A 144,179-nucleotide genomic window follows, 5' to 3' on the forward strand; every position below is an offset into this window, starting at 1 on the left:
TCAGTCTGGATCAAATCCTTAAGTCTTTTAAGAAAATATTCAACTATTCTAAATGTATTCCAATGATAAAATCAAATATGTTTGTGTTATATGCACATGTTCATCAGAATGTTATTTAAACAGGTAAACGTTAAAAACAGCCTCAGTGTCCAACAATGAAGCACTAATCACTTACATTATGCACATCTATAGCAAAACAGGTGCAGGACTGGGATGAGGGGAAGCTCAGGGCACCTGACTTAAGGAGCCACTCACTCTCAGGGTTGTGTCAAAGCCTTCACTGCTCCTGCGGACCTCTGAGAGTGAGAGCCTCCTTAAATTTTTCTACCAGGGTGCTTCTTTTCCCTCAACCTAGGCCAGATTCTAAAGATAGAGGTCATTTAAAATCATGCTATAAAAAACCATCTGATAAATTAGTTCAGATACTTATATATTTCTAATTCAAAGTCTAGGCTAAACATAGGTGCAGAAATATTGTACAAGGATAACCATACCCTAACTCTTGCCCTATTAATTATTTTACATCTAACGTCTTGCTTTTTTTTCCCCCCACTATTTTGAACAGTGTTCTGGTAACCCTCCTTATATACAATTCTTTCTGTCTTTTGTCCATTATTTATTTTTGTTTGGTTTTTGGAATTGGGATATTGGTCAAAGAGTGGGAACATTTTTAAGACCCCTGATAAAAACTGATGATTGCTTTCCAGAAAGACTTCCCATCTTTACACCCTTAGGTGGGCAATGCAATTCTCTAAGATCTCCAGACATGTGTCACTTCCTCTACTGAGGTTCAAATACCTGAAAATTTGAATTAGTTTTCCATCTTACCAACTATAGAGACTTCCATGAAGGCAAAGACTTGACTATATACATTTTGGTTTTTCCTTACGTGCTTTGCATGTGTGACCCAAGTTAGAATAACACTAGGCATTAATTGATCATTCCTCAGTTCACTTTAGTCCCTCAGTCATGTCCAACTCTTTGTGATCCCATGGACAGGAGAAGGCAATGGCACCCCTCTCCAGTACTCTTGCCTAGAAACTCCCATGGATGGAAGAGCCTGGTAGGCTGCAGTCCATGGGGTGGCTAAGAGTTGGGTATGACTGAACGACTTCACTTTCACTTTTCATTTTCATGCATTGGAGAAGGAAATGGCAACCCACTCCAGTGTTCTTGCCTGGAGAATCCAAGGGACGGGGGAGCCTGGTGGGCTGCCATCTGTGGGGTCGCACAGAGTTGAACACGACTGACGTGACTTAGCAGCAGCAGGCCTGCAGCATGCCAGGCTTACCTGTCCATCAGCAACTCATGAAGCCTACTCAAATTCATGTCCATCACATTAGTGATGCCATTCAACCATCTCATCCTCTGTTGTCCCCGTCTCCTCCTGCCTTCAATCTTTCCCAGCACCAGGGTCTTTTCCAACGAGTCAGTTCTTTGCATCATGTGGCCAAAGTATTGGAATTTCAGCTTCAGCATCAGTCCTTCCAATGAGTATCCAGGACTGATTTCCTTTAGGATGAACTGGTTGGATCTCTTTGCAGTCCAAGGGACTCTCAAGAATCTTCAATACCACAGTTCAAAAGCAGCAATTCTTCGGCCCTCAACTTTTTAATGGTCCAACTCTCAGGTCAGTACATAACTACTGAAAAAACCATAGTTTCAACTAGACGGACCTTTGTTGGCAAAGTAGTATCTCTGCTTTTTAATATGCTGTCTAGTTTGGCCATGGCTTTTCTTCCAAGGAGTAGGCGTCTCTAAATTTCATGGCTGCAGCCACCATCTGCAGTGATTTTGGAGCCCAAGAAAATAAAGTTTCTTACTGTTTCCATTATTTCCCCATCTATTTGCCATGAAGTAATGGGAAGGCAACTAAGATTCCATGATCTTAGTTTTCTGAATTTTGAGCTTTAAGCCAACTTTTTCACTCTCCTCTTTTACTTTCATCAAGAGGCTTTTTAGTTCCTCTTCACTTTCTGCCGTAAGAGTGGTGTCATCTGCATATCTGAGGTCATTGATATTTCTCCCAGTAATCTTGATTCCAGCTTGTGTGTCACCCAGCCTGGCATTTCGCATGATGTACTCTGCACATAAGTTAAATAAGTAGGGTGATAATATACAGCCTTGATGAACTCCTTTCCCTATTTGGAACCAGTCTGTTGTTCCATGTCCAGTTCTAACTGTTGCTTCCTGACCTGCTACAGGTTTCTCAAGAGGTGGGTCAGGTGGTCTGGTATTCCCATCTCTTTCAGAATTTTCCACAGTTTGTTGTGAGCCACATAGTCAAAGATTTTGGCATAGTCAATAAAGCAGAAGTAGATGCTTTCCTGGAACTCTCGTTTTTTTGATGATCCCACGGATGTTGGCAATTTGACCTCTGGTTCCTCTGTCTTTTCTAAATCTAGCTTGAACATCTGAAAGTTCATGTTTCATGTATTGTTGAAGCCTGGCTTGGGAATTTTTAGCATAACTTTACTAGCATGTGAGACGAGTGCAATTGTGCTGTAGTTTGAGCATTCTTTGGGATTGCCTTTCTTTGGGATTGGAATGAAAACTGACCTTTTCCAGTCCTGTGGCCACTGCTGAGTTTTCCAAATTTGCTGGCATATTGAGTGCAGCACTTTCACAGCATCATCTTTCAGGATTTGAAATAGCTCAACTGGAATTCCATCACCTCCACTAGCTTTGTTTGTAGTGATGCTTCCTAAGGCCCACTTGACCTCACATTCCAGGATGTATGGCTCTAGGTGAATGATCACACCATCGTGGTTATCTGGGTCATGAATACCCTTTTTTTGTATAGTTTTTCTGGGTATTCTTGCCACCTCTTCTTAATATCTTCTGCTTCTGTTAGGTCCATACTGTTTCTGTCCTTTATTTTGCCCATCACTGCATGAAATATTCCCTTGGTATCTCTAATTTTCTTGAAAAGATCTCTAGTCTTTCCTATTCTATTGTTTTCTTCTATTTCTTTGTATTGATCACTGAGGAAGGCTTTCTTATCTCTCCTTGCTATTCTTTGAAACTCTGCATTCAAATGGGTATATCTTTCCTTTACTCCTTTGCCTTTTGCTTCTCTTCTTTTCTCAGCTATTTAAGGCCTCCTTAGACAACCATTTTGTCTTTTTGCATTACTTTTTCTTGGGGATGGTCTTGATCACTGCCTCCTGTACAATGTCATGAACCTCCATCCACATTTCATCAGGCACTCAGTCTATCAGATCTAATCCCTTGAATCTATTTGTCAAATTCCACTGTATAATCATAAGGAATCATTCCTAAAATATATTGATTTCTGCCACAATTGTAAAGACTTTTTAATCCAATATGCTCTTTTCTTTTTAATCTCTCTGTCTCTTTTAATCTTCTGATAGCAGTAATATGAATGGAAGCTGGCCAGAAGTCAAGGGAAGACGAAGGGTCCCACTGATTTTGTAGCAGCTCCTGTCATTATGGACCAGTCACAGTGTGGAGGATGCTGAGAAATGGTGAGTTATGTGGAAGGTCTTTGGGAGACCATTTCCTCCCTCCATTGACTGCTGTCCTTGACTACCATTTCCTGGGATTACAAGCAAAGTTTATTACACAGGTGATATTGGGAATCTGCTAAACTAAAATTAGAGAAACAAGACATTAAAACTTAGTTGAAGAAGAAGAGAAAGGGAATAGTCTTATTTCCCATTGTCAGGGTGTATTAGAGAAAGAGGCACCTCTCTGCAATGTTTTCGGGAGGATGGCCTCGTGCCCAGGCAGCCATGTGTGTGCTATCAGGCCCTGTCTCCTGAGACCAGGGATCCTCTCTGCCCCTTTTTATTTTCCTCCTCTATTACTGGGAATTTCCACCTCACTGGTCCCATCAGTAGTTCAAGTCTGTTGTTTAGGGCAGGTGAGAACACAGAATCCATAGTGTGAAAGCCAAGATTCTCTTAGTCACAAGGACAGGCCCGGAAACCTGCATGAAGAACCTGGGTCTTCTTGTGCGTGATGACTTGGAAGCAGATGACAACAAACTCTGCAGGAATTTGAAGTTAGGGGCAAACTGATACCCAAAAGGAAAGCCCTCTTATTGTCAGCTCAAATTCCTAGAGAATTTGTCTTTAAGACCTTGACATTTATTTCTCTGTTCCTTCCTCAACCTCTTTTTCTGTCTCATTCTTATATTTATATTTATGAGTTGATAAGGGAACTTTCAATTAATCCAAGAAATCTGCCTGTGCTTTTAAAACAATAGAAGGTCACCAACCTTATTCTGAAAGGAACACTAATTTGCAATGAGCCTCATGTTTTATTGATGGACACTGTGAAATATTTTAAAAACCCTGATGTCTATTTGAGCAACTGACCCAGAGATAGCAATGTATGTTTTGCCTCTCAACTAACATGAAATTATACTTACAGTTATCAGTTTTGAAATTTAAACTACCAGCTATGAACATGTTAGAATGTTCAACCCTCCTTCAGCAGTTATGATATTGAAAATAATGATGCATATGAAACAGGAACAGATGCCCAGACATAGAGAACAGACTTGTGCTTGCCAAGGGGAAATGGGTGTGGGAGAGAAGGATTGGGAGTCTGGGATTAGCAGATGCAAACTATTATATATGGAATGGATAAACAACTAGGTCCTACTGTATATCACAGGGAACTATATTCAATAATCTGTGATAAGCCATGATGGAAAAGAATATGAAAAAGAATGTATACAACTGAATCACTTTGCTGTACAACAGAAATTAACACAACATTGTAAATCAACTATACTTCAATAAAATAAAAATGAAAATAAGTTGGGACTTCTCTGGTGGTCCAGTGGTTAAGACTTTGCCTTCCTATGACGGGGCTGTGGGTTCGATCCCTGGTCAGGGAACTAAGATCCCAGGTGCCTCTTGGCCAAAGGAACAAAAACATAAAACAGAAGCAACATTGTAACAAATTCAATAAAGACTTAAACAATCACAATAGACTTTAAAAGCCTGAAAATGACTTCTGATAACAGAAAGAAAAGGAAGCAATCATAAGGGCTTTCTCTCTTGGGTTCCTGAACATGTGATGGGCCAAACTTTCTTGGCACCTGCTGTGCCCAGCTGTGAGGACCACAGTCTGGTACATCATCAGCTGTTCCATGTCTTGCTCTCCAGGTCCCATTCTGATTCCCAGTGACCCAAATGCTAGCAGGGCCAGTGCTCTAGGCATGCATTGTGAATGGCATGCCCTGCTAATCCATCATCTGGATTCTGCAGGCCACCTCTGCGGGTCAAAAGTAAGGAGCTTGCCACTTGTGGAAAATAACTGCACCCATCCCCGTAGAGGCTGGCCTTCCCTGCATGCATTTTGTTCAGGGAAGTTATGGGCCTTCCCCTTGCCTCATCTTGTCAAATGCAGCTTCCCTTCTTTTCAGCCAGCAAGGAAGTTTTGTAGTTAGAAATCTGATAAACATAACATGCAACAAGAGAGAAAGAGTCAGAAGTCTTGATTCAGAGTTCTACTTGAGGATGTGAGCACATTTCTGCAATCTGGACCTGCATATTCATCTAATGAATTCAGTTGGGAAATTTGGCTCCCATTGCTACTTCCTAAAAGAGATGGAGTGCCAAGAGGGTAGCAGCTGACAGGGGAGGGACAGAAGGCTGGAGAGTGGGCGAGACTAATTGGTCTTGTCACATACACAGATTAGATTATGTCTGCCGAAAACTCGGAGGGGGCGGGGCGCCGAATCACTGCTTACACCGAGAAGATACACAGCCTAGTGTCCTCCTAGAACCAGAAGCAGGGATAGAAGCACAAGTCTCTTACAAGGAAACAGGGGAAACTAAGTGTAAGGCAATTTTAAAAAGATACAACATTTTGCTTGTCAACTGCATAAGGGAATTGGGACCCGGAATAGCAAAGTACAATCTGATTAGAATTCCGATAATTTTGGCTAATTCACAAAGGTCAGGATAGAACTTTACTTTGCTAAACAAGTCAATAGATTTTTAAAAAGAGGGCAAAAATGGCTGGAGTTGTATTGCTGGAAGGGTATTCTTTAAAGAAAATCAACTTTTCAAGAAATTAGGAGTCAATTTTTAAATGTAAATAACTAACATGATTAACTGTTTATGATTCTCATCTGTCAAAGAGTAAGGGAACTTAGAATCTCTAATACAAAATTACTGTTGTAATTCAAATTACTGTATGTTCTACATTGTAAAACTGCATTTTTAAGACAGCACTCTCCAAATCAAACTTACAGAACCCGGTCCTAAGTGACCACTGTGTGCTGGTTAGTGACCAAAATTCCTAAAATTAAGAAAACCAGTGCCTTTTTTTGTTGTTGTTAACCTATTTTATATTTTATTTACCTATTTTACCTATTTTATTTATTTTTTACCTTTCTTTTTTAATTAATTTATTTTTTACTGGAGTTTAGCTGCTTTACAATTTGTTAGTTTCTGCTATAGAGCAAAGTGAATCAGTTATACTGTCTTTCTTCTTTCCTGAGATATCTGGTCCCCTTCAGCATATTCCAGTTCTTTCAATAAGAAAAATCATGAGGAAGAAGTAGAAAGTGTTGATGTGTGACTAAAAGATTCCCTTAGATTAGTGTAGTTTCTTTTCCCTAGGCTCTGGAACTCAAAGGAAATACATATTTCCCCAAAGTCTTTATCTGTTGCCTCTGGCCATGGATGACAATGAAATCAGCCTTTCTGGGTTTGTCTTAACATTCTACATTGGCTATCCCAAACTCCCTCATTATTAAACCCAGCTGTGAGCTAATTAATGTTTGCAAACTAGAGTTTACTCTCTTTTTTACTGTTAAGAAAACATACATAAAGAGTCACAGCCAAGTTTGTTCTGCAGCATTAGTAAATAATCTGTGGATTTGTGATGGGAACTTATTTAACACCTGGACCTGTTTGTCATATTGCATGGCATCAGATAACTTAAAACTTTTCCTCTATTTTTTTTTAAAGAAGGTTTCTGAGGGTTTTCTCTGCTCAGTGAATCTTTCCAATTTTTTTTTCCACTCTCAATCACTAGATATTCATTTTCTTTGAAATTGTAATTAGTGATATTCCTAGAAAGAATACCATTGAGTTTTGGATTACACCTCTCACAGTCAAGTTCTCCACAGATGTTTCTAGAACAATGAATGCTAAGGTTACACAAGGACCATGAAGGTAAAATAGCACCAATGATCAAATGTTGAGAAATGGCCCACCTGTGAGCTCAAATGGGAACACTTCTTTCTGAAAGGATATTGGCCAGGAATCTTTAGCAGGGAAGATGCTTACATTTGCTTTTAATGCAAGAGGGTAACTCTAGCTTCTAAACTTACATTTACAGGATCAGAGATGTTGAGGATGGGAAAGTGTGTGCAGAGAAAGGTAGGGACCCTGAGGGTGACAGGGTCTTTGAATGGCTATACAGCCATGCCGAAAAGCAATTTCAGGAACCAGATAACTTTGAAATAAAACATGTAATTCTGAACTCATAGTTACAGAAAACTCTTGGGCAAGATACAATAAAAACTAGTCCTTTTGATTTTTTTTTTTTTTTTTTGGTAAATTATTGGAATTGTTTGCAGACACTGTTGCCAGACACTGTTTGATTTTAAAGGCATCAGAGCTCTCTCAGAGACCTGAGTTCAGGAGAAATTAGTCTCCTCTGTCTTGTGGTCTGGTTGTCTACTAAACTGGGGACAGTACTCTAATCAATTGTCCTGAAAGTCCCAGCTGAGCGCAAAGTGAACAGCCCATGATCTGTGTGGTCCCTTGATCTGTAAAACTCACCTGTGGTCATCCTGGTCATTATTCACATGGAATCATTTTTTGTACCCCAAAATAACATCTTTAGATTCCACTAGAAAAACAGTTTATGCTTTTGGTATTTACAAACAGTGATGATTGCTGCTAATACTATTGACCACTTAAAACTGCGATAGTCCAATATATATCTATCTATATATCTATCACCTCACTTGATTCTCATGACAATTTTATGAAGGTAGCTATTGTTATTATCTCTATGGGACCATGAGAAAACTTACTTTCAAGGATTGAAAAGTCTTCAGGGTCATAAGACAAGTAAGAGACAGACCAAGGTTTGAACCGTCATCATTTTAACTATAAAGTCATACAACTACCTTGCTAACCTACTATTTTAGTTTGCTTTCAAGGTTATTACATTGCCATTGTTTATGTCTAATACACAAAAAGATAGAAGTTATAAAAATATTGGAATAAAATGAATTTTTATTTGTTTTACTATTATACACTTGCAAATTTTTCCATTCCTGGTGACTTGTTGATGAATAGGTTCTTACCCAGGTAATAAAATCAGGTCAGATACCAATAGGGTCATAGGATTTTGCTTTGGTGTTTTTCTGTTTGTGCTGGCATTTGTGTTATTCTCTAAACTATTCTGTAAGTGTTCTGAGGTCATCCTTCAGAGCTATATTTTGTACTAAATTCCTACTGTTGTTTATCTGAAGAGAGGCAACTTTAATCTTGATAAAACTCATAGCTAGGAATAGTTGTCAAAGTAACAACCTAAATGGTTGATTTCATGGCCTCCACATCCTATTCTTGTGATGACACTACATTGTATGCTTTTTCAACATTGAATTTTTCTGTCTTATTCTTTACAAAATGATTTAAGTCAACTCAGAGAAAAGATACAATAGCAAGCATAATAATATGATGGGAAAAGAGTTAGCAAATAGATATAAGGAAAAGAGTAGAATGCAGGTAGCCAGATGGCAGAATTAACTTCATTGTAGTTAAACTGTAAGTCTGCCTCTGAACTTCACTGACACCAAAAGGAAACATGATGAATTGTACTGTTATTATCTCTGGAAAGTACATGTTTTAGGAAATACAATTGATGTTTAGGAAATACAGCTGTATTATGAACTCTTCTTTATTTTCACATTTTTATTATGTCCATTTCTCCTTATTCACTTTTCTAATTTGGGGGTGGGGGTGAGAAAATTGTTAGATAGGACTCCTACTTTTACAATCCCATATATTGCTGGAATTTCATTAACAGAAGAGTTGTTATAAAGTAAGTGTTTTTGTAAAAATGAATGAGTTAAAATATGAAGCTACATAATTCTGATTAATTCTCTTGGACTATCAATAGTAAAATCCACTAGATAACCAGTTGACAATTATGAAAAAAGAAATAGTTATCTGTATACAGTGCAAATAATGTGATGAGTAAAATTTGACAAAACAAGAATATTAGAAGTAATTTATACAATTCTCATCTCTCAAAATCTGACAGTGTTTAGCTCTGTCACTGGTTAAATAGGGTGCAAAATAGAACACGGAATGGTGCTGAGAATTCTTGAAGAAGTCTCAAGATCAAAATATTGAAGAAACTTAGCATCATGTGTTTTGTTTTCTTTAAAATATTGACCAAATTTTTATTTCCTCTTGAAGCAATAGGCCACAAAATCAAACTGCAAAGGTGTCAAAAAAAAGTACTTAAGTTCTGAAAATGTGACAACCTAGAACCAGAGACCTCATCAGCCACTGCAGACAACACAGCATGAATTTAGAGATGGCACATTTCAGTTGTCTCCTACAATATTTTTTTATCAAAATTTTACTTAACAGTGAGGTTTTATCATTCCAGATTATAGTCAGCATTTTTGTAAACTTTGAATCATTAAATAAATCATAGTCTCACTTATCTATACTCCAACACTCCAACAAAATGATTTCTAGACTTCCTATGCATTATCCTTAATAAGTTTCTATTTATATCCCTTTATAACAATTTTGAAATTAAAATGTGCTTTAATTTGTTTCAGATTTGTATTATGGATATTGTCTACAGAGAAAATACCATCACGTTATGGTTGAGAAGAAAATGACAATAAGAGAAGTCTAGGAAATATTCAGAAAACATTCACCATAGTTCATGGAATTAGATAAATCAATTAGTTGAAAAAATTTAACTCAGTGATTTTGCTACTTGACAGTTTTGATACACTTATCCCCTAATTTTGAAATAACTGACTTTAAATTTTGTATAATTTTGCTTCATATCTACTTCTTTTTTTTTTTTTTTTTCATATCTACTTCTTTTTAAGAACAATCATGTTTATTCCCTATGAAGTAAATGGAAATGCTGCCACTGGTATTGAGAAATGTCTCTCAAGTTCTGAAACTAGTGCTTCTTTTTATTCATTATCAGGGATAATGTTCTATATCTGTTCTAAGCAAATATACCAGCAAATTACACATATTGATACCTTCTGGACAACATGTATAGATAATGTGAAAATGATACATCAAGCACACATACCAGTGACATGACTTGCATTTTTAGAATCATTTCTTGATCACTTATGAAGAAGGCTAAAGGTTAGCTGGAACAAGGAGATTCTAAAAAAGCATGAAGAATGTTTTCTGATCAGACATGCTACAATGTACAGGAGGTGCTAGGTTTGATCTATGTTGCCCAATCAAACAAGAAGCTGTTGGAAAGAGACTGCTTTCCCACTATCTATCAAAACTGGATTCCATTTACAACTTCATGAAGGCAGGAACAACATCTGTCTTTTTTAGCATGTATCCAAGCATGGGCACAATGCCTGAAAAATAATAGTTATCCTATCAGTAATATTTATAAAGGAATGAAATTCAGATTTTGGAAAGTGAATGGAAGGACATTCCATTACTCTGGAGGATTTTCTCTGCAGAAAATATTCTTCCGTTGAGAGATGGGAGGTCAGAGAATTCCAAGATAACCGTGATGATCTATACCTTATGGTTTAGATCATCTAATTCAAGTTTCTTCTGTAAAGGTCAGATAATAAATATTTTAGGCATTGAAGGCAAGTCTTCCTTACAACTATTCCACTCCTCTGTTATAGTATAAAAACAACCATAGACAATAAATGAAAGAGTTGGTATGGCTAGATTTGGCTCATTGGTGGGCCATAGTTTCCCAACTCATGATCTAATTATGTATCACATTCTCCTTACTACCTTTATTTACCAATACACTTTAAAAAATTTAAACAGTTACCATATTTTATTTTTGATTAAAGTATACATAAGAAAAATTTACCTTTTAAACCATTTTTAATTCAGCATTTCCAATGTAATATTTTTAAAGTTTTATTTATTTATTTTAATTGGAGGATAATTACTTTACAATATTGTGATAGTTTTTGCCATACATCAACATGAATCAACCACTGTTAAGTACACAATTCAGCAACATTAAATGCATTAGCATTTTTGTGTAAAGACCATCCTTATTCATTTCCAGAGCTTTTTCATCATCCCATACTGACACTCTTTACCAGTTAAACAATAATTCCCCATACACATCTCCCTCCAGCCCCAGGTGACCACTGTTTTACTTGTCTTTATGAATTTATTATCTGTACTTCATGTAAGTGGACTCATATAATATTTGTCCTTTTGTATCTAGTTTATTTCACTTAGTATAATATCTTCAAGATTCATCCATTTTGTAGCACACATCAGAATTTAATTTTTTCTGTAAGATTTGTTTTTTAGAAAAGTTTTAGGTTCACAGAAAAACAGAGAAAAGTATAGCAATTTCTTACATACCCCTGACACTGCACAGACACAACCTCCTCCATTGTCAACATCCCCTATTAGAGTGGTACGTTTGTTACAATTGATGAACCTACACTGATACATCATAATCATCCAAGAGAGAAATGATTATTTCTCTCTTGACCTTACACATTCTATGGGTTTAACAAGTTTGGATAATATGTGTCCAGTACTTTTATTGCCCTAAAACTCTCCCTACTCTGCCTATTCACCCCTCCCTGTCTCATTCCCTAGTGACCACTGATACTTTTACTGCATCCTTAATTTTGCCTTTTCCAGAATGTTATATGGCTTCCTTGGTGGCTCAGATAGTAAAGCATCTGCCCGCAATGTGGGAGACCTGGGTTCGATCCCTAGGTCAGGAAGATCCCCTGGAGAAGGAAATGGCAACACACCCACTCCAGTACTCTTGCCTAGAAAATCCCATAGGTGGAGGAATCTGGTGAGCTACAGGCCATGCGGTTGCAGAGAGTAGGACACAACTGAGCGACTTCACTTTCAGAATGTTATATGGTTGGATTCACAAAATATGTGGCCTTTTCAGACTGGCTTTTTGTATTTAGTAATGAGCATTTAAGGTTCCTCCATGTCTTTTCATGACTTGATAGCTCACTTCTTTTAGTGCTGAATAATATTCCATTGTCTGAAGGTACCAGTTTATTTATCCTTTCACCTACTTAAGGACATTTTGGTTGCTTTAAAGTTTTATCAATTATAAATAAAGCTGCTGAAAACACCTCATCTCACATGCTAGTAAAGTAATGCTCAAAATTCTCCAAGCCAAGCTTCAGCAATACGTGAACCATGAACATCCAGATGTTCAAGCTGGTTTTAGAAAAGGCAGAGAAACCAGAGGTCAAATTGCCAGCATCTGCTGGATTATCGAAAAAGCAAGAGAGTTTCAGAAAAACATCTATTTCTGCTTTATTGACTATGCCAAAGCCTTTGGCTGTGTGGATCACCAGAAAATGTGGAAAATTCTGAAAGAGATGGGAATACCAGACCACCTGACCTGCCTCTTGAGAAACCTGTATGCAGGTCAGGAAGCAACAACTAGAACTGGACATGGAACAACAGACTGGTTCCAAATAGGAAAAGGAGTATGTCAAGGCTGTATATTGTCTCCCTGCTTATTTAACTTATATGCAGAGTACATCATGAGAAACGCCAGGCTGAAAGAATCACAAGCTGGAGTCAAGATTGCTGGGGAAAATATCAATAACCTCAGATATGCAGATGACACCACCCTCATGGCAGAAAGTGAAGAACTAAAGAGCCTCTTGATGAAAGTAAAAGAGGAGAGTGAAAAAGTTGGCTTAAAGCTCAACATTCAGAAAACTAAGATCATGGCATCCGGTCCCATCACTTCATGGCAAATAGATGGGGAACAGTGGAAACAGTGGTTGACTTTACTTTTGGGGGCTCCAAATCACTGCAGATGGTGATTGCAGCCATGAAATTAAAAGATGCTTACTCCTTGGAAGGAAAGCTATGATCAACCTAGACAGCATATTAAAAAGCAGAGACAAAAAAAAATAATAATAATAAAAAAATAAAAAACAGAGACATTACTTTGCGAACAAAGGTCTGTCTACTCAAGACTATGGTTTTTCCAATAGTCATGTATGGCTTCGAGAGTTGGACTGTAAAGAAAGCTGAGTGCAGAAGAATTGATGCTTTTGTTTTTTGTTTTTTGTTTTTTTGTTTTTTTTTTTGTTTGTTTGTTTTAAATATTTATTGGAGTAGAGTAGATTTACAATGTTGTATTCGTTTTTACTATATAGATATTCATATGCATATATCTACTCTTTCTTTTTTATTTATTTTTTTTTTTAATTTTTTTATTAGTTGGAGGCTAATTACTTCACAACATTTCAGTGGGTTTTGTCATACATTGATATGAATCAGCCATAGATTTACACCTATTCCCCATCCCGATCCCCCCTCCCATCTCCCTCTCCACCCGATTCCTCTGGGTCTTCCCAGTGCACCAGGCCGGAGCACTTGTCTCATGCATCCCACCTGGGCTGGTGATCTGTTTCACCATAGATAGTATACATGCTGTTCTTTTGAAACATCCCACCCTCACCTTCTCCCACAGAGTTCAAAAGTCTGTTCTGTACTTCTGTGTCTCTTTTTCTGTTTTGTATATAGGGTTATCGTTACCATCTTTCTAAATTCCATATATATGTGTTAGTATGCTGTAATGTTCTTTATCTTTCTGGCTTACTTCACTCTGTATAAGGGGCTCCAGTTTCATCCATCTCATTAGGACTGGTTCAAATGAATTCTTTTTGACGGCTGAGTAAAATTCCATGGTGTATATGTACCACAGCTTCCTTATCCATTCATCTGCTGATGGGCATCTAGGTTGCTTCCATGTCCTGGCTATTATAAACAGTGCTGCGATGAACATTGGGGTGCACGTGTCTCTTTCAGATCTGGTTTCCTCAGTGTGTATGCCCAGAAGTGGTATTGCTGGGTCATATGGCAGTTCTATTTCCAGTTTTTTAAGGAATCTCCACACTGTTTTCCATAGTGGCTGTACTAGTTTGCATTCCCACCAACAGTGTAAGAGGGTTCCCTTTTCTCCACAGCCTCTCCAGCATTTATTGCTTGTAGACTTTTGGATAGCAGCCATCCTGACTGGTGTGTAATGGTACCTCATTGTGGTTTTGATTTGCATTTCTCTAATAATGAGTGATGTTGAGCACCTTTTCATGTGTTTGTTAGCCATCTGTATGTCTTCTTTGGAGAAATGTCTGTTTAGTTCTTTGGCCCACTTTTTGATTGGGTCATTTATTTTTCTGGAATTGAGCTGCAGGAGTTGCTTGTATATTTTTGAGATTAATCCTTTGTCTGTTTCTTCATTTGCTATTATTTTCTCCCAATCTGACGGCTGTCTTTTCACCTTACTTATAGTTTCTTTTGTAGTGCAAAAGCTTTTAAGTTTCATTAGATCCCATTTGTTTAGTTTTGCTTTTATTTCCAATATTCTGGGAGGTGGGTTATAGAGGATCTTGCTGTGATTTATGTCGGAGAGTGTTTTGCCTATGTTCTCCTCTAGGAGTTTTATAGTTTCTGGTCTTACATTTAGATCTTTAATCCATTTTGAGTTTATTTTTGTGTATGGTGTTAGAAAGTGTTCTAGTTTCATTCTTTTGCAAGTGGTTGACCAGTTTTCCCAGCACCACTTGTTAAAGAGGTTGTCTTTTTTCCATTGTATATCCTTGCCTCCTTTGTCAAAGATAAGGTGTCCATAGGTTCGTGGATTTATCTCTGGGCTTTCTATTCTGTTCCATTGGTCTATATTTCTGTCTTTGTGCCAGTACCACACTGTCTTGATGACTGTGACTTTGTAGTAGAGTCTGAAGTCAGGCAGGTTGATTCCTCCAGTTCCATTCTTCTTTTTCAAGATTACTTTGGCTATTCGAGGTTTTTTGTATTTCCATACAAATTGTGAAATTCTTTGGTCTAGTTCTGTGAAAAATACCGTTGGTAGCTTGATAGGGATTGCATTGAATCTATAGATTGCTTTGGGTAGAATAGCCATTTTGACAATATTGATTCTTCCAATCCATGAACACGGTATGTTTCTCCATCTGTTTGTGTCCTCTTTGATGTCTTTCATCAGTGTTTTATAGTTTTCTATGTATAGGTCTTTTGTTTCTTTAGGTAGATATACTCCTAAGTATTTTATTCTTTTTGTTGCAATGGTGAATGGTATTGTTTCCTTAATTTCTCTTTCTGTTTTTTCATTGTTAGTATATAGGAATGCAAGGGATTTCTGTGTGTTAATTTTATATCCTGCAACTTTACTATAGTCATTGATTAGTTCTAGTAATTTTCTGGTAGAGTCTTTAGGGTTTTCTATATAGAGGATCGTGTCATCTGCAAACAGTGAGAGTTTCACTTCTTCTTTTCCTATCTGGATTCCTTTTACTTCTTTTTCTGCTCTGATTGCTGTGGCCAAAACTTCCAACACTATGTTGAACAGTAGTGGTGAGAGTGGGCACCCTTGTCTTGTTCCTGATTTCAGGGGAAATGCTTTCAATTTTTCACCATTGAGGGTGATGCTTGCTGTGGGTTTGTCATATATAGCTTTTATTATGTTGAGGTATGTTCCTTCTATTCCTGCTTTTTGGAGAGTTTTAATCATAAATGAGTGTTGAATTTTGTCAAAGGCTTTCTCTGCATCTATTGAGATAATCATATGGTTTTTATCTTTCAATTTGTTAATGTGGTGTATTACGTTGATTGATTTGCGGATATTGAAGAATCCTTGCATTCCTGGGATAAAGCCCACTTGGTCGTGGTGTATGATTTTTTTAATATGTTGTTGGATTCTGTTTGCTAGAATTTTGTTAAGGATTTTTGCATCTATGTTCATCAGTGATATTGGCCTGTAGTTTTCTTTTTTTGTGGCATCTTTGTCAGGTTTTGGAATTAGGGTGATGGTGGCCTCATAGAATGAGTTTGGAAGTTTACCTTCTTCTGCAATTTTCTGGAAGAGTTTGAGTAAGGTAGGTGTTAGCTCTTCTCTAAATTTTTGGTAGAATTCAGCTGTGAAGCCATCTGGTCCTGGGCTTTTGTTTGCTGGAAGATTTTTGATTACAGTTTCGATTTCCTTGCCTGTGATGGGTCTATTAAGATCTTCTATTTCTTCCTGGTTCAGTTTTGGAAAGTTATACTTTTCTAAGAATTTGTCCATTTCATCCAAGTTGTCCATTTTATTGGCATAGAGCTGCTGGTAGTAGTCTCTTATGATCCTTTGTATTTCAGTGTTGTCTGTTGTGATCTCTCCATTTTCATTTCTAATTTTGTTAATTTGGTTCTTCTCTCTTTGTTTCTTAATGAGTCTTGCTAATGGTTTGTCAATTTTGTTTATTTTTTCAAAAAACCAGCTTTTAGCTTTGTTGATTTTTGCTATGATCTCTTTAGTTTCTATTGCATTTATTTCTGCCTTAATTTTTAAGATTTCTTTCCTTCTGCTAACCCTGGGGTTCTTCATTTCTTCCTTCTCTAATTGCTTTAGGTGTAGAGTTAGGTTATTTATTTGGCTTTTTTCTTGTTTCTTGATGTAAGCCTGTAATGCTATGAACCTTCCCCTTAGCACTGCTTTTACAGTGTCCCATAGGTTTTGGGTTGTTGTGTTTTCATTTTCATTCATTTCTATACATATTTTGATTTCTTTTTTGATTTCTTCTATGATTTGTTGGTTATTCAGAAGCGTGTTATTTAGCCTCCAGGTGTTTGAATTTTTAACAATTTTTTTCCTGTAGTTGAGATCTAATCTTACTGCACTGTGGTCAGAAAAGATGACTGGAATGATTTCAATGTTTTTGAATTTTCCAAGACTAGATTTATGGCCCAGGATGTGATCTATTCTGGAGAAGGTTCCGTGTGCACTTGAGAAAAAGGTGAAGTTGCTTGTTTTGGGGTGAAATGTCCTATAGATATCAATTAGGTCTAGCTGGTCCATTGTGTCATTTAAAGTTTGTGTTTCCTTGTTAATTTTCTGTTTGGTTGATCTATCCATAGTTGTGAGTGGGGTATTAAAGTCTCCCACTATTATTGTGTTACTATTAATTTCCTCTTTCATACTCGTTAGTGTTTGCCGTACATATTGCGGTGCTCCTATGTTGGGTGCATATATATTTATAATTGTTATATCTTCTTCTTGGATTGATCCTTTGATCATTATGTAGTGTCCTTCTTTGTCTCTTTTCACAGCTTTTATTTGAAAGTCTATTTTATCTGATATGAGTATTGCAACTCCTGCTTTCTTTTGGTCTCCATTTGCATGAAATATTTTTTTCCAGCCCTTCACTTTTAGTCTGTATGTGTCTCTTGTTTTGAGGTGGGTCTCTTGTAGACAGCATATATGGGGGTCTTGTTTTTGTATCCATTCAGCCAATCTTTGTCTTTTGGTTGGGGCATTCAACCCATTTACATTTAAGGTAATTATTGATAGGTGTGGTCCCGTTGCCATTTACTTTGTTGTTTTGGGTTCACGTTTATACAACCTTTCTGCATTTCCTGTCTAGAGAAGATCCTTTAGCATTTGTTGAAGAGCTGGTTTGGTGGTGCTGAATTCTCTCAGCTTTTGCTTATCTGTAAAGCTTTTGAGTTCTCCTTCATATCTGAATGAGATCCTTGCTGGATACAGTAATCTAGGTTGTAGGTTATTCTCTTTCATTACTTTCAGGACGTCCTGCCATTCCCTTCTGGCCTGGAGGGTTTCTATTGATAGGTCAGCTGTTATCCTTATGGGAATCCCTTTGTGTGTTATTTGTTGTTTTTCCCTTGCTGCTCTTAATATTTGTTCTTTGTGTTTGATCTTTGTTAGTTTGATTAATATGTGTCTTGGGGTGTTTCGCCTTGGGTTTATCCTGTTTGGGACTCTCTGGGTTTCTTGGACTTGAGTGGCTATTTCCTTCCCCATTTTAGGGAAGTTTTCAGCTATTATCTCCTCGAGTATTTTCTCATGGCCTTTCTTTTTGTCTTCTTCTTCTGGAACTCCCATGATTCGAATGTTGGGGCGTTTCACAGTGTCCCAGAGGTCCCTGAGGTTGTCTTCATTTCTTTTGATCCTTTTTTCTTTTTTCCTCTCTGCTTCATTTATTTCCACCATTTTATCTTCTACCTCACTTATCCTATCTTCTGCCTCCGTTATTCTACTCTTGGTTCCCTCCAAAGTGTTTTTGATCTCATTCATTGCATTGTTCATTTTTAATTGACTCTTTTTTATTTCTTCTAGGTCTTTATTAAACAATTCTTGTATCTTTTCAATCTTTGTCTCCAGGCTATTTATCTGTAACTCCATTTTGTTTTCAAGATTTTGGATCATTTTTATTATCATTATTCTAAATTCTTTTTCAGGTAGATTCCCTATCTCCTCCTCTTTTGTTTGACTTGGTGGGCATTTTTCATGTTCCTTTACCTGTTGGGTATTTCTTTGCCTTTTCATCTTGTTTAGATTGCTGTGTCTGGAGTGGATTTTCTGTATTCTGGAGGTCTGTGGTTCCTTTTTATTGTGGAGGATTTACCCAGTGGGTGGGGTTAGACGATTGGCTTGTCAAGGTTTCCCGGTTAGGGAAGCTTGCGTCAGTGTACTGGTGCGTGGAACTTGATTTCTTCTTTTTGGAGAGCAATGGAGTGCCCAGTAATGAGTTTTGAGATGGGTCTATGTGTTAGGTGTCACCTTGGGCAGCCTGTATGTTGACATTCGGGGCTATGTTCCTGTGTTGCTGGAGAATTTGCGTGGTATGTCTTGCTCTAAAACTTACTGGCTCTTGGGTGGTGGTTGGTTTCAGTGTAGGTATGGAGGCTTTTGCACGGTCACTTATTGCTTAAAGTTCCATGTAGTCAGGAGTTTTCTGGTGTTCTCAGCTTTTGGGCTTAAGTTTCCTGCCTCTGGATTTCAGTTTTATTCTTCCTGTAGTCTCAGGACTTCTCCAACTATACAGCACTGATAATAAAACTTCTAGGTTAATGGCGAAAAGATTCTCCCCTGTTAGGGACACCCAGAGAGGTTCACAGAGTTACATGAACAGGAGAAAAGGGAGGAGGGAGATAGAGATGAGCAGGAGGAGAAAAAGGGGGACTCAAGAGGAGAGAGACAGATCTACGCAGCTGTCTGTTCCCAGAGTGTTCTCCGTATCTCAGACACCTACAAGGATTCACAGAATTGGATTGGGAAGAGAAGGGGAAAGGAGGAAATAGAGGTGTTCTGAGGTAGAGAACAGAGAGTCAAGATTGGGAGAGAATAATCTTCGGTTTAAAGATAGGGCTTCTCTTTTTTTTTTTTGGTAAGGTTATAGTGTAGTGAAAATGAAGAGTAGTAGAGGAGTACTAGAGGACTTTAAAAGAAATAAGAGAAAAAGAAAAATAGAAAATAAAAGAGAAAACGGAAAGGAAAAAAAAGAAGAAAAAAGAAAAAAAAAGAAAAAGAAAAAAAAACAAAAAAACAAAAAAAAAAAGAAAGAAAGAAAGAAAAAAAAATTTTTTTTTCCCCTAATTAAAAAAATCGTAAAAATCTATGTAAATGAAAGTTAAGGAGTAATGGGGGAGTAATAGGGAATTTTAAAGGAAAATAAAAGAGAAAAAATAAAAAAGAAAAAATATAAAAAGAAAAAAAAATTTTTTTTTTTTCCTTACTTAGAAAAAAAAAAGTAAAAATATATCTAGGAGTTTCTCTGGAGCTGCTGCGGTCAGTGTGGGTTCGGCTCAGTTTCAGACAGCTCCTCGTTCCAGCTTACACTTCTCGATATCTACAGGGCCCTTCCGTGAAGTCGGTGTTTTCTACAGGGATTTTAATCTGTTGCACCAGTCCCTTCTGAAGCGGTTCCCTTTGTTTATTTGGCTTCTGTTTGCCGGTCTCTTCAGAGCCTCATTTCCGCCCTGACACAGGCGGGCGGAGGTGGACTCTTATTCAGTTAGCTAGTTCCGTTGCGCTGCTGGGAGGGGCTGACGCTGCGGGGATGGGCTGGCGCTGCGGGGCGGGGCTGACGCTGCGGGGAGGGGCTGGCCCTGCCGGGGCGGACTGGCGCTGCCGGGAGGGGCTGACGCTGCTTTCTCCGTCTGCGCTGCTCAGGCTCCCGGCTGTTCTATATGGAGCGCGCCCCGCGCTGCGCTAGGTTCCAGCCCTCGGGTGTTACACAAAAGCGCGGAAGGAAAAGCTGCGCCTGCTCTCTGTGCCTTCCCCGTCAGAGCGGTCCAGGCAGCGAGGGGCTTGATGGGCGCACTATCCCCAGGTGTGGCACACTCACTCCCTTCCGCGGACCCAGTCTCAGTTTCCGCTGACGCCAGTCGGGTGCGCGCGCCTTCCGCCCTCTGCGTCCCCAGCCCCAGTCCCCGCCCGCGCCGGTCGGGTGCCTGCGCCCTGTGTCTCGCCGCGACCTTCCCCTCCCCCCTGCCTCCTGCCTCCGGCGGGGCTGGGCGGGTCCGCAGCCTGCGACCTCTTCTTGGGACTTTCTCCGTCCCTTTGTTCTGCGAACGGCCGGCAGTGTGTTCCGGCCGGTTAATTTTCTCTCTTTTGGTCTCCCACAGTTCAAGTTGGCACCTCACAGAAGCTCCCTCTGATTGTCCTCAGGGCACTCAGGCCCGGACCCTAGCCCAAGCAAGGCCGCCTAAGACTCCCTTCCCGGGACGGGTCTCCGTCCTTAGCTCTTTTGTCTCACTTTTTATCTTTTATATTTTGTCCTACCTCCTTTCGAAGACAATGGTCTGCTTTTCTGGGCGCCTGATGACCTCAGCTAGCGATCAGAAGTTGTTTTGTGAGGTATGCTCTGCATTCAGTTATTCTTTTGATGAATTTGTAGGAGAGAAAGTGGTCTCCCCGTCCTACTCCTCCGCCATCTTGGCTCCTCCTCCGAATTGATGCTTTTGAACTGTGGTATTGGAGAAGACTCTTGAGAGTCCCTTGGACTGCAAGGAGATCCAACCAGTTTATCCTAAAGGAAATCTGTCCTGGGTGTTCATTGGAGGGACTGATGTTGAAGCTGAAACTCCAATACTTTGGCCACCTGATGTGAAGAGCTGACTCATTTAAAAAGACCCTGATGTTGGGAAAGATTGAAGGTGGGAGAAGGGGATGGCAGAGAATGAGATGGTTGGATGGCATCACCGACACAACAGACATGAGTTTGAATAAAACCGGGGAGTTGGTGAGACAGGGAGGCCTGGCATGCTGCAGTCCATGGGGTTGCAAAGAGTCAGACACGACTGAGCAACTGAACTGAACTGAACTGATAAATACTATGTTCAGCATTTTGTGCAGACATAAGGTTTCAGCTCCTTTGCTGGATCACATGGAAGAGATATGTATAATTTTGTAAGATACTGCTAAAATGTCTTCCAAAATGGCTATACCATTTTGCATTCCCGTTGGGTATAAATGAGGGCTCCTCTTGCTCCACATCCTCACTATTATTTCATGTTTCCAGTGTTTTGGAATTTAGCCGTTCGAATAAGCATGTAATAGTATCTTGCTGTTGGTTTAAGTTGTATTTCCCTGACAACACATGATGTGGATTCTCTTTTCATATGCTTGTTTTCCATCTCTGTGTATTCTTTGGTTAGGTGTCTGTAAAGTTGAGTCCATTTTTTAATTGAATTTTTTCTTATTGGTGACTTTTAGAGTTATTTGCATATTTTGAATATGCAAAGATGTATCTTTTGCAAATATGTTCTTTAAATCTGTAGTTCGTCTTCCCATTTTCTCAACCCTGGACTTTTCATAGAATTTTACATAAACATTCCAAATATATTTCAAGTGTCCCATGAAAAATTGAGGGAAAACACACTTTTGGTGAGGGGTAGGACACTACTCCGGAGCCAGTACAGAGAGACCATTAATAACAAGTGAAAGATCACATATGAAAACAGAAGTCACAAGAGTAAACTCAGGTTGCAATGTCCAACTGTCACATTTTGCTAATACCAGCTTTGAAGATTTTCCTTAGGCATATCAGCACTCTGATGTGATTGCAGAAAAGTTTATTAGGGTTCTTGGGTCTGGTGAAATTGAATAAACACATTTTTCCACTGAATGCAGCTATGAAACATAGACAGAATGCATGAGCAGATATTTGGGAAATCTCAAAAGTAAACAGTAGCAGGCAAGTTAGAAAGAAGATCAGAATTCTAAGAGCCACTAAACCACTGATAACTTATTATTTTCTGTCTCTGATATTTCCAAACCCAGTCTCAATGCAGCCTGCAAGATAGAGGTAGGAATTCTCGCAGGCTGATAGAGTTTCAGAAGAAGCTCTCAGATTTTGACTTAACAAGATGAGAAAGGGATCTTCTAATGGTCAGAGGGAATGGGATTAAAAAAAAAAAAAACCTTATGTGCTGTTTTCTTTTTATCTTTCCTTCTTTCCCTAGTCCTCAAGTGATCTAGTACAACTGATGATGACAATGGAAACAATAGCTACAATGATGGTTTGCGTGCATACGTGCTAAGTCACTTCAGCCGTGTCCAACTCTTTGCGACCCCATGGACTGTAATCTGCCAGGCTCCTCTGTCCATGGGATTCTCCAGGCAAGAATACTGGAGTGGGTTGCCATGCCTTCCTCCAGGGGATCTTCCCAACCCAGGGATCGAACCCAAGTCTCTTGTGTCTAACGTGCATTGGCAGGCAGGTTCTTTAACACTAGCGCCACCTGGGAAGCCCACAATGATAGTTTAGGGACACACAGTGGGGAATTTGAAGCTTCCTTGCAAATCAGAAAAGCTGAGGACCTAAGAGTGTGAGGGGAGTGCCTATTGCTTTTCCCCTCTCTTTTTTCCTGCTACATTTAGACTCAGGAAATGACTACAGTTGCAAGCTGTACATGATAGAACTGGTAAAATAAAGTCCAAACTTTCTGGCTAAGCTTAAAAGAGGAGTCACAGAGAAACAGAGAACATCCAGGGATGTCAAAGAGAAGAAAGAGTCGAAGGGTGACCAGAAAAAAAAAATAAAATAAAATTAGTCTTTAACTATTGGGTATACTCCCAGTATGCCCATGTAGAGCTTTGACAGAAAATAGCGTTCCATCAACTTTGAGAACTGAACTGAGATAGATCACAACCCATAAGTAAGAATGGCCACGTGGTGGCCACAAATAGTGAAGTGAAAGTGTTAGTCACTCAGTCCTGTCTGACTTTTTGTGATCCCATGGACTGTAGTCCACCAGGCTCCTCTGTCCTTGGAATTCTGAAGGCAAGAGTACTGGAGTGGGTAGCCATTCCCTTCTCCAAGGGATCTTCCCAACCCAGGGATCAAACCCAGGTCTCCTGCACTGCAAGCAGATTCTTTACCCTCTGAGCCATCAAGGAAGCTCACACACATAAGTGAAGTGAAGTGAAGTGAATTCGCTCAGTCGTGTCTGACTCTTTGCGACCCCGTGGACTATAGCCAACCAGGCTCCTCTGTCCATGGGATTCTCCAGGCAAGAATACTGGAGTGGGTTGCCATTTCCTTCAAACACAAATAATATTGCAAAGGAACTGATGAAGGAAGTGACATTGGGACCATAATTCACATAAGGCTTGTCAGAACTTGCAATCTGAAAAAAGTCAGTTCAATTGCCTGCTAAAACAAAAAATAGCAACAGTCTCCAGTGAGTTAAGCAAGGCCCAGAGAATCCTAGCATAATATTCAAAATGTCCAGGATGCAATCCAAAATTACATGGCATATGAAGAACCAGGAAATGTCAATTTGTGTGAAAAGGCAACAAAGGGATGCCAACACTGAGATGACACAGATGTTTGGGATTATCTAACAAAGACTTTAAAGCAACTATTTAAAAAATTCTGTAGGAAGTAAGGTCAAAGACTGTTAAAGTGAACGGAAAAAGATAAGTCTCAACAAAGAAATAAAAAATAAATAAATAAAAACCAGGGAATTCTAGAATTGAAAAAAGGTATTTAAAGTTTGAAACTTACTGGACAGACTCAATACTGAAAGGAAATAACAAAACAAGAAGTGAACTTGAAGGTGAGCAATAAAATTATCTAATCTGAATGATAAAGAGGGAAGTGATTGCAAATTACTACCTCAAGGATCTGTGGTGCATTGCCAAAAGCTTTAAACTTTGTATCATTAGAAACATAAAAGGAGAGGGAAGAAAGCATTGTTCTGGGAAATATCTGAAGAAATAGTGGCAGAAAACTCACCAAATTTAGGGAAAGACATACCCTTACAGATTCAAGAAATGCAACCATCCTTAAACAGAATATATCCAAAGAAATTCCCACACAGACATATCATACTTAAATTCTTCAAAACTAAAGCAAAGAAAAAATCTTGTATTTTTATAGAAAATATTGCATTATTTATAGGGCAACAATGATCTGAATGATCATATTTCTGATAAGAAAAAGAATTGGAATCTGGAAGGAAGTAGAATAGCACTTTCAAAGTGCTGGGAGGAAATAAAACACCTAGAATTCTATATCATGCACAAATATCATCCATAATTGAAAGTGAAACAGAGACATTAACAAATAAAGGAAAACTGAAAGAATGCAGTGTGAATAGACCTGGTATAATGGATTGGCTAAAGGAAGTTCAACAGAGGTGAGATGAGAAGGGAAGTTGGATGGTAAGGAGCAAATTAATCACAATAGAAGGAAAATAGTTTGGTAAGCATAACATACTGTTCTTCTCTTGAATTTTTTAAAAAATATGTTTGATAGCAGAAAGCAAAAATTATAACACTGAATTATATGATTTTCAGTGTATGCAGAATGTAATACATAAGATATTATATCATAAGTGAGAGGGGAGCAAAGGCCCCTAAATGGCTGTTAAGTTTCTACTTTCTACTTGAAGTAATAAACTACTGATTTTAAGTTGACTAAGAAAAGTTAAGCATGCATATTATAATCTCTACAGCAACCACTAAAATCCTACGCAAAGAAATAGGTTGAAAAAGAAAGTAAAACAAAATACTAGAAATATTCATCAAATAACTTCAAAGAAGCTGTAAATGGAGAAACAGAGGAACAAATAATAGAAGAAATAAATATAAATCAAGTAATAAAATGGTAGACCCAATTCCAAGCATACCAAGATTTATACCCAACAAAAAATGGCCTTAAAATGCTAACTAAAAGAAATTAGTGTTGAAGTGCTGGAGAAGACCCTCAAGAGTCCCTTGGACAGCAAGTAAATCAAACCAGTCAATCCTAAAGAAAATTAACCCTAAATATTTATTGGAAGGACTGATGCTGAAGTTGAAGTTCCAGTAATACTTTGGTCACCTGATGAGAAGAGCTGACTCTTTGGAAAACACTCTGCTGCTAGGAAACACTGAAGTCCAAAGGAGAAGGGGGCAGCAGAGGATAGATGGTTGGGTGGCATCACTGACTCAATGGGCATGAGTTTGAGCAAACTCCGGGAGAGAGTGAAGGACAGGGAAGCCTGGTGTGCTGCCCTGCAAGGGGCTGCAAAGAGTCAGACGTGACTTAGCAACTAAACAACAACCACGAGAAAAGAGAGTAAAATGTATTTTTTAACTAATTTATTTTTTATTGAAGGATAATTGCTTTACAGAATTTTGCTGTTCTCTGTCAAACCTCAGCATGAGTCAGCCACAGGTTTACACACACCCCCTCCCTTTGGAAAGTGCCTCCCACCCCCCTCCCCACCCCACCCTCTAGGTTGATACAGAGCCCCTGTTTGAGTTTCCTGAGCCACACAGCAGCACCCCCCGGCTGTCTGTTTTACACATGGTCATGTAAGTTTCCGTACTGCTCTTTCCATACGTCTCACCCTCTCCTCCCCTCTCCCCAAGTCCATAAGTCTATTCTCTATGTCTGTTTCTCCATTGTTGCCCTGTAAATAAATTCTTCAGTATCATTTTTCCAGATTCTATATATATATGTGTTAGAATACAGTCTGACTTATTTCACTCTGTATAATAGGTTCTGGGTTCAATTTTTTAAAAAAGGAAGAAAAGACATTATATCACCCTAGACTGTGAAGACATTAAGAGAAAATTGTAACAAGTCTATACATATAACTTTGAGAACTTATGTGAAATTATACAAATTCTTGAAAAACTAACTCCCAAGAATTATCAAGTGGAAATAGATAAACTGAGTCACTCTATAACTATTGAAGAAATTAAATTCATATTTTAAAACCTTCCAGAAAGGAAATTTGGGGGCCCAGATGGTCTCCCTGGAGAGTCTTACCAAACATTTAAGGAAAAAGTAAAACCAATTCTGCACAATCTCTAAAATAAAATAGAAGAGGATGGAATACTTCATAACCTGTTCTGGAAAGCCAGAACCTCCCTGATGAAATTAGATGAAGAATAGCAAGAAAAGAAAATGACAGAAAAATATCCTTCATTAAAATAGATTTAAAATCCTCAACAAAGTATAATACAAAATCCAGCCCAGCAATGTATAACATTACACCAAAACCTTGCAGGAGATCAGGGCTGTTTCTATATTTAAACAGTGATTGGTATAATCCATGTTACAGTCTAAGGAGAAAACCAATATGATTATTCATGATTATTAATTATTGAATAAAAAACCTTTGACAAAACTCCGCGATAAGAACTCGCAGTGAACTGGGAGTAAATGAGAACTTTTTGCAACTTGACAAAAACCATCTACAAAAAACCTATAGCTAATTTAATATTTGGTAAAAGACTGACTGCTTTCCCACTAAGATTGAAAAGAAAAGATTTTCTACTCTCTCTAATAACATTCAGTATTAAACTACAAGTCCTGGTTAGCTCAATAAGAAAGGAAAAAACTTAAAGCCACACAGATAAGGAAAAGAAAGAAAGAAAATTGCCCCTATACTCAGATAATATGGTTGCATATGTAGAAAATCCCAAGGAGTACATTTTTTAAATTTCCTAAAAATAATGCTTTTAGCAAAGTCACAAGCTCAGAGAACAATTGTATTTCTATATGTATGCTGCAGTCCATGGGGTCATAAAGAGTCAGACACGACTGAGCGATTGACCTGAACTGATGCAATAAACAGTTTGTTGTTGTCGTTGTTTAGTTGCTTAGTCATGCCCAGCTCTTTTTTGACCCTGTAGATTGTAGCCCACCAGGCTCCATGGGCCATGGATTTTCCCAGGCAAGAATACTGGAGTGAGTTGCCATGCCCTCCTTCAAGTGATCTTCCCAACCCAGGGATTGAACTCACATCTCCTGAATTGGCAGGCAGATTCTTTACCATTAAGCCACCGGGGACGCCCAATAAACAGTTAAAAATCATAATTAAAAAATTAAATCATGAACTCCAACTCCAATAAATGAAATGCCTTAATGTGGGCTCAATGTGTCAATGTGGGCTTAATGTGTGGCTCCATGGTAAAGAATCGGCCTGCCAATGCAGGAGATGCAGATTCAATAGCTGGGTAGTGAAGATCCCCTGAGAAGGAAATGGCTACCCACTCTAGTATTCTTGCCTGGGGAAATCTCATGGCCAAAGAAGCATGGGGTCACAAAAGAGTAAGACATGACTGAATGACTAAACAACAAAATCTAACAAAACTGTATATGAAAAGAGGTTCAACATCCTAGACATTCTCAGAGGCATGCTGAGATGTCTACTAGAATGGCTAAAACATAAAATGCTGATAACCCCAAGGGCTAGTGAGAATGCAGAGGAACTGGAACTTTATAGGTTGGTGGTAGGGTGCAAAATGTCATTGACACTCTGGAAAATAATTTGATGGCTTTTTACAAAATTAAACATCCACTTACCATAAAAACCAGAAAACTCACATTTACCATAGGTTTTTACATAGAGAACTAAAAGCATATGTTTATACAGAAATCTATACACCAATGTTTAGATCCCCTTTTTAAAATTGGAGTATAATTGACTTACAATGCTGTATTAGTTTCCAATACAAGGAAATGAATCAGCTGCATGTGCAGCTGTATCCCTCCCTCTAGACCCTCCCTCCTAAGCCTTCAACCCCACAGCTCCAGGTCACCCACAGCACTGAGCTGAGCCCCTGTGCTACATAACAGCTTCCCACCAGCTGGCTATTTTACACATGTGTACCTATGTTAACCCCACTCTGCCATCCTCTCACCCTCACCCTCCCCCTGTGTCCACATATCCATTCTCTACATCTGTGTCTCTATTCTTGTGCTGTGAATAAGCTCATTTGTGCCGTCTTTCTAGATTCCATACATATACGATGTTTGTTTCTCTCTTTCTGATTTACTTCACTCCGAATGACAGACTCTAGGTCTATCCACATCTCTACAAATGACCCAATTCCATCCCCTTTTATGGCTGAGTATTATTCCATTGTATATATATACCACATCTTTTTATCCATTCATCTATCTGTTGATCGACATTTAGGTTGCTTCCATGTCCTATCTTTAGAGTCCATTTTTTTTCATAATGGTTCCAAACTGGACTGGAAGCAACAAAAATGTCCTTCAACAGGTGAATGAATAAACAAATGGAGAAACATTGAGAATTTACTATTATCAATAAAGAGGAATGAACTCTCAACAGAGACAACATGTGTGTGTGTGTGTGTGTGTGTGTGTGTGTGTGTGTGTGTGTATTCCAAAGGAATTATGCTGAGGAAAAGCAGTCTCAAAAGTTTCTATGTAGTATGATTCTGTTTATATGGCATTCTCAAAAACACAAACTAGCATCTTTGAAGAGGTTTGATTTTAGAGGGATAGGATGAAGGTATGTTTTAATGCTCAAAATCCTTCAAGATAGGCTTCAATAGTACATGAACTGAGAACTTCCAGATGTATAAGCTGAATTTAGCGAAGGCAGAGGAACCAGAGATCAAATTTCCATCATTCATTGGATCATAGAAAAAACAAGGAAATTACAAAAAAATATATCTACTCTGCTTCACTGACTACACTAAAGCCTTTGACTGCATGGATCATGACAAACTGCTGAAAATTCTTAGAGTTGGGAACGCCTTACCTGCCTCCTGAGAAACCTGTAGGCAGGTCAAGAAGCAACAGGTAAAACCGGACATGGAACAATGGACTGGTTCAAACTTGGAAAAGAAGTACATGAAGGCTGTATATTGTCACTCTGCTTATTTAACTTACATGCAAATTATATCATGTGAAATGCTGGCCTGGATAACTCAAGCTGGAATCAAAATTTCTGGGAGAAATATCAATAACCTCAGATATACAGATGATACCACTCTAATGGCAGAAAGTGCAAAGGAACCAAAGATCCTCTTGATGAGGATGAAAAAGGAGAGTGAAAAAGTTGGCTTAAAACTCAGCATTCAGAAACGAAGATCATGGCATCCAGTCCCATCATTTCATGGCAAACAGGTGGGGAAACAATGGAAACAGAGACAGACTTTATTTTCTTGGGCTCCAAAATCACTGCAGATGGTGATTGCAGCCATGCAATTAAAAGATGCTTACTGCTTGGAAAAAAAGTTATGGCCAACCTAGACAGCATATTAAAAAGCAGAGACATAACTTTGCCAAAAAAGGTCCGTCTAGTCAAGGCTATGGTTTTTCCAGTGGTCATGTATGGATGTGAGAGTTGGACTATAGAGAAAACTGAGCACCAAAGAATTGATGCTTTCAAACTGTGGTGCTGGAGAAGACTCTTGAGAGTTCCTTGGACTGCAAGGAGAACAAACCAGCCAATCCTAAAGGAAATCAGTCCTGAATATTCACTGGAAGGACTGATGCTGAAGCTGAAGCTCCAAGCCTTTGGCTACCTGATGTGAAGAGCTGACTCACTGGAAAAGCCATTATACAGGGAAAGATTGAGGGTAGGAGGAGAAGGGATCGGCAGAGGATGAGATGGTTGAATGACATCATCAACTCAATGGACAAGAGTCTGAGCAATCTCTGGGAGATAGTGAAGGACAGGGAAGCATGTCATTCTGCACACACTTAGCATCTGAACAAAAAAGACAGGTTAACAAGAGAAAAACAAATAAGTTTATCAACATGTACACAGTATATGTACACATGGGGACATCCAATGATGAGTAACCCAAGGGGTGTTTAGATCTTGATTAATATATCATAATAAGCTAAATAATGGGTGGGGTGGGGAAGACAAGCTAAGGGACGTGTGGGGAAGAAACATGGTCCAGGCGGCTGTTTAACTCAGTGCCTCCTCCATTAGTAAGAATTGTTGAGTCCTCCCTTTCTTGCAATGGGAGAAAGAAACACATTTTACAAAGAGAAGTGTCCTCTTAAAAAGGAAATCTTGTACCCTGTTTTTAGAGCTTTCCCTGCATCTGCTGGTTCTCAATGGCCTTTAGCTTAAAATAATTTATATGTCAGAGAAATATTTGGGGATGTCATATTCTGCTGGCCTTCAGGGTTGATGTTTTATATGAATGTGTCTGTGTGTGTGTGTTAGTCACTTGGTCATATCCAGCTCTTTGCGATCCCATGGATGTTGCTTGCCAGGCTCCTCTGTCCATGGAATTCTCTAAGCAGGAATACTGGAGTGGGTTGCCATTCCCTTCTCCAGGGCATCTTCCCAACCCAGGAGTCGAACCTAGGTCTCCCACATTGCAGGCAGATCTTTTACCATCTGAGCCACCAGGGAAGCCCCACTGTGGTCACACTGAGAGGACTGTACACTATTAATGTGTATTTTTATTATATTTTAACTTGAGCAATACAACTTTTATAAATATGAAAACTCATTGAGAAAAAGTAAAAAATGTGAAAGGAACTCTGACTTAGAAGTTCATTCTATATCATCATCTATTAATAATAAACCACTTCCATCAAGTGAATTCATTTTTAATTCTTCTCAACCCATTAAACAGATATAGTAACTGATACAACTTTCCAGACAGTAGTCATTCTCAATGGTCTATCTCCATTTTCATTTGAGTTCTTAAAAATATTAAAAATGTCAAAGAATTTTTATTTACATGTGTTTATCAGTATTTACAATATTGATAAGTATTGTAATATTATTTACAATAATATTGTAAATACTTATCAGTATTTACATTTAGATATTTAGAAACATTTACAGTATTTAGAAACTAAAACAGAACAAATGCAAATATTTATTAACTCCTTTTAAATGAGCAATAACAAACCTATTACATATTAACAAAAGTAATATTCTTATAAAAACTATTTTCCAAATAAACAAAATAGTGAGAATAGTAAAGTTGTTTAAAATATTTTCAAATGTCCTAATGTACAGCTTAATGGAAGACAGCTGGATCTTTTATAGTCATCTCTGGTCTCTGGGACCCCTGGATCTCAGACCAGACTTTAAGAACTACTGCTTTATAGAAGAAATGGGAGGAATGAGAAATAAATATTTGATATGAAAATTTCTCTATCAATGAATCTGTATATATTATTAATATGTTTTAAAATGGTGTGTGTTATAGATTCAAAAACACAGTTGAGAGATATTTATTTCTCTACATGTGAGAATACAAGAAAACTATTGTCTTAGCCAAAACTAGAATCAACTTCCCTTGATTCCAAATCTTATATTTTTTCATTGGCATTTCCTTCCTAAACGCTTAGCAAGTTGAGTTCAGTTCAGTCATTCAGTCATGTCTGACCCCGTGGACTGCAGCATCCCAGGCTTCCCTGTCCATCAGCAGCTCCCACAGCTTGCTCAAACTCATGTCCATTGAGTTGGTGGTGCCATCCAACCATCTCATCCTCTGTCATCCCCTTCTCCTCCTGGTCTTCAAATGAATCAGCTCTTTGCATCAGGTGGCCAAAGTACTGGAGTTTCAGCTTTAGCATCAGTCCTTCCAATGAACACCCAGGACTGATCTCCTTTAGGATGGACTGGTTGGATCTCCTTACAGTCCAAGGGACTCTCAAGAGTCTTCTCCAACACCACAGTTCAAAAGCATCAATTCTTCTGCACTCAGCTTTCTTTACAGTCCAACTCTCACATCCATACATGACTATTGGAAAAACCATAGCCTTGACTAGACAGACCCTTGTTGGCAAAGTAATGTCTCTACTTTTTAATATGCTGTCTAGGTTGCTCATAGCTTTTCTTCCAAGGAGCAAGCATCTTTTAGTTTCAGTGGTCAACTAGAGAAGGGAATGGCAAACCCCTTCAGAATTCTTGCCTTGAGAACCCCATGAACAGTATGAGAAGTGCCTAGCAAGGGACAGTACAGTACAGTACAGACAGTACAGTACAAATCCAGCATTTCCCATCCTCTCCACCCCAAATCTATTGGAAGGTATATTAATTTTTCTGGGATCATTAGATATTTTTAAATTCTAAAAGTGCTATTCTGATTTATCTAACTTTCTTTCCCATTTTTCCTTTAAATTTCCCCCCTGAATTATATCTTCCCAAATATTGTCTGAATTTTTCTGAATAAGAACAGCTGTTCATTCCCAGGTTGGCTCTGACCCCAAGGCAGCAATGGCACCAAGCCAGTGTCCTCTTCTTGTCGCATCAAGAAAATTAACATTCTCTGGGTTCTGTTCACTTTGAGAGCCTCTTCAAACTTGAACTCACAAGAGATGTTGGGAAGAATGAAGTTAAAACAGTATACCTTCTTGACTTTTTGTTTTGGTATAATTAAAAATATTGGGATGTTTCAAACATCATTGATAAAGAATACATCTGTACGTTAAATTATTAAAAAAGTAAAGAAGTTGAAATGCCCTGGAGAGCCTTTTATGTTGTATCCTCTATTCAGTAGCACACTGATGTAAGAATTATATCAAAGTGATACAAATATCTCTCATAGTAGCCTATTTTAATAGTTAGTTTTTGCTACATAAGAAACCACTTCAAAATGCATTATTTAGCTTGTGAGTTTCTGGGCCAGCATTTTGAGCTAAACTGGACTGGCTGGTTCTTCTGGGTTCAGCTGCCTTATGTATCTCCAGTCAGCTGGGATGACTCACTTCTATAACACACGTTCTTATCCTCTAGGAAGCCAGCCCACATATTCACTGGTCATAGATTTGCAACAGAGCAGATAACCAATACTCTCTTGAGACTTGGACTTGAATTTGCACACTGTCACTTCTGCCACATCCTGTTGGCCAATGCAAGTCACATGGCCACCTCAGATTGAATGGGTAGGACAGTAGAATCCATCTCTTACCATCTCTTGGTAAGAGTTTGTTTATAGAAAGGAGAATAACACAGCCAGTTTTGCACAATCTGCTACACCCATTTTAGGAGATCCAGAAAGGTACTCTATGTCAATTTTCAGTTCAAGAAGGACATTATACAAGTTTGTAAGAAGAAGTAAGAAAATGTACGGGAAAATACTTAAATACACAAAGAGGGATACTTTCGTCAATGGTGACAGAGAGCAATGGAAAATGCTGAGTACTAAAATTTATAAAGAGCACTTAAGTCTCCACTGTGTAGTTATATAGGGTTTAACTAGGAGTAATGAAGAGTGAAATTAAGAAAAAGAAAACTTGGGCAGAATTCCATGAAAGTTCTCAGAGTAAAGATTATTATTCTTTAGAATAATCTTGCAGATAAAGCAATTTATTATGCAGTGCATAAGCATTTGCAGAAAGCTTGTTAGAAATGTACTTTTTCATTCTATAAAGAAGAAACTTGTCTTATACATCGCAGGACTCACCAGTTTGTTTGGCATTCCTCCTGTCTTTACTTATCCGCTGATGTCACCAGTGTTCAAAGTATGCCATCATTTTCCGCTCCATGTTCACGATATTTGGACTAGCTGTATTTGCATCACGCCTGGTGCTGTAACAACACCACGGGCAGGCACCCTGCTGCTTTCATTTCTCTTTCCTATGCAATATTGAGAACTGAATTCCAAAAGTATCATCTGGGAATTACAGTCTCCTTAAAAATGCTGTGTTTTGTTTAGACTATCCTTTTTAGCCAATGAACAATTTATTTGACTCTGATCATATGCTAGATGTTAGATTAAAAAGCAGTTTGTTTATATAAAATATTACATTCCAACTGGATACTTTCTTTTAACCATTTCAAAGAACTTTCTCACCTATTATTTCATTGAATCTCTGTGAATTGACTAAGCAGATGCTTTCTTCCTTCTGTACATGTAGAAATTAGGGTACTATGAATTATGTGGGGGCCAGGAAGTCGTTAATTATAGAGTAGTAGAAAAAAACAAAAAGATTAAGATTGAAAGTCCTGAGAAAGAGATAGTAAGTGTATTTGTCACTATTTGGTCTGTTTGAGTTGTCCAGTCCATTAACTACATCTTGTATATACCCCTTCCTCAAAAAATACATACCTTATATACACCATCCCATGGAAAATGCACTGTTCCTTCTGCCAGCTTTCTCCTCTCCTCCAAATGTTCTTCAACACCCACCTCCACCAAGGTATTGCCCCAGAGACTCCCCAGTTATAAAATAAAAAGTCTTTACAGTTACAGCTTTCATTTAAGAAAAAAAAAAAACCTAGAGATTTGATTTGATCCTTACGCAATGGTTCAATGACAATTTTTATGCTACATCACAGAGAATGATCTGGTATGACTTCAAGAGGTCAAGGGATTTCCAGGATCATAGTTAGCAGAAGAGCCAATATTGTGATTGAATCGACCAGGGAGTTTCCTTCTACAAGTCACTGACTTTAATCAGTCATCACAGCTTCTCCTTAGTGCCTGGGAATATAGCAGCACCTTCTATATTCATACGTACCTTTCCAAGGAACGTATTTTCTCCCCAGTTACGAGCTGAATTGTTCCTCCCCATTCCTGTGCTGAAGTCCCAGCTCTCGGTACCTCAATGTGATCATATTTAGAGATAAGGTCTTTCAAGAGGTGGATTAGTTAAAATGGGGCCCTTAGGGTGGGGCCCTCATCCAATATGACAGGTGTCCTTTTAAGAAAAGGGCACCAGGGAAGAGCATGTGAAGTCACAGTGAGAAAGCAGTCATCTTCATGCCACAGAGAGAAATCAAACCTGCCAACACCTTGATCTTGGACTTCTGACCTCTAGAACTGGGAGGAAATAAATTTCTGTTCTTTAAGCCACCTAGTCAATGGTATTTGTAATGGCAGCCCAAGCAGACAATTGTTGCTATTGTTGTATATTCAGTTGCTCAACGTGTATGACTCTTTGCGACCCCAAGGACTGCAGCACACTAGGCCTCCCTGTCCTTCACCATCTCCTGGAGTTTGCTCAAACTCATGTCTATTGAGTCAGTGATGTCATCCAACCATTTCATCCTGTCACTCCTTTCTCTTGCCCTCAATCTTTCCCAGAATCAGGGTCTTTTCCAATGAGTTGGCTCTTTGCATCAGGTGGCCAAAGTCTTGGAGTTTCAGCATCAGTCCTTCCAATGAGTATTCAGTGTTGATTTCCTTTAGGATTGACTGGTCTGATCTCCTTGCTGAAAAAGACCCTCAAGAATCTTTTCCTGCACCACAGAGTGGTCATGCTTCCTATTCATTCAATATTATTATGCTACTCATAACAAGACTGTTGTAATTTCTAGGTAGTTTTTGTCTCAACCTAGAAATTTCAGTTGGAGTGTTTTCCAAGAAATCTCAAGAAATTATAAAGAAAACATATAAGCTTTTGCCATGTTATTACTCCAAAATAAATCCATCAAATGATCTCTGCACTAAAACAACTGTTAAGGATTTCAGGTGGGAAAATGAAAAAAAAAAAAAAGGAAATTTGATAAGAAAGTGTTTTATGTTACCACTCTGAAGCTTATGGCTCTCAGGTCATCAAAGACGAAATCTTAGGCATCTCTGCACTATTTAAATGCTTATCAGAAGCTAGAAAATTGTTGGGTAGAACATGGCATCTGCTGTGTGACCACAATAACAAAAGTGTGTTGCTAAAATAGAATTTGTTCCTTCCTGCCTATGTGTCTTTTCTCTTTCATCCTGGAAGCACACAATTCCACCAGCAGGTTAGTTGCCAAAACTAAAAACAGGCAGAATATGCATGGCGAATGCTAAGCTAGGCTTGGTAAAGTTTCTTCGGTTCTCCTTTTCTGTGCCAGTGGCTTTATTGTTTCCTGGTCATGTTTGAAGTGCAGGATAGACTTTTTCCCCAGTCTCAGAAGGACTTGGTCATTCTAGAAGCATGAGTTTTTGAAATACAGGGAACGGATGAGACCTGGTGTAATGATTCTTACAGTATCAGAGCTCGGGCAAAGGATGAGAGGGGGAATAACTCAAACCAATGCCATTCACACCTGCTGGAATTTTGGTCAACCAGTGTGCCAAATATTTGACAGAATAGTGATGGATGAAAAATGAAAATCTTTAGAAGACCCTAACAGCTGTTTGATTCTGAGACCCACTCAGCACATGGACAAAACACAACTCCATAAATGACAGTCATAGTCTAGAAAAGAGACATCACAGAGCTACTGGTCCTCAGTAGCACAGTGGATGCAAGTACAGGCACATTTGTTTTTAGGAAACTATGAGATTCTGGGCGTGGCCCAGGCTTCACCTCTGGTCTTTTGTGCTGCTCACTGGTCAGAAGAATGGAATCACTCCAGGGGATTGGATCCCTACGAGTGCTTTTTGGAGCTAACTCCACGAGAACTAGCCAAAATAAATCCTCTACTCCTTTCTCACAACAAACAAATTTCTTGGGTTACACGAGAAACCAAATGGACCTCTAGACCTAGCAGGAACTAGGACCAGAGACAGTCCTCTTAAAGACTTAGAATGAAATCCCAAATTCCCCTAAGGACCAAACCAGCCTGTTAAGGCTAGTGGGTGGAGGTGGGTTGCAGGTGAAGCATATCCTGGAATTGCCACCAAAGCAGGAAAAAATCTTTAATCTATCAATATCTGTAACTGTACTTTGCTTTGCTCTGTCCTTATGACGTCCCGGAATGGCTAAACATTTGTGAGCCTAATGCAATTCTGTTGCCCTTCGTGATTATCGTGTGGAAGGTAGCAAATAAGAGGGCAGGGCACACCCTCCAGCTGAGTGGGACATTCTTTCTGCTCTCTGCACCTCATCAATATGGAGCAGACTGTGGTACGAGAGAGGATTATGATCTGAAAGGGAGGAAAATGCGGAGCTGCCCTCTGCCTTAAAGCTTCAAACTGCATATGAATAATTCAGAACTTACATTATTAGCTTGTTCATAAAGTTAACTTTTGCTAGGAATCCAGCATGCCCGTATAAATAAAAGAACTTTCTCTCAAAGAGAATTGGAAAACATGGAACACACAGAGCGCTATTTTCAGATTTATTTTCCATGAAGAACTTGTAGATCTTTGTAGATATTTTACCTTATAAACGTAATGTATGCTCCCTATAAAACAAATTTGAGACAATGCAGAAGGATATAAAGGAGAACATATGATACTCTCCCTACTCTGCTTTTTAATTCTGAATCTAATTCTCTAGGGACTAACTGGTAACCATCTGATGTATAGCCTTATGCAAATGTCCCTGTGGATTTACAAATATATACCCATATCCAGTTGAATTACTGTAGTTAGATTATATAGTAGAGAACACATTATTACCTTTTCATTTATTAATTGACCATGAACCTTTTCCAAAACAGAATATGTAGACATACTTCAATATTTTTAACCACTGCATAATTCTCTAGAATATGCATTGTAATGAAACTTATCTAACTAGTTCCTAAAGATGAAAATGGGTTACTCCAATTTCCACATCTAATGAACACAAATACTGTGTTTAAATATCTAAACATGCATTACTTACTCTTTTCTCTTATAGACTTATTCCTAACATTGCAATTTATAGTTGAAAGGGCATTAGCTGTTAAACTATTGATTTATGTTGACAAATTGTTCCCCAAAATATTATATTGAGGAAATTCCCTGGTGGTCTGGTGGATAGGACTCTGGGCTTTCACTGCCAAGGACCTGGGTTGGATCCCTGAATGGGGAACTAAGTTCCCACAAGTCTTGCAGTGGATTAAAAGAAAAAAGAAAAAAGGTTAGACTGAACTCATTAACAATTCAAGCATTATTCCTCTAATCTCACCCAAGTTACAATGTACATTTCTTTGAGGTTTTCACTTTTATTTGTCCAGTGAAATTGACCTTATTTTATTTGATGTTGGGTATTTGTGCCTACTGTTCTGTGCATATAGCTTTTTCCCATTTAAAAATGTTTTTTATTATATGAATATATAAAAGCTCCTTTTATCTGGAGGACATTAAGCTTATTTAAAGCTCTATGTGTTGTAGAATACATTTTGCTATTAAGATTTTAGGAGTTTCTTTGATTCATGTGGAAGTTTTAAATTGGGATGTACTAAAAACGAATCAGTTTTCTCCTTTATGATTTCTAGATTTTACACCAAACTTGGGAAAATCTTCCCTAACCCAAGATTATCATAATATTTGATTGCATCTCATCTCAATACTTCTACTGGTTTTTAAAGAACATTTAAACCTATAACTCATCTGGAATTCATTCTGGTGTTAACTTTAAGGCAGAAATCCAGCTGCATCATTATTATTTTTAAGTGGCTATGTTACTGTACAAAGCATCAGAGAATGAAAAATCATTTTCCCAGTGGTTGGCAATGCCATCTTCATCATACCATGAATTCCAGTAAAGGTTTTCATCTGTTTGTTGATTATTCTGCACCATTGGATTATCTGTTCTCTTATTATTAACATACTATTTTAATTAATGTAGCTTTATGAAGAAAATTTACAATCTGACATAAATAGTTCTTTTGGATTATTCTTTCTTTCCAGCATTTCTCTCCAAGTCTTAGATATTTATACTTTTAGATGAAATTCATGAAGTTTTAAAAAAGCTGTGTTGTGATTCACATTGGGATTTTATTTACTTTAGGGATTAATTTAAAATGAATTTTTATCATGAGAGTATTGAAACTCACTGTACAAGAACAGGAGTTGTCTCCTGTTTTAAAAGGCATTATTTCTCACACTTGAAGTTTATCATTTTCTTTAAAGAAAAGCTAAGTAATTTTTTTTTCTATATTCCTAGATATTTTTGTTGTTTCTTTACTGGAACAAATGACTAGAATACTTTTATTTAATTATCATTTCTAATTGCTTATTGACACACATATGGTAATTTTTAACTGGAATGCGACTAAATTTTTAAAATGCAGTGGATGGGAATGCCATGGTGATCCAGTATCAGGAGTCCGTGGTGTCACGGCAGGGACCCAAATTCAATTTCCCCTGGTCAGGGAGCTAAAAGCCCATAAGCCATGTGGCACAGTCCCTCACTGCCAACACACCCCCGCAACAAAAAACATGCAGTTGATACTCTTCTATTCCTTCCAAGAATGCAGTTATAATGTAATCTGCAAATAATCTACATCACTTGAATAAAAACTCCAAGAGTGCAATCATTCCTTCTTTACTTGGCAGTACAGTCATCCCTCAGTATCCACAGGTGATTGATCTCAGGACACCCATGGGTACCAAAACCCACAGAGAGTCAAGTCTTTACATAAAATTGATAGTACTATTTGCACATAACCAACCTGCACCCTCCCATATACTTGTATACTTTAAATCATTACTAGATTACTTATAATACCTAATAAAATGTAAAAGCTTTATAAATAGTTGTAAATACAATGCAAATGCTATATAGATAATTGCTGGCATGTAGCAAATTCATGTTTTGCTTTGGGGAACTTTCTGCAATTTTTTCCAAATATTTCTGATTGAAGTTTGGCTGAATTTCCAGATGTACAACTCTTGGATATGGGGGACCAACTGTATATCCGAACAACCTTATTATATGGCCAATGTTTAATGGGCTGTCAATCAGTATTTGTGGAATAAATGGATGAGATAACATTTTCTCCTTTGTGCTAAACTTTCATGTTTCTTTGCTAGTTTTAAACACTGCCAGTAATAATAGGTATCACTTATATTTCTGACTTTAATTGTAGTACTTCAAGTGCTTCATTGTTGTCCATCATGACCCTTTTAGTTGACATCTACATTTGTTTTTAATGTGAAAGAAATTTCTCTTTATTCCTATTTCTCTAAGATTTTTTTCTTCCTGAATCAGGAGTGAGTAATGGAACTTTTCAAATGTCATATCAGCATATGTTGAAGCCATCCTTTGCTTTCTTTCTCTTTTAACTCATTAATATGCTGAATATTATTAAAGCATTTTAAAACATTGAATCAGTTTCAATTTCTGGGTTGAATCCCAATTGGCTGTGGCTAATTATTCTTTTAATGTACTGCTGGATTCTATTTGCTAATATTTTACTTAGAATTTACATCAATATTCCCAAGTAAGATGGGTCTTTAGTTTTCTTTTTGGTACAGTTTTTGGATATCAGCATGATGGGCTTCAGACAGAGAGGAAGGAAGTTGACTTTCTTTGTGTTATAAACATTTTAAACAACAGCCAATCATTTTGGTCTTGGAGCTCTCCTTCTAACTCTGCTAATCTGAAGGAAAAAATCAATTTCAATTCTTTTTGGTGAAATCCTTGCTTTCCCAGGTTTGTGCTATTGTCCAGGAGTCTGGCCTTTTCAGGTTTGGCAGAGTTTTGGGTCTTCTGACTGCCCTCCCACCTCCAGACAAGAGAGTTTTTATCGGGATGGGGAATACATGTAAATCCATGGCTGACTCATGTCAATGTATGGCAAAAACCACTACAATATTGTAAAGTAATTAGCCTCCAACTAATAAAAATAAATGGAAAAAAAAAATGACTATGCGTGTAGATACACTTGGGTACTTGAGAACATTTCCCTTCCTAGATCCAATTAAATTTGAGTTTTATCTCTTGATTCTCCTTTCTGAGTGCCACGTGTTTATTTTTATAGCTCTGATTAGTATAAACACATGTTGAATTTTATCAAAGACCTTGATTAAACACTATACTTTGGCTATTGCTAAACATTTAAAGAGCTATCTACTACAGAAGTCTGTCTGTGTCTCATTCAACTTCGGTACATTCATTGCATTGCTTATCATTTGAGAGGTGCAAGGCAAAACCAAAGTGGAATGGCCAAAAAGACGCTGGTACTATGATGCTTCAAATTCTGACACTATGACAACACCTATAGACACTGTTAAACAGACCAGACTATTTAAATCTATGTTTTGAGATAAACTCTATTCTTCCCTGCTAACCGTGCCAATAGGTGGGGCGGTGCTGGCTTCCAGTATTCTATGATGCCAGAATGTTGAGATGTTATTAAATATCAAAATGCTTTGTTGCTGTAATATCATTACTCTGCTATTTTTAAAAATATGAAATCTAGATCATTTCTGCCTTAAAATTATTCAATATCATTATATACATTTTCAACAAGAACAGAAGTATGTTTCTCCAAAAGCATCTTTCAGTGTTTAGAATCTAACTAATGCATCTTATTATTTTTATTCCAAGTCTTATATTAGCAGTGAAGCTGAGAAATTTATATTTATTGTCTATTCCTATTTTTTTGTGGAGCCAGTTTGCATTTCTTTTACATTTGGAGGATTGAAAAGCCATTTGAAGAAGTTGGGAGAAGCCCATGGAAAAACTAGGGAGGATAGTGTAGGCAAGGGCTGATAGGAGGTCCCCAAGGCCCTGGTTCAAGCCTTTGTCCTGTTGCTTGACCACCCTTGTCCCCCAAGACTGAATTCCTGCTACTCTCATTTTTTCCTAATAGGATTAGGTCTAATATCTAAGTTTTTCCCTTACTACGATCATTTATTTTTATATTATAGGCATACATTTCTAATCATCTAACTGAATGAGACTCAGGTATGCAGGAAAAAGAAATCCAGCCCTGAATCCCAAGTTTTTCTTAAAGGGAATAACTTATGAGAACAGAGTATAGAAGACTGTGGCAGTGGTATCTCACTATTTAAAATAAGGATCTAAAGAATAACACCTTAAAAAAAAAAAAAAAAAGAGTAACACCTTTTGTTCTCATTCTGAAATCACGAAATACTTTGATGGACAAGGTCAAATATTAAGTCTTTGAACTTCTCTTGCTTGTATTTTCTAAATAGTATATATTAATGGGTAAAATCTTACAGTGATTCCAGTGAATCTGAGAGCACTTTAGGTGCTAAGATATTGCTGGAAAATGCAAGCACAAAAGGATAGTCAAGGGCCAAAGCATTAATATCAGACAAACATATTTAGCAAGGAAAACATGTAACTCTTTGGCAATTTTGTGCATAAATAATGTGATCTAAATGGAAGATGTGACTGTTATATGACTTCCATAAATTCTTAAAGAGAAGAAAAGGACATTTAAGATACAAGAAAAAGCATTATCAGAGCCAAGGGCTATGATAGCAAAAAAGAGATGTGATGAAAGAGAGATTAAAATGATTGAATGAGAGACCACAGGGTCAGTGGACTGGAAATCTCACTAGTTTGACAACCGCCACCTGATGGGATATTGGAAACACTCATAATTCTTGCTGAATTTTATTTGGGGAAGAATGCAACTGGTCGCCCATATGTACAATGAAAGAGGATGACTTGACCTGAGTATGAAAGACAAAAAGATGGAAGAGGAAAGAGTCACATGTAAATGTTAGAGTGTAGGGTAGTGGTTGGAAGTGTCAAAGGAGAGCAATAACAGAAGCAATGAGGGAATAAAGTGTGGGTGGGAGAGACCACCCACAAAGGCTGGGTCCTCGGGGCAAGGCAGGCTTACTAAAGCAGATGGAGAAGGAAGCAGTTGGAGAAACATTTGAGTTATGAAGTCAGGTTGATAACTATGAAAGGATAGTTCTAGGACACACAGAAGAGGCCATTGAGAGCTGGAGGGAAACTGAAGACCTGAACACAAAGTCTTGTGGGCAACAGAGTGTGATGCCTAATATCGTAGGTGCACACTGACAAAATCACATTTAGGAAATGTGGTTAATTTAGTCTCATTGTGAGGGAGGTGGAAACTGCTGGATGCCCAGAAAATGTGAAAAAAAAGAAAAGTGAAAGTGTTAGTTGCTCAGTCATGTCTGACTTTTTTGGCTTCTCTGTCCATGGGATTTCCCAGGCAAGAACAATGAACTGTGCTGTTATTACGTTTTGAAGGGGATCTTCTCGACCCAGGGATCGAACCCAGGTTTCCTACATTACAGACAGATGCTTTACTGTTTGAGCCTAGTGGCCTTAGCAATTAAGATGCTCAAGTGTCTGCCATATACAAATCAGTATTCAACATTAGTGACTTATAACCAGCAATCATATGGAAGACTAAATGTAATTTCAATTAACTTTCTTTACTTATAATTTACCCATTTGATTTATAATAGGTATTCTGATATCACAGAAATTTATAAGGTCTTTGACCTTAATTCCTTATTACCAGCTCCTAAAACCCTTTGAATTTCTTGAGTGATAAGGGCAATAGAATTGTCTGATGTTCTAATGAGGTGGGCCCGTGATGGCTTCAAGACGAGGGCTAGTTATCAGAAAGACCAATGCTTGATTAGAAATTTTGAACTTGCCATCCCATAGTCTCCAACCTCTGGAGAAGGGAGAGGGGCTGGAAAATTGAGTTAATCATAGGCTAATGATGATATCGGGCTTCCCTGGTAGCTCAGTTGGTAAAGAATCTGCCTGCAGTGCAGGAGATCCTGGTTCGATTTCTGGGTTGGGAAGCTCTGCTGGATCTTCCACTACACCCCAGCATTCTTGGGCTTCTCTGGTTGCTCGGCTGGTAAAGAATCCATCTGCAATGTGAGAGACCTGGGTTCGATCCCTAGGTTGGGAAGATCTTAGCATATTAAAAAGCATATTAAAATCCTAAACAGCATATTAAAAAACAGAGACATAAAAAAAAAAAACAGAGACATTACTTCACCAACAAATGCCCATCTAGTCAAAGCTATGGTTTTTCCAGTAGTCATGTATGGATGTGAGAGCTGGACTATAAAGAAAGCTAAGTGCCAAAGAATTGATGCTTTTGAACTGTGGTGTTGGAGAAGACTCTCGAGAGTCCCTTGGACTTCAAGGAGGTCAAACCAGTCAATCCTAAAGGAAATCAGTCCTGAATATTCATTGGAAGGACTGATGCTGAAGCTGAAGCTCCAATACTTTGGCCACCTGATGTGAAGAACTGACTCATTGGACAAGACCCTGATGTTGGGAAAGATTGAAGGCAGGAGGAGAAGGGGACGACAGAGGATGAGATGGCTGGATGGCTTCACTGACTTGATGGACATGAGTTTAAGCAAGCTCCGGGAGTTGGTGATGGACAGGGAAGCTTGGCATGCTACAGTCCTTGGGGTCCCAAAGAGTCAGACATGACTGAGCAATTGAACTGAACTGAACTGAGTGATGGAAGCAATCATGCCTACCTAATGAAACTTCCATTAAAAATCCCTCTGCATCAAGGTTTGAAGGACATTGGGGTGGGGGAATGTATCCATGTGCTTGGAGAGTGACACATTCCACTTCTATGAGATCCTGGAGACCCTTCTGGACATCACCCTATGTACCTCTTTACCTGGTTCATTTGTATTCTTTATAATAAACTAGTTAGTGTAAGTAAAGTGTCTTCATGAGTTCTGTAGCCATTTTGACAGATTACTGAACCTGAGTTGGGGGTTGCAGGAACCCCTGGTGGGTGTTGCGGGAACCTCTGATTTACAGCCAGTCAGTCAGAAGTACGGGTGGCCCAAACTTCCCTGTGGATTTTGAAGTGAGAGCAGTCTTAGGAGACTGAGCCCTTCAGTTGTGGGGTCTGCATTGGTTTCAGGCAGTGTCTGAATTGAGTTGAATTGTTGGACATCCAAATAGTGTCAAAAAGTTAGAGAAATCATAGCAAGGAAACACCATGTATCTAGTGCCAGGAGGAGAGAAAAAATCTCTCTCAGGTACTGTTTTATTACTAGCCTGAACAATAACAGAATGAAGTAAAATTGAATAGAATACCAATTATAGTGAGATGAACTTTCTGGCTCTCCCTACATTGACATTCGGCCATAGGCTCTATTAATAGTTCCAAGTCCAACAGCAAGCATTGTGAGCACAGCTAGAATGGGAACTTATGTCTGCTCAACATCTTCTAAGAAACTGCAACCTTCCTTCCTCTGCTTCATCCCTATAGTTCCAGCTCTATTCCCAAGATTAGAATATAATTATTTTATTTCACTTATAAATTTCAGGACCACTCTGAGGTCAAGCTTGTAAGATGCTTCTATTGAAATGTATAAAATTCCTAGACTGTGCTGTAATCCCCCATCACGCTGTGTGAGGGAGGAGGCTCAGGATACATGCCAACCATATAAGCCCCACGTGAAATAAATGTGTTATTGGTTTTTATTGCAATTATGGTGTGAATTTCAACTGATCAACAAAGATAGCTGCTTGAGATCCTGAACATCTTTCTGAGATGAAATTTAAAGCAATGAATCACCCCCTTGGAGTCAAAAAAGTATGACAATTCAGAAATTGAAGTACTTCCTCATACAAAATCCTTCTCTCTAAATTATGCTATAGGTTTTCATTGCAGTATACATATGCTGTAGAAGTAAATAAGCATCTCATCTTTGTTCTCTCTCAGTTCAAATAAATATTCTGGAGCAAATCTTGTTCTCAGATACTTTACTAAAGGGTTCCTGATATACTCATGGGTGAGCCTGTGTCCCTTGAAAGTAAGGAGCATGGCAGTTTCAGTCTATAATGCTGATGTGAGATAATATTTTCCTCAATAATATTCCTATGCAGTAAATTTGGACTAAAAGGGAAAATTTAAACTCAGTATTTTTTAGTTGACAATGAAGCATTAAATATAACACACAAATGCCAATATGAATCTCCTGTGTTCATCAGATGATTTCAGAGAACATTTTAAGAAGTTAAAATTAAATCTGTTGCGATTTTATCCAATCAACACACTGAAAAAAAATTTCCATATGGCTAGTTAATTATATGTTTGAAGATAGAAATCTTTAGCATGTATACTGTTAAATAATGAAGACTATTATCTACTCGTGTTATCAGTCAATAACATACTGAATTGTCTAAGCATTGATCAGAATTAATGGATATATCTCAAAAAAAAAATATTGTGCTCATTAGCGGTGGTTTTACATCGAAGAAAGCTGCAGTGCTGGTATAACTTTCTTAATAAATTATGATATCTCTCCAGTTTCTGTCACCTAACTATTTCTCCTCCCCTATTCTATACTGAATTTTAATCTGTAACATATGCACTTTAAATGAGATGCCAGAGATATGTGAATATGTGAACAGGTGTTGCTGTTAAAATTAGAACAAGAAAATGAAAAAAATTTAAAAAGGGTTTATCATATCTCAACTCACATTAGCATAAAAACACAATGAAATTTATTTTTTTTGTTTGAAGTGGAAGGGTCATATGGAAATTTGACCTATGACTACATCACTCACATCTATATAAATTAATAGAGTTTAAAACTTTAATGTACATCTGTGGGCATATATCTTCTCTATGAAAAAAGAAAAGGCACTGATATTTTGAAAGGTACATACTAAATACACACACACACAAACAAAAAACAAAACCAATAAGAACAATAAAAAAGCTAACACCTAAACATTGCTTAAAATAGTAATTATCTCTCATTAGCAGTTTGTGTTGTTTTATACTAAGAAGTGAATTAGTTTCTCTGGAGCTCTCTGTGAATACTAACTCACCAAATACGAGGTAATCCACAAACCATTGAATATATGCCCAGGTGCTTTTAGAGGGCTATAGAACTCTGAATATAAGAAATAACAAGACAATCACAGTAATATAAAATTTTGCAGGTTATAAGAATTTAAAATCAAACTAAAATTTTCTTTAAAACACCACAATATAAAACCTTTTTTGTCTTCCTGCATATTGACACATTTTTTTCATATAAATTGTTGTTATTTCTGTGTAGTATGTATGCTACTCTAAGGAGCCTTAAATAAGGTTACACTCATTAAAAAATGTCTAATTAAACCCTAGAAAAACACTATGTTTTTGTTAGTTTTCAGAAAGAAAATTAACACAGTAATTTTAATACACAAAGGGAAACTAGTTTTTCTCAGAACATCTGATGCAACTGAACAAAAAATAAAAATCAAGGTACTAGGGATGGTCCCATCCCAGTGGACGATGGCTGTGTTTTCTTTAATATATAGTACTTCCATTGATACCGGATCTGGCAGCTTTTCAGAAATGCGTGGACAATTCAACAAATGTGAATTGGGTTTTCTTGTAGATCTCCCTCAAGCTTGGACCACCTCCAGGCTTCAATCTAAGGTTAATGGAAGTATTATACTGTATCTGACAGCAGACACTCTTGCTCAGTCAAGCTTGCTGAATTTTTGCCTTATGCAAAATGGCAGAAACATAGCTTGCAATATATCCCCCTCCTACCCCCACCTTATTGAACGACTAGTTCAACAGCACTGACTCCTCTTAACGTGTTCCAATCACTCAACAGCCAAGTCTTAGAGCTTTATCAATCATGTTGAAATGTTTTGGTTCAGTACTATTTTAGAACTTTTCCAAAGATACATTTGTTTTCTTTTTTTGGTGGGGAGAGAGGAAGGGGTGACTACAGCATGGTGAAGAGTAGAAAAGAGTATCTCTATTACTGTATTCTCCTTCTCTCTTCGAGGTTTATGATATTCTTCACGACAAGACAGTGAATAATGGATATTTTCAAAAAGTGGCATTTCCCATCAGATAACCCCAGTTTAGGACAGGATATCCTCATCTCTCAACTGCCTGGCAGAAACTCTTTTTGGATGAAATAGACCATCTGTTTTCCAGGATGGAAACACAGACATAAAGTTTGGTCGGAAGTTACTGGACATTTCTTCAAAGGACGAAGGAAAGCAACAGAAGGATTTTGGAGCTGCCCTCTGAAGGAGCATGTCGTAACAGATTTAGGAAATGTTCATTCAAGCCACAGAGAAATATTTAGCTAGTGGAAGGGAGAATTCATTTTCTAACCATGAAGATTATTTAACATTTAGCTCTGGGGAGCGAAGAGTTTATAGGGGAAATTCTTTCACTTTCCTGCTAGGATAATTCCCTGAGGAGGTCTCTTCAACTCTTATCTTAAAACACATCAATGAATCTTGGAATGGTAATGATTTTCATCGCTTTTCTGGAGGTTTGTCAACTTTTTTTCAAGTCTGAATGTGTGAATTATTTATTTCCTCAAAATAACTAGGGAAATATTCACAGATACTATTTAACAAGTATTTTTTCATCCTGAATTCATTTAAAAATAATATTTTCTTGGTACCACTGCATATGTAATTATAAATGGGAAAGACGTTAAAACACTAAAAATGACTTATATACCCTGAGCACAAACATGATGGTATAGTGATTCTCATTAGAAATCTTGGTCTAGTATCAGTGTAGTGTGCCTGACACCATTACTAATTGAGATCTTTATTTCTTAAGTTAACTATTAGTAACATTTGTCAAGTGCCTTCTACATATTCGCCACTGTACTGGGCACTGATGATCAAGAAAAATACCCATAAAATGTGGTATATTGTATAAACTAACTTTGTTAAAGAGCTAAAGGTAATAAATAACCTTTTGATAAGCAGACACCTAAGTATAGAGTATGTTCCAGAAACGATGGCTAGTTGCTGAAAATTTTAAAGTGAATTTTTCAGTCTCTAAGTCGTGTCTGTCTGTTTGCGACCCCCTGGACTGCAGCACATCAGGTTTCCCTGTCCTTCAATATCTCTCAGAGTTTGCTCAAATTCATGTCCATTGAGTCAATGATGTCATCCAACCATGTCATCCTCTGTCGTCCCCTTCTCCTCCTGCCTCCACTCTTTCCCAACATCAGGGTCTTTTCCAATGAGTCAGCTCTTCTCATCAAGTGGCCAAAGTACTGGAGTTTCAGCTTCAGCATCAGTCCTTCCAATGAATATTCAGGGTTGATTTCCTTTAGGATTGACTGGTTTGATCTCCTTGCAGTCCAAGAGACTCTCAAGAGCCTTCTCTAGCACCACAATTCAAAAGCAGTATTTCTTCAGCGCTCAGACTTCTTTATGGTCCAGCTCTCACATTCATGCATGACTACTGGAGAAACCATAGCTTTGACTACACGTAGAAGGATGTGCGCTTAAAGTGAATGAGAAAATCAAGATTTTTACCCCCACAGATCATACAGTGTAGTATAAGAGGAAGTCAGTTAAAAATAATTGCATTGAAATATAATAAAGACTGACAGGGAAGTAAACATTACTGATAGGAGTGCACAACGGCCCACCAAACAATTTAAGATAAAGAGTAAAGACTTCTGGGAAGAAACGTCTATGTTGGTACCTGAAGAATTATTAGCAGTTACAAGGGCTTCCCAGCTGGCTCAGTGGTAAGAAATCTTCCTGCCAATGCAGGAGATGCTGGAGACACAGTTTCAATCCCTGGGTCGGGAGGATCCCCTGGAGGAGAAAATGGCAACCCACTCCAGGATTCTTGCCTGGGAAATCCCATGGACAGAAGAGCCTTGGAGGCTACAGTCCGTGGGGTTGCAAAGAGTCAGATATGACTAAGCATGCACGCACACAAGGTCAAGGCAGAGTGGGGAGGAGAAAGGGAGTTTTACAGGCGGAGAAAATGTGCAAAGATGCTGAATCCCAGGCTTACGGGGTGGAAGTGACGAGGAACAAGGGTCGAGGATCGGGAGAAGCAGGAGTTAGGTCATAAAGCGCCTTGATCACTACCTTCTTGGGACTGATCTTCATTTCAAGATCAGTAAGCAACCATTTCAGGTTTTAGGTGCAGGAACAATTTGTCAAACTTACCCTTGGGAATATTGCAGTGGCTGCACTGGGGGAAATGGATGGAGCAGAAAGCAGGCTTTTGTAACAGTAAATCAGGTTAGAATCATGATGGCCTGTGCTAGGGCAGTGAGGGTAGAGGGGAAAGGAGGAATTTAGAAGATATATAGGGATTTCCCTGGTGGTCTAGTGGCTAAAACTCCATGGTCCCAGTGCAGGGGGCCCGGGTCTGATTCTTGAACAAGAAATTAGACCCAACATGCCACAACTAAGACCCAACACAGCCAAATAAATGTTAAATAAATGTTTTAAAAAGATATTTAGAGAACTCCTCAGCAGTTCCAAGTGACTGGTAAATGAGCAAAGGGAGTAAAAAGACAAGGCTAGAATAACCTTGATTTTCTGATTTAAGTAACTATGCTGAAGGTGCCTCTCATATATTCAGGGAATACAGAGGGAAGAATCATTTTAAAAGGTGGCAAGGTGGGGTTGAGGTTTGGATGTGCTGAATTTCAGCTGCACCTGAGCTCTCTAATACCAAGCAGGCCAATGGTCTAAGAAGCATGAAAGAAGACTGAATTTGAAGAATAAATACAGGAGTCAGTGCTCCCAAACCAGTAGAGTGTGCTTTCATAGAAGCCAAGGGAAGAAAGTGCTTCAGTAATAGTCATTATTAGAGATTTTCTAGTCCCCAGCCACAAACTGTGGACAGTGGGTCTATATGCAGAGCAACTCTAGAAGTATCTAGGAAGTAACACCCACTAAAAACTCCATCATCCAATGATATATAGGAAACTAGTGGAATAAATGCACTGGCTTGTTAGTGCCTCTTAGTTTTTTTTTTTCTACACAGCCACCCCTGCAGAGGTGGTGGTGCCTGGGAACCCGCGGACACGTTGGGGTAGAGATCTCTGCAGGGGGTCAGGAAGAGGAAAATGGGGACTGCCTTCTGAGTACATAGGGGATAACACTGAAAAACTCTGTGAGACAGAGAACAGGCGACTTGAGGAGGCAGAGTTCCTCTCCAGATAAGGAGAGGCTTAAGGTTATCTTATTTCTGATATTTGTAGAAATCTAACTATTCCATCAGATCTTCCCTGGTGGCTCAGATGGTAAAGAAATGCAGGAGACCTGGGTTCAGTCCTTGGGTCAGGCAGATCCCCTGGAGGAGGAAATGGCTATCCACTCCGGTAGTCTTGCCTGGGAAATCCCATGGACAGAGGAGCCTGGCAGGCTGCAGTCCATGGGGTCACAGAGAGTAAGCCACGACTGAGCGACTAACACAACTATTCTGTAGTCCAAGCTATTGAGGCCAGGGCTATTTGAGTTTTTAAATTAAAAGTATTTAGAATGCAAGAGTTATGATAAAGAGAAAAAAATTCAAATTGTATCAGAAAAAATTAATTTTAGGTGTTTTGAGAAAAATACTGACAGTAACTTACTATTTATCAAAGATTTATAATATCTCTCCTTAAAGATTTTTTGTTTTTCAAGCAATACATTCTGTAGTCAAGAAAATGAGCTAGCTGGTATTTTCATTTGTCTTAAAGTTTGTTTATTAAAATATATGAGCATAGGTTTCAATATATTACACACATAAACTCTGCTCACATACATGTAAAGATTTTAAGTGATTTATTTGATAACATATAAGACATGTGTCCATTTCCACATTGATGGGAAATTACATTATGCATTCAACCTAGACAGAATAAGAACCTGTCACTGATATAAATCACATACTTAAAAAATTTTTATAAGCCATTTGAAGGATTAACTTGGCATATAAACACAAATCAGCTTTCATGGATAGACACCAAGATAATAAGAGGTATTTTTATATTTTACTGTAGAACATATAAAAAAATTTTTTAAGTTATCCATTACTCTTAATGCCCTATTTGAAAACATTTATTGAAATAAATCATCAAAATATATACTATATTTTACTTATACAAGTTAAAAATTTTTAAATATCAGAAAAGTTTTCTTAAGCAATATGACACATATTATGCTAAATAGATACCCATGTATATGGGTACACACATAAAAACACACAACAGTGTTTACACACGTGTTACTCAAGGTAACAAAGAATTCTTGTGTGTTTTTCTTGGACAGAGGGATTCAAATCTTTTTGAAGTGATGCTAAAGAATGTGACTATAATGTACACTTTATATATGTGTGTGTGTTTGTGTGTGTGTGCTGAGTCACATCCAACTCTGTGACCCATAGATTGTAGCACATCAAGCTCCTCTGTCCATGAGGATTCTCCAGGCCAGAATACTGGAGTGAGTTGATATGCCCTCCTCCAGGTGATCATCCCAACCCAGGGATCAAACCCAGGTCTCCCACATTGCAGGCAGATTCTTTACTGTCTGAGCCACCGGGAAAGCCCAAGGATACTGGAGTGGGTAGCCTATCCCTTCTCCAGTGTATCTTCCCGACCCAGGAATCAAACTGCATTACAGGAAGATTCTTTACCAGCTGAGCTACCAAAAGTGAAAGTCACTCAGTCGTCAGACTCTTTGCGACACCATGAACTACACAGTCCATGAAATTCTCTAGGCCAGAACACTAGAGTTGGTAGCCTATCTCTTCTCCAGCAGATCTTCCTGACTCAGGAATTGAACTGGGTTCTCCTGCATTGTAGGCGAATTCTTTACCAACTGAACTATCAGAGAAGCCCAAGCTACCAGGGAAGAGAAGCCATATATATATATATATATATATATATATATAGAGAGAGAGAGAGAGTTATATTTTATATATTTTTAATATTTTATTTATATATATAAAAATAATAAATGCATGTATATATACACACGCATCTATGCATGTGTATATATACACATGTTTATTAAATTAGTGGTTAGGCTAAACACTTTTTCTTTAGTATATGCCGAGTTACAAGATCCCTAGAATTCAAGAGTTTACAAACTCTAATTTCACACATTGGAAAATTTTGAATACACAAATTAGAAAATTTATCAATATTATCAATCAAAAGATATTTATTTTATCCATATTAATTAAAAACAATATTGCACACACAAGTGAAACATTTATGGGCTTTTTAAGAATGAAATTTGAAAACTATCAGGAAAAGACAAAAATGGTGATTTTCTACAAGTTGTCTTCTTTTATATAAAACAAAAACAATGAAATGTGTGAGAAATCTAATTTTGGAAATGGAAAGAATAGAGGAATTTTGAACATCTTATGAAGTTTTAAGAATACAAATTTTTGAGTTCCTACTCAAAGAACTTCAGGAGATCTGCTTATAAGAGGAGAAAAAGGATGTGTCAATAAATGTTATTATTACATATGTTAGTATTATATATTAAAGAAATGGACATGAGAAGGGATATGGCCACATGTGAAACACGTAAAGTTCCTCCATCATTACCAATAAATATTTTACCACTTGATGCATATTTTATTTAGCATATTTGGAAAAGTGATACAGCACAGTTATGTAATTACAAAATAATGCAACCCTTTACTACAATCGTATGTTAAATCTGGAGGTAATGAATATATATCTCTCAAAAGTAAGTTGTGAAAACAACTTTAAATTTAAAATTTTCCATGCAATTTTAGTAGATTAGTGGGTAGTATGCATATTTTCATGAAAGTCTAAAGTTGTGAATATTTTCTGAGATCAATATACAATCTAATTTTTAAAACAAATTCCATGACTTTCATATGTATACAAAATCAAAGCTGAAATCTGTGAATGCATGACTCTTTGGAACCATACCAAAGTTAATGACATTGACATGATATAATACATTGGAAAAATACCAAAATTTTATACAATACTAAGATGCTACTTTTATATAACCATATAATTATAGTAATCTGGAGAGTTGCTGAAAATCACTTAGATGACTTCTGCATGAAAATGTCCTTTTTAAGTGCTCTTGTTCTTGAAAGTTCCATTGCATTTATAGATTTTTAATGAAAACTGTAAGATTTGTGTCCTATTCAAAAACAATGATCAACAAATAAGTTCTGCCTATCTCAATCAGATTATTTAGTTTTGGGGTATTTTTTTGGTTATTGAGTTGCTTGCATTCTTTATGTATTTTGGATAATAAGTCCTTAACTGATTATAATTCATAAGGATCTAATGTACACTAAGATGAATATAGAAGATAATATTGTACAATAAGTATATTAGGCAATAAATATCACTACAGTGTCAATCATATCAAGATATATAAATGTACTATTGTAAAATCCTGTACCTTAAACTTACACAATATTACATGCCAAATCCACTCAATAATAAGTAAATGTCATGTGAATTAATTTAGACCACATGTCATGAAACATTTAAAATAGAAGATGTCTTAGAGATCAACTGAGCTAAACTCCTTATTTTACATGAAGAGAAAATGAGGCCCAAAGAGGTTAAATAATTTGCCCCAAGTCACTCCATTAGTTAATGATAGAAATGGGGCTTGAACCCAGCAGACATTACGTATTTGTTCATTTACCACCCAACCTATCACATAAGAACCGCCCCCTCCCCAGAACTAAGGCTATTTCATGCATTGTCATTAGCTATATGGTACCTTAAAAAAGTATTTCATGTGAATAGCTCTTGTTTTCACAAAATTATAACCTTTTGCTCTACTGTCCCTCTTAAGAGAACACAATGCTCATTAATAAGTCTGTTAGGCTTTGATGACTTTGACTGCTCGATGTTACTGCCGAAACCTCATCACAGAGTTTTAGTGGGGGCCCCAGCTTGTCTTACAGACTCTGCCCTTACATCCCCATGGTCCACACTCTCCTCTGCACCCACAGTGATCCCCTTGAACTCTGAGTCAGGCTACATCACTCTTCTGCCCAGGATCCTGTCATGGTTCCCATTTTACTAGGGGTAAATGGTCAAATGCTCATGATGGTCCCTCCGTGATGCTGCCTCCATCTGCAGCACACACCTCCAACTTCCTCACCTACTGTCATCCCACTCCACTCCTGCCTGCCTCCCCACTGTACACATCCATGACCGCATCCTTCTGCCTTCTGGCCTCTACCCAGAATACTCTCACCGAATGTCTCCAGAAATATCGTCTTAGCATTTTAAAAAACACTGAATATCACCTTATAAATGAGTTATTTCTGATAACACAAGGGTCTACTGTCCTTCTAGCCAAATACTATTTAACTAATGATAAAGCCTTACAAATAGCTGAGAAAAGAAGAGAAGCTAAAGGCAAAGGAGGAAAGCAAAGATATACCCATCTGAATGCAGAGTTCCAAAGCAGAGCAAGCAGACATAAGAAAGCCTTCCTCAGTGACCAATGCAAAGACATAGAGGAAAATAATAGAATGGGAAAGACTAGAGATCTCTTCAAGAAAATTAGAGATGCTAAGGGAACATCTCATGCAAAGATGGGCTCAATAAAGGACAGAAATCATATGGACCTAACAGAAGCAGAAGATATTAAGAGGTAGCAAGAATATACAGAAGGACTATACAAAAAATGATCTTCACGACCTAGATGTCCATGATGGTGTGATCACTCACCTAGAGTCAGGCATCCTGGAATGTGAAGTCAAGTGGGCCTTAGGAAGCATCAGTACGAACAAAGCTAGCGGAGGTGATGGAATTCCAGTTGAGCTATTTCAAATCCTAAAAGATGATGCTGTGAAAGTGCTGCATTCAATATGCCAGCAAATCTGGAAAACTCAGCAGTGGCCACAGGACTGGAAACAGTCAGTTTTCATTCCAATCCCAAAGAAACTCAATGCCAAAGAATGTTCACACTACCGCACAATTGCACCCATTTCACATGTTAGTAAAGTAATGCTCAAAATTCTCCAAGCCAGACTTCAACAGTATGTGAACCATGAACTTCCAGATGTTCAAGCTGGATTTAGAAAAGGCAGCGGAACCAGAGATGAAATTGCCAACATCTGCGGGATCATCAAAAAAGCAAGAGCGTTCCAGAAAAACATCAACTTCTGCTTTATTAACTACACCAAAGCCTTTGACTGTGTGGATCACAACAAACTGTGGAAAATTCTGAAAGAGATGGGAATACCAGACCACCTGACCTGCCTCCTGAGAAATCTGTATGCAGGTCAAGAAGCAACAGTTAGAACTGGACATGGAATAACAGACTGATTCCAAATCGGGAAAGGAGTACATTAAGGCTGTATATTGTCACCCTGCTTATTTAACATATGCAGAGTACATCATGTGAAATGCCGGATTGGATGAGGCACAAGCTGGAATCAAGATTGCCGGGGAGAAATATCAATAACCTCAGATATGCAGATGACACCACCCTTATGGCAGAAAGTAAAGAAGAACTAAAGAGACTCTTGATGAAAGTGAAAGAGGAGAGTGAAAAAGTTGGCTTAAAATTTAACATTTAGAAAACTAAGATTATGGCATCTGGTCCCACCAGTTCACGGCAAACAGATGGGGAAACAATGGAAAGAGTGATACACTTTGTTTTTTGGGCTCCAAAATCGTTGCAGATGGTGATTGCAGCCATGAAAGTAAAAGACACTTGCTCCTTAGAAGAAAAGCTATGACCCACCTAGGTGAAGTCGCTCAGCCGTGTCTGACTCTTTGCAACCCCATGGACTGTAGCCTATCAGGTTCCTCTGTCCATGGGATTTTCCAGGCAAGAATACTGGAGTGGGTTGCCATTTCCTTCTCTAGGAGATCTTCCCGACCCAGGGATTGAACCCAGGTCTCCCGCATTGTAGGCAGACGCTTTACCGTCTGAGCCACCAGAGAAGTCTATGACCAACCTAGACAGCATATTAAAAAGCAGAGACAAAAGAGACACAGATGTAAAGAACAGACTTTTGGACTCTGTGGGAGAAGGCGAGTGTGGGATGATTTGAGAGAACAGCATTGAAACATGTATATTACCATATGTGAAATAGATAACCAGTCCAAGTTCGATGCTGGAGAAAGCAATGACATTCCACTCCAGTACTCTTGCCTGAAAAGTCCCATGGATGGAGGAGCCTGGTAGGCTGCGGTCCATGGGGTTGCTAATAGTCGGACATGACTGAGTGACTTCACTTTCACTGTTCACGTTCATGCATTGGAGGAGGAAATGGCAACCCACTCCAGTGTTCTTGCCTGGAGAATCCCAGGGACGGGGGAGCCTGGTGGGCTGATGTCTATGGGGTCGCACAGAGTCGGACACGGCTGAAGTGACTTAGCAGCAGCAGCAGCAGCCAAGTTCGATGCATGAAGCAGGGCACTCAAAGCCAGTGCACTGGGACAGCCCAGAGGGACGGGAGGGGGAAGGAGAGGGGAGGGGTTTCAGGACGTGGGGACACATGTGCACCCATGGCTGATTCACGTCAATGTATGGCAAAAAACCACCACAGCACTGCAAAGTAATTAGCCTCCAATTAAAGTAAATAAATTAAAAAAGAAAAGCAGAGACATTACTTTGCCGACAAAGGTCCATCTAGTCAAGGCTGTGGTTTTTCCAGTAGTCATGTGTAGATGTGAGAGTTGGACTATAAAGAAAGCTGGGTGCCGAAGAATTGATGCTTTTGAACTGTGGTGTTGGAGAAGACTGTTGAGAATCCCTTGGACTGCAAGGAGATCCAACCAGTCAATCCTAAAGGAAGTCTGTCCTGAATATTCATTGGGAGGACTGATGCTGAAGCTGAAGCTCCAGGACTTCGGCCACCTGATGGGAAGAACTGACTCATTTGAAAAGACCCTGTTGCTGGGAAAGATTGAGGGCAGGAGGAGAAGGGGACAACAGAGAAGAAGATGATTGGATGGAATCACTGACTTGATGGACGTGCATTTGAGTAAGCTCCGGGAGCTGGTGATGGACAGGGAGGCCTGGCGTGCTGCAGTCCATGGGGTCACAAGGAGTCAGAGACAACGGAGCGACGGAGCACACACACATAGCATGTATTGGGCTTCCCAGGTGGTGTCCACTCAGACACGACTGAGCACACACACACCTGCATAGCAGGCATTATATTTTGAATACTCTAAAATTCACTTTTTTGTAGATTTCTGACTTGCCTATCTCCTCCTACTTTACTGTAAGCCCCACAGTAATAAAGATCATTTTCTCTTGTTCGCTAGCACATCTCTGTGCCAAGAACTGTGGGGCGAAGAGTAGACGCTTAATGTGCTGCGCTGTGCCCAGTCACTGCACTTGCGTCCGACTCTCTGCGGTGCTGTGGACTGTAGCCTGCCAGACTCTTCTGTCCATGGATTCTGGAGTGGGCTGCCATGCCCTCCTCCAGAGGATCTTCCCAACCCAGGGACTGAACCTGCAACTCTTAAGTTACCTGCACCGGCAGCCGGGTTCTTTACCACTAGCGCCACTGGGAAGCCAGTGAACATCTGTTAGATTGAAGTCAATTAACCACACTTTCCAATAAAAGGTTACTCGATTCCTTTACAGCATAGTATGTTTTTAAAACATCTCAAATAATTGCATTCACATTAATGACTATGACAAAGCTGTCATAATTTCAGATTGGGCAAAGTACCTATAGAAAAATAATAAATCAGGTGGACTATAAATATTTTGCATCTAACTCTGAATTTTACACTTTCAGTGTATAAGCTTTTCCTGAATGTAAGGTAATCACCTCTGAAAGCTATGTTAATACTTTCGGGTGACTAAAGCACTATTTAAAACACAACAGAAAAATGAGAGTTTACAAAGTAGTCAATACAAGTCTACCTTAATCTTTGTAACTTAGAAATCATATAAGCCCAGTTTTGTTTTATCATTCAGTTATTCTTATTTTGTCAGCATCTGAAAACATCATCGTAAGATCTGATCTCTTTTTGTCAGATGGAAACATATTTGACCAAATATACAAGCAGAAATATATAGGTGGTGATGATAGTCATTTCATCCTAGTTGAATTTTCTTTAGTTCAATTAGAAATGCATTTTTTTCTTTCATGTTTTTACTACGATGCCTTCTGATAATTAAGTTCTTCCCATGGGAAGAAATAGTACATTAGGAAATATTTATTGAGTAAAAAGCCTCGCTTTGAAAAATCTACCAATAGCTTTATGTCCTCCCAGCAAGAGTTAATTGTAAGATGAAATTTTCCAAACATTTTCTTTTTTATAAAAATAAAATTTGCTAATTGAAGCAGAGAATCTGTTGAACTTTTATTATCCCCTGTAGAGAAGCTAAAAGTGCATGAGTTAATATACTGTGACTATGGAGCTTAGATACTATTAACAAGGGGAAAAATAAATATGATTCTAGGCCACCAACCACTTTTAGTAACTATATTTCTAGCTATTATTTTCCCTATTGAAAAGGTACATTAGGATTTGATGTGCTTGGCATGCCATACAGAAGGCTGCTGCTGCTACCGCTAAGTCACTTCAGTTGTGTCCGACTCTGTGTGACCCCATCCCTGGGATTCTCCAGGCAAGAACACTGGAGTGGGTTGCCATTTCCTTCTCCAATGCATAAAAGTGAACAGTGAAAGTGAAGTTGCTCAGCCATGTCCGACTCTTCGCGACCCAATGGACTGCAGCCTACCAGGCTCCTCTGTCCATGGGATTTTCCAGGCAAGAGTACTGGAGTGGGGTGCCATTGCCTTCTCCAATACAGAATGCTAACACTTACTAATTACGGACTTTTTTCAAAAAAATCAGGTAGATCTACAAATAATGTCCAATTTATCTGCACTTGCAGGAAAGACAATTCAATATTGCTGAGAAAGTAAGAGACCAGTGGAAGATACCATGCACCAGGCCAATTTTATCTTAGCTTTGATTCTCGTTTCATATTTTAAAATCGGGGTATCTTTGCTTTATGATGTTGTGCTTTCTGTCGTAAAGTGAAGTGAATCAGCCATAAGTACACACAAGTCCCCTCCTGCTGGGGCCTCCCTCCCACCCACCTCTGCACATCGCAGCCTCTAAGTGATCACAGAGCACTGGGCCGAGCTCCCCGTGCCACACCGCAGCTTCCACCTAGCTGTCTGCTTCAATCCTGGCAGTGTGTATCCATCACCCCCAATCTCCCAGCTGATGCTGCCTCCTATCCGCCTCCACATGTCCAGCATCCACTCTCTGTCTGGGTCTCTATTCCTTCCCTGAAAATATTAATAGGTTCCTCTGTGTCATTTTTCTAGATTCCACATATATGTGATAATATATGATATTTGTTTTTCTCTCTTTGACTCACTTCACTCTGCATGACAATCTCCAGGTCCATCCACGTCTCTACAAATGACCCAGTTCTGTTCCTTTTTATGTCTTTTCAATGTATTCCTCTGGCTGAAACTTTTCAACCATCTTTCTCTCAAATTCAGGTTACTCTTCAGATTCAGGTTTAAAGAGCTCTTAAAAATTGAAAGTAGGGGCTTCTCTGCGGTCTAGTAGCTCAGAACGCACCTTGCAATGCAGGCAAAGTAAGATCCCACCTGTGGCACAGCAGCTAAGCCCACAGCCTGCTCCTCCTGAGCTCACGTGCCGCACCTCAAGAGTCTGGGCGTTACAGTGAGAGCTCCCGCCTAGCACACTGAGACCAAGAGGCTACATCAATAAATATTTTTTTAAAAAAATGTCTTAGACTATGTCTCCTTGAATACAACAATCTCAGTGGCTATTCACAAGAAATAAGAGTAAGCAAGTAAAATTGAATTAGATGAGACAGTGGGTAGGCAGAGGAGCATGGCAGGGAGGCAAAGCACATACTAGAAAAAGCACTGGGCTTTGGGGGCCAGCTCAATCCCAATTATAATCCTGCTTTGGGTACTTTAAGTCACAATTGCCTCTTTTCTTGTAATGCAGTAATAATGGCCTAACCCATAAGATTTTTGAGAAGAGAAATGAGATAGCTTAAAGCTTCTAGTGTAATTTTTGCACGTTTAATTTTCAGGAAATAGCAGTAATTAAATGAATTATTTTCTTGAGTTTACTTATGTTTTTATTTTAGATGACTAGATCATCCTAAAATCAATATTCCAGTAGGAAAAATATATCATACAATTACCCAAAGTCAACTTACTATGGTGGTGACAAGAGATTTATCTTGGTTAAATGAAACAAAACAGTGAGGTTTCTGTTGAAATTTTTACTACAAAAAGTTTCAAGTGAAGTTTTGCAAGATGTTGCAGGGGCCTTATGGCTAAGAGTAGAAAAATAATCCTGAAATTTCAAGGTAAAGCTGGACTGATACTGCTAAAGGAAATGGGAGGCAGATGGTGTCACAAGTGGATTTGCAGGGAGACTTTCACAAGCCCTGACTCCAGGGTACAAAGGACAACAGTCTGATTTTCACACTCACACATGCGCTCATTAGGGTTAAAATGTTTGAGAGTCACAATTACTGAGACATAACCATGGCAAGCAGAAAGGTTTTCTTTTTTTCTTAAGAAGTTGTGTTTCCAGTATTGCAGAACAAGTAGGACTGACTCTAATGCTGTGTGGTGTGTGTAACTGACTTACTGTACTTTGAAAATTCAGTAGAGTTCTGAGTGAGCTCTGCAAAATTAGATATCTCCCCTTCTTGTCCCCAAACTATTTATGACAGAAATGTTTCATTCTTCTCTCAAGTATAGAATCATATTTTAGCATGAAACTGAAATGTCAATTCATTAATTTACAGTGAATAATCTCTGTGATGCTTTTTAACTGTGGTGTTGGAGAAGACTCTTGAGAGTCCCTTGGACTACAAGGAGATGCAACCAGCCCATCCTAAAGGAAATCAGTCTTGAATATTTATTGGAAGGACTGATGCTAAAGCTGAAACTCCAATACTTTGGCCACCTGATGTGAAGAGCTGACTCATTTGAAAAGACCCTGATGCTGGGAAAGATTGAAGGTGGGAGAAGAAGGGGATGACAGAGGAGGAGATGGTTGGATAGCATCACTGACTCAATGGACATGAGTTTCAGTAAACTCTGGGAGTTGGTAATGGATAGGGTGGCCTGGCCTGCTGCTGTTCATGGGTTTGCAAAGACTCGGACATGACTGAGTGAACTGAACTGAACTGAACTGAATCTCTGTAATGAAACCAAAGTAGTCAAGGCCTGACATGTAGGTCTACATGGAAGCCAAATAAAAATTAAAAGTTTTCTTTGGAAAGCAGAAATCAGACCAAGAGTAGTTCTATGGAAATAGATGAGTGGAAATACACCATTTCAATCCAGTGTTTAACAGCAGGTTTCCTTGACTATGTATATTCCCTCCTCCCATTATCCCGTGGCTCTGCTCTCAATCCCTAATCAACTCATCAGAAGTGTTTCCTGTAATTGCTGTATCTGCTTTTCTCTCCCATATTTCCATTCTTTCTTTTCCTTGCTTACAGGGGTATAGTTGCTTCACAACACCGCGCTAGTTTTGCTGCACAGCCGAAGTGAATCAGCCACATGTGTACACAAATGCCCCCCTCCCTTCTGGATTTTCCTCCCGTCTAGGTCACCATAGAGAACGGAGAGTGGGGTTCCTCCTTCTATACAGGAAACCCTCACGTAATCTATTCCATGCATAGCAGTGTGGTGGTGGTGGTGGTGTAGTTCCCAAGTCATGTCTGACGCTTGCAACCCCATGGATGGTAGCCCGCCAGGCTCCTCGGTCCATGGCATTCTCCAGGCAAGAATATTGGAGTGGGTTGCCATTTCCTTCTCCAGGGGATCTTCCTGACCCAGGACTCGAACCTGGGTCTCCTGCACTGCAGGCAGATTCTTTACCAACTGAGCGCCACCCCCTTTGGTGTCCCTATGTTTGTTCTCTATATCTGTGTCTCTATTTCTGCTTTGCAAACAGGTTCAGCTGTACTATTTTTCTATATTCCACATATATGTGTTAATATAAAGTATTTATTTTTCTCTTTCTGACTTACTTCACTCTGTATGACAGCCTCTATATCCATCCATATCCCTACAAATGACCCAACTGTGTTCCTTTTGATGATTGAGTAATATTCCATTGCACATATGTAACACATCTTCTTTATCCATTCCTCTGTAAATGGATATTTAGGTTGCTTCTATGTCCTGGCTATAGTAAAGTGTTGCAGTGAGCATTGGGATGGATGTGTCTTTTTTTAATTATGGTTTTCTCAAGGTATATGCTCAGTAGTGGGATTGCTGGGTCATATGGTAGTTCTATTTTTAGTTTTTTAAGGAACTTCCATTCTCTTTTCCATAGTGGTTCTATCAATTTAGAGTCCCACCAACAATGCAAGGGGCCCTGGTGGCTCAGCAGTAAAGTCAAATGCAAGAGAAGTGAGTTTGATCCCTGGGTGGGGAAGATCCCCTGGAGAAGGAAATGGCAACCCACTCTAGTATTCTTGCCTGGAAAATCCCATGGACAGAGGAGGCTGGTGGGCTACAGCCCACAGCATCACAAAAGAGTCGGGCATGACTTAGTGACTAAAATACAACAGTGCAGGAGGGCTCCCTTTCTCCACATCCCCCCAGCATTGATTTGGTGGTAGATCTTTTGATGGTGGCCATTCTTTTTGGGCTTCCCTGATAGCTCAGTTGGTAAAGAATCTGCCTGCAATGCAGGAGACCCTGGTTCGATTCCTGGGTCAGGAAAATCCCCTGGAGAAGGCAAAGACTACCCGGTTGAGCTATTTCAAATTCTAAAAGATGAAGCTGTGAAAGTGCTGCACTCAATATGCCAGCAAATCTGGAAAACTCAGCAGTGGCCACAGGACTGGAAAAGGTCGGTTTTCATTCAAATCCCAAAGAAAAGCAATGCCAAAGAATGTTCAAACTACCCCACAATTGCACTCATCTCACATGTTAGTAAAGTAATGCTCAAAATCCAAGTCAGACATCAACAGTACATGAACCATGAACTTCCAGATGCTCAGGTTGGATTTAGAAAAGGTAGAGGAAACAGAAATCAAATTGCCAACATCCATTGGATCATTGAAAAAGCAAGACTTCCAGAAAAGCATCCATTTTTGCTTTATTGACTATGCCAAAGCCTTTGACTGTGTGGATCACAACAAACTGTGGAAAATTCTGAAAGAGATGGGAATACCAGACGACCTTACCTGCCTCCTGAGAAATCTGTATGCAGGTCACGAAGCAACAGTTAGAACTGGACATGGAACAACAGACTGGTTCCAAATCAGAAAAGGAGTACATCAAGGCTGCATATTGTCACCCTGTTTATTTAACTTATATGCAGAGAACATCATGAGAAATGCTAGGCTGGAAGAGCACAAGCTGGAATCAAGATTGCTGGGAGAAATATCAATAACCTCAGATATGCAGATGATACAACCTTATGGCAGAAAGTGAAGAGGAACTAAAGAGCCTCTTGATGAAAGTGAAAGAGGAGAGTGAAAAAGTTGACTTAAAGCTCAACATTCAGAAAACTAAGATCATGGCATCTGATCCCATCACTTCATGGCAAATAGATGGGGAAACAGTGGAAACAGTGTCAGACTTTATTTTTGGGGGGCTCCAAAATCGTTGCAGATGGTGATTGCAGCCATGAAATTAAAAGATGCCTACTCTTTGGAAGGAAAGTTATGACCAATCTAGATAGCATATTAAAAAGCAGAGACATTACTTTGCCAACAAAGGTCCATCTAGTCAAGGCTATGGTTTTTCCGGTGATCATGTATGGATGTGAGAGTTGGACTGTGAAGAAAGCTGAGTGCCGAAAAATTGATGCTTTTGAACTATGGTGCTGGAGAAGGCTCTTGAGAGTCCCCAGGACTGCAAGGAGAACCAACCAGTCCATCCTAAAGGAGATCAGTCCTGGGTGTTCATTGGAAGGACTGATGCTGAAGCTGAAACTCCAATACTTTGGCCACCTGATGCGAAGTGTTGACTCATTGGAAAAGACCCTGATGCTGGGAGGGATTGGGGGCAGGAGGAGAAGGGGATGACAGAGGATGAGAAGGCTGGATGGCATCACCGACTCCATGGGCATGAGTTTGGGTAGACTCTGGGAGTTGGTGATGGACAGGGAGGCCTGGCGTACTGCGATTCACAGGGTCACAAAGAGTCGGGCATGACTGAGCAACTGTAATGAACTGAACTGAACTGAACTGAGGTTATTCTTCTTAGGATCCTTCTTATTATCCTTCTTAGGATATTAGGAAAAAAATAACTGTTTTTTTTTTCTAGTCTGGCATCACATCTGTAATCATGACTGCTTTTAACAATTATGTCACCTTTAATATGACGGTAAAGGGTCTACCTGCAGTGCGGGAGACCCAGGTTTGATTCCTGGGTTGGGAAGATCCCCTGGAGAAGGAAATGGCAACCCACTCCAGTATTCTTGCCTGGAAAATTCCATGGACTGAGGAGCCTGGTAGGCTACAGTCCATGGGGTTGCAAAGAGTTGGACACGACTGAGTGACTTCACTCTCTTTCACTTTAATCTGAAGCTCCTCAGACTGTATTTGTCTTCCATGACATTGGCTTTTGAAAGAACAGCAGACAATTCTTTTGAAGAATGAGTCTTCCTCATGATTACATTCAGGTTTATATGTTTGGTAGGAATATAGCATCAGTGCGTTTTCATTAGGAGGTGCACAGTGGTGGTCTGGTCTGTCCCACTACTGGTAACATCATCTCTGATCATTTGGTTACAGTGATGTCCTCTGGGTTTCTCCCTGAAAACGACAACTTTTCCATTTACAATTAATATGTAATTAATGAGGTGATATGTTGAGGCTCTGTATATACTCTGCTTCCCATTAACTCACAACTACCAGTCCAGGCACATGCTGATGATTCTTGCCTTAATTATTATGATCATGGTTGCCAAATGGTGATTTTCTAGCTTCAGCTTTATTTGTTGGCATCCTACTCACAGTAAGGCAAAGTTTCCTCTCCCCACCCCTCCCCATTTATTTGGAGAATGATTTTTCATTCAGTATGAAGTCACTGATTCATATGATATTCAATAGTTTGATTCAATGGGTTTATTCAATCTATCACATTCATCATACCTGTTGATGCTGAAATTCCTCCGTTTTTTGAGTCCCTTTTGCTTTTTTCTAATTTCTTGTCCTGCAAACATGGAATAATCTAGGGCTTGCCCACACTTCTGGTTTCTTTTCTATGCATTCATTCTGGGTCATCTCATCCAATTCAATAGTTTGGCTATTGTCTTTATAATGAATACTCTAAACTTATATCTTCAGTCTACCCCTTCCCCATGAACTAGATCTGCATTTCCAGTAGCCTGCTTTACCCTGTGAAGTCTACTACACATCCCAAATTTAAACTACTCTCTGTATATACATACCTCCCCTTCACATATCCCATCCCAATTAAGTAAAATTCACCTGAGCCAGTGATCAAGTAAAAATTCTTAGAGTCCTGCTTGATTCCTCTCTTTTTTCTCACACCCCTCATGTAATCTGTCCGCAAGTTCTACAGCTTCCAGTTTCATCATCACATCACTTCACATTACTTTCACTATTACCATGTAAATCCAAGCTTGCTATTCTTCACCTGGATTATTGCAATAGACTTCTACTCCTATTTGCTTTCCATTGATCTACACTCCAATCGCCAATCAGACTGTGTCTTTAAAAGCATATATTAGGGGGAGGAGCCAAGATGGCGGAGGAGTAGGACCGGGAGACCACTTTCTCTCCTACAAATTCATCAAAAGAATAACCGAATGCAGAGCACACTTCACAAAACAACTTCTGATCGCTAGCTGAGGTCATCAGGCGCCCAGAAAAGCAGACCATTGTCTTCGAAAGGAGGTAGGACAAAATATAAAAGATAAAAAGTGAGACAAAAGAGCTAAGGACGGAGACCCGTCCCGGGAAGGGAGTCTTAGGCGGCCTTGCTTGGGCTAGGGTCCGGGCCTGAGTGCCCTGAGGACAATCGGGGGGAGCTTCTGTGAGGTGCCAACTTGATCTGTGGGAGACCAAAGGAGAGAGAGAAAATTGACCGGCCGGAACACACTGCCGGCCGTTCGCAGAACAAAGGGACGGGGAAAGTCCCGAGAAGAGCTCGCAGGCTGCGGACCGGCCCAGCCCCGCCGGAGGCAGGAGGCAGGGGGGAGGGGAAGGTCGCGGCGAGACACAGGGCGCAGGCACGCGACCGGCGCGGGGCGGGGACTGGGGCTGGGGACGCGGAGGGCGGAAGGCGCGCGCACCCGCCTGGCGCCAGCGGAAACTGAGACTGGGTCCGCGGAAGGGAGTGGGTGCGCCACACCTGGGGATAGCGCGCCCACCAAGCCCCTGGCTGCCTGGACCGCTCTGACGGGGAAGGCACAGAGAGCAGGCGCAGCTTTTCCTTCCGCGCTTTTGTGTAACACCCGAGGGCTGGAACCTCGCGCAGCGCGGGGCGCGCTCCATATAGAACAGCCGGGAGCCTGAGCAGCGCAGACGGAGAAAGCAGCGTCAGCCCCTTCCGGCAGCGCCAGCCCGCCCCCGCAGGGCCAGCCCCTCCCCGCAGCGTCAGCCCCGCCCCCGCAGGGCCAGCCCCTCCCCGCAGCGTCAGCCCCGCCCCGCAGCGCCAGCCCCGCCCCGCAGCGTCAGCCCCTCCCAGCAGCGCAACGGAACTAGCTACCTGAATAAGAGTCCGCCTCCGGCCGCCTGTGTCAGGGCGGAAATGAGCCTCTGAAGAGACCGGCAAACAGAAGCCAAATAAACAAAGGGAACCGCTTCAGAAGGGACTGGTGCAACAGATTAAAATCCCTGAAGAAAACACTGACTTCACCGGAAGGGCCCTGTAGATATCGAGAAGTGCAAGCTGGAACGAGGAGCTATCTGAAACTGAGCCGAACCCACACTGACCGCAACAGCTCCAGAGAAATTCCTAGACATATTTTTACTTTTTTTTTTATTTTTCTGTTTTTTGTAAGTAAGGAAAAAAAAAAATTTTTTTTTTCTTTTTATATTTTTCTTTTTTATTTTTTCTCTTTTATTTTCCTTTAAAATTCCCTATTACTCCCCCATTACTCCTTAACTTTCATTTTCATAGATTTTTAAGATTTTTTTAATTAGGGGAAAAAAAAATTTTTTTTTTTTTCTTTCTTTTTTTTTTTTTTTTTTTTTCTTTTTCTTTTTTTTCTTCTCCTTTTTCTTCTTTTTTTTTTCTTTCCTTTTTCTCTTCTATTTTCTATTTTTCTTTTTCTCTTATTTCTTTTAAAGTCCTCTAGTACTCCTCTACTACTCTTCATTTTCATCTTCACTACACTATAACCTTACAAAAAAAAAAAAAAAAAGAGAAGCCCTATCTTAAAACCGAAGATTATTCCCTCCCAATCTTGACTCTCTGTTTTCTACCTCAGAACACCTCTATTTCCTCTTTTCCCCTTCTCTTCCCCATCCAATTCTGTGAATCCTTGTAGGTGTCTGAGATACGAGAACACTCTGGGAACAGACAGCTGCGTAGATCTGTCTCTCTCCTCTTGAGTCCCCCTTTTTCTCCTCCTACTCATCTCTATCTCCCTCCTCCCTTTTCTCCTGTTCATGTAACTCTGTGAACCTCTCTGGGTGTCCCTAACGGGGGAGAATCTTTTCGCCATTAACCTAGAAGTTTAATTATCAGAGCTGTATAGTTGGAGAAGTCCTGAGACTACAGGAAGAATAAAACTGAAATCCAGAGGCAGGAAACTTAAGCCCAAAACCTGAGAACACCAGAAAACTCCTGACTACATGGAACTTTAAGTGATAAGTGACCGTCCAAAAGCCTCCATACCTACACTGAAACCAACCACCACCCAAGAGCCAATAAGTTTTAGAGCAAGACATACCACGCAAATTCTCCAGCAACACAGGAACATAGCCCTGAATGTCAACATACAGGCTACCCAAGGTCACACCTAACACATAGACCCAACTCAAAACTCATTACTGGGCACTCCATTGCTCTCCAAAGAGAAGAAATCAAGTTCCACGCACCAGTACACTGACGCAAGCTTCCCTAACCAGGAAACCTTGACAAGCCAAACGTCCAACCCCACCCACTGGGTAAATCCTCCACAATAAAAAGGAACCACAGACCTCCAGAATACAGAAAGTCCACTCCAGACACAGCAATCTAAACAAGATGAAAAGGCAAAGAAATACCCAACAGGTAAAGGAACAAGAAAAATGCCCACCAAGTCAAACAAAAGAGGAGGAGATAGGGAATCTACCTGAAAAAGAATTTAGAATAATGATAATAAAAATGATCCAAAATCTTGAAAACAAAATGGAGTTACAGATAAATAGCTTGGAAACAAAGATTGAAAAGATACAAGAATTGTTTAATAAAGACCTAGAAGAAATAAAAAAGAGTCAATTAAAAATGAATAATGCAATGAATGAGATCAAAAACACTTTGGAGGGAACCAAGAGTAGAATAACGGAGGCAGAAGATAGGATAAGTGAGATAGAAGATAAAATGGTGGAAATAAATGAAGCAGAGAGGAAAAAAGAAAAAAGGATCAAAAGAAATGAGGACAACCTCAGGGACCTCTGGGACAATGTGAAACGCCCCAACATTCGAATCATAGGAGTTCCAGAAGAAGAAGACAAAAAGAAAGGCCATGAGAAAATACTCGAGGAGATAATAGCTGAAAACTTCCCTAAAATGGGGAAGGAAATAGCCACCCAAGTCCAAGAAACCCAGAGAGTTCCAAACAGGATAAACCCAAGGCGAAACACCCCAAGACACATATTAATCAAACTAACAAAGATCAAACACAAAGAACAAATATTAAAAGCAGCAAGGGAAAAACAACAAATAACACACAAAGGGATTCCCATAAGGATAACAGCTGATCTATCAATAGAAACCCTCCAGGCCAGAAGGGAATGGCAGGACGTCCTGAAAGTAATGAAAGAGAATAACCTACAACCTAGATTACTGTATCCAGCAAGGATCTCATTCAGATATGAAGGAGAACTCAAAAGCTTTACAGATAAGCAAAAGCTGAGAGAATTCAGCACTACCAAACCAGCTCTTCAACAAATGCTAAAGGATCTTCTCTAGACAGGAAATGCAGAAAGGTTGTATAAACGTGAACCCAAAACAACAAAGTAAATGGCAACGGGACCACACCTATCAATAATTACCTTAAATGTAAATGGGTTGAATGCCCCAACCAAAAGACAAAGATTGGCTGAATGGATACAAAAACAAGACCCCTATATATGCTGTCTACAAGAGACCCACCTCAAAACAAGAGACACATACAGACTGAAAGTGAAGGGCTGGAAAAAAATATTTCATGCAAACGGAGACCAAAAGAAAGCAGGAGTCGCAATACTCATATCAGATAAAATAGACTTTCAAATAAAAGCTGTGAAAAGAGACAAAGAAGGACACTACATAATGATCAAAGGATCAATCCAAGAAGAAGATATAACAATTATAAATATATATGCACCCAACATAGGAGCACCGCAATATGTACGGCAAACACTAACGAGTATGAAAGAGGAAATTAATAGTAACACAATAATAGTGGGAGACTTTAATACCCCACTCACAACTATGGATAGATCAACTACACAGAAAATTAACAAGGAAACACAAACTTTAAATGACACAATGGACCAGCTAGACCTAATTGATATCTATAGGACATTTCACCCCAAAACAATCAACTTCACCTTTTTCTCAAGTGCACACGGAACCTTCTCCAGAATAGATCACATCCTGGGCCATAAATCTGGTCTTGGAAAATTCAAAAAAATTGAAATCATTCCAGTCATCTTTTCTGACCACAGTGCAGTAAGATTAGATCTCAATTACAGGAAAAAAATTGTTAAAAATTCAAACACATGGAGGCTAAATAACACACTTCTGAATAACCAACAAATCATAGAAGAAATCAAAAAAGAAATCAAAATATGTATAGAAATGAATGAAAATGAAAACACAACAACCCAAAACCTATGGGACACTGTAAAAGCAGTGCTAAGGGGAAAGTTCATAGCATTACAGGCTTACATCAAGAAACAAGAAAAAAGCCAAATAAATAACCTAACTCTACACCTAAAGCAATTAGAGAAGGAAGAAATGAAGAACCCCAGGGTTAGCAGAAGGAAAGAAATCTTAAAAATCAGGGCAGAAATAAATGCAAAAGAAACTAAAGAGACCATAGCAAAAATCAACAAAGCTAAAAGCTGGTTTTTTGAAAAAATAAACAAAATTGACAAACCATTAGCAAGACTCATTAAGAAGCAAAGAGAGAAGAACCAAATTAACAAAATTAGAAATGAAAATGGAGAGATCACAACAGACAACACTGAAATACAAAGGATCATAAGAGACTACTACCAGCAGCTCTATGCCAATAAAATGGACAACTTGGATGAAATGGACAAATTCTTAGAAAAGTATAACTTTCCAAAACTGAACCAGGAAGAAATAGAAGATCTTAACAGACCCATCACAGGCAAGGAAATCGAAAGTGTAATCAAAAATCTTCCAGCAAACAAAAGCCCAGGACCAGATGGCTTCACAGCTGAATTCTACCAAAAATTTAGAGAAGAGCTAACACCTACCTTACTCAAACTCTTCCAGAAAATTGCAGAAGAAGGTAAACTTCCAAACTCATTCTATGAGGCCACCATCACCCTAATTCCAAAACCAGACAAAGATGCCACAAAAAAAGAAAACTACAGGCCAATATCACTGATGAACATAGATGCAAAAATCCTTAACAAAATTCTAGCAAACAGAATCCAACAACATATTAAAAAAATCATACACCACGACCAAGTGGGCTTTATCCCAGGAATGCAAGGATTCTTCAATATCCGCAAATCAATCAACGTAATACACCACATTAACAAATTGAAAGATAAAAACCATATGATTATCTCAATAGATGCAGAGAAAGCCTTTGACAAAATTCAACACTCATTTATGATTAAAACTCTCCAAAAAGCAGGAATAGAAGGAACATACCTCAACATTATAAAAGCCATATATGACAAACCCACAGCAAGCATCACCCTCAATGGTGAAAAATTGAAAGCATTCCCCCTGAAATCAGGAACAAGACAAGGGTGCCCACTGTCACCACTACTGTTCAACATAGTGTTGGAAGTTTTGGCCACAGCAATCAGAGCAGAAAAAGAAGTAAAAGGAATCCAGATAGGAAAAGAAGAAGTGAAACTCTCACTGTTTGCAGATGACATGATCCTCTACATAGAAAACCCTAAAGACTCTACCAGAAAATTACTAGAACTAATCAATGAATATAGTAAAGTTGCAGGATATAAAATTAACACACAGAAATCCCTTGCATTCCTATATACTAACAATGAAAAAACAGAAAGAGAAATTAAGGAAACAATACCATTCACCATTGCAACAAAAAGAATAAAATACTTAGGAGTATATCTACCTAAAGAAACAAAAGACCTATACATAGAAAACTATAAAACACTGATGAAAGAAATCAAAGAGGACACAAACAGATGGAGAAACATACCGTGTTCATGGATTGGAAGAATCAATATTGTCAAAATGGCTATTCTACCCAAAGCAATCTATAGATTCAATGCAATCCCTATCAAGCTACCAACGGTATTTTTCACAGAACTAGACCAAAGAATTTCACAATTTGTATGGAAATACAAAAAACCTCGAATAGCCAAAGTAATCTTGAGAAAGAAGAATGGAACTGGAGGAATCAACCTGCCTGACTTCAGACTCTACTACAAAGCCACAGTCATCAAGACAGTATGGTACTGGCACAAAGACAGAAATATAGATCAATGGAACAGAATAGAAAGCCCAGAGATAAATCCACGAACCTATGGACACCTTATCTTTGACAAAGGAGGCAAGGATATACAATGGAAAAAAGACAACCTCTTTAACAAGTGGTGCTGGGAAAACTGGTCAACCACTTGTAAAAGAATGAAACTAGAACACTTTCTAACACCATACACAAAAATAAACTCAAAATGGATTAAAGATCTAAATGTAAGACCAGAAACTATAAAACTCCTAGAGGAGAACATAGGCAAAACACTCTCTGACATAAATCACAGCAAGATCCTCTATGACCCACCTCCCAGAATATTGGAAATAAAAGCAAAACTAAACAAATGGGATCTAATGAAACTTAAAAGCTTTTGCACTACAAAGGAAACTATAAGTAAGGTGAAAAGACAGCCGTCAGATTGGGAGAAAATAATAGCAAATGAAGAAACAGACAAAGGATTAATCTCAAAAATATACAAGCAACTCCTGAAGCTCAATTCCAGAAAAATAAATGACCCAATCAAAAAATGGGCCAAAGAACTAAACAGACATTTCTCCAAAGAAGACATACAGATGGCTAACAAACACATGAAAAGGTGCTCAACATCACTCATTATTAGAGAAATGCAAATCAAAACCACAATGAGGTACCATTACACGCCAGTCAGGATGGCTGCTATCCAAAAGACTACAAGCAATAAATGCTGGAGAGGGTGTGGAGAAAAGGGAACCCTCTTACACTGTTGGTGGGAATGCAAACTAGTACAGCCACTATGGAAAACAGTGTGGAGATTCCTTAAAAAACTGGAAATAGAACTGCCATATGACCCAGCAATCCCACTTTTGGGCATACACACTGAGGAAACCAGATCTGAAAGAGACACGTGCACCCCAATGTTCATCGCAGCACTGTTTATAATAGCCAGGACATGGAAGCAACCTAGATGCCCATCAGCAGATGAATGGATAAGGAAGCTGTGGTACATATACACCATGGAATATTACTCAGCTGTCAAAAAGAATTCATTTGAATCAGTCCTAATGAGATGGATGAAACTGGAGCCCATTATACAGAGTGAAGTAAGCCAGAAAGATAAAGAACATTACAGCATACTAACACATATATATGGAATTTAGAAAGATGGTAATGATAACCCTATATGCAAAACAGAAAAAGAGACACAGAAATACAGAACAGACTTTTGAACTCTGTGGGAGAATGTGAGGGTGAGATGTTTCAAAAGAACAGCATGTATACTATCTATGGTGAAACAGATCACCAGCTCAGGTGGGATGCATGAGACAAGTGCTCGGGCCTGGTGCACTGGGAAGACCCAGAGGAGTCGGGTGAAGAGGGAGGTGGGAGGGGGGATCGGGATGGGGAATAAGTGTAAATCTATGGCTGATTCATATCAATGTATGACAAAACCCACTGAAATGTTGTGAAGTAATTAGCCTCCAACTAATAAAAAAATTAAAAAAAAAAAAAAAAAAATAAAAGCATATATTATATCATGGCATTCTTCTGTTCAAAATCTTCCAATGTCTTCTTGTCCTTTTAAACTAAAATTAACAAATCTGATTATGGCCTGAAATGTTTGGCATAGTCTGGTTGGTGTTGTATCTACCTGACTTCATCTCTAGTCCCCCATTCATTTCATCCTATCTTGTCCCCTTGCCCTTCCTCTAGCTTCCTAGGCCTGTTCCTGCCTCAGGACATAATTCTGGGCAGATTTTATTTTTACCTACTTCTGCTCCTGTTTGTGATGGATTGACTTGGGCAGTGGTTCTCAACTGGGGGCAGTTTTACTCCCCAAGATTATTTAGCAATGTTTTAAGACATTTGGTTTTCATGACTATGGAAGTACTATTGGTATTTATTAGGCAGAAGACAAAGATGATGCTAAATGTCCTACAATGTACAAAACAGCTCTCTACAACAAAAACATCATCTGGCCCCATATCCTGAGGTTGAGAAGCATTGATCTAGGGCAAACATGATAATTCAAAAAGCTCAGATGTTAATGGTAGACAGATTTGAGGTCCATACACTTTCATCAACTAGCCTCCCTAACTATCAATTATATATCTGAAAAATGGGAATAGTAATATATATAGCTCACATAAAGTATTGTTGGGCTTAAATGAGATAATGTTATATAAACAACACTCACCCTTAGGGTAGATGGTAAAGTTCCATAACTGCTACTCCAATGACCTCTAAATTAAGGTTAGGATTAAAGTAATTGAAAGAAACTGAGCCTTTGGGTCTCACCATTCCCTTTGGATTCTGTTTGGTTTTCATGAAACTAAATATCCTGAGAACACCGCTTCACACATGGCCAACACTCTATACATATTCGCTATTGCTATTATTAGTATTGTTGCATTTTTTTACCTCTATGCTGAACAAGTAAGCATTTCTTAGCTGTTTGTTTGTTTGTTTGTTTTCCATGAGAGATACACCCTAGTCTTTCCTCCGCCAAAGAAATGCTTCTTCAGTCTAGAGAAATACTGAATTTTGATGGGTGGGATGCATACTCCTTCTTTTACACCACACCATGTCTGCTCTGAAAATTGAGCATCTGTGATCACTTTACACTTTCTCTGATCCTTTCCGTGAACTAGCAGATTGATTTTTAAGCTTATCCTGTTGACATTTTCAGTTCCTAGGAAGTAAGACGTTTGTTTTGCTCTAAGCTTTGTCCCTGTGGATAACTCTACCCTGATGGCACCCATCTTTTCGGGATTTCAACAATCTCCCAAATAAACCCAAGTCCATCTGCTAAAGGACCTAAAAAGAGTCTGAAGTGTGATTAAAGGAAATTGAGCCTTTTGGTCTCACCATCCCCTCTAGATTTTCTTTCTGTTTGGTTTTCATGAAACATTAAATTTGCCAGGGAGCAAATACTGCTTCCTGCGGGTTAATGCGTGTGTTCTCAGTAATATGAGAAATAAGGGGGGAAGGTGTTAGGTGGAGAAAGTTATGCTGGGGAGTGTGGGAGGATTACCTACAGTGAAGGAGAAAGGATATTTCAGCCTAATGGATTTTTTAAGTTTATGCTTTTATATGTGGGGAATCACATTTCCATGTAGGAAGGCAATTTGGTAGAAATGTAGGCACAGGTTAGGCTCAGGTTTAGGCACTCCTAAATTTCTCCATTGGTTCAGCCTGGACTAACAGCACGCTCTGAGCCCCATTAGTTTCTTCGTCTATATTGTGAAGACAATAATATATCCACAGGGTACTTTGAGAATTAAGGTCGTCTGCCTGCAAGGACCTGGTGCATACTGAGCACTCAACATTACTATTATTTTATTTTCCTAACACCCTTCCTTGTGTTTCAGAGTCTCTGACTCTCTTTGGGAAGAGGAATGCTTGATCTGTTTCCACATGGAGATTTTATCAAAATGTTCTAATCACCTAAAATCTGATTTCTCAAGTTCTCTTTTGCTTGCTCGTTTTTCTTCCTTCTTTTCTCACAGTTCTCTGCTATAGAGCAAGATAAAAAATTTCAGCTGTTACTTTTTAAGCTAATTCTTCTTATATGCAAATATCTTTAAATGTGTCACTCTATAATCTACTCTCGAAACAAGTCTTAAACATTCACTCATTTGTTGGAGTTCAGATAGTGCTACAAGTTCAAGTTGTAAAGTACCCTCTCTAGTCAAAGCACACAGAAGTGATAGAATATGTGTGTTTATATGATGTAATAATATATATTAGTTTATGCATATAAATTTCAATCACACTTTGAAAAACAGATCAACATCTGAATGCACAGAAGCTCAGAAAAATCAAGGGTTACAGTTCTACTGGTTTCCAAGGGCAAAAATATTCCGGGATAGCTAAGAACTGACATTTGAAGGGTAATAGAAGCTGGCATAGGGTCATTTGTAATGGGAGATTACAAACTTCAGGAGCGTCCTGAGGCGGTAGGTTACAGAAAGCTGCATAGTGGGTGTAGACTGGAGGTAAGCCTCTACTTAGGTAAGTGCCTAGACCTGTGATAGCTCCAAGATCCTTTATATTCTCCTGCCACTATTAGTTCAGGTGCTACACTGGAGGAAGTGGCAATCAAGGGAGGCAATCACAAAACCACAAAGTAAGTAGGAATGATTTAAAACAAGGAAGAAAAAGAGAAAGAAACAATATGCAATTTGAAACAATTCCTACTAAGAAGAGTCTATATTCTGCAGAGATGGGTAGAGAACTAACATTTTGGAACAAATCAACAACATCAGTAAAAGACATGGATTTATTCATAAAATTATTTTAAATGATTGTAAATGAGGTAAAGGGAGAAAGAGCAAAAAAATTTTAAAAATAAACTATGAAACAAAATCAGGCAGGTATGAATCAAGAATAAATGAATATATAAAAGAACCAGTTGGATACATTTTGCAATGAAAATATGTTAATTTTTTTTAATTCCATGCACAAAACAATGCTGTAGAAAGACAATCAAAAAGAGGATTACTGAATTGAAATATAGCCTTGAGGAATTCTTTTAGAACATGGCTTTAAGAGGTAAAGAAAGAAAAAAGTACAACAGAGAAATTAAGAGATACGAAGGGTAGAAGGAGGCACCAATAAACTTGGTTTCCCAAGTTGAAAATAGAGGGAGTGACAGGAACTGTTTATTCAATATGGTGGAGACTTTCCCACAATTGAAGAAAAATTAAAATGTATATGGAAAACCCAGCTAGATAAATGAAAACAAACTACTCCACGGACACACACTGTAGTGAAATTTCAGAATACAAAGAAAAAATACAGAATCTTATAAGTCTTTGGGAAGAAGATTCAAAGATACCTACAAAGGATGACATTGACATGTACAGCAGTGAGCTCATCAGCAAGAATGAATGACAGAAAATGATGGAATAAAATCTTCTAAGTACTGGAGGAAAATAGCTTGCAATTTCAAATTCTAGATCTAGTCAAATAAAGTATCAGTTTAAAGCATGAGAAGTAAAGATATCTTCACCTATTTTACAAGTAAGAGAATTTACTTCCCACAGAAACTTATTAGAAGAATTACTAAAGCATACAATTTAACAAGAATAAAAGTTAACCCAGAAATAAAAATACACAAACATTAAAATGTGTACCATAAGTTACTATTTTTATCAAAATATGTACCGATCTAAAATTCTAAAAGTAAACTGTTCAATGAAGAATTCACTTGCTAAGTTTTGTTTCTCATTCAAAAGAATAATGAAAACTTTAGACTCTGATAGAAAAATATATTTGAGTATGTATGTTAACACTTGTAAAGGTAATAAATCAGTCAAGGGTGAAAGAGCAAACAAAACAAATTTATCAATCCAACAGAAGGCAGATAAGGAGAAACACAAGCAAAGGAAAAGCATATAAAGCAGAAAACACAAAATGTTCACAATTACTCCAAATTCAACAGTCTAAAATGTGAAGTGAGAAATTGTTTAGATGGAAGTTTTAGACAAATGCATTTTTTAAAAAATAACAAGAGACATTATAAATAAATTGACTATAGAAGCTATTGAAAGAGAAACAGTATATCTTAAAAAGGTAGAAATCAGGAAACAAAAGAGACAAGAGCTTACAATAATAAGATAGAAAAGATACATAATCACGAAAGCAAGAGAATGTTTCTTTAAAAGACTAATAAAACAAACAATCCTCTAGCAAGGCACTGATGTGAGTACTTTACATTGCATTAATTTGTTTAATCCTCACAGGAACCCTGTATGGTAGGTATGATTAAGAGTCAGTACAAATAAACATTAACATAGAAGGGAAAAAGAGAACACGGCTATTAATACAACAGAGATTTTACAAATAGCAGTGAGTTCTGAAGACAGTTTTTGCCACTACATTGAAAATTTGTCCATGTCAATTACCCAAAGTAACTTAAGAAGAAAAAGAGCTAAACAACTCTGTATTTTAAAAAATGGAACTGGCAGTCTAAAACCATTCCCTCTAAAAAGCTATTAGTAAGCTCAGGCAACTTTATAGAATTATTTTATTAGTTTCAAATCCTATCTTATAAAAAGTTTTATATAACACAATTAGGGAGTAGGTTAACAAATTAATATTAGGAAGCTAATATAATTTTGAAAATAAGACCCGACAGGAAATTCAAGAAAATCTAAAATTAGAGATAATCTCATGTAGTAACATAGATGAGAAAGTCTTAAACATATTTTTCTGTAAATCAAATCTAGCAGTGTTAATGTACACCTTGTAGCTAAGGAAGATTTATCACAGGAACTCAAGTGATTCAATATCAGAAAATACTGCAATGTAATTAACACATTGACAAATGAAAACTAAGAAAAAAATAGGTATATACAGTAAACCTTAAGAAATATTCCCAGTCTAAATCAATAAGACATTGTTGCTCACTATAACTCACCACTCATCATTATTCATTGTAGTACTAAAGCTCCTAGCAAGAGCAAGCCTAGAAAAATAAATAAATAAATAAAGCATAACGATTGGTAGAGTATATCGAGCAATAAGTATTTATACAGAGCACATGTATTAATAAAGAGAATGTATGATAATTTCCAAACAATTAGAACACGTAATAAAGTTTTGCAAGATGATTAGGTATAGTATCAATATTAAATTCAAAAGGAATGTTTATATTTTAATATAGTAAATATACAAAATCAAAAAATAACCAACTAAAATTATAATAGAGAATAATACTAATTTTAATAGCAATGAAAATTATAAAGTACCTAGGAAAATGAAGTACCTAGGTTTATACAAAAATATAAACCCTGTATTCATTTCCTAGGCCTTGACAAACTAGCATAAGCTGAGTGGCTTAAACCAACAGAAATTTCTTGTCTCACAGATCTGGAGACTAGAGATCCATCAGGTCCAGGCCCAGCAGATCCATCAGGTCCATCAGATCCAGAGAACATCAGGATGTTGGCTGGGCCATTCTATCTTCTAAACCCTCTAAGGGAGGACCCTTCCTTGTCCCTTCCAGCTTCTGGGAACCCCTGGGGCTCATTGGTTTGTAGACGTATCACTCCAGTTTCTGCCTCCATCTTCACACGGCGCTTTCCCTTTTGTCTGGGTCTTCACACGGTCCATGATCATCTTCTTAGAAGGACAACAGTCATAACAGATCAGGGCCCTGTTCTATTCCACTATGACATCACCTTAACTAATTACATCTGTACAAAGTGTTAGTCGCTCAGCTGTGTGACCCCATGGTCTGTAGCCCACCAGGCTCCTCTGTCCATGGAATTCTCCAGGCAAGAATACCAGAGTGGGTAGCCAGTCCCTTCTCCAGAGGATCTTCCTGACCCAGGGATTGAACCCAGATTGCCCGCTTTGCAGGCAGATTCTTTACCATCTGAGCCACCAAGGAATCCCATCTGTAATAAACCTATTTCTAAATAGGGTCACATTCTGGGTATTGTCAGTGAAGACTTAAACATGTCTTTTGGAGCTCACAAATCAGCATGTAACAATTCCTAAATTCAAACTACTATTTAAGGACATACAAGATCTGCATCACTGCCCAAAAGACAAAGACCGTTAGGAACACCTGTCTTCAAATTGAGCTGTCATCAATGCTACAGATTGTTAGACTCAGCGGGGAGAACTGCCATGAGAACAGTGGGGCATCTCAGAAAGATGAAGGTGTGTGTAGGGAGCTTCTGATAGGATTTAGGCTGGTATGGATGATTTGGGGAGGGCTGAAAGCAGCGAGATTCTGCTTTGGACTGCATGATGTGAGAAAGCAAAGTAATTGCTTAAGGATTGCAGGTTGTTGGTGATCTTAACAACTTTATCTAAGAGGTGTGAGGAATAGGGCGGATTTCATTCTGTAACTGGCAAAGTAGCAGCATTCACTCGTGTTAGCTGGGACGTGGATACTTGGTCATCGTTAAGTCTTGCATGGTGCTCGTGTTTTTGTCTGTGTCATTAGGTCATGGCCTTATTTCAGTCTCACTCCATCACACTCTCAGGGGCCTTCTCTGATGCTATATTCACCAATGTCTAGCTGTCACCAGCCCATTAACAGCTAACAGTTATTAAGGGGAACTTCCCCTATCTTACCTGTATTAGTAATGAAATTTACCATGAGTATGAATGAGAATATTATAAAGATGTCAATTCTACCCAAATTAATTTATAAAATCACTTTGTAGAATTAAAAGATATAGTAAAGTTTATGGTAAATTTGAAAGTGTCCCTGGCTAAAGGTATTAACAGATAATTCTGTTTTCCTTGAAGCAGTGCTGGCTTATATGTATTGCCCCAGCTTCCTATATAGTTAGCATTTTACCCAGATTTTTAAATTTTTAACAAAGCATTACTTATATTAATTACATTAAAAGTAAGCCAGAATTAGTTTGGTAACATTCCTCTGTGCATGTCCAGCTTCTATCATAATTTTCATCTAGCAGTATGTAATATATGTGTGCAGTGAACAGTTTTCATTCAACATGAGCTTAACTCAGGAAATCAGTCCGCAATAACCCACCTCCCTTTTCCCCAAATTCTTCATAAATATTACTGTTTATGCTTTTCATTAAAGAACAACATGCAGAGCAACCAGTGATAAAGCATATACCACCAAGAGCAGCTAGAGACAGCAAACTTCTTTTGGTCTCCAGCTACAGTGGAAAATGTATATATGTTTTATTTAAGAATACTTTATTTATTAGACTTCCAAGGTGGCTCAGTGGTAAAGAAGCTACCTGTAATGCAGGAGATGTGGGTTTGACCCCTTGGTGGGGAAGATCCCCTGGAGTAGGAAATGGCAGCTCATTCCAGTATTCTTGCCTGGAAAATCCCATGGACAGAGGAGCTACAGTCAATGGGGCCACAGAGTCAGATATGACTGAACAAGTGCAAGCATCATCATTATCTAATAAGGATTCTCATCAAGAGAATCTTACCATTTGACTCAGGGATAGAAATGTAAATTAAGCTTCATTCATTTATCTTAGCAATATCTTGACTTTTAACAGATTTTCCCCAGTTTTATTGAGGTACAATTGGCAAATTGTTATGTGTTAATATTTAAAGTGTATGACATGATGATTTGATATAAAGGCATGCCTCAAAGGCATTGCAGGTTTGTTTTGGCTCCAGACCACCACAATAAAGCAAATATTGCAGTAAAGAGAATCATAATTTTTTGGTTTCCCAGTGCATATAAAAGTTATTTATACAAATTGCAGTATATTAAATGTATAATAACATTATGTCTAAACAACAATGTACATGTCTTAATTTAAAAATACTTTATTGGTAAAAATACTAACCATCACTTGACCCTTCAGCAAATTATAATCTTTTTCATAGATTATAAAAATCTAAAAGCCTGGTGGAAGGGCCTGCTCATGTTGGTGGTGGCTGACTAATCAGGGTGGTGTTTGCTGAAGGTAGGGGTGTCAGTGACAATTTTTTAAAGCAGGACAACAATGAATTTTGCTGCCTCAATTGACTTTTCCTTTCATGAACAATTTCTCTGTAGCATGCAAAGCTGTTTGATAGCATTTTACCAATCATTTCACCCATCTTTTAATTTGGAGTCAATCCTCTCAAACCCTGGCATTGCTTCATCTACTGAGTTCACTGTAATGCCTCTAAATCCTTTGTTATCATTTCAACAATCTTCACATCATCTGCACCAAGAGTAGCTTCCATTGCAACTTACTTTCCTCACCCATAAGAAGCAACTCCTCATCACCTCAAGCTGTATCATCTTTTGGAGCAATTTGGTCACCGCTTCAGACTGCTTCAACTACATTGAGAATCTGTGCTTTAGTGCATCCGCATTCCTTAATTATCTGAGCCAGATCTTCTGGATAACTTGCTACAACTTTTACAACAGCACTTGCTTCTTGCACTGTCATGTTATGGAGATGGAATGTCTCCTTAAACCTCATGAACCGACCTCTGCTAGCTTCAGACTTTTCTTCTGAAGCTTCCTCACCTCTCTTAGCCTTCATAGAATTGAAGAGATTAGGGCCTTGCTCTGAATTGATGCTTGCAAACTTTGGTGCTGGAGAAGACTCTTGAGACTCCCTCAGACAGCAAGGAGATCAAACCAGTCAATCCTAAAGGAAGTCAACCCTGAATATTCATTGGAAGGACTGATGGTGAAGCTCCAATACTTTGGTCTCCTGATGCAAAGAGCTGACTCTTTAGAAAAACCCTGATGCTGGGAAAGATTGAAAGCAGGAGAAGGGAACAGCAGAGGATGAGATGGTTGGATGGCATCACTGACTCAATGGACATGAGTTTGAGCAAACTCTGGGAGATGGTGAAGGACAGGGAAGCCTGGCGTGCTGCAGTTCATGGGGTTGCAAAGAGTCAGACATAACTTCTCAACTAAACAACAACAAGAAGGGCATTGCTCTGCATTTGGCTTCAGACTAAAGGAACATTATTTTATACAGGCCACAGAATCTTTCTTCATATCAGTAATAAGGCTGTTTTATTTTCTTATTATTTGTGATTTTTATCTGTTTGGTCACTGGAGTAGAACTTTAAATTTCCTTCAAGAACTTGTACTTTGCATCACAACTTGGCTAACTATTTGGTATAAGAGGCCTAGTTTTCAGCCTACCTTAGATTTTGACATGTCTTTCTCTCTAAACTTGATTATTTCTAGCTTTCATTTTAAGGTAAAAGACATGTGACTTTTCCTTTAACTTGAACACTTAGAGGCAATTGTAGGATCATTAATTGGCCTAATTTCAACTTTCTTGTGTCTCAGAGACTAGGGCGGTCTCAGAAAAGGGAAAAAGACAGGGGAGCAGCCAGTTGGTGGGGCAGGTAGAACACACACAACGTTTATCAACTAAGTTTGTCGTCCTATATGGGTACAGCTAGTGGCTCCCCGAAACAATTACACTAGTAACATCAAAGACCCCTGATCAAAAGTCACCATGACAAGTGTAATAAATGAAAGAGTCTGAAATATAAGAAGAATTGCAAGAATGTGAAACAGACACAAAATGAGCAAATGCTGTTGAAAAATGGTGTCTATAGACACTTGCTCGATGCAGGGTTGCCACAAACATTCACTTTGTGAGAAATGCAGTGTCTGAGAAGTGAAACAATGTGAGGTATGCCTGTACATACATGATGAAAGGGTTCCCACAATCAAGTAGGAGATGTCTTTGATGTTGCTATCCGGGCCAGGCACATGATGTACGAGACAGTTGGGCCATTGTTCCTCCCAAGGTTCACATGATGCAGGGAACTTTCAGACTTTGAGTTGATGGGGTATGTGGGAAACATGGCCAATTACAGGTTAGATGTGTGTGGAATATGTGGAGGAAATGGAGGCTGAGCAGTCTTGTATACATACATACATACATACATCAAACATAAGGTGTAATCTTAATGGTTTAATGTAATCTTAATTACATTTAATGTAATCTTAGTGGTCCTGCACAGTGGATCTATAATTTACACTTGCTTTGACATTTTCTCTCTTTCCCCCTTTTACATTTTCAGTCTCTTGTTTGCATGATTGTGGGATCATAGCTTTTTATTTTTGCTTTTTTTTCATCTGTTTTGATTTGGGGGTTAAAATCCAACAGTATTATTAGAATTTATTCTAGCACTTAGGAACTTTTATTCTAGAAAACAGTACATTTTGATTATTTGTAACTTCTCAGAAAGTGAGAATCTTAGGTTTCATTATCTACAACAAATTAACGTCTTTATCCAAGCCTAGTTTAAGTGTAAAGTAGTTTCAGAATCATTAGCCCATATTTTGTATGGTAACACTTTAATTTTGCAACCAACACTTTCTAGTAGCCATGAACTCAAGAAAACAATGTCTATGTTCAATTTAAAATTAAGAACTAAATTTATTTCTTGAAAAAAATTAGTACTTAAATTTTCCAGTAGTTATTTTAATAAGACTATGCCCAAAGATTGATAACTTAAAATGTAAAGATTCAGAAGATGCCTTTAAATATAACTCTAAAGTACGACACTATTTTAATTACTAAAAGGTTTTTGCTTATTTTCAATTTCAAGCTTTCTTTTATTAATCTCCAAGTTAAGTGGTTGTTGTTAATGTACCAACTCTATTAGCAGAGAAAGATAATTACACAAACCATATTATATTAATGTCATCAAATTCTACAAAAATAAGTATAAATTAAGCTAAGACTAATAATAATATTTTTTTCATATACCTCATGACATTCAAGTATAGGTTTGGATTTTCATTCTTTGAAAGATGAGAAATCTGATATTTTTATAAATGCTTAATTCAGATAGTCACTTAAAAAGTTCAACATTGAAAATATAATTTTTGTTTTTTGAGGTGTTAATGTCATTGTAAATTTTATTAAGAATGAGATTATGGTAAAAATGATGTTCTTACAAAATTAAAAAATCTTTGGGGCAGAAATATCCTTTGAATTTGTTGTAGTACACACAGAATTCATAACCGCATACAAACAAGCTGTAGAATTCTGAAATAGAAACTGCAGTTGCTAAACATCATATACACACACACAACGTATATTCACAGACACACACAAAAACATATACACACATCTGTAACCAGACTTAGAATAACTTTATCATTGATACAAAGTTCACGGCATGAAGATGTCACTGAAAATAAAGCAATAGTTCCACATAGCAGTGTTCACTTTCTCTTTCTGCTGCCCATTGCAGAAAAGTTTTTTCTTTATACTATTTTAAGAATAAACATTTTGTGAGTCCTCTGGATTTGGGGCTTATTTTCTTTGGAATCAATATGAAATTTTTAGTAAACATCAATGATGGGGGTTCTCAAAATGTCATTTTTTTGAAGTTTTAGTTGCATTGCCATTATTGAAAAGCAATACTAGTGAACATGATGACAGGTTTTTATCCATATCTGGTATTTATTCATATAAAAGCAAGAGAGGGAGTGAGAAAATTAAATAATAGTTGCTTAAATAGTATATAAGATTTAATTCTAAAATTCTATAGTTTCACATTGGAGTATCTTGACTAGCAGGAACACAATGTTATTGGAGTTTTAATATTTAATTGGATAAGTTATGCTATGGAATGCAATGAAATTAACATTATGTGTAACTTTGTACCATCTAAAGTTAATAAAACATTCAAAATTCATATTGAGAATATATGTAGGTGATATACTTTTTTCATGTAAAAATAATAAAGAATGGCTTCTAACTGGAGGCTAAATGTGATTATCTGTTGTTGGCCTGAAATAAAATGACTGCCAGATATTTTTCCAACAAAGAAGGATTTATCTGGAATGAGCAGAAAATTGTAACCATATGGTTGGGGTCTGCAACCACGGTGAACCACATGTAGGTCTCACAAGGAAAGAATATTCTTTAATTGAGAGGGAAAAGTGAGTTGAGAGGGCTATCATAAACACAGAGTCCATGGCTTTTTATTGATTGAGTCCTTGACAGGAAAGAAGAGGAATCTTTTTTCTTCCTCTTGGGCTCTGCTATTGTCACGGGGAGTGAGTGCTCCCACTGTGGTCTCTTGACTCTGAGATTTCTGTTTATTAATTTTCTGCTTATTAACTAAGATTTCTGTTTATTAATTTTTTCTACTGTGAAAATATTTGAGTTGAAATATTTATATACATCAATACAAAAATTTTACAATTGAGAATATTCTCCATTTGGCAGAATTTGCTCTGAGCTTACCTCAGCACATATAAAAATTGTTCTCTCAATTCCAAATAATATAATCTATGGAAAACATTCAATGGAAGGTGTCAATTTTAAATCTGTTAAACATAAAATGCAATTTAGAAGACTACTGTAGGCAATTTTATGAAAGAATAAAAATGATACCATATTTGAGAAAAATACCAATGGCATTTTATTCAAGAGCCATATCTAAGTAATTCACTAAAGTATGTGGTTTTAAGATGTGAATTAATACCAAGAACAAATATTCTGCTTATCTTATTTCTAATCAATAAATCAGTAATGAATAAAAATATAGTTTGGTATGTTACATTAAGGGATATAGATGTATGTTGTTTTCATTTTTTAAAAAGAATTTCATTTCTGAAGAGTTCAATAGACAATTCACAGATAGACCATTGAAAAAAGTTAATAATTTTAGGTATTTTTAGTACCATTTTTTACTCAGAATTATTTTAGTTTGGATGATACATTTTTTTTGTTAGCTTTTTTGTAACCTGCTTCTGGCTACACTTTTTCCACCATTTGCTGTAGAATTAGAGTCTGATGCCTTTCATTTCTTGGCAAAAATCTTGTGAGCCTCTTCTGCTTGATTGAGCAGTTTACTTTAAAACTCTCTTAATAAAATGAGCATGTCTCAAAAATGTCTGCTAGGTTTAGGCATAATGGAATAATCCTTGCTCTCAGGGATTTTCTTTTTTTTTTCTCTCTCTCTCTTTTTCTGGTGAGTTAAACTTTATGCACACAACACACCTGATAGAGACCAGTATAAATTGGTGCAAAATAACATCATCAAGAAGACAGAAAATGGTGCAAGTTCACTCTGGCAGAGTGTAGAAAGGGACTAAAGGATGACTGAGCTTTCTGGGAAAGGTTTTAAGGTAACTCTAGGACCAGTTGCTAAGAAGACTGGCTAACCTCTGAGTGGACAGGAAGAAAATGAAAGTGTCATGAACCAGGGCAGGAAGATGGCTTTTATGGGTCTTCAGTAGATTTGTTAGGGGAAGCACACTGATTGAAACTGCCCACCCTGGCCAGGCACCGTGGTAACCACTTGCATGAGGTGTTTCACACAGAGGTTCTGGTAAGGAACATGGAATTAATAAGCCTCCACCAACCGGAAGAGTTCGGGAAAGGTCAAAAGGAGACACCACATGTCCAACCACCTCCCAGAATCCTTCTCTCTGGCATCCATCTTGGCTGAACAAGGCTGCACCACCAGGAAGGACTCTGAGTCAGAATGATTGGCTAAAGGCAACCCATAAACTAATCCCATTGCCAAAAACCCCAAGACTGCAAGCCATCTCTTTGGCAGAGCTGTTCTCCTGGGTTCCCTTACCCTCCTGCTCTCTGCCCGGGTGCCCTTTCCCAGTGAAATCTCTTGCGTTGTCAGCACGTGTGTCTCCTTGGACAATTCATTTCTGAGTCTTAGACAAGAGCCCAGTTTCAGGCCCTGGAAGGGGTCCCCCTTCCTGCAACAGATTGGGCAATAAGGTGAAAGTATACTGCAAGCAGCGTAGAATGCAAGGGTGAAGACTGAATTTCATTTGAGGGTCTTGAAATTCATGGATGGGGGACTTGAGTGGGAGATCCACACACTGCACATGGATTTGGTGAATGGGATATCAATATCTGAGAAAATTCTGAGACATATTAAGAAGTCTAGATTAGAATGGATAAGGTTCTGGACCAGCAGAATGAATTAGAGTGAAAAAGAAAGGGACAAATTCAAGAAGCATTTTGGAAAAAAAGGAGAATTGGTAAAGTATCTTATATAAGAAACTTTTTAAAAACTGTAAGTCTTTCATTCTTTACCTCAAAGACTGTTCATTGGCTAGCCCAAGAAGAAGGATCCAACAAGGACTTTATATATTTATACAGCACTGGGAATATAGCCAATATTTTGTAATAACTTTAAATGGGATATGATCTACAAAAATTTGAATCACTGTTGAACACCTGAAACTAATATAATATCATAAATCAACTATACCTCAATAAAAAAGGAATATATTTGATAATTCAACATATAATTATGAACACTCTGTACTGATTTTTTCTTTTTTATAAGAAATGTATGAGATTGAATTGATCAGAATTCCTGTACTTGTGAGGTACAATCCACAAGAAGTACTATAGACAATCAAGACAACAGTGTGTCCACACTATATGCACTCAATTATCAATAGTAAAATACAAATGCTGATCAGTCATGCTAGGGAAAACCTAACAACTTTCTACATTCTCTACAAAAATATTGCAAGATCATTGATAAATTAAAAAAGCAATTAAACTATGGAGCCAAAAAATGGAGAAAAAACAGAAATATGTCAAATAGTTACTTAATAAAAAAACATTATGCTTTTTCTGGGAAAAATAAAACCCTGAAATAATACACTGTATTGATATAATTGTTAGGTAGTTAGAATAGGGAAAAGGAGTCCAAAATGGCGGTGGCTGAAAGACCTGGAAGGGAAAAGCCCGCGAAAATAGAACAAAGGAAGGTCCGAGGACCGGAGTGAGAACCTCAGGTAAAACAACACTCCTGGCTGGCCCAATTTACATAAGACAGGCCCAGGGACAGAGAAACATATAAAAAGAGGAGCCAAAGCCCTCTTCTCTCTCTCTCTCTCTCTCTCTCCCACACAATGGGGCGATCTTCTCTTCGTGTCTTTGGATCAACGTGCCCTCATGCCTCAAAGATGGATTTTCCTGCTATTATCTAAATAAATAGAGCTGTAACACTGATTTATTTAAGAACTATAACATGGTCTGTCCTCCAAGAGCTGTGACCCGCTGAGGGGCTTCAATGTCCGTCACTCCAAGTTTTTGTTGTGATGAGGCAAAGAACCGAGGAGCATACACTCGCGTGACATCTGTGGTGCCGTGACTCGGATATAACCTGGCTGAAACAACCTCCACGTGGGAGGCCAAGTGCAGCAGGAGCCCAACTCAGCGAAGCTCCTGTGGTAGAAGAGGAATGTGAAGAAAACCCAGCGCAGCGGAAGGCCTGTCATGCTAGAAACCGGGGCAGCGAAAAACGAACTCGGCAGAAAGCCCATGCAGCTCAGCCTCAGATTCCAGAAGACCTCTGGTTAAGGTCCTATGGCTGGAGGAACATGCCTAACAAAATCTTAATTCCTTTACAATCTCTCATTTCTCGTTTCCTTGAACCCCCCATGAAGAGGCGGGCAGCAGTGGGCACAACTGAGGGACTCTGGAGAGGCTACTCTTCTGTATGTCCCAAAGGCACTATCTGCTGGGCCCCAGTAGCTGTTACCAAGCCTGTGGGGGTAATTCTGTCCTTACTCTTTGTGCCAAAAATCAGGCCAATGAAAACTGTGAGCACCGGTCAGATATCTAGCAAATTTTCCAGTAGGCTAGGAAGGGGATTCCTTGGCACGTTTTTCCCACTGCTTTTTCCTCCTGTCCTTCAGCTCTCTCTCCTGGGACACGAGCCCAACCAAAACCCAGGATGCTCAGGCTCTGAGGCCTTATTGCAAAAATTCAATGAGAGACAAAGCGATAGTGGGAGGTGGATTTGCTAGGATTCAGAGAGAAGCACATGGCTTCAGGGTGTGGGCCATTGCTGACGGCAAGGGCTCGGGTCATGCAATGCGGCCTAAGTTTTGCGAGCATGGGGTTAGTTCATATGCTAATGAGTGGGAGGATCATCCCAGCCATTGGAGAACCACCCACTCCTCCCTCCGTTGACAGTGCGTTAGAACTGTTCTGCCATCTCTGGGTGTGTCTTTTGGCTTACAGATTGGGGATTAAGGTTTACTCAAATTTGACTTGTCACCTTGGACCTGACTGATTTTAATAGGTTTATGTTATGCCCTTGTGCTATGTCATTCTTTCAAAGGTTGTGCTCTGCCCCTCTTTCCCTCCTGTTTCATGCTCCTTTCCTCAGCCCCATCTGGGCCCACAGTGTTGTCTCTACAGTCTACTAGAGGGATAACCAGAAAATAGCTGGCCTTGGGAGGGAAGTACTGTATAATATCCAACCCCTTAGTCCTACCTAGCACTGGTCACGCTGGAGACCTTGGGGACGCCCAAACTCCAGCCCGGGGATCCCAGGAGGTCATCATGCCTTGACCTGCCTGGGGATCTGGTCCTCGAAAGGTTGTCACGCCTCAACCTGCTCGGGGATCCGCTAGTCCCAAGGGTCTCGGGAGGTCGTCACGCCTCGACCTGCCCAGGGACCCAATTCTCAGGAGGCCGTCACGCCTCGACCTGCCCTGGGATTCGATCTCTAGGAGGCTGTCACGCCTCAGCCTGCCTGGAGATCTGCATCCTGACCCGGACATGCCTGGCTCTCAGGTTGCGATAGTACTGGGTAGGATAAGCTTCAAAAAGCCTATTAGTTTTTTTCTTTTCATTTTCCTCCCTAACATGACTGTTTTTCCGATGGGAAATAACCAATCTACTTCCCGGCAGACGTCCTTGAGATGCATCCTTGACAACTGGAAGCTGTTCGATCCTCTAACTCTGAGGAGGAGTCGATTAAAATTCATTTGTGCCACTGCATGGTCACGGTATCCACTGGGGGACGAGGAACACGAGGATGGGACTTTAAATTACAATACCATCCTGCAATTAGAATTATTCTGCAAAAGACAAGGAAAATGGACAGAAATCCCCTATGTCCAAATTTTCTTCAGACTGAGAGATATGAAAGAACTCTGTCTTAAGTATGGGATTGTTGTACACCCTAAAAGTAAGCCCACTAGGCAAATGGTGTTAGGCACAGGCAACCAAGAGAAGGAACCCCCCCCCCCCCACCGTGAAGGCTCACCTCCCGTAGCTCCTGAGTTGCCTGGTGCTTCTTCCTTGTATCCAAGCGTGCCCCCATACCCAGGAGCACCCCCTCCACAAAAGCCAGCTCGAGTATGTCCCTTAGTTGAAACTGGAGGAGAATTCGGACCAACTCGCATCCATAAACCCTTCTCCCTCTTAGAACTAAGACAGATCAAACAAGACCTGGGAAGCTATACAGATGACCCAGGCAAATATGTAGATACGTTCCAACATATTACCTTGGCCTTTGACTTGACATGGAAGGACATCAAGGTCATATTTAGTCAAACTATATCCGACTCTGAACATACTAGGGTCTTAAAGGGAGCCCGGAGGTATGCAACAGGGCTTCACATGTCAAGCGATAGATACCCAGTAGGGGAAACTGCAGTCCCCTCCTCCAATCCTAACTGGAATTGTAATGACCCTGAGCACATCTGGGAAAGGGATCATTTTCTAATCTGTGTAAAGGCAGGACTGAAAGCTGCCCAGCAAAAAGTAATCAGCTATGCCTGGGTCTCAGCAATAACTCAGGAGTCCAATGAGAACCACACTGCCGTCTACGGCCATACCACCCTGAACGCGCCCGATCTCGTCTGATCTCGGAAGCTAAGCAGGGTCGGGCCTGGTTAGTACTTGGATGGGAGAACCACACTGCCTTTCTGGAAAGGCTAAAAGAGGCCCTCCAAAAGTTTACCAATTTGGACTTAGACTCTTACGAGGGACAGGTGATTTTAAAGGACCAATTCCTGTCCCAATGTGCATCAGATATCAGAATTAAGTTACAACAGCTACAGCAGCAGGACCCTGCTGCCTCTCTAGATGAGATGATCCAGCCAGCCACCAATACCTTTAATAACAGAGAACAGGAGAAGGAGGCCAAGGCCCAGGAGAGGGAGAGAAGGAAAAAGACAAGGCATGCCCAGATGCTGGCTGCCCTCCAGGGAAGTCCTATGGCACACCCCAAGTCCTTGAAGGACAAGGCAAGAGGCAAATGCCTAATCTGTAGACAGGCGGGGTATTGGGCCAAAGAGTGTTCTAACCGTGACAAGTCTAGAAAGGCTTGCCACAAATGCCATCAACTGGGACATTGGGCGGCACTCTGCCCTCAGGACCCAAGAGCCTCAAGGTCAAGCGCCAAGCCTTCCCTCACGATGGTTCAAGAGGACTGAAGCGGCCCGCTCCAGCCAGCCCGCCTGTCACAGATAACCATCACGGGGCTGGAGCCAGGGGTGCAACTGGATGTGGCAGGTAGGTCTGAGAATTTCTTGGTTGACACAGGGGCTACCTACTCTGTCTTGATCTCCTACTCTGGAGCCTTCTCCCAAACCTGTACCATTTTGGGTGCTACAGGAAAAGCAACTACTAGAAGATTCACCCAAGCACTTCTTTGTTGCTGGGATGGACAGGTATTTTCCCACCAGGTCCTGGTGGCCCCTGAGTGTCCTGCTCCCTTAATGGGAAGAGACGTACTCACTAAACTGGGGACCACCCTTGTGATGGGAAGCTTTTCAGCCCCTAGGGCCCTACAGCTTCTGGTTACTACTGAGGAACCCATTACACCTCCAATAGAGAGAGAGCAAAGACTATGGGAGGACAAAATTAACCCCCAGGTGTGGGACCAGGGGATTCCTGGACGAGCCCACCAAGCTGAACTGGTCATAATTGTTCTCTGAGATCCCACTCGGTTTCCTAACCGGAAACAATATCCTCTCAAAAGAGAGGCTCAGGAGGGACTACAGCCTTTAATAAATAAATTCCTTGCTTGTGGGCTATTGGTCCCCACCAGTTCGCCATGTAACACCCCAATCCTCTCAGTAAAGAAAAAGGATGGAACCTGGTGAATGGTTCAAGATCTCTGGATTATAAATGAAGCTGTAGTCCCCCTCCATCCCACAGTACCCAATCCCTATGTAATCTTGGGAGAAATCCCACCCAGTGCCAAGTTGTTTACAGTCTTGTATCTCAAAGATGCATTTTTTTGCATACCACTGGCTAAAGAATCTCAATATCTTTTTGCCTTTGAGTGGGAGGCCCCAGGAGAAAATCACCAACAGATGACTTGGACAGTATTACCTCAGGGGTTCAGAGATAGCCCCCACGTGTTTGGACAGGCCCTTAGCCGGGATCTCCTAGATCTGGACCTGGGACCTAATGGGAAAATATTACAATATGTAGATGACCTACTAATCTGATCTCCAGATGAGAAAAGTGTCCAACAACATGCAATTCAGGTTCTAAACTTTTTGGCAGAAAGGGGGTATAAAGTCTCCCGTGCTAAGGCACAGATGGTCGAGACAAAAGTCACTTACCTGGGAGTTCAGATTACACATGGGTCCAGGAGGCTGTCCTCTGATCGGGTACAAGGAATCCTCTAGTTGCCCCCCCCCCCCCCCCCCCCCAGTGACTTGAAAACAATTGCGAGCTTTCCTGGGGCTAACTGGGTACTGTAGAATCTGGATACCCAACTATGGTCTAATTGCCCAGCCCTTATATAAAAGCTTAAAGGAACAAGATGATTCAATCCCACTAATGTGGGGAACTCCTCAAAAGAAGGCAGAGGCTACACTAAAACAGGCCTTAACTCAGGCACCTGCCTTGAGGTTGTCAGCTCCAAAAAAAGCATTCCAACTTTATGTCCATGAAAGAGAGGGAATAGCCTTGGGAATGTTAACTCAAAAGTTGGGATCTGAGCCCCAGCCTGTAGCTTACTTATCCAAGAGACTTGATCCAACCGCCCAAGGCTGGCCCCCCTGCCTTCAAAATCTGGCAGCTATTGCAGTCATGATAGAAGATGCTTTAAAATTCTCCTTTGGGGGAAAACTAACTATTTTTACCAGCCACCAAGTAAAACAACTCCTAAATGGGAGAGGCCATTTATGGATATCTGATCAGAGAATCCTCAGATATCAAGTAATACTGATGGAAAATCCAGGCCTCACTATATCCCCTTGTGAGGTTCTTAACCCAGCCACCCTCCTGCCTACCCCCGAGGGCACTGTCCCATTTCACTCCCCCGAGAGGGATTGTCAGAGATCCTCTGACCAATCCTGAGGAAATCCGGTACGCTGATAGAAGCAGCTTTGTCTTGGATGGAAAAAGAAGAGCCGGATATGCAGTAGTCTCCAATTTTGAGATCATAGAGGCTAAGCCTCTGCCACCAGCAGTCAAGGTGCCAGGACATGACTCCTGGATTCACTACTCACGAGTCAAGCCATGGAAGAAAACAGAAGAAGACACTCAATACACCTGTCAAGCTGCAACATGCAGTGCCAGTTCAACAAAGATATAAAACTATAGCCAACCCTTAGATGGACACCGCTATAAGGACTCTGAGGCCTGAGACTAGCAAGAGGGGGAGGCCCAATGCCCCTCACCATCCCAGTTCAGCAGGAAGTAGCCAGAGAGACCTCAATGCCCCTATTCCCAAAGAATTGGGCCTCCCATCTCTTGAGGGGGGAATGTTAGGTAGTTAGAATAGGGAAAAGGATTCCAAAATGGCGGTGGCTAGTGACATAATCATCTAGTTATAGATGTATAACTAAGAGGCTCGCTGAACAAAAGTCATAACAAACATCCAAGATAAAATTTCCAGAAAGGAATGTTTTCGTATTTCAATTCCTGTCAGTGGTGACAGGAATGTTACTAAGATGCTTCTCGAATGGTCTGCAGAAGGTCTAAAGCTCGCAGTAGTCACTCAGAGTTGATAACACTCGTTAAAATGCCAGAAGGTAATATATGAAGCCATTAGGATCTGTTAACACCTTAAACCAGTTTAATTGATCAAATTAGCTGACCTATTTTAAAGGGGGAGGAAAGGGGAAATGCAGCAAAGACAGCAGGGAGGAGAATCCCAGGAGTCACCAGGAAGTTACCATCAAATGGGGTAGGTGTGGCTTCTTTGGTGTTGCCTAGTTTGGGCCGGCATTTGTGAATCCTCCTTTCTAGGTTTTTAATATCTGCTCATTTTGTCTTCTGGGGAGGTGACACGGGCATCGAATAAGAAAGACGGGACTGGGGAATCACAAGATCCTCAGCCGATCCCAATTCAGGGACTAAATGACAAGATGGCTCCATGAACCACCCACGTCAGCTTTTATTTTTGTAAAATGAGGGCATTACAGACCACACAAATGATGTTTGCTCCAGCTACTCAAGTCTATAAAATAGTTGTTGTTGTCATTTTAGTTTTTCAGTTGCTTAGTCATGTCTGACTCTTTTGTGACCAAATGGACTGTAACCCGCCAGGCCCCTCTGTCCATGGGATTTCCCAGGCAAGAATACTGGAGTGCATTGTCATGCCTTTATCCAGGGGATCTTCCCTCACATTTTCATTTTTACAGTTTTTTTTTTTTTAGTTGATATTTTTCTCTTAGTGTAAAGGAGTTTTATAAATAAGATCACACTTTTATCAAGAAAATCACCTATTTGAGATTGTGAAGCATCAATGATGTTTCAAAGACATATATCTTCAGACTCTTTTTACAGGTTAGCCAGGTGGCTTGGCTTATGATGAAAATCTGTAAGTCCTACATTTATTGCCATAAGGCAATATCAGTTTCTTATCATCATATTTCATTTACTACAATGTTCCAATATATATGTTCTGTTAGTCATTTAACTATATGAGAAATTTTACTTCTACTAACCATGACATCATCACTGAAACTGTACCATATTTACAAATGGTGTAGTCTTTATATACATGTTGTCAAAATGCAGAAAGATTAAACTGATAAATCTCTTCCTATTACATCCATTTCATTTCTGTGGATTATAAACAACTGTCAAGCCTCTGGAGTTTCATAAAATTATCATCCTGCTATCAAAAATACAGTTACTTTTCTGATATCCTTGGCTTTTCTTCTCTACAGAATTACTTATAGCAATATTATTTAGGATGTCTAATATACTTTCAACCAAGATGAAGCTGCGGTTATACACAGAGGAAAAGTGAAACTAGGATTATTTGGGACAATGTGACCTGCCAGGAGATCTGATATTTGGGATTTATGCCGTGGAGTACATCCAAAGTCTCCATTTTGGAAAAAAAAAAAATGCACCTTAACTGTTCAATACCTTTATACTGCTAGAGTCTTTATTGGGAAGAATAATTTAGCGAAGACAGGGAAGAAGGGAAAGAAGGAAGGAAAGAGAGAAAGGCAGGAAAGGGAGAGAGAGAGAGAAAGGAAAAAAGGAAAATGTGTGGGTCAGGTTTCTCAGTTGAAGATGACAGGGGAATATCAGCTATAGTAACCAAAAAGAGATTTATTTTTTATTTACATTTAAAATTGTTTGACTGCGGTGGGCCTTTGGTGCTGCCCACGAGCTCGCTCTCTCTAGCTTGGTGAGAGGGGCTCTTCCCTAGTTGCGGAGTGTGGGCGTCTCACTGCAGTGGTCTCTCTGGTTGCAAAGCCCAGGCTCCGGGGGCCTGGGCTTCAGTGCTGGCAGCGCGGGGACTCAGTAGTTGTGGCTCACAGGTTTGGTTGCTCTGCGGCATATGGGGTCTTCCCAGACCAGGGATCAAACCCGTGTCCCCTGCCAGGTGGATTCTTAACCGCTGGACCACCAAGTAAGCCCAAAGAGAGATTTATTAAGAGATATAGACCACTGAAAAAACTTGAGATGGCAGAAAAGAACAGGTTGCAAGGATCCCAGGAGTCAGTCCTTTTCATTATATCACCTCAGGAACCGGCTTAAAAAACTCAGGAATCTCTGAATCAGAAAGCTGCCCCACACCTGCGGAAGGGCCCAGACAGGGCCGTGAAGTATTCAAGGAGGTTCCATGCCCTGTCCTCACCTCTTATCCCTTTGTAACTCATTTCCTAACCAAAATTTTGTTTGGGGGAGGCTGAAAATTTGCATTATTATTATTATGGTTAAGTTGTAAATGTATGTTTTACAATGTGGAAAACTAGTCAAAAGTAAAGAGACTTTTAAAAATAACACAAATAGAAGTTCAAAGTAGAATTTGTTTAACAATCCTGAACTTGAATGTTTTAAGCATTTATTCCAGAAAGAAAGTGCAGTCTTGAAATGAACGTACCCAAGTTAGCACATGTGCTCAAAACTTTCAGCAAATTTAGAATTTTGTTTCTTCCAGTTTTCTTTTCCTTTTCCCTTAGTTGTTTAAAAAAAAGGTTTTGAAATAAAGGCTTTTTAACCCCTCAATATTCTTGCTATTGAAACAAAAAGAATTACTTCTGAGATGGTGAGTCAGTCTTGCTTTACTATCATTTTATTTTCTTTTCTTGATTATTTATATAGAAAACCATTCCTCCAGTGCTCTGCAAGCATTCATTTTTGATAGACTGCTTCCAATTGGAAATAGGTGCTTATTTTTAAATATAAAAAGAATGATTCTTATCAACATATTGCTGAAGATTATTTACTTGACATGATATTTATTTGAATAACAAAACTCAAACAAAAATAAAACACAAATTTCTTCCATTTCTAGAAAGAAAAGCATACATGTAAGACATAGAAAAATGGTTTCCCTTTAAATTAATGTGAGATGTTTCAAGATTCTTGATGAACTGTACAATGGATTAGCATCAAAATGCTAGAAAATGCAAAAAAAAAAAACTGGATTATTTGAAAACTTTTATAATAAATCATTTTTTCTGGTATTTTTCTATTGAAGTATACATTTGACCTACAATATTATATTAGTTTTGAGTGTACCACAGAGTGTTTTGACATTTATATACTTTATGAAATAAGCGCCACAATGAGTCTAGTAACCATCTGTCACATTACAAAGTTGTTGCAGTTTTGTTGACTATATTCTCTGTGCTGTACACTACAGCCCCATGACTGATTCATTTTATGACTGGAAGTTTGTATCTCTTAATTCCTTTTACCATTTGTCCTCCACCTCCCTCCCCTCTAGCAACCAGCAGTCTGTTCTCCGTATCTATGAGTCTGTTTCTGTTCGGGGCTTCTTGTTGTTATTCATTTGTTTTGGGTTTTAGATCCCACATATAAGTGAAGTCATACGCATTTGCCTTTCTCTGACTTACTTTGCTTTTCATAACATCCTCTTGATTTCTTCATGTCATTGCAAAAGGCAAGATTTCATTCTTTTTTCTGCCTGAGTAATATGGAATATTACTTTATCTATTCGCCTATCGGCGTGTGTTTTGGTTATTGTGAATAACGTCACAATACATATAGGGGTGCATATATATATTTTTAAATTAGTGTTTTCACTTCTTTGGATGCATACCTAGATGTGGAATTGTAGAGACATATAGTAGTTGTATTTTTAATTTTTTGAGGAAACTCCATACTGTTTTTCATAGTGACTACACCAATTTACATTCCCATCAATGGTGTACAAGGGTTCCTTTTTCTCTACATCCTCACCAATTCTTGCTACTTTGAGAATATAAAACATTGTCTTTTGATAATAGCCATTCCAATGGGTGTGACTTGATATTTCATTGTGGTTTCAATTTGCATTTCCCTGATAATTTGCGATATTGAGTGATTTTCATGGTCATCTGACTATCTTCCTCAGAAAAATGTTTGAGTCCTCTTTGTTCTTCTTTCTCAAGATTCTTTGGCACTTCAAGTTTTTTTGTGGTTCCTAGGTGGCGCAGTGGTAAAGAATATGCCTGCCAATGCAGGAGATGCAAGAGACACAGATTCAATCCCTGGATCAGGAAGATACTCTGGAGAAGAGAATGACAATCCATTCCAGTACTCTTGCCTGGAGAATCCCATGGACAGAGGAGCCTGGTCCGCTATGGTCCATGGGGTCACAAAAGAGCCAGACATGACTGAACGACTAAGCACATACAAATTTTAGGTTTCTTTGTTTTAGTTATGTGAAAAATGTCATTGGTGTTTTGACAGGATTGCATTGAAGCTGTAGATCTCCTTTCGTAGTATAGACATTTTAACATTTTGAAGTTTTCCAGTTCCTAAGCACAGTATGTATTTCTATTTATTTGTATTATCTGAAATTTTACTTCATTAATATCTTATAGTTTTCAGAGAACAGGTTTTGCACTGCCTCAGTTATTCCTTGGTTTTTTATTCCTTTTGATGTAATTGTAAATGGGATTGTTTTCTTAATTTTGCCTTCTGATCATATACTAATAGTGTGTAAAAAAGCACCGGATTTCTGTAATTAATTTTGTGCCCTGCAACTTTACTGAATTCATTGAGTGACATCTTTATGATTTTCTAGATGTAGTAGTATCATGTCATCTGCAAATGGTGACAGGTTTACATCTTCCTTTCCAACGTGGATGCCTTTTATCTCTTTATCTGTGTGGCTAGGACTTCCAATACTATATGATAAAAACATCAATAAATGCGTGGGCAGAATGGCATCCTCATCCTGTTCCTGGCCTTAGAGGAAATGCTTTCCACTTTTAACTGTTGGGATGCTGTTGGCCGACTACCACTAGCTTTTTGGTCCCCGGGTGGAGGCCCAGCTACTTCCTGCCTCTGCAGGAGGCTCTCCAAGATCATGAGTGAGTCTGATCCAGGCACCTTTCAAACTACTGCCTCTGCACTGGCTCTTGGAGTAAGTGAGGTTTTGTGTGCAACCTTTAAGAGTAGAGTCTTGGTTTCCTAAAGCCCTCACTCCTGTATTCTTGCCTGGGAAATCCCATGGACAGAAAAGCCTGGCAGGCTACAGTCCAAGGGGTTGCAAAGAGTCAAACACAATGAGCAACTAACACTCTACTCTCCTGAGCCTAAGCCCTGTTGACTTTCAAAGCCGGACTTTTATTTATTTATTTTTTTTATTAGTTGGAGACTAATTACTTCACAACATTTCAGTGGGTTTTGTCATACATTGATATGAATCAGCCATAGATTTACACGTATTCTTTTAAAGGCTTGTCTCCTGGTGCAGGATCCTGCGATGGGGAACCTCATGTGGGGCTTAGACCCCCATCATGTTCCCTGGAGAGGAACTCCTCGGTTATGTTATCCCGCCAGCAGTAGGTCATCATGCTAAGGGTCTGGTCCCAAGTAGACCATGTCTATACCCCTCATGCCCATATCATTGCAGCCCCCTCTTTATATCTTTAGATGTGGGAAATCTTTTCTACTATGCTTCAGATCATTCTCAGAGATGGCTGCTCTATATTTAGCTGGAATTATAGAGCTATTGGAGAAGGTGAGCTCAAGATCTTCCAAAGCTGCCATCTTAATCCAGACTCCTTATAATATTTTAAACTAGAATGATGACCATTCAAGTGAAAGCATTTGAAATTTTTCCTCTTCCCTAAAATAATGAGGAATGCAATTTACTCCCATGTCCCAAAATGGCATATTATCTTTTTTGATAAAACTAAACTGCATTTCCTAGTCCCATTGCATTTAGATGGAACCAGGTAACAAATTCTCTCCAAAAGAGATAAGTAATATGTTCCAAGCTCAGATTGAAGTAGTTAAGAAGAGGATATGCTTTCCCCACACTCTTTTTTATCTGCTGCCTGGCTGTGAAGATTGCAGGTGAAGCCCTAAAAAATATCAAAGCTATTAAGATGGAAAAAAACCTGAATGTTTAAAAGAATGCATGGGGCAGTACCTGCTGGCTTATGTTGAATTATGAAGTGAGCAAAAAAGTTATTATTTTAAGCTAATGGGATTAGGAGGATTGTTTTTCAAAGTTATTAACCTACCCAGAGTTATATTCTTCTCTCAATATAATATGGGCTTCTCTGGCAGCTCAGTGGTACAGAATTTGTCTGCTAAGCAGGAGACTCCGCTTCAATCCCTAGGTCAGGAAGATCCCCTGGAGGAGCAAATGGCAACCCAGTATTCTTGCCTGGAGAATCCCATGGGCAGAGGAACCTCATGGGCTATATATAGTCCATGGAGTCACAGAGTCAGACACGACTGAGCATGCACGCATGTGCACACATTCCAAAATTCACTTTTGTGTGAAAGTATACTGTAAATTCTAAAGCATTTTGCAAATTTACTATATCTTTGTTATTAACAACATTAATAAAAAGTTACACAGAATTCAGTATTTCAATTGTGTGTTCTAGAACGGAAGCTGAGAAAAGGAATGAATCAATAAGCAATAATTCCCTTAAATCTGAATTTTCTGAAAGGTAGTCCATGTTTCAGGGTCATGGAGGTTTGGCTTTCAACTATTCTGATAGCTGCATTTATTTAGAAAAATATAGATTTATAAGAAAATGTAAGACATAAGACAAAGATCATTTAAGAGGTGTAAGAAACCTAAATCTTGACCTTCTGTTGTTTCTGCTTTCTTTTACTTAATGCACTTTTATTTAATTTGGCTTAGCTATTTTAAAGATTGTATTACTCTAGTCAGACGCAGTGTTTTAGAACTCAGCTGGGTCACAGGAACTTTCTCACCACTCCATTCTAATTTGCAGTTTTGCTATAATAAAAGCCCTAAATATATTGCTACTGTCTAGACGTTTTATCTGAAACAAGTGTCCTTTGTAGTCTCAGAGGACTTTTCTATTTTATTTCCAGTAAATCAAAGTCTGTGAAGAGCTTCAGTTCTTATTAAGACATACCCTTCACAGTCCAGTAATCGCCAACAGTGGCAAGCCATTGACAGTTCATTTACATATAAGTGATGACTTCCATCAGGTAGTTGGCTCAAAAACACAATGGACATTTAGAGCATATCCTATATTTCTTGTTCTTTGATGAGTGCCAAATGCCAATTTTTATATAGAAATTGACTATTGAAAAGTGAAGGCTCCTTTTCACTGACCTTACACTGTCTTCTAAACTCTGGAGTGACAAGTCAATGAACTTCATGTAGGATCACACCTCTGCAAGGCATTTAGGAGCCCTACTTCAGTTTGCTAAAAATCAAGAAGAGTCAAATGTAGAAAACATGAGACAAGAACAATAACACTTTTTTAAAGGAAAAATAAATTTCTTTGGCATCTTGCTCCCAATTGTCATCATCATAGCTTAGTTTTCATATTTTATGTTAATAGGTAGTTGTGATATTGTTTTTATATTAATTGTTTTCTCCTATAAATATGTCATTTGAAATAGTGGCATTCATTACAGAGCACTCACTAGGATATCTTATGTTTTAGTTTGTAAGTGCCTTTCATTATATTCTATGCTTTTGCTCTCAATTTTTTGGAATACTGTAGGCAGAAATCTAGCCAATTTTTACCTTAATAATGCTATAAAAAGGAGCAAGCTGATGATCTGTTACCATGCTGGGACTCAACTCGTGTGATTATTTAACTGTATATTTTCCAGCTATTTTTTAGTATTGAAGTAAAATGTTTCTCTTTAAAATGAAGCTTTCTCAATTATTAGCAGGGATAATACAGATCATTTAATTTCACAGATAAGCTAACTTCTCTATTTTAGCTCCAGCAATCATTTCCCCCCCATCAGATGTTTTACTGTTACCATTTTCTAATTAGAGTATCAGCGTGTGTTTTAGTCCCTCTTGGTTCTGGTTTTAGTGGGGCCCTGACTTTACATGATTCTTGTAATTAGCTTTTCTAAAGACATCATTCTAGTTATTTCCTTGCTTACAGCAAACTCCATTGCATGAAATAGTCTGAAGGTTTTTTAATTTTTTTTTCATTTATTTTTATTAGTTGGAGGCTAATTACTTTACAATATTGTAGTGGTTTTTGCCATACATTGACATGAATCAGCAGTGGATTTACATGTATTCCCCATCCTGATCCCCCCTCCCACCTCCCTCTCCACCCGATTCCTCTGGGTCTTCAGAAAAATAAATGACCCAATCAAAAAATGGGCCAAAGAACTAAACAGACATTTCTCCAAAGAAGACATACAGATGGCTAACAAACACATGAAAAGATGCTCAACATCACTCATTATCAGAGAAATGTAAATCAAAACCACAGTGAGGTACCATTACACGCCAGTCAGAATGGCTGCTATCCAAAAGTCTACAAGCAATAAATGCTGGAGAGGGTGTGGAGAAAAGGGAACCCTCTTACACTGTTGGTGGGAATGCAAACTAGTACAGCCGCTATGGAGAACAGTGTGGAGATTTCTTAAAAAACTGGAGTTAGAACTGCCATATAACCCAGCAATCCCACTGCTGGGCACACACACCGAGGAAACCAGATCTGAAAGAGACACGTGCACCCCAATGTTCATTGCAGCACTGTTTATAATAGCCAGGTCATGGAAGCAATCTACATGCCCATCAGCAGACGAATGAATAAGGAAGCTGTGGTACATATACACCATGGAATATTACTCAGCCATTAAAAAAAATTCATTTGAATCAGTTCTAATGAGATGGATGAAACTGGAGCCCATTATACAGAGTGAAGTAAGCCAGAAAGATAAAGACCAATACAGCATACTAACTCATATGAGGGGTTTTTTTTAAAAAAAAAAAAAAAAAACCTAAGTGTCTATTACAGAGGTAACAGATTAGGGGAAGGACTGAGAAAGTGGAATGCCTGCCACGTAGTGCCTGCCTCTTTATTCACACCAAGCCACCATGCTGTGCATGGGTGATGTTCCCTCTGGGTTCATGCCTTCTCTTCTTTCTCCAATCTCATTCACAGATGCAAGGAGAAACAAAGGGACGAGGGAAGGAATGATGGACAGATGGATGGATGATGGACAGATTGATAAATTTAAATTCAAGATTCTTAAGGGACTGGTGTTAGCCACCGTGCTTCAGGTCTTTTCCAAGTTAAGGCAGGTAGCTCAGGAATACTAGATATTAACTCTCAGTTTTTCACTTTCAAGTGAGCAATAAGATAGGGGAAACATAATATGATAACTACACTAATAAAATAATATATTTTAAAACACACTTTGAGAAATCATTTCCAAAAATAGAAACAAATGTTTGAAAATAAGAATGTTAACTTTTTTACAGCATTTATTGGTACTGGAACAAACCAAATTTGAGTCCAATGAAAGGAATACTTGATACTACGTGATTTCAACTCCATTATGATCAAACATGTTATTTATAAAAAAAGATCCAATGAATAGTTCATCTGAAGACATTTAGTAATTATAGACCGTCTTGTTGAATTTCATCTTTGGATGGTCAAAGATGCTTGTCCTTTTTTCCAGTTGATACAGAATTAATCCGTGGCCAATGCTAATCTATGTCTCTGGGGAGATAGGGTCAACTCTTAAGGTAACAAATTGTTTTGAAAACAGTATCTTACTTCTCATGATGAATACCGCTGTCTCATTTTCCTTTCTCTTATAGATGTGGCCACCAGCTTTCCAACAATCCGGATGTTAGCTCTTTTGAGTACTGGATGCCCGCTTACTGTTGGACAAAATATATAATTACATTAATGAATTTTAAGTTATATAATGGAATGTATCATGCTTTTGAAATCATCAAATGTTATGGGAAATCAGTTATGGTGGTGCTAAAACAGATTTGACTTTGGCATGTTCCCTTCAGGTGCATTCATTACATTATATATCTGACATGAGATCCAGCAAGAATTACCATTAACCAAAAAGTTGAGAGGAAGGATAGCAGAATCTGCACTCCACCAATATACAGCATACATGAAGTAAGTTAGATGCAACATATGTTTGACCATAAGAACAACAACACTGAAAAGTTCTGCTTTACAGTGAAATCAGTTCTGATACTGACATTCAAATCAATACAAAGCATGCTTTATAGACGTGGCTTGTACTTGATTCATCTTTATGAATGAAATGAGTTCAAATAAGAAATCAAAGGGACTTCCTTGGTGGTCCAGAAGTTAAGAATCTACCTCCCAATGCAGCGGACACGGGTTCCATCCCTGGTCAGAGAACTTAAGATTTCACATGCCGTGGGGCAACTAAACCCACACACTGCAACTACTGAGCCCTCACACCTGAATTAGAGAGCCCTGAACGCTGCAAAAAAGACCCAGTGCAGTCAGAGATTTCTTACAGAAAAAGAAATAAAGCCATAGATTTACCACAGACACCATTACCCACGGGACTAATTTACAGACGTGGTAGTCTACTTTGCCCTGTAAGAACTATTGTTGTTCTTAAATGAAAACTTAAACAACTACCCAAAAGAATATTTAAAGTTATGAGAAGAGCACTCCTCATTACTAAAAGAAAATAAATGATGATGTGTTGTTAAACAAAAAGCAGAGCATTGTTGTTTTCATGTTTATCTATATTGCCATTAGATAAAGAGCAAGGCTTATAATAACAAAACTAAATTAGACTACAGAGTATTCATAAAACAATTAGTAATAGTAATTTTCACTGCAGGTGTGATCATAGGAAAAGGTCATCACCAATTGGTGTCCTAAAATAGTAGTTGGGCTTCTCTGATGGCTCAGAAGGTAAAGAATCCACCTGCAATGTGGGAGACCTGGGTTCAGTCCCTGGGTTGGAAAGATTCCCTGGAGGAGAGTATGGCAACCCACTCCCGTATTCTTGCCTGGAGAACCCCATGGACAGAGGAGCCTGGCGGGCTACAGTCCCCAGGGTCACAAAGAGTCAGATACGACTGAGAGACTAAGCCTGGTATAATATAGTAATTATACAAGATAAGTGTGTTAGTTCTAAAGATGAGATCTCAAAATACAATGATTTCCTATGGAAATTTTTTAATAATATGCAATACCAAGCACACATTTCAATAAGCAGAAAATAGCTGAAGTACAGGATTACTCAAAGCAGGTAAAATAGAAGAGAAAGTAAATGTAATGGTCGAAGTTCTTATACATTTGTGAGTGAATCAAAATTTAATACTCAATCTTAGCTTCGTTTTTTTTTTTTTTTAAATAGGAATAACATACATCTTGTTTGATTTCTAAAAGGATTCAAAAACATATATCAAGAGATACATGTATAACAGAATGAAGTCAGAAAGAGAAAAACAAATACATATATTAGTGCATATGTGTGGAATATGAAAATATTGGTATAGACAATCTTATTTACAAAGTAGAACTAGAGACACAGACCTAGAGAACAAAGATATGGATACCAAGGGGGAAGGGGGCATGGGATGAATTGGGAGATTGGGGTTGACAGGTATACACTACTGATACTATGTATAAAATAGATAACCAATGGGAACCAAAGGTATAGCTCAGGGAACTCTACTCAGTTCTCTGTGGGACCAAAGTGGGAAGGAAACCCAAAAAGAGGAGCGGGGATGTGTGCGCTGTGTGTGCTAAGTCTCTTCAGCCATGCCCGACTCTGGGCAACCCTGTAGACCGTAGCCTGCCAGGCTCCTCTGTCCATGGAATTCTCCAGACCAGAATACTGGAGTGGGTGGCCATGCCCTCCTCCAGCAGATCTTCCCGACCCAGAGATCGAACTCAGGGCTCCTGCAGCTCCTGCCTGCAGGCAGATGCTTACTGCTGAGCCGCCGGAGAAGCCAGGATACCTCTGTATGTATAGCTGATTCACTTTGCCATGTTTTCAATGTTGCTAAAACAACATTGTAAAGCAACTACACTCCAATAATCTTTTTTTAGAAAAGAGATATATTTGCAACAATAATGTATTAATATTGACTCATCAGTTATAACAAATATACCACGCTAATGCAAGGTGCTAATAACGGGGACTAGGAGGAGGGAGTTGCAAGTGAGAGAGTAGACGGGAACCCTGTACTTTCCACTAATGGTTCCAGAAACCTAAAATCCCTCAAACAGATAAAGCCCATTAGTTAAAAATGTGTCTGACAATTCATAAGTATTCAAAATACAGTTGCTGAATTATTATTTATATTGAAATTGTAATATAGGTAGGCTTTATAAAGAAATTCCCCTAACAATTGCATGAGATAAGAAAAAATGTGTATCGCTTGGTCTCTGCCCCCAGTTCCTGGCACAAAGCTCCTAAAACACAATTTCCTCAGTGATAGCAGTGTTGGGAGCACCTTTGGTTCTAACGAGGTGACTGGGTGGGCTCCTGGATGGCCACTGGTCACCAGCCATGATTAGAAGCTTAGGACGTTTAGTCCCCCCACCAACACTTCTTCAGGAGAGACAAGGGCTGGAAAGGAATTAACGGTCCATCACGCCTATGTGATGTTCTTCCCTGGTGGCTCAAAGGGTAAAGAATCTGCCTGCACTGCAGGAGACCTGGGTTCAATCCCTGGGTCAGGAAGATCCCCTGGGGAAGGGAATGGCATCCACTCCAGTATTCTTGCCTGCAGAATCCATGGACAGAGGAGCCTGACGGGTTACAGTCCTTGGGGGTTGCAAAGTGTCCCACAAGACTGAGCGACTAACACTTTCATGCCTATGTGATAAAGCCTCTGTAAAAATCCCAATAGTGTGGGGTTCAGAAAACTTCCAGGTGATGACAGCATCCTCAGACTGGGAGGGTGATGCCACAGCGACAGAAGTTTGGGACTCTCCCAGGTCTCACCCTCCTGCTCGCGCCCACTGGCTGTTCTTTGGGATCTGTTATCCCATCCTTCAGTAAACTAGTAAACGTGAGGAAGTGCTTCCCTGAGCTCTGCGAGCTGCTTTAGCAAATTAATAAAACCCGAGGAGGGGGTCCTGATAATCCCTGGTTTGTAGCCAAGTTGAGCACAAGCTGTGGGTACCTTGACGATCTACTACTTTTTAAAGAATATTCCTTTATTTGGCTGCTCCGGGTATGAGTTGCAGCATGTAAGATCTTCACTGCTGCACATGTGATCTTTAGTTGCAGGATGCAGACTCAGGTGTGGCACGTGGGATTTAACACTTTGCCCAGGGATAGAATCCAGCCCCCTTGCATTAGCACCAGTGAAGTCCTGATGACCTACTATTGATTGGCATCTAAAATGGGAGACTGTCTCCTGGGATGGAGCGCTGAGCCTAGGGGATCTGACTGGGAGTTGACACTCTCTCCAGGTAGACTCTATCAGAACTGAATAAGACTGTAGGACTCCCAGCTGGTGGCAGAGAATTGCTTGTTGACGTGGGGGAAAAAATTCCCGCACATTGAAATTGCCTACCAGAATCTTAGTTGGTTACCTGAAGTGGGACTGGGAGCAGAATCCTAAATTGCATAATTTGTTATTTCATAAATATTTCAATTAAATAAAGGATCATTCATATTAGGGAGGATAAAAATATAAGTATACATGATATATTTTTAATCATTCAAAGTAAATATTCTTGACCCTCATTTTTCTTATATGGTGAGACAGATTCAGAAAACAATAATTTTGATTAAAAATACTCAAATCTTGAATAAAATATTAAATATATTTTAAGCTGTATTGCTGAATTGGCAGAGAAGGAAGAAAATAAAGACCAAAAAAAAAAAGTAAAATGAGTAACCTTAGTGGATATTTGGGGCTTCCTAGGTGGTGCTAGTAAACCTAGCTAAAGAACCTGCCGATGCAGGTAGACGTAAGAGACTTGGGTTTGATCCCTGGGTCAGGAAGATCCCGTGGAGGAGGACATGACAATCTTCACTAATATTCTGGCCTGGAGAATTTCACAGACAGAGGAGCCTGGTGGGCTACAATCGATAGGGTCGCAAAGAGTTGGGCAGGACTGAAACAACTTAGCAAGAACCCACAGTGGATATTGTCAAAGCGCTAAAGCCAGCTTACTTTTCATGTTATTCTGAGGTTTTCTGCTGAGCCCTGGATGTCTGAAAAGGAAATTTAAAAAAGAGGTAAAGAAAGCTGAGCACCAAAGAATTGATGCTTTTGAACTGTGGTGTTGGAGGATACTCTTGAGAGTCCCTTGAACTGCAAGGAGAGCCAACCAGTCCATCCTAAAGGAGATCAGTCCTGGGTGTTCATTGGAAGGACTGATGCTGAAGCTGAAACTCCAATACTTTGGCCACCTGATGTGAAGAGCTGACTCATTGGAAAAGACCCTGATGCTGGGAAAGATAGAAAGCAGGAGGAGAAGGGGACGACAGAGAATGAGATGGTTGGATGGCATCACCAATTCGATGGACATCAGTTAGAGCAATCTCTGGAAATTGGTGAAGTATAGGGAAGCCTGGTGTGCTACAGCCCATGGGGTAGCAAAAAGTCAGACACGACTGAGTGAATGAACTGAACTGGATGTCTGAGCTTCAGCTTTGTGAGGAGAAAAGCATCAAGAGGCAAAGCATAGAGTTCACTCAAAATGGGGAGCCCAGCAGGAGACCACAATGGAAGGCATGGGCCCAGAGGGTTACACCATCATATAATAATACCAAAAAACAAAGAGAGAAAGAGGTGGTGAGAGAGAGAGGAGGGAAGGAAAGGGAAAGGAAGAAAAAAGAAGAGAAAATTTCAAAGAAGAGGAGCAAGGAAATTTTCTCTTTTTCATGAGGCAGGGAAGATGGAGCAGAGCCTCAAAGCTGCTGTGCCTCAGTTCATGTCACCTGTGGTCCAAAATACCTTAAATAAATTGAGTTTGCTGGGCCCTAAGAACAAATGAAAAAACATCTCTAGATGAAAACAACTTCAACTAAGACCTTTAAACTATGTCATAGAACCTTCAAGCAAATGACTCAACTCTCTGGGCCTGGATTCCCTTATATACAAAACAGAGATGTAATTGTATCTACTCTATAGGATAATAGTGAGAATAAGTGAGATGCCGGAAGGAAAACACCTGGCCCACAGGAGGCACTCAGTAATTAGGCCATCCTGTTTCTTTTTTTGGCTTTGTGAAGTCTTCTACAGAAATGTTCACCTATTGTATGACAAGAACCCATTTCAGGAACATTTGTAATTTCTTTATACCTTCTGGAAATCTCTTTTATTAACACTCAAACTTGGTCCTCAATAAAAGTGCTGATCAATCTTGTCCAAGAAAAATAACATGTCATGCTGCTGCTGCTGCTGCTGCTGCTGCTAAGTCGCTCCAGTCGTGTCTGACTCTGTGCGACCCCATAGACGGCAGCCCACCAGGCTCCTCTGTCCCTGGGATTCTCCAGGCAAGAACACTGGAGTGGGTTGCCACTTCCTTCTACCCCTATATGCTATAATTCATTTTAAATAGAAAGGCAGGTTACAAAGCAATATCCTGTAGATCCCAGGTTTCTGGTGTTTTTTTTTTTTTTTTAAAGTTATACACATAAGAAACCATGTACGGTATTAAATACCAAAATATTAACAGTGGATGGAATTATAATTTAGCTTTAGTCTTTTTGCTTATCTATATTTTCAACAGAATATATTATTTATATAAATAACAACATTAGACATTGTCAAGTTTCTAGATTGGAATATGGAGAAGGAAATGGCAACCCACTTGAGTATTCTTGCCTGGAGAATCCTGTGGACAGAGGAGCCTGGTGAGCTGCTGTCCATAGGGCCACACAGAGTCGGACACGACTGCAGTGACTTAGCATGCATGCATGCATTGGAGAAGGCAATGGCAACCCACTCCAGTGTTCTTGCCTGGAGAATCCCAGGGATGGGGGAGCCTGGTGGGCTGCCGTCTATGAGGTCACACAGAGTCGGACAGGACTGAAGCGACTTAGCAGCAGCAGTAGATTGGAATATAGGGTAAAAGTCACTTTTATTGTAAATAATGAATAAGTAATCAGAAGTTAGATCCTTGCTGATATTCAATAATTTGAATAAATGACTTCAACTTGAGAAAATAATCCAATAAAAACAGACAACATGCTTAATACTCATTTAATAGGCTCTCTTTTCAGAAAACAGAAACTAGATTTTCCCCAAAGGCTCAAAGTAAGCTTTTGCCCTCTGTTTTCTTTTAAACCGCCTCCATGTTTTTGTGTTCACAAGTCTGTTTTATGATTTTTCATGCCATTTCTCTGACCCAGTCAAGGTTATATATTATTCTACATTATTGGCTACTTTTGTCAGTGTTTCAGAAAGTTTGTAGAGCAACTTGGAAAGAAAACAAACATAGATTGTGTTAGAAAATAAAACACACATTTAGGGCACTGAGGATCTATTTAGTCCTATTTGGTTGGGTTCATGCTAAGTGTTAGGAGGTGGTGTAAAAGGCATGAGCTGAGCCCTTTCTGGGCTTTCATTTCCTAATCCAGAAAGAAAACAAAAAAATTGCAATTATTAAGCTACTCATAGACCTTTAGTTTAAAAAATGAAAGTATCTACCTAACATACTATAATGGCCCTGCCCACCAGAAAATTATCATAGTCAATATAAAGCAAAAATACAGTCTGGGAGTATAATTGCTTTATAATGTTGTGTTTCTGCTGTACAATGAAGTGAACCAGCTACACACACACATACGTCCCCTCCGTCTGGAGCTTTCCTTCCCCTCCCCATCCCACTCCTGTAGGTCATCACAGAGCCCTGGGCCGAGCTCCCTGCGCTATACAGAAGCTTCCCACTAGCTTTCTATGTGACACGTGGTAGTGTATATATTTCAGTGCTGCTCTCACAATTTATCTCACCCTCCCCTTCTCCTTACTTTGTCTACAAGCCCATTCACTATGTCTTAACATGGATAACCGACAAGTTATAGCACAGGGAACTCCGCTCAATATTATGTAACAACCTAAATGGGCAAAGAATTTGAAGAACAATAGGTACATCTACATGTGTAATTTAATCACTCTGTTGTACACCTGAAACTATCACAATACTGTTAATCAATTATGCGTGTGTGTGTTTCAACCCTATGGACTGTAGCCACAGGCTCTCCTGTCCATGAGATTCTCTAGGCAAGAACGCTGGAGTGGGTTGCCATTTCTTTCTCCAGGGTAATCAACCATACTCCTATACAAAACAAAAGTTAAAAAACATAGTCCTGGATGAGAAACAATTAAGGACATAGTTATATTTGATACTTGCAAATCACAGAGATCCAAATTTGAACCTAGTTTTTGTGCATCTTAGAATTTCAAACAGAAATATATCTAAGAAGATGGGCAGAATAAATTCTCTAGGCATCTCTGCAATGAGAGACCAAGATATCTTCTTGGGGAAAAATTCTTAATACAAGAAAAGTGAGCTGAATATTTTCATCCTGGTCCAATAAGACAGTGGCCGTGGCAGGGATGATGGGTGGTTTTACATACTCTGAGCTGCCTCTTGCTGAGAAGATTTTGGCTTGTGTCCTCAACTCCCTGCTTCCTCACCCTCCCATCACCCCAGGGAGAGTCTGGTTTATAGCCTCATGAAAGGAAGACCCAAATGAGAGCTGTTGTTTCCTACACCACGTTCTCAGAGTACTGGGAGTACAGGACACCGGTGCTCTGAGATTGAGGGGACTGGGGTACAAAAGCCAAGAGCGGGGCTTTTCTCTTCAGCAGGTTGGCTTAGGCCCCCGTGGAACCAGCACAGCAGGGCCTGGACAGGCGCGGGTGGCCTCGGCAGCAGCAGGACACCTCCGCCAGGCCTCCTGAACTTCAGAGTCAGCAGCAGGGGCTGGGGCGGGGCAGGAGAGGAGCCCACGCTGCAGCCCAGAGAGGAGCACAAGTGAGGTGTCTCAGGAGAGCTGCTAGAAATAGCTTCAGTCATGGGGGCTGCTTTCAGAGAGGCCAGAGGCTGCCTCACCGTAGGTAGAAAACTCTACAGGCCACTGTCTCGGGACTATATATGTATCTGCATGCATGCTGCATGCTAAGGCACTTCAGCCATGTCTGACTCTTTGTGACCCTATGGACTGTAGCCCGCCAGGCTCCTCTGTCCATGGGATTCTCTAGGCAGGAATACTGGAGTGGGTTGTCATGCCCTCCTCATGTATGTATCTACATATACATATATGTGTATGTCATATATTCACATATATCTGGTCATCTGACTGAAGGATGCCTAAGGTCAACCACATACATGTGTATATGTAGTTGGATATTGTTTTGAAATATCCAAGTTGGACAGAGGAGCCTGGCAGGTAGAGTCCATAGGGCTGCAAAGAGTAAGACACGGCTGAGAGACTTAGCACACATGCACACACCAATGGCTTCCTTGAGGGTGACTAAAAATAATCACCTCATTTCTGATGAGTGTTAATCTTGAAATAGTGAAAAAATTATAAAAGCTAATAAATATTCTATTCTTGAGTTTTTAAGTAATCAGCTCTCTCATTAGTTATCTGTAAAGAGAAATGGAAAACATATAGCTATTTAATAAACATAGCCATTTAAAATGAGGTGTATAATTTTGTGACATTCCAGATATGTATTACCCTCAGGCAGAAAAATCCTAGAACAAAAAAACACCACTGTATTTCAAGAAGGAGGTTTTAAGCAATAGCAATATTTTCTAAAGGAGGACTTCTACTTGGAAGAGTATGGCTTTGCTCAGAATGTGCAGCATTTGGGGCATTCAAGAAACTGGAATCTGAAAAACTTGGCACATGGAGCCATATGGTAATGAAAAATGTGTGATTACATGAGAATGCTTTCCAACTTAGAGACCTGAACTAACAGACTGGTGGGGGAATGAAAGAGGAAATATCCATGAACTCTTGAGAAAGGGCCAGGTGCCCTACACTCTTATATCTTGCCCTAGGGAAAGAGAAAATGGGAATCCTCAATGGTAGAAAGCATGAATAGGTGATGGAGAAATCTGGGAATAAAGGGTTTTTTGAAGGGGGCAGCAAATCACTCAGGAAACATCATGGGGCCAGTATGGCGCCAGAGCAGGGGTGGTGGGCAGTGCCCAGGTGACGGCTCTGCAGCCTGACGTGCTGTGAAGAGGCTACTGAGATCTGGAGCATCCCAAGGGGACATGGGGATGCTGAGCAGGCTGTCTGACTGAAGGATGCCTGAGGTCAGCATAGGGAGCAAACAGAATACATGAACTTCACTGCTGAGGCTGTGGCAGATATGAATACCTGGGGCCAATGTATGGCGCCTGAGGTCCGGGTGGTGTGATTCACACCACAAGTGGCCAGCAAGGAGGAATGATCACATTGAGCCTGTCTCTCAAGATGAAAGGAAATGAGAGAGCAGGCTTGCTATAAACGGGCTCCTGACACAAAGTAAGAATAAGCGATAAAATTAGATGGCATAATATAAACAATGAATAGCATAAAAACCCAAAAGACAGAAAAAGAGCTTACAGAACATTGACATGAAAGAAATCAGTCTGGGAAATATTTTTAATTTTAATCAGACTGATTTTTAATCAGTCTGGGAAATATTTGGCAGGGAAATATTTTCCAGGTGAAGGACTTGACTCTGCATACTGTGCAATCAGGAAATACAGGTTTCACCAAAAGTCATGTCAACTCCCTGAAAGGGGTGCAGGGAGGGGAAGGAGCTTACCTAAGTAACTTTGGAAAACAATGCTTTGACCAGATTTCTGGAGGCTAAAGACAAAATGCAGATGGACTGACACAGAAGGAGAGATACAGACATGATTATAACTATGTGTACAAACAGGGGTTTGCATTCATATGTGTGTTTCCTAGAACTGTCCACTGAGAGAGCCTGGAAACAGTGACACCTCCGTAGCCATGAGCACATCCAGGGCCCAGATTTTGGTTTCTAAAGATTATTCTCCAATAAAGGGAACCAAGACTCCTGGAAAAATGGTTGGTTCCAGGTTTAGGGCAGGTAACACAAGATGAGTCTGCAGAATCTTGTGTGGCCTGCTGCTGCTACTGCTACTGCTAAGTCACTTCAGTCGTGTCGGACTCTGTGCAACCCCATCCCTGGGATTCTCCAGGCAAGAACACTGGAGTGGGTTCCCATTTCCTTCTCCAATGCATAAAAGTGAAAAGCGAAAGTGAAGTCGCTCAGTCATGTCTGACTCTTCGCGACCCCATGGACTGCAGCCTACCAGGCTCCTCCGTCCATGGGATTTTCCAGGCAAGACTACTGGAGTGGGGTGCCATTGCCTTCTCTGTGTGTGGCCTAAGGAAGCATTAAAAAAACTGAGAAGCCAGCTTGAAAACACTCCCCATGTCTAATGCTGGAACAATTTGAACAATAACAACAGAATAATATAGTTTTAGATTATAACTCGGATTAGGAAATAAATATCCATAAGTAAATATTGATGAAAATGTCTAGTAATTCTTAACAATTTATGTAGAAACTCCCATCTGCAGGCAAAAAGCTTTATTCCTCCAACCCTCTCCACTTCCTCCCCCAGTGTCAGTTACATTTAGTTACATGCTTTCAGTAAATAGACTGCTATATATATATATCTATCTCCCTATTTCCATAAATAATGAGTAGAGAAACCTGACAAACAATACCTTGGCCAGGTGATTAAGGATACTATCACTGCAGATAAGTCATATTGACAATATGTTCCTGCTGATATGATGTGACGAGAAAGTCACTTCACCTCTGTGAAATTCTTTCAAAAAATGTGTAATTTCAGCATTTAAAAAAGAATAATAAGAACAAGGATAACAGATGTCATTTTCGTGTACATTTATTCTTTGCCAGGAAATGTGCTGAGTGCTTTACTTATATTATCTTACTTTCTCTTTGTATCAATACCTAATGCTATCATTATTACTATTATATGTAAGTAAGACTCATATTAATGACATGTTTTATCAGGCTATAAGAAATTCTTGATCCACATATGGACTGCAGAACATTTGATAACTCATTGGAAACCATAGTTGTTTGAAAAATTTCAACCCATAAATTATTTTCTCGTTATACATATGTATTGTGAAATGCTTATCACAATCAAGTTAATTAACATACATATATCCTCTCCCAATTAAGCATCCCTCTCACACCCCGATCCCTCCCCTCCGGGTCTTCACAGGGCTCACCGCAGAGCTGAGCTCCCTGACTATACAGTAGCTTCCCACTGGCTATCTATTTTACACATGGTAGTATATAGACGGGACTTCCCTGATGGCCCAGTGGTAAAGAATCCACCTGCAATGCAGGAGCCACGGGAGCCGCAGGTTTGATTCCTGGGTGGGGAAGATCCCCTGGAAGAGGGACTGAAGTGACTTAGCAATTTTTATATCTAACTGAGGTTATTTTTCCTCCGTATTTTCTTTTTGAGTACTATCTTGCCTGCTTCTACCTTAAATATGTAGTTTTCTAGATTTTCTCTCAGATTTATTTATTCGCTCATTTATTTATTTACTTACTTAATTACTTAGAGTTTCCCAGGTGGTGCTAGTGGTAAAGAATCTACCTGCCAATGCAGGAGATGCAAGAGATGCAGTTTCAATCCATGGGTCAGAATGATCCCCTGGAGTAGGAAATGGCACCCCGCTCCAGTATTCTTGCCTGGAAAATTCCACGGGCAGGGAAGCCTGGCAGGCTACAGACCATGGGGCTGCAAATAGTTGGACAGAACTGAGCACATAGTCACCTACTTACTTACGTATCTGTTTATTTATTTAGATGCTTGTTCAGTTTTCTCAATTGACTCTTTTTATGTCTATTGATATTATATGATTTTTCCTCCTAAAATTGTTGATTTAATAAACCATGGAAATAAAATTCTTAATTCTTAATATGGTATCATCCTTCTTTTTGGAACAGAATGTTTAATAGACAGCTAGAACAACTCACTTGTCTTCAAGTACTCTGTACTCATGACCAAGTACACGTCAAAACGGCAAAGAACGCCAACCTCCTCCACCTCGTCTGAAACGTTTTTGGATCGTTCAGACCCAATTACAAGATATCCACTCTCAGTAAGAGCCCTTCAGCCAGGTTTATATAAAAATGGCCAGGATTGCTCCCATGACCTGGCTTTCATTTTCTGACCAGTGGTTTAGCCGTGAGGCTTTGAACACAGACATTATAGGTGAAAACGCAAGAGCAATTTTAGAGTTTTCAAATGGAAATTCATCATTGTATTTCTTTAAGGGGGTGATAGAAAAAGACAAGGTAATATAAGCAGAAGACTTCAGAATCTATATAAAACATATAAGTAAGAAATTCCTCTGAACTGATATAGATCCTAATATTTCAAATAAATATGTGATATGAACACAAGAAGAAGGTCCATCTAAAAAAAAACACATTTTGAATCCTAGGAAAAATATGTATACAAATTCATTTTATCCCAAGTGTTTTCTGTAACTTAGCATATCCCTTGACCTTCCTTGGTTTTCCATCTCCTTGTCATAAAATGAAAGTGGCATGGTATTACTATAATAATCCACTTAGAAATAAACATGTACATCATTATTAATTTTAGTCTACTCTTAGGACAACACCAAAGTGAAGACTCACTGCTGATTGTCCTTTGAGGAAAAACAATCACAAGAAAATTAAAATGTTTCAATATATGTGCACATTGGGAAAAAAGGCTCAAACCATTTGTGTTATATAATCTATTGAGCTCTAACTGAAATCCAATCAAACTTAGTGGGATTTAGATAAGGGCAAACTTTTCAAAGCAGGATGGTCTATATCTCACCAGGAAGTGATAAACATTCCTGTGATACATTTGTTGTTCAGTTGCTGAGTTCTAACTCTTTGAAACCCCATGGACCGCAGCACAACAGGCTTCCCAGTCTTTAGTATCTCTTGGAGTTTGCTCAAACTCACGTCCCTTGAGTTGGTGATGATATCCAACCATCTCATCCTCTGTTATCCCCTTCTCCTCCTGCCATCCATCTTTCCCAGCATCAGGGTCTTTTCCAGTGAGTCAGTTCTTTGCACCAGGTGGTCAAAGTATTGGAGTTTCAGCCTTAGCATTAGTCCTTCCAATGAATATTCAGGGTTGATTTCCTTTAGGATTGACAGTCCTTGCTATCCAAGGGACTCTCCAGAGTCATCTCTAGCACCACAATTTGAAAACATTATTCTTTAGCACTCAGCCTTCTTTATGGTCCAACTCTCACATCCATACACAACTTCTGAAAAAAACATAGCTTTAACTATACAGACCTTTGTTGGCAAAGTGATGTCTCTGCTTTTTAACATGATGTCTAGATCTGTGATGACTTTCTTTCCCTGGTGGCTCAGATGGTAAAGAATCTGCCTGCAATGCAGGAGACTGGGTTCAATACCTGGGTCAGGAAGATCCCCTAGAGAAGGGAATGGCTATCCATTCCAGTATTCTTGCTGGGGATAATTCCATGGACAGAAGAGCTTGGTGGGCTACAGTCCATGGGGGACACAAAGAGTTGGACATGACTGAGCAACTAACACAACATTTTTGGCACAAAGCAATTTGGGGAATTAGAAAGAACAGAATTCAGCTACTGGCACTACTAACTTAGCATTTCTGTGTTCTTAGGAAGATGAGTTTGCTTTCCTTTAACTGAAAAATGAAGATAATAAGAATACCTACCTAAAAGGATTAGTACAGGAATTTAATGAGAAAATACCGATAAAGTACTTGATTTAGATTTGAATGCACCATAACTTCTTGATAAATTATAACTGTTATCATTGCCATTCTCTCTCTCTCTTTTTTTGGGGGGCGGGTGGTCATCCTTCACTGAGATAGAGATTAGTTTATCATCATCTGCCTTAGTATATATTTATTTATTTATTGGGTATATATATATATATATATATATATATTTTTTTTTAAGTAGTATGCTTGCTATATGAATGCAACTTTCAGACAAGCAAATGACCTCCTCTCATGGATTAGCAAAGTGTTTCCTCTAACCTTTTCTAAATATTCTCTATTTACCATAGATGTGTCTACATTCTGATGTAAAGATCATGAAATGTATAATTTTCTTCCATTCTGATTGGTTTTCAACACACAACGGTAACTCCCCTGCCCACACACAAACCCCAGGTTAAATTCTGAGGAATAGAAATTCTTCATTTTGTTCAATCTTCTTTGATCGATCAGATAGGTATCGCTCTCTGGTGTACTCTAGAGATCTCTGCATGCAGCCTAAACTTCCTGCCGGCTCACCTCTCCCCTCTATTATGAGCAAAACTCTGGAAACATTGAAAGACTCAGGCTGGGGATTCCACTAGTTTCCTTCACCCGGTTCTTGAATCTAGGCAATGACAATTTCTCAGCAATCATATTTATTGAGGTATTTAATCCCTTTCCATACCGGATCCACGTTCGTGGAAAGACTTAGAGCAGGATGTTCACAGGGTAAGTACCCTCACAGTCATACTTTACCACTAGATGGCACTCCCTGTCACATCAAACTAAATATGGGGCCACTTCCTACTACCAAAAGGTCCTCAGTGTGGTTCAGACGCTAAAGCGTCTGCCTGCAATGCGGGAGACCCAAAATGCTCAGGCACTTTTCCTGCACCTGGGAAACTTCTAACAGTAACAATGACTTTGTCACACTGGAAGCAAATAATAATTTCCAGTGTAAGACCAAGTCTAGGCTAGATACGGATAAGAAAAACCCATTTATTCCATCAACAAGGACCTTATTTGGTGGGAACCCATCTCCAGTGTGCTGAAGCCTACACAGTTTTTGTTTCCAGGGGTATCCCATCCTCCAACTTCATCATTCGAGAGGTATATAACATCGCCTCTTACCTTTACAGACTGTGTTTTCACTGTGGCGTCAGACTGGTGTCACTAGCAAGAACTCAGATGGGCTTCCAATTTTGTGATGAAAGTCAAGGTTAGTCAATACATCTTTACTATGCAAAACTCCTTATGTAAACACAATCAAATTGTTCCTGAGTCTGCAAGATTCATTCTACTATTACTGACAATTCATGGAAGTTAATTTTCAAGCTGAATAGCCAGCATTTTCCTTAAAGATGCACAGGAACTGAACAGATAAAATCAAGTGATCCACCCCAGAAACATGTTTGTGGAGCTGCATTCATAGAAAAACCCAAGTTCTAAGCAATCTAGGTCATGTTAGCATTTCATGCTTCCAAAGACACCCATCCCTAGAGATTGAGTGGCACGTCCTCATCATGACCAAGTCCTTTTTCTCTATTTGATGCTTTCTTATGAATTTCTCAAGTATATTTTAATTATTATAATTATTCTGAATCAAGAAAAATATTATCTTGCTGTGCAAGTTCCACAGCACTGGGTACTTTCTCACATTCTCAGAAGTCCACGTTTGTCTGACCTGAACATTCTCTGAACAGAAGAATTTTAAACCTTTCGACAATTAGGTCTCCATCGAGGCTTGGGTAAAACTCATATCCAATTCAAAACTTTAAAAAGAACTTCTTTAGGCTTCCTTATTATGGTAAATTTAAGTGATGCTGAATAGGTGTGTTTTCTTTCTGGCATTTCGTGTCTTAAGTAGGTCATCCTAAACACAATTGTAATTATCACAAGTTCAGTTTCCTGGATGTCTTTCTCCTTTACAGCACCCTTTGACCAAAAAAAGTGAAATGTACTCTTGGCTCAATTGCAAAGTAATTTTATGTTTTAGAATTGTATCCATTTATTTTTGGCTGCACTGGGTCTTCATTCCTTGTGCAGATTTCCTCTAGGTGCAGCAAGCAAAGCCAATCCTTGTTGCTGTGTGCAGGCTTCTCACTGCAGTGACTTCTGGCTGCAGAATACAGGCTCTAGACATGCAGGCTTCCATGTTTGCAGCATATGGGCTCAGGCGTTGTGGCGTGTGGACTCTAAAGCGCATGGGCCTCACTAACTGTAGTTCACAGGCTTAGTTGCTCCACAGCATGTGGAATCTGCCTGGACCAGGGATCGAACCTGTGTCCCTTGCCTTGGCAGGTGAATTCTGATCCATTGTGCCACCAGGAAAGTCCCCTACAGAGTAATTTTAATGCTGAGTATAGCAATTTGGTTTTAAAATTCTAGATTATAGATCCCACAGTTTACCCAGATACAATTCAGGGGTTCATGTGATCCCATTTCTGACATAATCTAAGGTAATGATAAAGAATTCTAATTTTTACTCACCATAAGAAAAATGCCCACATACACACTATGGTATAAAACAGATAACCCACAAAGACCTATTGTATAGCACAGGGAACTCTGTTCAGTATTCTGTAATAACCTAGAGGGGAAAAGAATTTGGAAAAGAATAGATATATGTATATATAGATATAGATATAGATATAACTGAATCACTTTGCTGTAACCCTGAAGACAACACAACATTGTAAATCAACTATGTGTTTAGTCACTCAGTCGTGTCCAACTCTTTGCAACCCCATGGACAGTAGCATACCAGGCTCCTCTATCCGTGAAACTTTCCAGGCAGGAATACTAGAGTGGTTTGCCATGCCCTCTGCCAGGGGATCCTTCCAACCCAGGGATGGAACCCAGGTCTCCTGCATTGCAGGCAGATTCTTTACCATCTGACCAACCAGGGAAGCCCAACTATAGTCCATTATAAAACAAAAATTAAAAAACAACAAAATAAATTTAAAAAAAGAAAATGCCCCAAATATAGCTTCTTAGAAATTATTTAAAAGTAATATGTAGACATCTTTTCAACAGCCACTAATATGGGCTTCCCTGGTAGCTCAGCTGGTAAAGAATCCACCTGCAATGCAGGAAACTCCAGTTCGATTCCTGGGTTGGGAAGATCTGCTGGAGAAGGGAACAGCTATCCACTCCAGTATTCTGGCCTGGAGAATTCTATGGACTTTATAGTCCATGGGGTCACAAAGAGTCAGACACAACTGAGCAACTTTCAACACTTTTTACATATCACCTGAAGCTCGCTTTAAAAATATTAACTCTGTTTCTCTGCTTATCAATGATCTTCAGTATCAGTCCTATGAATCATTTTGGTTACTATCCTAAAAATTTAACCATTCATGGCAGTTGCTAAAAAAATAAATAAATAAAAAACTTTTCTCTCTCTTTCATCCAAACACCAGGAGGTGTCTCCAGTCATCCCTATCTTCTCCTTTTATTCCCGCGCTGGTAATATGCAGGTGCTCCTGAAACCTCTCCTCACCCTACCTCTCTGCTTCTATAATACATCTAGAAACAAATGTAGAAAAAAAAATGGTCATATCTCTGGAAAGACAATTTTTTTCCTACTATGATTGATTCTGGGGTGAGAATCAATCTATTTCTATCCCTTTGAATTCTAGGGAATAAAATTCTCTGTTGTTTTAACTACTAATGCTATAATGGTTGAATAGATGAGGAAATTCAGGATTGGAGGAGCTAAGTAACTGGTCGTGGTGAGTGGTAAACTGTGAATGGAAAACCAAGCCTGCGTCACTCCAGAGTTTGAGTTAGTCAGGCAGCATTAAATGGCCGGCTATAAACAACAATCCTGGCCCCAACAACCTAGGTTCAAACCATCAACCTGCTGCTTCCCATTTGTGTAACCTTGAAACAACCTCTCTAGGCTTCAGTTTCTATATTTGCAAAACGTGGAGAATGACTATATTGCTATCTACAGTTGTTGTGGTGATTAAATGAGTTAATACATGAGCAAAATACACATGGCAAAACTGTTTTAATGATTTGTCATTAATTTTTACACTGTAGGGGCCAAGAAGATGCTCTAAAGGAGGGCACGGCAACCCACTCCAGTATTCTTGCCTTGGGAATCTCATGGACAGAGGAGCCTGGTGAGCTATACTTTATGGAGTTGCAGAGTCAGATATGACTGAAATGACTTAGCACATGCACACACACCTTGCCTTTCAAATTGAAAACATTTTTTTAAAAGTGCAAATTCATTAGTGAAAGTAGTACAGATTATTAGTCTCCAATTCAAGTTATATGGAGATATATATGGAGATGACTTGGTTAACAAAGGTATAATTCACTGACCTGACTATTCATGTCAGATACTTTGTTAGTTGAACCCTCAATCAGAGTTTGAAATACATAGCAGGTACTTAATGAAGATGATTAGGATGATGATAATAATTGCTAATATTTATTGAGATGGTGCAGCAGGTGCTCACTGGCGGCTGTGACAAGTACTTTAATTATCCCTATTTACAAACAGCTGTCTGAGGAGGCCTTACAAACAGCTGTGAAAAGAAGAGAAGCAAAAAGCAAAGGAGAAAAGGAAAGATATACCCATTTGAATGCAGAGTTCCAAAGAATAGCAAGGAGAGATAAGAAAGCCTTCCTCAGTGATCAGTGCAAAGAAATAGAGGAAAATAATAGAATGGGAAAGACTAGAGATCTCTTCAAGAAAATTAGAGATGCCAAGGGAACATTTCATGCAAACATGAGCTCAATAAAGGACAGAAATTGTATGAACCTAACAGAAGCAGAAGATATTAAGAAGAGGTGGCAAGAATACACAGACAAACTATACAAAAAAGATCTTTATGACCCAGATAACCACGATGGTGTGATCATTCACCTAGAGCCAGACATCCTGGAATGTGAAGTCAAGTGGGCCTTAGAAAGCATCACTACAAACAAAGCTAGTGGAGGTGATGGAATTCCAGTTGAGCTATTTCAAATCCTAAAAGATGATGCTGTGAATGTGTGGCACTCAATATGCCAGCAAATTTGGAAAACTCAGCAGTGGTCACAGGACTGGAAAAGGTCAGTTTTCATTCCTCATAAAGAAGTGAGGAGTTGACCCACTGAAAAAGACCCTGATGCTGGGAGGGACTGGGGGCAGGAGGAGAAGGGGACGACAGAGGATGAGATGGTTGGATGGCATTACCAACTGAATGGACATGGGTTTGAGTAAGCTCCAGGAGTTGGTGATGGACAGGGAGGCCTGGCGTGCTGCAGTTCATGGGGTCGCAAAGAGTCGGACACGACTGAGCGACTGAATTGAACTGAACTGAACTGAACTGAACTGAAAGAAGTGAAGTAGTCAGTTGTGTCCAACTCTTTGCGGCCCCATGGACTGTAGACTACAAGATTCCTCAGTCCGTGGAGTTTTCCAGGCAAGAGTACTGGAGTGGGTTGCCATTTCCTTCTCCAGAGGATCTTAAGGCAATGCCAAAGAATGTTCAAACTATAGCACAATTGCACTCATCTCACACGCTAGTAAAGTAATGCTCAAAATTCTCCAAGCCAGACTTTAGCAATACATGAACCGTGAACTTCCAGATATTCAAGCTGGACTTAGAAAAGGCAGAGGGACCATAGATCAAATTGCCAACATCCGCTGGATCATCAAAAAAGGAAGAGACTTTCAGAAAAACATCTATTTCTGCTTTATTGACTATGCCAAAGCCTTTGACTGCGTGGATCACAACAAACTGTAGAAAATTCTGAAAGAGATGGGAATACCAGACCACCTGAACTGCCTCTTGAGAAATCTGTATACAGGTCAGGAAGCAACAGTTAGAACTGGACATGGAACAACAGACTGGTTTCAAATAGGAAAAGGAGTTCGTCAAGGCTGTATATTATCACCCTGCTTATTTAACTTATATGCAGAGTACGTCATGAGAAATGCTAGGCTGGAAGAGCACAAGCTGGAATCAAGATTGCTGGGAGAAATATCAATAACCTCAGATATGCAGATGGCACCACCCTTATGGCAGAAAGTGAAGAACCAAAAAGCCTCTTGATGAAAGTAAAAGAGGAGAGTGAAAAAGTTAGCTTAAAGCTCAACATTCAGAAAAGAAAGATCATGCATTGAGTCCCATCACTTCATGGGAAATAGATGGGGAGACAGTGGAAACAGTGGCTGACTTTATTTTTGGGTCTCCAAAATCACTGCAGATGGTGACTGCAGCCATGAAATTAAAAGACTGACTCCTTGGAAGGAAAGTTATGACCAACCTAGACAGCATATTAAAAAGCTGAGACATTACTTTGCCAGCAAAGATCCATCTATTCAAGGCTATGGTTTTTCTAGTAGTTATGTATGGATGTGAGAGTTGGACTGTAAAGAAAGCTGAGTGCTGAAGAATTGATGCTTTTGAACTGTGGTGTTGGAGAAGACTCTTGAGAGTCCCTTGGACTGCAAGGAGATCCAACCAGTCCAACCTAAAGGAGATCAGTCCTGGGTGTTCATTGGAAGGACCGATGCTGAAGCTGAAACTCCAATACTTTGGCCACCTGATGCGAAGAGCTGACTCATTTGGAAAGACCCTGATGCTGGGATAGATTGAAGGTGGGAGGAGAAGGGGACAAGAGAGGATGAGATGGTTGGATGGCATCACTGACTCAATGGACATGAGTCTGGGTAGACCCCGGGAGTTGGTGATGGACAGGGAGGCCTGGCGTGCTGCGATTCATGGGGTTGCAAAGAGTTGGACACGAGTGAGCAACTGCACTGAACTGAAAAATGAGGAACCTGATGCTAGAAGGTTAAACAATTTTCTCAAGATCAAGAAAGCAGTAAATGCCAAAGCTTGAGCTTCAACCCTCTGGAGTAACCACAGAGCCTACAGAACCTACAACTGACAATCAAGACATAACTTAATACATTTTCACATAAACATTTCCATTTTTCATAGTATAATTGTATTTCTTCAGTTTACCTTTTCATTGGCTTTACATTTTTATAATCTAAAGTTGTACTCGGGTCATAGACTCATAGAATCTGTTAGTGATAATAAGTTATAGGTACAAAAAATAATCATTTAGTATAAAATGCTCACTGAGTCTTAGAATAAAAAGAACTCCAGAACATGTACCTATTAAACCAATGGGCATGAAGATGAATAAACTTTAAATGTAATTTCCCCAAGAACCCTGTCAGGTAGCTCCATATGGAAATAGGGTCCCAGAGAGGTTAGGAGCAAGTCTAAATTCACAGGGACAGTAAGTGTGAATGGGGATTTGCCACAGGTTAGTTCTCCTGAGCTCAAAGTAATTTCCACTAAACTGATCAAAAAATGAGTATTATTTCTTAAGTTTGTCAGATACGACTTTAATTTTTTTTTCTTGTAAACAAACCTAACTTTATAAAATCAATCTGTAATCATACTCTCAAAAGCATTCACTTCAAAATTCTACTGTCATTATTCACTGGTTTTGAGAGACAAACTTAACAGTGTTACACTCTAGAGTTTGTATCCTTTGGCATCTACTGTATTACTAGTAAAGATTTTACATGGAACATCCATCATATCATATCTAGATAGCACATGAATATTGTGTACCAGTCTAGACTGCTTCAGGCCTGAGACAGTTTATAATGCAATCAGTGTCTATAAGATATAATAAACAGAATAGGTTTATTCTGTTTCTCTTTAGGAGAACTGCAAAAAGAAAGATCTTGTGTTAAATCTTCAGAAAGAAAATGTTCACTGGAGGATGTTGTTATGGTAAATTCAATAACTAAATGTTAGATGTTTTTAAAAATAACCTGGATCTTATTTTGTGTCAGATACTCTTCAAAGCACTTTATATGTACTATTTCGTTTATTTCTTATCACAACTCTGTGACAGGTACCATTATAATCTCAATTTTATACATGAGGATACTGAGGCACAGATATTTAAATAAATTTCCCATAGTCACAACATTAGTAAATCTTATAACTGGACTTCAAACCCAACCCAAGTAGTTGAGGTGTCTTGAGGCCAGCATACAACAATAGTAAAACCAGCACAATAATAGCAGTGACTCAGACACTATATAAGTACTTTACATGTGTTTTCTTATTTATTGTTGGTATCGACCCTACGAGATACAACTATTGTAATTCTTATTTTATTGATGAGCCAACCACAGTTCACAGAACTGTACATATCACATATTTAATGAATGGTATGATCAGGATTTGAATCCAGCCAGTCAAGAGACTTTGCACTCTGCCTTCTGTCTGAATATTAATTACCTTCATACATATTTAAATGAGATATATATTCATGCATGTGTGATAAGTCACTTCAGTCATGTCTCTTTATGACTCTTTGGAATGTAGCCTACCAGGCTTCTCTGCCCATGTGACTCTCCAGGAAAGAATATTGGAGTAGGTTGCCACGCCCTCTTTCAGGGAATCTTCCCAAACCAGGGATTGGACACTCGTCTCTTAGGTTTCCTGCATTGGCAGGCAGGTTCTTTACCACTAGCACCACCTGGGAAGCCTGAGATATATATTTATATGTTACATAATTATTTTATCCACATTATGATCTTAGATCTAGGAACTTAAATTTAGAATAATTATACAAACATTTATAAACATTTTCTATTCTCAGACATTGATTCTACAGTGGATATTGTGAACTGACTCCTCCCTTCAACCTAGATTTAGAGTAACTGGAAATGCAAAATCTGTATTTCTGAGATGCCCTTGAAACTGATGCTAGATGTCAATTACTTCTATCAACTAGCTACTCTTTTCTAAGATTTGGAAGGCAAAGGCGATGTGGAAGTCTTTTTCCTACCCCTCTTTTTTTCTTTATGCTAGCAGATAAGAAAGAAAGGCAAGCTTGTTCTGCGTAAGTATTTCAGTGACTCTTGTTTAAACTCCTAGAGGACTTGAAGTATTTGCAACAGCATCAACAGCAGCATGTTCGTGACTTCACGTCCTGATTTCTGGATCAGCTACTGGGGCGTGTTCCTGCATTCACAGCTCCAGTGGCAGCCATCAAGATGGTAGCTTCTTCCCTCGTGTGTCAGACCTTCATTGATCTGAGAGTCATTCTTAAAAGTTCAAACTAGAAACCACCCCTTCACCATTTGATATTTTTTAAAGTAATAATTTATGGTATCAGATTTATTTATTCTTAACATTTCTAGCGTGCTCTTCATTTCCTGAGCTGGGTCTTGACTGATAAAATATTCATTGTTTGAACTGTGTTACTGCTGTCTGGTAGTTCTTGGAGCTGATGCCTTTTGGAGACTGTGGAGATGCTGCATCTTGCAATTTTGTCTCTTTGTACATTTTGGTCCACCTTCCTGACCTGGTCCTCCTTTCCTTACTAACCCTTTCCACCCACTACTTCAAAACCACTGATGAAAACCATCTTGTCCATCAAGCCAAATGAATTCTTTGGTTCCAGTTTAGGAATGTTAATATCATTTTGAAAGATAAAGAAAATTCAGAAAATAGAATGTTTTAAGGCATTTAAAATGAAGATGTTCCTAATGAGGGGAAGGAAGATCCCCTAAAGAAGAGAATGGCTACCTACTGCAGTATTCTTACCTGGAGAATCCCATGGACAGAGCTACAGTCCATGCGATCACAAACAGTTGGACACGACTGAGCAACTAGCCCACTTTCACTTTGCTTGTTTTCTCTTCTCTGGTATATTTAAGTTAGGAAATAGGTCCTGGTCCCTAGTTCCCAGCTCCCTGACACTTTCATCACTGATGCTACGTACTTTGCTCCTGCTACTGCTGCTGCCTAACCCTGTTTCAAAAAGGAGTATAACTGCGATACTTGACACATTGCATTTGCCACAAAATAGAAATCTTTTCAAGATCTATGGGCATAACAATTAGCAGCCAAGATCATGCCTAGTTCCTTGCCTCTGCCACAGGTTTGCACAAAATCCTTCATGCAAAAAACCAAGTGTTGAGAATTCCATTTTTTAGGATATTTTAAAGGATCAGCCATTATGAAAGTCTCAAATCCATTCAGTTAAAAGGCTCAGTAGGTTCATATCAAACAATAAATATTGGTACCAGAGCACCTTGCTGAATTTGTTCTCAGCTGCACACTAAAATAAATACCATACATATTTATATGTGATGGTTGTTGGGAAGAATATCAGAAGGGTAAACAACATTTGGGGAAACCAACAGCCATTTGTTCCTTTGTACCTGACCAGAAATATGATCAGCTGGTATTTGTGCTACTACATAGATGGGCGCCTACAGCCCATCTGATACTTCTGCTTTCATCCTCTTCTCTGCGGAAGGGAAGGAAAAGACAGAGAGACCTAAAACTATGCCCAAGTCCCAGAATGCCATGGCCGATCCAGAGAAGTATCCTAACAAAGGAGAAAGTCCTTGTCACCAGAAGCTAAGTTAGCTCTTACTTTTTGGTTTTTGGATGGCAAGGATTTTGTATAAAAAGCAAATATTAAGTAAAATACAATTTCTACTCTCAAATTATTTTAAACTTTAGTGTGAAAGTTAATCAGGTTAATGCACTTCTGTCAAAAGAACTGGAACATTTTGCACTCTGATTTCTTTCCAGATCTTTTACAAAACATAAATACAATTTCCCATTTCCATTTTCTTGTGGGAAATTTCCTATCTCTATATTCAGCTGTGTTTTTCCTAAATATTACAATTCATTGATCCTTCCTCCCAGTTTATATTTCTTTAAGTTCAGATTGGAAGTATGGAATTTCCTTAGCAAAGAGCATTAAATGCTGCAAGATTATTTTAATTTAAATTTACTATAAATAATCATTTAATGAAACAAACAAATATCTATTCATGTTCACTGACAGGGCCAAAGGGGAATATTTGAGTATTTTGTTTCCAATAATTTATTATGAACATTTTCAAGCATACTAAAAACGAGAAAAAACTGTACAATTAAAACCACTTAGATTCTACAATTAATATTTTACTGTACTTTCTTTATCATATAGTTTCTTTATCTTCGCCTATCTGTCCTATTTAAGGATTCTATAATCAAATAATAAGAAGAATCAGCTGAAAAATATAGGCATGACTGAATAGAAATCTCCCCACCCTTAATATTTTCAATATTTTGGCTTTGCTTTTTTCCTACCTAAACATTACTACAAACATTTTTTGATGATTGAAATGAACACTGGGATTATGACTCATATCTCAGTTTTCAGCAGGTTTTCCCATGCTTTCCAATAAAGTAGGGTTTGTTGGGTGGTAGAGGAGAAAGGGTTATCATTGAGCATCAGACTAATATATAAAGCTTCTTACATGCCATCACTCTGCCCTCTATTTTTAAATAATGGGGTTTTATAAAAAGCCTGAATAAAGGACTCTAAAGCGATAAACTATAGAGAGATACAAGATACTATTGCCAAAAACAGATAGCACTCAATTAGTTTTTTAAAAGGCATTCTTATCACATCTCTTCCTAATATTAGCTTTCTCAATAAACAATAGCCTGCTGCAATATTGCCAGGGTGGCCCAGCTGAGATGACAATGTGCAGTGACAGATGATCAGGACCATCCGAAACTGTTGATGCGATTCTCAAATGACACCCACTAGCCACTCAGTCTTTAAGATCATTCTGATTCTAACAAGATGCCAGATTAATATTTATATGGTAAGAGAGATAAGAAATGCATTTTTCTGCAATATAAAAAGGAACTAAGAATATTTTGTGGGTTTATTTTCACTTACTTTTATTTAATTGAATCTAATGTGTACATAAAAAGCAATAAACACCAATCTTTCTGCTTTTTAAAAAGGCTTTAAATATGGTGTGTCTATTCAAGGACTTGGTTAAGATTTTCATATTATGCTTGCTATAAATTAAGAAAAAATAGGTAGGGGAAAATATCTCTACAGTTCAACACAATAAGGCCACCATTCACACTAGCTTATGAATTAGCACATTAAACTACTGGGCCAAATTAAGCTTTGAATAATATTTTATAATCTGTTCTTTTTTCCAGAACATAGACATCTTTAAATTTAGAAAAAATTCATTATTTTAAATCATCTAACTAAAAATTATATTTTCATGATATTTTGGCACTTTGGCCAATTTGGTAGAATTTAAACATTTGACCTTTTGAAAGGAAATATTTAGATGTTAGAACTAAAGTAAGACATATTGAAATCTTTGTAACATAATATTTCAAATTCAAGACATAAAGCAAGTGCTGGTTTATATTAAACAAAAACTGTCTTAACATTACCTATGAGGCTCTGAAAGGTCTGGCCCCTTCCTATCTTTCCAGTCTCATCTGGGATAACCATCACAGGGTTTCTAGTAATCAGCTCTCTAGTTTTCTCTCACCTTGATGAGCTGCTGTTTCTCAGTCTTTTAAGGATTCTTCCTCCTTCACTCTGACTTGTTATCAAATTTTGTGCCCTGAACGCTCCTCTATATTCACCCTCCTTCTGTCTTTATCCAATACCACACTCTTAAATATCATTAATTTATTAATGGCTATCAAATATATGTCTTCAACTTCAAAAGCTCTCTAAGCTCCAGATATGATGTGGGAAAGGGCCCCCAAATCCACTGCATATAGGGGTAAAAAATACCCTTTCAACGATAATCCTGGATTGACCAGTGCCGATTTTTCACATCTCTTCCCAATTCTGTGTTTAGTGACATTACATTGGTAGCTTGAATGGCCATATTGGGAATATTTAGTCCATGAAAATCAGCAAATGCTACAAACTCCTGACCCCACTCAGAGCTACTGGAGCAGCACGCGATGACCTGTAACATCCTGAAGAGGTCCAAGAAAACTGGGTCCAAGAAGACCCTGAGTAATTAACATGCTCTTTTTGCATGTGGGAAAAAAGTTATTGTTTTCATTAATCCTGAAGATCATTTTTACAATACATTGATTCAGTTTCTTTGAAGAATTTCTGAACACACAAAGCTCCAAATCCTGATCAGTAGCTAGATTTGGAATAACAAGATCAAAGCAACATGGAAAGTCAGAGGAAACAAATTTAATTACTTTAGCAAAATTTTCCTAATAATCATTATCTAGTATAAGAGCTTATGATACTGACATCTCTAACCCCTTCCCGATCCAGATTCTCTAGGAAGTGATACTTAACACATACTAGCTAATCAGAATTTTTCTCCTAGAATTTGTAGGTCAGTTAGCTACTGACAAGTTGGAAAGTCAGAGGTATATATTCTGTCTGACCTTACTGCTGTGAAGAGACACATGTTATTGAACAGAGGAAGTGAGACAGCAATGGGCAGAATAAAGCAAATATGCAAAGAGCAACAGTGCTAAGAGATGTTACGATTCAGAAAAAAGAGAGGGTGAGAAGGTGAATTGTTCTTCTCTAACCCATAAACCCAGGGCTTCTCAGGTGGTGCTAGTGGTAAAGAACCCACCTGCCAATGCAAGAGAGAGACATAAGAGACTCAGGTTCAATCCCTGGGTCGGGAAGATCCCCTGGAGGAGGGCATGGCAATCCACTCCAGTGTTCTTCTCTGGAGAATCCCATGGACAGAGGTAGCCTGGCGGGCTACAGTCCATGGGGTTTCAGTGAGTTGGACACGACGAAGCGACTTAACACACACATAGAGCACAGCACGGCTCTCCTGCTGCGACTGAGTTCCATGTGCTTCCACTCTGTTCTTAAACATTCTTTTTGCTTAAAAGTTCTTATTAAAAACTGCCATTAAGACATAGTTGAGAAAAAAATAATATCTCATTTACATCCAGATATCGACATCCAGATTGACCTATTGCCATCACCACTTAGATGTGTAACGGTCATATCAAAATTCATATATCTGAAACTGAATTCCTGAATTTCCCCCAAAGCTGACTCATTCACATTTCATATTCCTCTTCAGTTCAGTAAATCCATCTGGTTTTTGTTGTTGTTTAGGCTAAAATCATTAGACTTTGAGTCCTCTTCTCTCATATAACCACATCCACTCCCAGAGCATGTCCTGCTAGCTCCATCTTCTGAATATATTCAGAATCTGAATATTAATTATCATCATCATCTCTGTTGTTACCACCCTCTTCCAGGCTCTTATTCTCTCCTACCTGGTTTATTGCAATAGCTCTTAATAGTCCCTGCCTCAGTCTCTCTCCACCTCCCTGATCTACTTCCCAAGTATATTTTCTACCCAGCAGCTAGAGTAAATCATGTCACTCTTTTGATCAAAACTCCATTAAGTTTCCCATTTCCCTCAGGCCAAAAGCCAAAAACCTTATAATGACCCCTCCTCTTTAGCTCTGTAAACTCACCCACCCCTAACTAGGCACCTCCTCATTTATTTCCTGCCAACTACACAATCTCCCTTGCTGTGCAGAAACATGCTACACACTCCTCTCAGGATCTTTGCTGTTTCTTTTGCTTCTCAGAATTTCTCCTCGATGATCCCTTTGGCTCAATTCCCCACCACTTTCAGGTATTTGCTCAAAGAGCACCTTCTAAATGCAGATTTTCCTGCTCATCCCATTTAAATTGAAGCACCACCTACCCCTAGAACATCTAACTCACTTCTAACCCCTTTCTGCCATACAGTTTACAAGTATATATATATAGTGTGTATTTTATTCATTTCGTTATTTTCTATTTTTCTGCACTAGAATATAAACTCTTGGCTGGCAGATTGTTGACTATTTAAGTCACAGCTGTGTCCTCATGTGCCTAGAATGATGCCTATCATATAGTAGATGCTCAATAAATCCTTGAATAAATGAATGAATTCAGATAATAAATAAAAATACTTGTGGGGGTGAGGTTGGAAAATGGCTGAATTACACAATCTGTTTGCCTCCACTGCCCTGATTCAATGGAATATTGCCAACTCTTTGTTTTGTTCTATTTTGATTCTGCATCTGTGTAGAGTTTGTTTCCAAAATTTGGGGATGTATAGTAATTTAGTCAGGGAAAAAGTTGTTTCCATGGAAGCCTGGTAAACTGATTACAATGAAATTGGCAGTGGGTCCTAGTTTTAATATGACACCACAGCATATTATAATTCTAATTTCTACTATAAAGTTTTTCTAGTGGCAGAATGGGTACTTTCCCAGGTCTTTTTTATTTTATTTCATTTTTTTTACAGAACTTAGATAAAAAGCTCATGTTGTATTTGGCATCTGATCATTCACAGCAATCATCTCAGATAAAAACACAATGTCAGTGAGAAGAAAAGAAAAAATCTACTACAGACTAAAAGGGAATAATCCCTTGTGATACTGTCTCTGGATGCTAATGAACCAACAATAAAGGCCCTATTATGGGATTGTTTTGAACGAAATTGTTCACATTAAGTTTCAGGGATGCAAAGGCAGAATCATTCTGAGGCTTGGATACATCAGTTAGGACAATGACACATACTTGAACTCATCAATATTAACAATGGCTGCTGCATCTAGTTTAGATCAAAATGTAAAAATGGAAACTTGAGTTTTCTTTTTTGTCTTATTTGGACATTTTGATCATATTCTTGTATAGAAAAAAAAAAGGGAAATTATATTGAGGTATCAGTATCCTGAAATAGACACCAACATTTACTCTAATGGGAAAACACCAGCATTAAAAGTATGTTGAGTCCCCTTGCCTCTCCCCACGTTGAAATAGTAACACTAAATATTTCTAGAATTTCTTTTGTTCTCAGACTCCAATATTTTAAGGTCTGGTTAGGTTGATAATTGCTTCCATTGCTGTATGTAGACATTTTAAATAATGATGTAGGTGATAGAAACTGGAGACAAATGCATTGTCTATGTATTTTGACTGACTCATAAATCTAGGAAATTTAGAGGATCTCTAGTCATTAGGTTATGTTTGAAATCACATGTGGATAATGAATATGTCTATGGCCCTCCAAGGATAGTAAAGATTCAAAATTAGACACTAGAATTTTTTACCACATGAATGTGATACTGAGATCAGATGGTCAGCATTTTGGCATATTTAATAAAACACATTTGACACAATTGTGTTTTTTAGTATACAATTAAAGTTATGTCACAAACTTTATAAGTAGTTGATTTCAGAAAATTTTAAATATTTTGGTATAAAGATGACTATTAAATCTTAAGAGCTGGATCTTTTCAGCCAACTGTCTACTGAAAGAATGGGCTAAAGTCCTCCATTATCAATCCTCACATTCTCTGTATAACATTCTGTAGCAGGTACATTAGAATTTCTTATGAAGTTAGTTTCTATGAATGTGAAGATCATGTAAGACAGATGATGAAAAGTATGTCTTCTAATGAAATTTGAGACCTGAGAAGAACACTGGAGATCGCCTCAGTTCATTTCTTTTCTTTTTTTTTTTTTCCGATAAAAAGCTTTGATCCAGTAAGCAAAGTAGCAAAGTGATATGGAATCAATTAATAGTTATAACTGCATTATGTGACTGAAGGGGATCCAAGTATGCCATCCCAAAATACATCCCTTTAGTAAAAGAACTATTTTGAATTGAAGGCAAATGAGAAGCAGCAGATTCAGGAACAACTCTCTGCTCTTCCACTTTCTGCCTAAAAGCAGGGCATACACTTTGTGAAGGTGTTCCTCTTCCCTCTCCTGCAACAGGAAGAGGAAAATGACTTTCAATATGGTTAGGTAGTTAGAATAGGAAAAAGGAGTTCAGAAGGGTGGTGGCTAAAAGACAAAGAAGGGAAAAGCCCACGAAAATAGAACACAGGAAGGTCTGAGGACCAGAGTGAGGATCTCAGGTGAAGCAAACAGCCCTCCTAGCTAGCCCAGTTTGCATAGGGCAGACCCAGGGCGAGGAGAAAAAAGCATATAAAAAGAGGAGCCAGGGACTTCCCTTGTGGCCCTGTGGATAAGACTCTGTGCTCCTAAAGTAGGGGGCACATGTTCGAGCCCTGGTCAGGGAACTAGATCCCAAATGCCACAACTAAGAGCTGGCTCAGTCTAAATAAATAAATAAAAAAGAGGAGCCAAAATTGGGCTGGGGGTTTCTCTTCTGTTCGTGTCTTTTAGGTCGGCCCGCCCTCATGCCTGGAGGATGTATCTTCCTTTGCTTTCTAAATAAACTAAGCTGTAACATGGAGCTGTAACACTGGTCCGTTTGGGGAAATCACACAGGGCTATAACACTGGTCCATCCATTGCTTCAAATTTTTGTTGCAACGAGAGAACTAAGGACATTACAAACTCCCCCGACAATATCACTGCAGAGTCATAGACTTGAGCCAGCATAACAAACCTTACTAAACAACCCATGTGTTCCACTAGTTTCCCCATATTTTCACCTTCCCCAAATTCCCTACATCTAGGAGCCCAGACCCCCTTCCCTTTGTCTAGTTAATTCTCCCATTTGTTAAAATGGTAGATAAGCCCCAAATCTAACTGACTTTTCTGGGCTTTTACTTCTTTTTGGTGGGCTCCTCCCCACAAACTACATGTAAAAATATTAAAACCAATAAAATATGCATGACTGTTCTCTTGTTGATCTGTCTTTTGTCAGCTTAATTTGCAAGCCTCATTTATAAACCTAAAAGGATAGAGGAAAAGGTTTTCCTCCCCTACATGATGAACGATTATTTGCCATTCAGTTAAATAGCTACCATTAAGAATTTACTGAGAAACAGCTTTTTCCATAGTGTGTTTATAATCCAGCTGTGGGTGATTTAGCTTTATTACTTAAAAAATTGTACATCCTACACTATCCACTTCAGAATTCCATCCTTTTATTTTCTCTTTGTGTTGTAGGAGAGGGGGAGATGAGGCAAGCAGGTACTACTGCTATTCATTCTAAAAGATCATTTTAGAAAAATAGGAGAGGGAGAGGGAGCCTACTGTTTTTAAACTGTCACACTAGCTATATTCCAGGATTTAATTTTAAATAGTCTTAATTTGCCTCCTCATTAACAACTTTAACAGAACTAAGTGCTTACAAAACATTGGAAACTTGTTAAAAATGAGTAAGCCATGATACCTATCCGTAGAGGTCTTACAATCCAACATGAGGAGACAGTTAAGACATAAGGTGTGAAATGAAGAGACCATAGGCACCATGGCAACAGCCTGTGTCAGAATAACGAGCAGTGTGAGACCAGATGATTGTAACGCAGCGTGGGCTGACAACCTTGAATAGAGAAGATGGCCCTTGAGCTCATGAAAAGTTGCTTGTTAAGAGAACAATGCTGACACAGGGGACACGGGTTTGATCCCTGGGTTGGGAAGATCCCCTGGGGAAGGAAATGGCAATCCACTACAGTATTCTTGCCTGGAAAATCTCATGGACAGAGGAGCCTGGTGGGCCACAGACCATGGGTTTGGAGAGCGTTGGACACAACTGAGCACCTGAGTACACACACGCCACTTTTATATTGATGTGTCATTCACAAATCCATCTCAAAGATTTCCGGAAGCCAAGATATTCCCCCCAGGATACAGAACCAAATAGCCAACTGACTTGACAAACCCATCGAATTCAGCATGTTTTACACACAACTTAGGCTCTTTCCTTACAAACCTGGTCTTCTTCACTATAGATAGCCTACTTGTTCCTCAAGAGAGAAATCTGAGTCCAACTTGACTCCTATTATCAAACCATTCATTGTCAAGTCTTTTCCTATTGATTTTTACCCTCTGAATGCCTTTCAAAGTCCCTGATACTGGGAGAGACTGAGGGAAGAAAGAGAAGAGGGCGTCAGAGGATGTTGATGGCTGGGTGGCATCACTGATGCAATGAACATGAACTTGGGCAAACTCAGGGAGATGATGAGGGACAAGGAGGCCTGGCATGCTGCAGTCCATGGGGTCACAGAGAGTTGGACATGACTGGGGAACTGAACAACAACAACAACCTTTCAAATAAGTTCACATTTTTCAGTTTTCTCCATCACTACTATAAGTAAAACTATGATCATCAACCACTTCTACCATTGCATTACTTGAGAACTTTTAACCTCAAAGAGGCTCTGTCAAGCCCAATGAAGTAAAAACAGAGAACCATGGCTTGAAACCACCCTTCCTGTGCTTCAAGTCCCAAGAAGCCCATGGTAGGGCATGTGCATTTCTGACAGTAATGAAGATGGGCAGAGGGAGCATGTTTATTAAGCACGTATTTTATGCCAGGCTCATACTCAGCTTTATATATATGTGTTAGCTCTTGTATCTTAATGCTAACACTTTGACTTCTAAAAACAAATGATACTCAAAGTAGTTCAACACTAAAGGTCTTTTTTTTTTTTTTTCCACCTAGTAAATGATGGAGCAGGGTTCAAACCCAAGCCTGAGTAACTCTTAATTCTTGAGCTTTTTTGCATAACCCAATCTTCCTCCATGTGAGTTGTCTGGTTGGGTCTAAAAAGCAATGAGGCTCAAATGGCATTGTTTTGATGCTCGAATTTGACTCCCTGGAATTGGAAGCTGATTGTGGGAGATGGCATTGGAACAGACCTCCAGATGTTGTAGAGAAATCACCAACAAGCTGAAGGGCAATTGAGAGGTTGACAAATATGAGCTAGACAGTGGTTTGGCAGCACCTCGTAAAGTTCTCTATTGTGACCTCTCTGGACCATAGTGGTTGGTGAACATCCAATTGGGGTTGAGTCAATGCTTAGAGTATGGGTAATTGAAATCTATCTAGAATTACCTTCTAAGTTGACTTTGACCTTCCTGGTCCTGTAATGTTGGACTTTCTGAACTCCTTACATAGAAACTACCCTGGAACTGCAATCCATTGAGGGGGTTTGTTATATGAATGCTTATTTAGCATTAATGTTATTTCCATAACATTTCAAGCAGTATTAATAAAATTTTTCTGTGTGAATCATTAAAAGATAAAAAAAACCACATTGGCAATATCCTTCCAAGAAAGACAGACATAGAGAACAAGTGTATGTACACCAAGGGGGGGAAAGGGGTGGGGTGAATTGGGAGGTTGAGATTGACATCTATAGACTATTATGTATAAAACAGAAAGCCATTGAGAACCCACTGTATAGCACAAGCAACTCCACTCAGCGCTCTCTGGTGACAAAGAAGGAATACATTCACACGTATCGTGGATTCACTTTTCCGGTATAGCAGAAACTAACACAATATTGTAAAGAACCATACTCCAATAAAAAATTTTTAAAAACACATAGGCTTTCCATTGCTTCTAAAGAAAAAAAAATAAGACTTAAAACATCCTGCATGAATGTGTTGGCTAATGTTCGATCTTGTACAAAACAAGATGAGAAATGAGTAAGTGTGCACTTGTAATTTATTACCACTGTAAGGATTTGCACTGTGATGTCAACCTCCACCTTGAATAATTGGAAACTCTCAGTTTGCCACGTTTCAGTGGATGCAAGAGGAGGGAAAAGACTGGGGAGAAGATGGTGATTCTACATGGCACACACTTCTTCAAACAAAATTTTTGATTATAACTATTTTCAAATACAAAGTGGAGAGGATATACAACAAACTCCATATACCCATCACAAACATGGAACAATTATCAATATTTTGCACTCTATTTTTTTTTGTAGCTGAAGTGTTTTAAGGGAAATGCTAACCCTCATGTCACCTCATTTCAGCATGTTTTAATGGGCATCTTTAACAATGTGCACAACTTCTTGAAAACTACAATGTCATTATCATACATAGCAAAAACAGCAAGAATTCCTTGGTATTATCCAAGTCAAAGCCATATTTTAAATTTTTATATCTTCTCCAAAAATGTCTTTTTCACATACAAGTTATTAAAATCAGAATCCAAGCAAGGAGTTATCTAAGTAGTATTCCCATCTTTTAAAACTTTCATCCCTTTGACTTAAGAAACTGGTTAATTGTCCTATAGAATGTCCTATATACTGGATGTCTCAATTTGATTCCTTTGTGGCCTCATTTAACTTATTTTACCAGGAAACTTTCTGTAAATTGGAAGTTAGCTTGGAAGATTTAAGTAAATTCAGGTTTAACATCCTTCCATACTTCACCAAGAACACTTAAGCAACACTGTGTGTGAAGCACACGGTATCACAGAGGAGGGACATGATACCTAGCTGTCTCCTCTGTGAAACTGAAATAGCTTATGGGTTTAGGTGGAGACTGACTGACTCCTCCATTATACAACTTCCAGTAACTTCATTGAGCTTTGCCTAATAGCTTCATTCCTTGATGATCTTTGTTCCGAGTTCATTTTTTAAGGATTACAAAACGATGATTTTCTATTTCATTTCTTCCATATTTATTTGTTGGAATTTCTCTTAATGAAAAACTTTCCCTTTTCAACTAAGACTCTTTGTTAACCCTAAAGCGTGGTTCATGGTTCTTCATTGTTTTCCTTTAATTGACAATAGATGCTGTCCAGGGCCTAGTCTGTGTCTATCTATGTACTTACGACTTCACCAAGAGACTTACATATCATAAGTTGACCCATTTAAAGTTTACAGTTCAGTGGGTTTTGGTACATTCACAGAGTTGTGCAATCATCATCACAATAAAATTTTACAGCACTTTCAACATCCACCCCCCAAAAACTCATACCCATTATCAGTCACTTCCCATCATCCCCACTCCCTAGTCTTAAGTAATCACTAATCCATTTTTTTCTATGTATTTGCCTGTTCTGTATATTTCACATAAATGGAATCATGCAATGTGTCACCTTTTGTGACTGGTTTTTTTCACTTAGTATAATGTTGTCAAGGTTTATCTATTTTGTACCATGTTTTAGTACTTCATTCTTTTTTATTGATGAATTTTTTTGTGTGTGTCTATATACCATATTTTGTTTATCCATTCATCAATTAATGGACATTTAGGTTATTTCCATTTGGGTGTTTTATCAATAATAATGCTATGAATATTTGCATATGGGTTTTGATATGGGCTTATGTTTTCATTTCTCCTGGGTAGATAGCTAAGAGAAGAACTGCTTGATTATATGATAATGCTATGTTTGGCCTTTCGAGTAGCTTCCAGACTATTTTCAAACACGGTTCTATTATTATACATTACCACAAGCAATACATGAGTGTTAGAATTTCTCCACCTCTTCATCAACACTTCATACAGTTATCTTTTTATTTTAGCTATCCTAGTATGTGTAAAGTACATTTTAATTGTGCTTTTGATTTTCATTTCCCTAATGACTAAAATTGTTGAGTATGTTTTCATATGCTTATTGTCCCTTTGTATATCTTCTTTGGAGAAAAGTTTATTCCAATTCTTTGCCTATCTTTCATTTTGCCATGGTCCTATAGGATTATGGCCCCTGTTATGGCTTTTTATGTTATTTAACCTTAGTTATTTTATTTAACCTTAATTATTATTAAAAATCCTGGCTTCCCTGGTGGCTCAGATGGTAAAAAATCTGACTGCAATGCAGGAGACCAGGGTTCAATCCCTGGGTTGGGAAGATACGCTGGAGAAGCAAATGGCTACCCACTCCAGTATTCTTGCCTGGAGAATTCCATGGACAGAGGAGCCTGGTGGGCTATAGTCGATGGGGTTGCAAAGAGTCAGACACGAGTAAGCAACTATGCTTTCACTATTAAAGATCCTATCTCCAGATATAATCACATTAGGGATTAGGACTTCAACATATGAATTTGGGAGGAACATAATTTGATCCAGAACAATCACACTGTTTTGATTACTGTTGTCTTACAGTTTTATTTTTTTTTCCATTTATTTTTATTAGTTGGAGGCTAATTACTTCACAATATTGTAGTGGTTTTTGCCATACATTGACATGAATTAGCCATGGATTTACATGTATTCCCCATCCCTCTGGGTCTTCCCAGTGCACCAGCCCCGAGCACTTGTCTCATGCATCCAACCTGGGCTGGTGATCTGTTTCACCCTAGCTAATATACATGTTTTGATGCTGTTCTCTCAAAACATCCCACCTTCACCTTCCCCCACAGAGTTCAAAAATCTGTTCTATACATCTGTGTCTCTTTTTCTGTTTGCATATAGGATTATTGTTACCATCTTTCTAAATTCCATATATATGCGTTAGTATACTGTATTGGTCTTCATCTTTCTGGCTTACTTCACTCTGTATAATGGGCTCCAGTTTCATCCATCTCATTAGAACTGATTCAAATGAATTCTTTTTAATGACTGAGTAATATTCCATGGTGTATATGTACCACAGCTTCCTTATCCATTCGTCTGCTGATGGGCATCTAGGTTGCTTCCATGTCCTGGCTATTACAAACAGTGCTGCGATGAACATTGGGGTGCATGTGTTTCTTTCAGATCTGGTTTCCTCAGTGTATATAGTTTTAAAATCATGAATCTTGCAACTTTAGTGACTTCCCCAGCATTTTTCCATTCTTTATTTCATTAGTCGTACTCTAAACCTTATTTTATTTATGTTTTTCCTTCTTTTACTAGGATAGACAGGCTGCTGATTGGAGAGCATTCTTCTTCTTTTTTTAAAAAAATATAGGCATTTGCAGCTACAACTTCCCCTGTAAACACTACTTTAGTTGTATCCCCTAAGTTTCAGTATGTTGTGTTTTTATTTTCATTCATTTCTAAGTATTTTCTAAAATAGCACTGGTGTTTCTTCTTTGATCTAGTGGTTATGTTTGCAGTGTTGTTTATTTTCCATATTTTATGAATTTCCCAAATTTTCTTAAATACAGTGTAGTCACATAACATACTTTGTATAAAGGTTAACATCTATTAATTCATTGAGTCTTGTTTAATAGCCTAGCATTTTCTCTACCCTGGAGAAGGTTCTAAATGTGCTTGAGAAGAATGTGTGTTCTGCTGCTGCTGAGTTGTGTGTGATACAGATGTCCATAAAGTCTAACTGGTTTTCAGTTGTCTATAAGTTTTCTATTTCTTTGTTGACCTTCTGCCTAGTTTTTCTATCTGTTATAGAAAATGGGGAATTGAGGGATCCAACTATTAAATATTATTGTTGAATTTTCTATTCCTCCCTTTAATTCTGTCACTTTTTGCTTCATGGAGTTTGGAGCTCTGTTAGTAGGCAAATACGTCTTACATATGTTTGGCACATATTCTTGGCAATATCTTATCAGCTAGTAGCTTGTTTTGCTAAAATCAATGACCTTGTATTTCCTATTAGATTCTATTAATATTTTTGGTTGACTTTGACCACTTTCTTCTGAATTAATAAAAATTAGTGAGATTTTGTTATATATCTAAAATTTATATACTCAAATGAGATAAATTTCATTAGGATTTGTAAAACAAGCTAATTTCTGACAAATATGACACCACAGTTCCACAGAGCCTTTCTCTTTCAAAATAGATTCTTTAAAATAATCAAACTAACAGGTAAGTATAAAATACCACTATCATATAAACGTTTTAGGAATGAGGCAGTATAATGAATGGTTACAGCTTATCATGTGTAAAGATTAATCTGGATAAAATCATGCAAAAATTAAATGTAATCAACAAGTGACCACAAAATAAAGGGTAGACTACCTTTAAGAGGAATCCACACCAGATAATTGATGCAAACATGGCTCTAAGAAGACTATGCAAGTGTGTTATATTAAAACATTGTAATTAATATACAGAGAATGGGAGATGCCAGGTAGAAAACTCACATCCCTTACAAACTGAAGAGTCTGTGGCCTCCTATTAAAATAATTAAAATGCACATGGGGCAAAAATTAATAGGAATATATAAATAGGGAAATAAAAGGCTGAAGTCATAGTACAGCTTTATAGGGGTCACTTGTTAAGCTCTGTCATCTATAAACAATATCCATAGCTGTGAACAAAAGGCAGGAGACACGCTTTGATCTTGCATAAAATGAAGAATTGGAGTTACTATCTCCATATAATTTTCTATATATTATATCCATATATAGTTCAACCTCAGTGAAAGAATGGGCTAGACAAAAATCTGCCAATGGGGAAAAGAACCACGTCTGACACAACCTGGACACTGGGCAGGAAAAAAAGAAAAGAAAAAACCCTTCATTGAGAATTTATAACCACAGTTTTCTCAAGGGTTCAGGATTAAATTTACATTAACCATATTGTTCCAAAAACTCCAAACTCACAAATTAATTTATTGTTGTTCCATGATAGGGATGTCCTAGAAACCTGGAAAGAAAGCACAACAAACCTTTTCTAAGATATTTATAGACTCGTAATCCAAAATTTACATAATGGCCCAGAAAATAGGCAGCCATCAGTGAAAGTGGAAAAGCATACTGCAAATTTTGACTGCTGAGAACTTCAAATTTTAAAAATTAAAAAAAATTTTTTTTACTGTGGTAAAATGAAAATTGAAATTTATAAAAAAGAAAAGGAAGGAAAAAAAATTTTTTTTAATTTAATGATTGGATCAAAAAGATGAACAAGTAATAAAATACTATTAAAATATCAAGTGAGGTGGAAAATAACAAACAAATTTCTAGAGACTGGAAATACAATAACTGAAATTATAAACTTCAATACTGGTTAAATAGAAAAATAGGTAGTGTTGAAGAAGGATGAATAAATCAAAAGAAGGGTTGAAAACTTAGCAAGAAAGTTCAGTTCAGTTCAGTTGCTCAGTCGTGTCTGACTCTTTGCGACCCCACGAATCGCAGCATGCCAGGCCTCCCTGTCCATCACCAACTCCTGGACTTTACTCAAACTCATGCCCATCGAGTCGATGATGCCATCCAGCCATCTCATCCTCTGTTGTCCCCTTCTCCTCCTGCCCCTAATCCCTCCCAGCATCAGGGTCTTTTCCAATGAGTCAACTCTTCACATGAGGTGGTGAAAGTATTAGAGTTTCAGCTTCAGCATCAGTCCTTCCAATGAACACCTAGGACTGATCTCCTTCAGGATGGACTGGTTGTATCTCCTTGCAGTCCAAGGGACTCTTAAGAGTCTTCTCCAACATCACAGTTCAAAAGCATCAATTTTTCGGCGCTCAGCTTTCTTCACAGTCCAACTCTCATATCCATACGTGACCACTGGAAAAACCATAGCCTTGACCAGACGGACCTTTGTGGGCAAAGTAATGTCTCTGCTTTTTAATAGGCTATCTAGATTGGTCATAACTTTCCTTCCAAGGAGTAAACATCTTTTAATTTCATGGCTGCAGTCACCATCAGCAGTGATTTTGTGGCCCAAAAATATGAAGTCTGACACTGTTTCCACCGTCTCCCCAT

The sequence above is a fragment of the Cervus elaphus genome, chromosome 5 (assembly GCF_910594005.1).
Source record: "Cervus elaphus chromosome 5, mCerEla1.1, whole genome shotgun sequence".
In the NCBI taxonomy this organism is placed as follows: domain Eukaryota; kingdom Metazoa; phylum Chordata; class Mammalia; order Artiodactyla; family Cervidae; genus Cervus; species Cervus elaphus.